We start from the raw sequence: 144,179 nt of genomic DNA on the forward strand, positions 1-144,179 counted from the left end.
GTCAAATAAAAAAAAGAAAATTAAATGGTTAATGGACTGTACGTATACAGCACTTAAAGCACTTTTACACCACATGCCAGATTCTCCTATTCACTCACACAGCACGTCTTCATCTACACAGTGCTTTTTTTTCTCACATTTTTACCGATTGTCTATGGACACATCTGTAGGCAATGTGGGGATCAGGAGTTGAACCGCCACCCTTCCAACTGACAGATCACTGCTCTTCTTCCTGAGCTACATCCGTAAACTAAAACCACACAAATAATGGACTTTTGTCCATTTAGAAGTGAGATATTTCGTAAATATCCCTAAATTTAATCCCAACAGAGAATATATAAAACATGTAAGATCCAAAGCAAGGTTAAATGTAGTTCTCATTGACTCTGGTAATGCAGTGGTTTCCATCTGCCTGTAAATTAATCCATATATTAATCCATATATCCATACATCCATACACATACACATCATATATGCACAGAGGAAAACACTCATATACAGTGTTAGCGCACATTTACCAACATATATTCCAAACAAACCCCAGCTTGACAGAGATGAACATAATGTATAATTACAGTCAGCCATATGGCCATGGGGACAGTTGGCCATGCTAAGAGGGTTCAGCTCTGGGGAGAAAACACATATAGACACACACACACACACACACACACACAGACACTGCAGCATAAACATTCAATAGTGCTACCGAGGATTCAGTTTCTCATTCATTGATTCATAATCCTTAGCAGTGCCACAGGGCTTTCCAGTGAAATCCGGCAGACAGGTCAGTATGGCTAGATAATGTTGTCTTTGTTAATGATGATCAGAAAATTGTGCCTCTGTACAGCAGGGGGTAAACTGCATTGGTAAACTGGATTCTGATTAACATCTGCAGAGAGTTGCTCATTGATTTAATTTTCTCGTGTTTCTTTTTTTTCTTTTTCTTTTTTTATATTGATTAAAGTTGGAAACAATAAAAAAAAGAGAAAAGAAAGTCTACAAATCGCAAGATTTAGTGGAGATAAGGTTTTGATCAGAAGTTCATGTGCATTCATTTGAAAAGTTCTGTTTCTGCATACACAGTTGTGCATGCACAGTCAAAAACTGATACTTGATAACTACACGGGGAACAATGCAAGTTATGTTCAGGATGTAGCAACATTTTTTAAATAATGTAACTGCAGACCATCTTTTTACCCTCACAGATTTTCAAGGCAGTCTGGGAGTTTACTAATCCACTCTACATACAGTTTGTGGACTCGGCGAAGGATTTATGACTAGGTTCCCTGAGGGATTCTGTGGGACGTACTTCAGAAGTGCCGGGCTGCGTCTGTGAGCTGCGTTTGTACACTCTACATTAAGTCAAGCCTGTTCAGAGCAGGTGTTAGACTTTGCCAAGGCAGAACCTTGTCTTCATGTGACTTTTAAGGTGTAGCCGCTATAAGGATGGCTTTCTGGATGGAAACCAGGAGGTCACTTCAGTGCTTTTTCAAATGATGTTGTTAATATTGTCAATCAGTGGTGCAAAAGCTTCTTAACTTGACCTAGCTGGATGGTCTTTGCCAAGAATGAAATATGTTTGGCAACACTCACTGGACTGACGAACACACCGTAAGAACAGAAAGTTTGAAGACATCAGTGCAGATTTTGGAAGTGTCAAAATGTAAACAAATTAGGATTTTTTTCTCAAAGTAATTTCTGAATAGTTTAACGATCCCCAACCTGCTGAAGTTTCAGTTTACAGTTGAAAACAATGATAGCGAAAACTTTATAGAAACAATGGGCCTCATGCAAGAACATTTTCGTATTTTTATTCTAAATTTCTCTCACTTTTTTTGTACGAAGGTCTCATACGAACACGCCACGTCAGATTTAACAAACACTCTTATCTTCGGAAAAAGTGTGTAAACGACCTGCGTAAATGATGAATCCGATCGTGCGTATATAAGTGCACGTGCACGGGGATAGTAAATTTGAATACTCCACGCCCAAAATGATACCATATAAGGCTGTGCTTCCTCGCTCCTGTGCCAGGAAGTGTTGAGTGTTGAGTCATGAGAATAGGGGCTCTGAGATTGAAGTTCTGCTTTCAGCGATCCAAAAAGGAAAATCTGTCATTTTAGCAGTGTCAGCAGTGGAATTACGGGACCTGCTAAAGCGAAGAAATGGGAAGCAATTACGAGTGCTGTTTACTGTCACCTGTAGTTCATAATGTCACTGAAATAAAAAAGAAATGGTTTGATATGAAAATGGCTTTAAAAAAAAAACATCTCAGCATGGGCAGGCGCTCGATGACTTCAGCCATTCATTTGTCTCCACACGGTCTCTTTAAGAGCCTGACGCGCTAAGGCATCCGAAAGTAGAAAATCAGCCGCTGGTTACACTTCTCATTGACCTTGTTATATACAGAGTCAAATTAACCTTCAATTAGTGCATAATTTACGTTAAACAGAATAATGTCAGCATCATTATGGGGTATAATGTATATATTTATTTATGTTTGCTTCAAAGTAATTAAATATACAATCCATTAATCAAGCAAACTTGATTGGAATAACAGCGGACTATTTTACGAAACTCCTACGACAGGTCTGGATCACTCGTAAATTCTGTTCGTACCTGAAAGAAAACGTAAAATACGAAAAGATTGGTGAATGCGCAAATTCTCTTAAATCACTCGTACGGACGATTTAAGAACAAATCTGTGCGTACGAACAGTTCTTGCATGAGGCCCAATGACCAAATGTAACTATGCAGTAAAGCATAATGCTCTGCATCTGAATCTTCTCAGCATGACATTATCATGGGTGTTCTTAGGGGGAAAAGGACACATTCAAGCTGGTTGTGGAATTGATATAGTAGGCTGACACTGAGTTTTAAGATTGGCTTTTCCAAAGTCTGGACCTCAGAAATATCCAATATGTGTGGACATAGCTAAAGATTCATTAAAAAAAGACTAGATTCTGAAATAGCCAACCAGAATTCCGCCAGAAGCTTAAAGCTGCCGTCGGCAACTTTTTTTTAGTCATATTAGCTTGAACTGTCATGGGATTCTGGAAGTAGAATATTAAATAGGGTGTTTTGGAAAAATCCCGAATTCTGTAGCTCCCTCTGAAGCCTGTAATCGTGCTTGAAAAAAATCGAGCGCTCCCGGCTGTTTTTAACCAATCACGTTAGGTTTATTATTTATCTATTATCTGAGCAGAACAGTCACCAACCACGTCTTCCATGCTGAGCGTGAGTCTGCCCCCAGCTTGTGTGCGCGCACACTGGTGTGAACTCATGTGCACAACCTCGTCCACAGAGGGGGAGGGACCTGAAAGTTGTATCAGTTCGAATTTTCCGACTTTAGACTCGGAATTTTGAAAACCTGCCGACGGCAGCTTTAACGAAGGCAGCCATAAGTGTTTGGTAAAGGTGTAACTTACTGAAGAACATTAAATCAAACATTAAGTGTGTCATCACTGAACCCTTATGTTTACATTCGTTTCATAAAACCCAAATAAATAAAAACTTGTATGTCAAATATTGCACCAAATAGTTTTATTTAGCTATTAAAGGTGTGTGTAGTTTATTGGGTCAAACACATCTTTACATTTCAAATAAATCATTGACAGCAAGAGCATATTAACATGCAGACATTGACAGATTAGATAAAAAAAACTTTATGACTGAAGTATTGGATGAAATATTCAAGTTAAGTTCTGCTATTTCCAATTGTTTTTTCTTTGAAACCAAATGGCTTCATAGTAATCTATGTGGAAACTGTCTGTGACAAAGTACTTATTTTTGTCACTGTAAAAGCTCAGATTGGAAAGATAAGTGTTTGGCAACATTTTGAATGGGATTCCTACAGAGATAGATGTGTGCCTAACACAACAGAAGTCTTGCACTGAAAGCTCATGGGAGATGAGTTGTTGTGGGCACACTTTGCACTGCTCTCACGTAGTACCTTCGAGGGACTGGGACATGCTGAAGTTGTGGTTTGTGGATAATAATTGTGTTTTTGGTTTGACTACTGCCAGACAGATAGGAAAAAAGCTCCTACACTAAAGAACCTTCTCCTTAAGAAAAATTGTATTATCTGAAATGACCATGTCAGCTGGGCATCAAAGTGTGGTAGAATAGCATCTAAAACACGTACTTTAGCTTTGAGAAGGGTAATTGCTCCTTGGATGACATTTCAGTATTTAATTGTATACGGTTTTTAACCTTGAAAATGGGAAAAAGGGCCCAGGTTGACTAAACTAAACTAAATTTTGCCTGAAGGTAATAGACAGGAGTGAATTACAATCTATCCAACAGTTGTCATCCGAGGGAGTGGCATTTGATAAAAGGTTATGTACGGTGGCCGACATGTGCAAACGTATGGTGGCCGACACGTGCAAACGGCGAAACAAATCCAACAGTAAAACGCTGCAAGAGAAAAATGCGGCAATCACAAAAACAACCGGAGCACACGCGCTGCAAACTCCAAAACACACGCAAGAGAAAAACGCGCTGCACACTTCAAAACACATGCAAGAGAAAAACGCGCTGCAAACTCCAAAACACACGCAAGAGAAAAACGCGCTGCACACTTCAAAACACATGCAAGAGAAAAACGCGCTGCAAACTCCGAAACACATGCAAGAGAGAAACGCGCTGCAAACTCCAAAACACATGGAAGAGAAAAACGCGCTGCAAACTCAAAACACATGCAAAAGAAAAACGCGCTGCAAACTCCAAAACACATGCAAGAGAGAGACGCGCTGCAAACTCCAAAACACACGCAAGAGAAAAACGCGCTGCACACTTCAAAACACATGCAAGAGAGAGACGCGCTGCAAACTCCAAAACACACGCAAGAGAAAAACGCGCTGCACACTTCAAAACACATGCAAGAGAAAAACGCGCTGCAAACTCCGAAACACATGCAAGAGAGAAACGCGCTGCAAACTCCAAAACACATGCAAGAGAGAAACGCGCTGCAAACTCCAAAACACATGGAAGAGAAAAACGCGCTGCAAACTCAAAACACATGCAAAAGAAAAACGCGCTGCAAACTCCAAAACATATGCAAGAGAAAAACGCGCTGCTAACTTCAAAACACATGCAAGAGAGAGACGCGCTGCAAACTCCAAAACACATGCAAGAGAAAAACGCGCTGCAAACTCCAAAACACATGCAAGAGAGAGACGCGCTGCAAACTCCAAAACACATGCAAGAGAGAGACGCGCTGCAAACTCTAAAACACATGCAAGAGAGAGACGCGCTGCAAACTCCAAAACACATGCAAGAGAGAAACGCACTGCAAACTCCAAAACACATGCATGAGAGAGACGCGCTGCAAACTCCAAAACACATGCAAGAGAGAGATGCGCTGCAAACTCCAAAACACATGCAAGAGAAAAACGCGCTGCAAACTCCAAAACACATGCAAGAGAGAGACGCGCTGCACACTTCAAAACATATGCAAGAGAAAAACGCGCTGCAAACTCCAAAACACATGCAAGAGAGAGACGCGCTGCAAACTCCAAAACACATGCAAGAGAGAGACGCGCTGCAAACTCCAAAACACATGCAAGAGAGAGACGCGCTGCAAACTCCAAAACACATGCAAGAGAGAAACGCACTGCAAACTCCAAAACACATGCAAGAGAAAAATGAGCTGCAAACTCCAAAACACATGCATGAGAGAGACGCGCTGCAAACTCCAAAACACATGCAAGAGAGAGATGCGCTGCAAACTCCAAAACACATGCAAGAGAAAAACGCGCTGCAAACTCCAAAACACATGCAAGAGAGAGACGCGCTGCACACTTCAAAACATATGCAAGAGAAAAACGCGCTGCAAACTCCAAAACACATGCAAGAGAGAGACGCGCTGCAAACTCCAAAACACATGCAAGAGAGAGACGCGCTGCAAACTCCAAAACACATGCAAGAGAGAAACGCGCTGCAAACTCCAAAACACATGCAAGAGAAAAATGCGCTGCAAACTCCAAAACACATGCATGAGAGAGACGCGCTGCAAACTCCAAAACACATGCAAGAGAGAGACGCGCTGCAAACTCCAAAACACATGCAAGAGAAAAACGCGCTGCAAACTCCAAAACACATGCAAGAGAGAAACGCGCTGCAAACTCCAAAACATATGCAAGAGAAAAACGCGCTGCTAACTCCAAAACACATGCAAGAGAGAGACGCGCTGCAAACTCCAAAAGCACTGCTCTCACGTAGTACCTTCGAGGGACTGGGACATGCTGAAGTTGTGGTTTGTGGATAATAATTGTGTTTTTGGTTTGACTACTGCCAGACAGATAGGAAAAAAGCTCCTACACTAAAGAACCTTCTCCTTAAGAAAAATTGTATTATCTGAAATGACCATGTCAGCTGGGCATCAAAGTGTGGTAGAATAGCATCTAAAACACGTACTTTAGCTTTGAGAAGGGTAATTGCTCCTTGGATGACATTTCAGTATTTAATTGTATACGGTTTTTAACCTTGAAAATGGGAAAAAGGGCCCAGGTTGACTAAACTAAACTAAATTTTGCCTGAAGGTAATAGACAGGAGTGAATTACAATCTATCCAACAGTTGTCATCCGAGGGAGTGGCATTTGATAAAAGGTTATGTACGGTGGCCGACATGTGCAAACGTACGGTGGCCGACACGTGCAAACGGCGAAACAAATCCAACAGTAAAACGCTGCAAGAGAAAAATGCGGCAATCACAAAAACAACCGGAGCACACGCGCTGCAAACTCCAAAACACACGCAAGAGAAAAACGCGCTGCACACTTCAAAACACATGCAAGAGAAAAACGCGCTGCAAACTCCAAAACACACGCAAGAGAAAAACGCGCTGCACACTTCAAAACACATGCAAGAGAAAAACGCGCTGCAAACTCCGAAACACATGCAAGAGAGAAACGCGCTGCAAACTCCAAAACACATGGAAGAGAAAAACGCGCTGCAAACTCAAAACACATGCAAAAGAAAAACGCGCTGCAAACTCCAAAACACATGCAAGAGAGAGACGCGCTGCAAACTCCAAAACACACGCAAGAGAAAAACGCGCTGCACACTTCAAAACACATGCAAGAGAGAGACGCGCTGCAAACTCCAAAACACACGCAAGAGAAAAACGCGCTGCACACTTCAAAACACATGCAAGAGAAAAACGCGCTGCAAACTCCGAAACACATGCAAGAGAGAAACGCGCTGCAAACTCCAAAACACATGCAAGAGAGAAACGCGCTGCAAACTCCAAAACACATGGAAGAGAAAAACGCGCTGCAAACTCAAAACACATGCAAAAGAAAAACGCGCTGCAAACTCCAAAACATATGCAAGAGAAAAACGCGCTGCTAACTTCAAAACACATGCAAGAGAGAGACGCGCTGCAAACTCCAAAACACATGCAAGAGAAAAACGCGCTGCAAACTCCAAAACACATGCAAGAGAGAGACGCGCTGCAAACTCCAAAACACATGCAAGAGAGAGACGCGCTGCAAACTCCAAAACACATGCAAGAGAGAGACGCGCTGCAAACTCCAAAACACATGCAAGAGAGAAACGCACTGCAAACTCCAAAACACATGCATGAGAGAGACGCGCTGCAAACTCCAAAACACATGCAAGAGAGAGATGCGCTGCAAACTCCAAAACACATGCAAGAGAAAAACGCGCTGCAAACTCCAAAACACATGCAAGAGAGAGACGCGCTGCACACTTCAAAACATATGCAAGAGAAAAACGCGCTGCAAACTCCAAAACACATGCAAGAGAGAGACGCGCTGCAAACTCCAAAACACATGCAAGAGAGAGACGCGCTGCAAACTCCAAAACACATGCAAGAGAGAGACGCGCTGCAAACTCCAAAACACATGCAAGAGAGAAACGCACTGCAAACTCCAAAACACATGCAAGAGAAAAATGCGCTGCAAACTCCAAAACACATGCATGAGAGAGACGCGCTGCAAACTCCAAAACACATGCAAGAGAGAGATGCGCTGCAAACTCCAAAACACATGCAAGAGAAAAACGCGCTGCAAACTCCAAAACACATGCAAGAGAGAGACGCGCTGCACACTTCAAAACATATGCAAGAGAAAAACGCGCTGCAAACTCCAAAACACATGCAAGAGAGAGACGCGCTGCAAACTCCAAAACACATGCAAGAGAGAGACGCGCTGCACACTTCAAAACATATGCAAGAGAAAAACGCGCTGCAAACTCCAAAACACATGCAAGAGAGAGACGCGCTGCAAACTCCAAAACACATGCAAGAGAGAGACGCGCTGCAAACTCCAAAACACATGCAAGAGAGAAACGCGCTGCAAACTCCAAAACACATGCAAGAGAAAAATGCGCTGCAAACTCCAAAACACATGCATGAGAGAGACGCGCTGCAAACTCCAAAACACATGCAAGAGAGAGACGCGCTGCAAACTCCAAAACACATGCAAGAGAAAAACGCGCTGCAAACTCCAAAACACATGCAAGAGAGAAACGCGCTGCAAACTCCAAAACATATGCAAGAGAAAAACGCGCTGCTAACTCCAAAACACATGCAAGAGAGAGACGCGCTGCAAACTCCAAAACACATGCAAGAGAAAAACGCGCTGCAAACTCCAAAACACATGCAAGAGAAAAACGCGCTGCAAACTCCAAAACACATGCAAGAGAGAGACGCGCTGCAAACTCCAAAACACATGCAAGAGAGAGACGCGCTGCAAACTCCAAAACACATGCAAGAGAGAAACGCGCTGCAAACTCCAAAACACATGCAAGAGAAAAATGCGCTGCAAACTCCAAAACACATGCATGAGAGAGACGCGCTGCAAACTCCAAAACACATGCAAGAGAGAGACGCGCTGCAAACTCCAAAACACATGCAAGAGAAAAACGCGCTGCAAACTCCAAAACACATGCAAGAGAGAAACGCGCTGCAAACTCCAAAACATATGCAAGAGAAAAACGCGCTGCTAACTCCAAAACACATGCAAGAGAGAGACGCGCTGCAAACTCCAAAACACATGCAAGAGAGAAACGCGCTGCAAACTCCAAAACACATGCAAGAGAAAAACGCGCTGCAAACTCCAAAACACATGCAAGAGAGAAACGTGCTGCAAACTCCAAAACACATGCAAGAGAAAAATGTACCAAACTCCAAAACACATGCAAGAGAGAAACGCTCCAAACTCCAAAACACATGCAAGAGAGAAACGCGCTGCAAACTCCAAAACACATGCAAGAGAAAAACGCTCCAAACTCCAAAACACATGCAAGAGAGAAACGCGCTCCAAACTCCAAAACACATGCAAGAGAGAAACGCGCTGCAAACTCCAAAACACATGCAAGAGAAAAACGCTCCAAACTCCAAAACACATGCAAGAGAGAAAAACGCTCCAAACTCCAAAACACATGCAAGAGAGAGACGCGCTGCAAACTCCAAAACACATGCAAGAGAGAAACGCGCTGCAAACTCCAAAACACATGCAAGAGAAAAACGCGCTGCAAACTCCAAAACACATGCAAGAGAGAAACGTGCTGCAAACTCCAAAACACATGCAAGAGAAAAATGTGCCAAACTCCAAAACACATGCAAGAGAGAAACGCTCCAAACTCCAAAACACATGCAAGAGAGAAACGCGCTGCAAACTCCAAAACACATGCAAGAGAAAAACGCTCCAAACTCCAAAACACATGCAAGAGAGAAACGCGCTCCAAACTCCAAAACACATGCAAGAGAGAAACGCGCTGCAAACTCCAAAACACATGCAAGAGAAAAACGCTCCAAACTCCAAAACACATGCAAGAGAGAAACGCGCTGCAAACTCCAAAACACATGCAAGAGAGAAACGTGCTGCAAACTCCAAAACACATGCAAGAGAAAAACGCGCTGCAAACTCCAAAACACATGCAAGAGAGAAACGCGCTGCAAACTCCAAAACACATGCAAGAGAGAAACGCGCTGCAAACTCCAAAACACATGAGAGAGAAACGCGCTGCAAACTCCAAAACACATGCAAGAGAGAAACGCGCTGCAAACTCCAAAACACAACGGAAGTTCGCCAGGCCACTAGGGGTTTTCGACCTGTGGGATAGGGTATCAAGTATGGGAGGTCGACCATATTAACAAAAGAGAAGAAATTCAAAAGATACGTTGTCCTTTATGTCTTTTTTAAACACTTGGCCGTAATCTTTTACCTTATTATAGAAGAGCAGAGGAGTTATGTCGCTAATGTTAGCGGGCTTTAATTTAATTTAATGTTAGCTTTCGCTCGGGGACATCGTCTCCTTCTATTGGACACTTACATGGTAAGAGAGATGACAAACTGAGTGCACGGAAATTATAGAGAGAGTACAGGGACATATCAAGGGAAGAGAAAAGAGAACAAATGTGAAGAAAAGTAACAGGCAATGCCAGGAAGCAGAGACGGGACATTAGTGCAAAATGTGGAGGTGATGAGGAGATGTGGAGAGCATTGAACAAGCTCAAGATTAAATAAAAAGCACAGAAAGGTGACAAAGTGCCCTCTCTCTTTATTTAGTAATGATCACTATGCAATTTTGAAATTAAATTGACTGAATGGATTCATCATAGCATAACATTGTCTATTTTTCCAGGCTGCCATCTTTTGGACTTTCTGCAGCCAAGATTTGGGGACAGTTCAAGTGTTCTGTCACTCATGTGGCACAAATGTCCAGTTCTGGATGGACCTGATGAATGATCTGAGAAAGAGACATCTCTTCAGTGGGAGTCATGAGCACATGTCTAGTGCGGTTTGTATTCATGGGTGTGCTACTAAGGCACCTTGACAAATGCAGGGAAAGATGGAACACACATACCATCAGACCCATTAAGCAGTCTTGTTGTCCGTCTGGTAAACCAATGTCATGTACTACCCGTCTCACAGGTTTGTTTTTTTGTGATATGTCTTTAAAAAATATATATTTGTCAAATTAACGTGTAGTTACTGCCTGCAATTAAATTCTGTTGCCTGTTGAGTAGCTTTCACAATATCTTTACCCAACAATGAATATTCAGTCATGTATTCATCTCATGCCATGATGCCACCCATTACTCTAATAATCTGTACTAAGCAGTGTGACAGAAAATTGTTTATTTCCACATTTCAAGTACAATTCAGTAATAAAACTGGCTATAACATTAAACAATAGAAGTTGCCAGTTGACTGAAAAAAAACTAAATATCTGAATGAACTGACGTGCAGTGCATATGTAACTTTTGGCGTGTTTTGGAGTTTGCAGCTCCGGTCGTTTTTTTGTGATTTTTCTCTGGCAGCGTTTTACTGTTGGATTTGTTTTGCCGTTTGCAGCGCGTTTGCACATGTCGGCCACCGTAGTAGTTATGGTATGTAGCATGTTTCCAGCTCTGTGTACCATCTTCAGAATATTTTGCATTGGTCCATTTCATACATTATGCATTTCATAGGAAAGAAAAATTACGAGGTGCTGGTAGCACTAGATACAGGTTTGGTGATCACCAGTGGTTTGAACTTTGGAAATCATGATCCATCCAACAATATCCTGATTGTTCAATCATGATTCATTGTACATGTTAAAGAGGTGGAATGAATGTACACTTTTTTATCATCAATGACCATTTATCAGTAATCCACAAAGCTCCTTTCCCTCTTACCATGTCACTTCTCCTGTTTACTCTTCTGCAGGTGTCTTCTACATATCTATATTTTGTGAAGTGGAAAGTCTGCTGTCACACCACAGACCTTTGGTGGTATGATGATCAATCAAGAGTTGTGTGTGCTTTGCAAAACTTGAATAAATAAATAAATAAATACCATGTAAACTCTTGAAAGTTCATTGGCCTCAAACAAACACATGCATTAACAAATACTGTATCTGCAAAAACAGAAAAGCCAGGATGTGATTATTGGAAAGAATGAGATTTTCCATCAATGTACCGTAATGAAAAGGAAATATTCATATTAGGGGAAAACAAACTATTGAAAAGTTGCTCATTAAACCTCATAAATAAATGCAAATCATCCTAATTAGTTTGAGGACCTAGGGTGCCTTTGAGCTTCTTCTGCTCCTCTCTCTTTTTTCTCGCTTGTTTTTTTTTTCCCCGTTGTTTGTTTTCTTGCCGTTGTTGTTGTTTTGAAGTCCATTCCCTTCTCTTTCTCCTCCTCCTCTCCATCTCTGCCATTCGTCTCTCTCCTCCCCTCTGGTTTGGTCGTTGGGCTTGTGTCTAACGGTTCTTTCATTGCTGCATAGTCGACCTGATCTTACCCTCTCTGGCTGCCTGATGAAAAGAAGGGTGAGTGAGAGGTTTGGGACAAGTGGACGGTTGGAAGTGGGAGATTTGGGATTCTGGTGCCACTTTTTGGCATCTCCATTTGGCGTGAATATGAGCTGGAGCAAAACTCTCTCAGCAAAATCAAGAGTGCTGATGAAAAAATACAAATCAATCATGGCTGCTTTTGAAAATGCGGTGAATTAAATGTGCTGCATTTGAATAATTCTTCCCCCACCAGGAGGAGACCATATCACAGTAATTCTTCAAAGATAACATTCTGAAACAAAACATTAAAAATGTGTAATTGATTTTTATCTCTATAAAATGTTCCTTTATTGCCATATTAGTCAGTCATCCTGTCTTCAGAGATGTGGTTGTCCAAGGGTTTAAGTGCAACAGCGCAGACTGGGCCTTAGGGTTTTGTTAGGTACAACATAACACATGCTGTTGACACGTGTAGATTGGATGCTCATGTTGTGACTTTGTCTACCTGTTATTAGTTTAGGGATGCCTAATTGGTCTCTGGTCTATCCGGAATATCTTTATGGACCTCTAATGGGGCCTTTTGCTTAGAGAGGACGATGAGAGGAGCAGATAATTGGTCCTGTAGTGCTACACAGGCACACAGTGTCAGCTATGTTCAATGTGCAATTTACCCAGACATGTCACACCTATACACTTTAACAAGGTGCTGTAAATCATGGTCATGTGTGCACAACTGAGAGAACACTGGTGATAAAAATGGCTGCACACTTGTTTTCATTCACTGTCAAATGATTGTGTGTCCTGTTAACAAATATAAACTGTGTGTGGTTTGTCTTGTTGGAACTCGAAATAAGGTCTTGTGCATTGACGTATGATTCCCAAGTAAGTTCACATAACCATTAACAAACCTTTTTATGTCTACTGTTCTGTTTAAATGTATCCTAAATTGGCTTTAAATTCTTAAGTTATACGCAGTTTCGTATGTGATAGCTCAGCAGCCTAGCCTGGGCGAAAGCCGACTGTTGACTCCGTCAAACAGTCTGGAAAAACCCAAGAGGAATCCGTTTCCATGGAGGGTGGGACCTTACTCAGCAACTTAAATTCATTGGAGTTCCCTTAACCAATCAGTAATGTTTAGAAAGGACTTAGGTTATGCGTCGAGGTTCATGCTTACTCTCGTGAGGCTCTAGCCCGCGAATCACGCTTCCCACATCCGCTTTCATTATACCGGTACCATTTGATAAATCAAACTTTTCCCAAAGCCAGTTGGAAGGAGAGCTACGACAATCTTGCCACTAACAAAATTGACGAGGCATTCCTCTTGCTCTTGTTTTAATTGTATAATGCTCTCCAGAGTTGAGACAACTTCATGGATAGCTTCTAGCATTCTTCCGTCGCCATGTTTATTTCCGCTGCGGTTGAACTACAATTATATGGACTACAATGGACTCCGCGCGTGAGTTCTGCGTCACCACTCGCAACTGTTTGCTGATTGGCAAAACACTGAGCGAACCGAGGTAGGGGGATTTGGCCAGACTATGTGCGGAGCCAAAATCTTTGGGCGGAAGTACATAGGATGGCGTCGCCAGGCTATCAGCAGCCACCTATTTGCAACAATTATTACTGCCTCTATTTGCGCTCTTTCATTGAGACTCATTTTAACAAAAGTATTGTATACTTTAACATTCAGGCTGATCTGACAACTGTACTCTCAGTCTACTGGCAGGAGAGTGCTGTAGCTTAATTATACTTTATTGTGGCGCAACAATGATTCGTTATCAACTTTTTAGTTTCCCTACCCCTATTCACCACTTAAACATCCTCTTGTCTGTTATTACCACAATCCTATACTTAATTAACATGATGTTTGGTCAAGACTTCATATTTATTGACTCAGACTGTCGCTAGGATCACAAACCTTCAAGCCTTAGAATCTTCTCTCTATAAGTTTAAACTTATTGACGCACAAAGGTAGAAATATCATTGCAATGTAGCCAAGCCACAATTGGATGAATACCAAATTAAGAAGAATAACAAAGGGCTAATACGAGAGGAGGCTGGGAAGGTGAGAGAGATCAGATGCAGATCTGAACTAGGTGAATCTGTCACACCTTTCCTCACTTTACTCTCTTTATGTATATGTGATATTATTGTGGTCATTAACTCGTGTTTCCCTGTTCCAACAGATATCCTTTGAATGGTGTTACAGTGCCGCCGCCGCTGCGGCCCTCCCCCCCTCCCCCCCCTTTCTGTCTTCTCAAACCCCAGCTGGTCGAGGCGGATGGCCACCCTTCCTGAGTCTGGTTCTGCCAGAGGTTTCTTCCTGTTAAAAGGGAGTCGTTTCTCTCCACAGTCGCCTCAGGCACGCTCAGGCCGGGAGATTGGACCGAAAAACAAAAAGTTTTCAGTGCAATCTGTTGGTTTTCTTAGCTAGGAAATTGTTTTTGAATTGGCTCTATATGAACGAATTGGATTATTTTATGAATTATGATTATTATTAATTAATTGAATTCCAATTGGCTTGAATTGGACTTACTATCTAAGTGCCTTGAGATGACATTTGTTGTATTTGGCGCTATATAAATAAAAATGAATTGAATTGAATTGAATTGAATGAAGCACCAAGTGTGAGCGGATGAGTAGACAGGGTGAATGATTGTGCCAACCTGGAGTCAGGTAGACACAATATGATCAAAGTCTTGATACAAAAAGATAGACATAGCTTAACATGTGAAAATGTCAAAGAGGAAATTACTTAAACCTGCTTTATATGCAACATCTGGCGGGATACGACTCGTGGTTCTAAAGCAGGGATGTCCAAAGTCGGTCCTCGAGGGTTGCTGTCCTGCAGGTTTTAGATGTTTCCCTGCTTCAACACACCTGATTCAGATGAAAGGGATCTCTTCAAAAGATTGTGAAGTTCTACACAAGCCTGCTAATGATGCATTGATCTGAATCAGGTGTGCTGAAGGGACACATCTAAAACCTGCAGGGCAGCAGCCCTCGAGGACCGGATGTGGACATCCCTGTTCTAAAGAGAAGTCCGGGTTTCTATTGGAAATTATGCCACTTACCAGTTAATTTGAAACATCGGTAAATATTTTTTTACAGAGTTTATTATTGTTATCCCTAGTTTGAAATTCTTTTTATTAGAGCATGATGCTCAAAGTGTGAATTGTGGTCCTGTTTAGAGTAATATAGGTGATATATCAAGTTATGCTTTACTTTGTAAATGAAAAGCCACAACTTTATGGATATGTGTAGTTTTGGCAGTTCTATGTCACTTCCAATTTGAAAAAAAAATTGCTGACAGACTAAATTTGAACTTGAGGCTCAAACAGGGAGTCAACAAACAAATGTGGGACATTGACGATATGTCCATCTTCATTATAAAATCTATAGTTCCCATAAAGTAGCCATACATCGTAGGTTGTCAGTCTGATAGTATGTTTGAAGAAGCAATACCTGATTGATGCTTTGGATAACACTGAGCTGGTCTACCAGCCTCCCTTGTTACTTTTGCTACTTGGTAACAAAGACAAAGAACATCTTCCCAAAGAAATACTCCTAATTCAATCTCAGCTGTCTTCTATACGGGAGCCCTGCAAGATACTGAAGCGCTCCAACTTAGGTTTCCCATTTTTTGAGGTTTTGAGGGAATCTCACAAGGCAAGGCAATTTTAATTATAGAGCACAATTCATACACAGGGCAATTCAAAGTGCTTCACAGCTACATAAAATCACAAGAAGGCAATAAAATTATTAAAAAGAAATAAAATAAAAATAATAAAAACCCATTAAAATAATCATTAAAGCTGCAGTCTGCAACTCTTTTTCAAGCATAATGCCTGGAACTGTCTGGGGATTCTGAAAGTAGTACATTAAATACCCCAATACAAAAAAAATGAGTTCTCTAGGTCCCCTATATGTCCCGCTAGGTCCCTCCAAAGCCAGCAGGTTTGTTTACAAAATTGCAGACCAGACCGGTAAAAGGTAACCAATCAGGTTACGAGCTGGGCTCTGCTGCCTGTCAATCACCGATTGTGCACGCGCGATACAAGGTAGGCTCGTCCCCACGCTTATTTATCTAGACTATTGAACTTCATTACGGGCTAGTCTACTTACTGTGTCTTCCATGATCGCAAATGACAGGTGAGTTGATGAATGAGGAGTCGTGTACGCGCATCTGGCGTGCAGGTAGACGTGCACGAGTTCTCATGTGTTTTGATGGGGCGGGACAGGAAGTTGAATAACTTTTTATTTTTCGGTTAAAAAATAAGCATTTCTTGCATTTTGCGAATACGGAGGTCACCGTTTTCAACTTCAAGCATTCTGACAGATCATGTAAACTCTTAAAATGCCAAAAATTAGGACTTTACGTATGACAACAACAAATCCTGCAGACTACAGCTTTAATTAATTAAAAAGTGAAGAGTGCAGATAAAATACTTTCAGGTGTCATATGCACAGCTAAATAGAACTGTTTTCAGCCTGGATTTAAACATTGTCAGAATTGAGGCCTGTCTCACATCTTCTGGAAGACTGTTCCAGATAGGAGCATAAAACTGAAACGCAGCCTCACCTTGTTTAGTCCTGACTCTGGGCACCAGCAGGAGACCCCTCCCTGAGGTTCTCTGAGCCCGAGTTGGTTCATATGGCTCTAACATGTCAGAGATGTACTTTGGCGCTTGACCATGAAGAGACTTGTACACAAGCAGAGCTGTTTTAAAGTCTATTCTCTGAGCGACAGGATGCCAGTGCAGAGACCTGAGCACTGGACTAATATGGTCGTATTTCCTGGTTCTAGTCAGGACTCGAGCAGCAGCGTTCTGGATGTACTGCAGCTGTCTTACAGCCTGTTTAGAGAGCCCAGTGAGCAGGCCGTTACAGTAGTCTAACCTGCTGGAGACAAACGCATGGATCAGTCTTTCTAAGTCTGGTTTAGACACTATTCCTTTGATTCTGGCAATGTTTTTTAGATGGTATAAAGCTGCTGATGTTACAGATTTAATGTGGCTGTTAAAGTTAAGGTCTGAGTCCAATATTACCCCGAGATTTCTAACTTGATAATTAGGTTTTAGAGAGAGAGTCTCAAGGTGACTGATAACACTTTCTCTTTGTTTCTGTGGGCCACAGACAATGATTTCAGTTTTGTCTGAGTTTAGCTGGAGGAAATTGTTTTGCATCCACACACTGATCTGTTCGATGCAGTGACACAAGAGGAAGATCTGGTAGGAAAGATGGACAGAAGAGTGCTATGGGATTGGCGGAAGTCAAGGTGTTATGCAACGGAAACATGGGGTGTAACCAGTGGTGTCACTTACAGAGACCTACATACTGCATACCTGAACTGACATGCATACACATGCTGACACAAATAGGATTGAAGCACACACACAACATAGATACAGGGTTTAAAAATGCATGCCTATAATGACCTGCAGCTTGTGACAATATATACCAACATGCCAGCAAATATCAGATGCTCTTTTTTGTAATGGCTTGTTGGTATTTCAGGATTTGCAGCAAATTCAGTCAAATATAAATCAGTGCTATTGCTGGTCACAAATCAGCTGTATCAGCTTATTTCAAACAGCTATGATTATTTCAATGTTACAAAACACCCAGTGGAGGTCTAATTAGATTAAATGACCGATAAGTCGCACTTATTAAGAGAGCTCCTCAATCATGCTCCTCATAGACAAACCTCTCTCCTACACTGGAGCCAAGTCCTTGTGATTTCTAATGTTGTTATTCCCGCTGCTATAAATTATTCAATATTTGTTTGAATAAATGCACATCAACAATAATCTCCAATGGCTACAGAAGGCAATAGTTAATTGGAATTAAAGAAAAAAGTTTGAGCTTTTTTGTGTTGTTGTTGTGCTTCTTTCTATCATACTCTTGCCTTTTATACTTTCTTGCATTGTACCAGTGGACTCTTTTCCTCTTTCATGTAAGTTCATTACATTTAATTTATTAATGTCCAATATTTAATGTGCCAAAAATGTCAGATTCAAACAGATGAAAATGGGGCATTTTCTCCTGGTACGAGGGATGCACAAGCTGTTTGCTGCTTCTTGTTGTGACTCAAGGGGCTGAACGAAGGATGGGAGGGGAAGAAACAGACAGAGAGATACAGAGGGAGGGGAAAAGAGCGAGAAAGAGTGAACTCTTCAGTCAGACCTGAAGTTTATCTTTAACCAAGCAATGAGCTCCCAAAACACAATGCTGCTTGGTGCCAAAAGGCACAACTTTACAGAAACTAACCTCAAAACAGGGCTGGAGTTGTTGGGAGGAAGACAACTTTACACAAACAAACAAACCTTGGAACCTCATTGTAACTATGAAAAACAGGAACTTTTTACTCACTAAACTCAGCGCTGCTTTAAAGCACAAACTTTTGCAATGCTGTAAAATCTATATTTGATAGATTAAGGAGTGTCTTATGCAGCTCCAGTTGACGTGTGAACTTTTTTTCTTTAGCAGTAGTAAAGTAAGACCGGCTTTCAATGCGGACATTCAAACAGAGAGCTATCGCCCAACTATTGACCAACACACAATTCGTCCTTGATGTCTGTCCCACTGTCATGGTGATCGATGTCTCATTGACTAACGAGGGGAGTGTCCGCTGACTGACATGCAATCACACACACAGACATGAACATGAAAGCGCACACACACACACCTCTAAAGAATTGTGAAGCTATTTGATGCATGCAACTTTGATCATTCGTGCCACAGAGATGAAACAGACACACCTGAAACAAAAAGATTATTTTCATATTCACAAACTTTATTGTAAAAAATAAATAAACTATTGAATTTGATGTTTGCCAGATACTGGATGTGTAAATATGTCCTTAACTGAAATGATTTGACCTTTGTGCATATCTAGAAATATCCCAGAGTGTAACCAAGTGAATGATGACATTGCATATAATCTGTGTAAAAAATGCAAGTGTGTGTGTGGCCTGAATGGCATGACTGATAATCATTTGTGACTTTTATTGTAGAAGTTGGACATAAAACACATACCCAAATGTGAACACAAATTTATAGTTGCTATAGCAACCAAAGGCTAGCACACAATGTTCAAGAGGCAGTTTCTTGAACCATTTGCCAATTTGGTTAATTATGTCTTTGTGCCTCGTGAATAGGCCTCGACTCCCCCGCTCTCGACCCCACTGCCCACAGACCCTGTCCCAGCTCAGGCCTGAGCGCAGTCAGCTGACAAACACACACACACACACCTATTGTTTTGGGGGCTGGGTCCAGAAAACTGGGAGCAGGCGGATCGAGGTAGGAACATAGAACAGCAGCTCTAATGAGCATTGGCTGTCAGGAACGGTTAGGCTGCTGCGCAGGGCTGAAGTGGTCGGGCACATGCATATGCACACACACACTGGATAAATACAAAGACAGAGTTGACCCAGAGACTGTCATGATGACCTCTCAGTTTATTCCCTCTGGTGGTTTTTAAAAAATGTGCAGTTTGCAATTCACATTTGCTTCTTCTTACTGCTTTAATTAGTTTTCAATCTCTTTCTGAAACAGTCCTCATCCATTCTTTTTTTTTTTTTTAAATGCACCTAATTTAGACCAGGCAAAAATCCTCAGATTACAGAAGAAACTCAGTTACTGATACTCAACAAAAAGAGTCACACTAACTCATCTCACATCACTGACATACACTGAGCATTTGTGTTACCGATGTACTGATGTGTTTGTGTTGTGAACGTGCCTCCTTTAGTTCCACTCAGCGAGTCCTGCTGTCCGCTGCATATGTTTGCTGTGTTTTTCTGCCTCTATTACATGAATGTGCAAACCAGCTCTCATACAATGACAGCCATCTGTCAATACACACACGCACACACACATGCACATTAGAAACATTGTGGACTCCACCTCCAAACCATACTAAAAGCTATCTGTGAAGTTTGCCAAGAAAAAAAAAATCAATGGAGTTCTGCAGAGACAAAAGACCTTAGAGAAGGAGCGGCTGAACTTTTCTGTTAGTTTCCACACTTTCTTCCCCAACAGATGTCACAGTAGAAGCCGATGAGCTTCTACTGTGACATCCCGCCTGTCGACATGAGAGAGCTGGAGAACTGGCTGAGGTTAAAGTGGTGTGAAGCCACACCTGAGACTTGAGGACTCAAACGTAGTTTTAGTTCAGTGGCGGCTTCGCATTGCACTGTGCAAGATCGTGCTTTGATTTGGGAATCCTGACAATTCAAAAGCTCAGGAAGAAGATTACTGGGTAGCAATTTCCACTCGTAAACACATTTCATTGATGTATTTTTGTACTGTACTGCTGTAATTGTGTTTGATTGGAAATAAGTAGACTGTGGAGAATGTTTGCCCACAGCAGGACAGACCTCTGAGCAGACTTGCCCTACACTGAAATAAAGGTACAGATGGTATCAATTATCAAGAGCCTTGGAGTAATTTACAGTACCTCTGTGCTCATCACCCCTTTCTTTTGATTGGTTACAATTCTGTCTTGTGTGCAGTCACTCTGTCCTATTAAAAGGAACATTTTGGAGTATCATGAGTGCTTGAGTTGGATGAAAGGATTGACTACTTAAATGTCTTCATGGTAATTGCGAAGGTGCAGTAGTGTTTGCTGCTGCTATGGAAACATAAAAGAAAAATCTTGCCTGACTTTGATTAAAGGTAGCAACATGCTCATAGGTAGCAACATGCTCATACCAACACCAGTGGTTGTTCATACCATGGTTTTGGGGTTATGACTATGGCCCAAAGCCGTAATTTAATGGGGAAATTACCAGAAAATACACATTTTATTTCCTTCTTGGGAGCTCCACTGTTCTTTGTTCGCAGATGGAGTATCATATCTGCATCTAAGGTTACAAGACAAGTCTACAGTTCCTCTACTGTTCATCTTTTCTTTTTTCTTTTTTGTTTCTTTTATTTTTGTATATTTGGCCGTCAACAATATTGGACATCCAATAAACCAAGTAAAATAAGAACCGGGTGGACAATACAAATACAAAGCAGTACAAACAAAAAAAAAAAATAACAAAAAAAACACACTCCCAAAAGGGAGTTATATGTCATATTTCAGAGTTATTTGTGGTTTCCAAAACAAGACTCTATTAACCAGACACAATAGCCCCCATTTATCTATACTACATAAGTCAAGAAAAGTGGGGTAGGGGACATGTGTGTATTCAAAAAGGAAAAATGAAGTAATATATATACAGAAGTGGAGTTTCCATAATGGCCATTAATGTACATTTTTTAACTAGAAATACATAAATACAATGAACTGAATTGAGGGGGGAGCTAACATTTAGGGTGCATTGCAACGGGCATTATTCTAAGTCATAAGAAAAATGTTAAAAACACAAGCTTAAACACAAGCTTAACATACTCTGACCTCAGCCACTGTCCTCCGTTAGAGGTGGCGGTGCTGGGCACCACCCGTTTTACGGGCATCTGCCTTCTTTCTGTTGGCTGAGTAGAAGTCTGTGTTAGTTTAAATAGGCATAATTATTTAACAGAACATGATATAGATGAGAAGACATAGTTCATGTGTGTGAAAACAGCATTATGTTGGGAATAAAATAACTGCACAGTCAAATAGCCACTTAATATTTATTTTACAGTGTAAAACATGATCAAAATGAGGTACCTCCATGCCGAGGTCTCACCTGTTTGAACAATGTTTTTATATTTCATCTTAAACTGGTACCAAGTGCGCTTCTCCCCCGCGGGATTGCACCTAAATGAAATAAATTAATGGGCTACCATTCAAGCAGTTTCCCTGTAATATTATTGTGATTGCAAAGTGTACATTTAAACTTACACTTTTGCTGCTGCAACGGTGTTGCACTTATTTCTAAAAACGTATTGAAACTCGCCGTATGAGCGCATTAAGATTTCCATTTCGAGGTTGGTGAAAAACGTAGCCCCTCCTCTTCCCCGTTGCCATGGTGACTCGTGAAATCGGGGCTCCATTGATGCTGGCTTTTTAAAGTTGTGGCGCACACGCAAAACTCAAGGTGAACCTACTCAGAGTTGATTAACCTCACTCAAATCAGCGTTTCTGGAACCGAAAACTCAGAGTTTTCTATCTCAGAGTAGATCAACTCAGAGATCAGGAATAGACTCAGAGTTGGTTGAACCTGCTTTGTGAAACGGACCCCAGGTGTCTTGCCAGTAAGGGAGCATCTTTGAACATTCCCAGAATACTTGGTAATGGTTGGCCTCATTTACCCCACACAATCTCCACCATCTAGAGGCTGTCCCTTGGTGTTGCTTTTGGGATGAGGTCATGAAAGACCTAGTAAGGTTTTTCCATCCAAATTCTCACCACATTGTTGAAGATGTTGAATCCCATTGTGACTTATATAGTAACCCCCATTGTTCCCTTGGAAGAGTACAATTACCTTCCTTCTCCCACTTCTCTTTAATATACAAAGTATTGTCTAATTTGGCCTGGAGCAAACTGTTATATAATATGGAGGTCCCTTATTACAAGTGGATGAAGTGGCTGCTGATATGAACACCTTTAAGGTACTTGACATGTCCACTTCCAGTGATCCACTCAAATACTGGTTATACTGTTCATCTTTTCATGCTACTGTCTCATTGGTGTGTTTAGGAAAACTGGAAGACACATCCAACACTTTGATTTTTGCTTTGTGCCTACTTATTACATTGTCGCTTGATTCCATAATAGTGGCCCAAGTGCCATTTCAGGCTTCATTTCTATAGGTGTTTAGTAGAGACAGTATATAGAAATAGCAACATTAACACTGTAAGATTGTGACTTTTGTACCATGTGCCTTTGTTTTTAATACAGTTACAGAGCTATCTCATTCTTTTTTATTGAGTTCTCACAGGTGGCACCAGTTGTAGCTGTTTATGGTAGCTTCATATTTGTCATGTATTTGAATGGATACAATTTTATAATCGAACTCTGGAAAAAAAAGGAACACAATCAATAATAAGAGTTATGTCTAAATGTTGAAAGTTTTTCTAAAGAATTATTTGCCTTTTCCTAACAGTCTCCAGCCGAATATTTGGTAAATTTTACATACATGTACAGGAATACAATAATATTCATACAAATTTTGCTATTACTACAGTTAAGTGATTATTAAGGGCTGTTTTGTTTTAGGTAGGTGGTACTAATTTTCAAGCCAGAAACACAGAAGAAGAGGGTGCAATGAGATGGTGTTACTAAAAGACCACGTGACATGTCAATTGCCAGCAAACAATCCATAAAAAAAAATTGTAAAACTGAAAGCCTGGTGACAAAAAGCATACTGGACAGCATTTGGGAGTCATTTGATTTCCATACAAGTATTCACTGAATCTGTTTCTTCTGCAATTTGTCACTGTTACTGTGTTGTTTTAGAACTTTTCATGTCCCCAAATGTTTTTGCATTATTACAGGATTTGTTTTCGTTTTTCCTTAATCTGTTTGTGTTGTTGGCAGTTCCATCAAGCTGTTTCATGAACAAACTTTCAATGTGAATTCAGTGTAATATTTCTGGGCATGTCTGCCAGCATTCTCCCCTGTTTTCCTTTTTTCTGCCTGTCTGTGCTTGTTCCAGTGACATGAGCGACACCATTTGATAATGAATGTGTCAAGGTTATTCCCTCTGTTTTTTTTTTTCTTTTTTCTTAAATAGCTGCTGAGGAGCCTGTTGGTTGTTCAAACCATTACTGCTAAGAATACAATATTCCTGTTCAGCGATTGGCACTGTTGACCCTGACCTTTGACCTCTCCTGTTTAAAACATTTCTCTGCTGAAATCTCTACAATGGTTGGGCTTGTTTGTTTGTGTGTTGGAAGAAGATGAACAGAAGGGGCATCAGAGGCAAAAATGCCATCGTAGAATGACATAACAGAAATGCAATGTTATGATAATGATGAAAAACACTGGACTGATAATGATACCATGTGTTAAAGAAACCTGTGGGAAAGTGAGAAATGCTCTCAGATCAGTAGGATTTTCAAATCCTCTCTGTCAGCAGGTTTGGTTTGTGAATGTGACGCACATCTAGACTGACACACTTAGTGGAGGGCAGAAAACAGAGAGGAAGAGTAGACTGAGTGACACAGGATTAGATGGATAGACGAGGATGTAGACAAAGACGGAGGGGCAGATGAGATGTTAGAGGGACTGAGGAAGTTGAGAGTAGAGAGTAGAGCTGTCACTGAGACTCTGTTAATGATGTACAGATGGCCTGTGAGTCTCCCCTCCCTACACCAGTAATCTAATGAGGAGACGTGGATTACCGTTAACTCAGATTAATTTTTAACATGGTGGAGGAGACAGTGATGACAGCCGTGATTATTATCATTACCATAATCATTCCCACTTTGTCTGCCACAGTGTGTGTGTGTGCACGTGTGGTTTGTTAGATATGTTTGTGTGTTGTCACAGCTTTAAAGATACTGTACACAAGCTTGCAAGAGTTTTTTATCCTTGTTCATTTGCATGGAGTCTAGACATGGCATCACGTCATCATCCTTTTGTTTTTCATAAACAATATGTACTGACCCTTAGTCAGGAAGGGGGAATATCTCTACATGTAAGACCACCGGAAAACACGGCATCAAATAAAGGACCTTTTGTCTTAGAATGAGGCTCACAAAAATGGTTTCCCATCACGCCTTGCAAAATAGTTTAACATGGAGTTTAATGAAGTTTAACATGCATGGATAATGGAAGGGCAGGAGGGAGGAAACAGGCAGGGAAGACTTCAATGTGCACGGAGAAATAATTGAAATATACAATCTAACTCTAAATAAAGATGTCTACTATACCAAAACATGCTTAAGTGATGAAAACCTATGGGGGCGTGCTTTAACATGATGTAAGAACAATACTGAAGCAGTATCTTATTTATATCAGAGTTGCATATATTCCATTTCTGATATCTGATGGCAGGCCACACAGCAGAAAAAGTATTTGCTCAAACTGTATTATTACAGTAAGTCATGTGTAAAGTAAGAAATTGTGCATGTGGGAGTTGGGGAAAGGTTGCGTGAGATCCATGAGGTTGTGTGCTTGAGTGTGTGTGTGTGCAGCTTAGGGCAGAGTCAGACAGTTTCTAATCAGCCTCATTCTTACAACGACATTAATGCACAATGCGACTAGATAAAACAATCTCAGTCATTGTTGTCTCAGACAATGAATTAAACTGTTGTTTGTTGTTTCATATCACCATAGATCATACAGAGCGTGCTCGGACAGCATTTTTAGATAATACTGAACTAAGGCATATTTGATATACAATATTTTATCATATTTATGAAAACTTGTTTACAATGTCAATTTTGATCATAGGCCCATGGTAGAATTACATATACTTGCTAAAATTTATTTTCAAATGCAAATTCAATTTTGTGAGAAACGTCCTGGAGCTCTCGGTTTACTATCACCACCTCACCTTTTCCCTCCTTTCTTCCCTCAGGCAAAGTCAACGTATCACTGACACATTTAAATATTGTTAAATGTTGTTAGCGTTCCAGAGATGTCATTGTACTATGCATACACCCAACCATGATCACGCAGTGCATCTCCCGCCTGCTGATTCGGGGTCTCTAATGCAGGGAAGTGGGTGAGGGCAATGGATGGTGAAGCAGAGCTGTCACTTTGCTTGTCTGTCTATCGTTGATGAGGCATGCCTGTGTGTCTTGATAAGCAGGTCCCTAAAAGCGTGCCGATTACCCCAATTAAACTGTGTTCCCATCACCATCTCTGGGTCCCCGGGCCCACGAGAGCACATTAGCCTGTCTGAAAGAGTTGACAGTTGGCCAGCATGACACCGCCAGTCAACTATGGGGCACTCATACAAAGATAAAATAATTGGGAAAATTTCCTATGAATTCTTCAGAATTTTGAGGTGATTATAAAAACAAACAATCTTATAGATCCACTAGGGAATTTTGTTTTCTTTGTTGGAAAGATGAACGAGAGAAAAGAGGACACCTGAGAATCTGTTCACTGCACACTGAACATCTGCAGTTTAGAATTGTTAGTACAACTGTTTCCATAACTCTGATGCATGTTGAAACACAAGTGAATTGTCAATTCATTGTCCTGACTTTTGGGCTTTTACCCACTTTTAACACAATAATATTACAGTTACATAAAATGAACCTCTGAATTCTTAGATTTTTTACATAGGATTTCCAGGACTGAAAGCCATGGTAACATCCAAACATTTTGACTGTCCAGCTCCACCTTGAAAAAACAACTTTCTAATTTTGGTGGCAAAATAACACTAACTAAATTTTGATGCAAACATACATGCAGTAGTGTCCATGTCCAATGACATAGGTGCTGTGATACAATGTTTACAGTTTTTAGAATAATGTCTGTATCAAATTTGATCCAAAGTGATCAATAACTGTAAAACCTAAAGAAATTGTTTAAAGAATGCGCTGTTATAGTCACAGCATGGCTACACATTTTGACTGTTAACATAAGTAAAGATAAAGAGAGGCAAAACTTTAGTGAATTTTTTTTTTCTAAATCAACCTAATAATAAAAGAGACACACCCACAAATATTGGGAGATCAGTTTTCACAGGAGATCCCAAATATATCTTCCACAACCACATTTTTACAATTTATTATTACTATTTTTTTTTTTTTTTACCAATTTAGGACAGATTTAGAAAAAAAGTCTCATGGAAATGTGCTTGACATATCATGACAACTTGTTCAACCATTTTGCATGCAAAGACTTATACGATGAACTAATGTCTAAATGTTGTTGGGGGTGGGATTATTCAACAGACACCCATTATAATACATTTTGATCAACATGACATAAGCAATTGATAATGTAGGAAACAGCAGAGAATTGTGCATAATCATTTGCATGGATGCACCAAAGCATTTGCAACTTGTTCAAAGAAATGAGAAACTGACTTTTTGATGTGCACAAGTGACACAATGAAGATCGAACAAGTAGTTTAGAGAATTTCAATTCTGATCTGAGAAATGTGAAAAACAAAGAAAAACTGTAACATTCACCACTTGAATGTTGAAAATGGATGGTTGAGAGTTGTTGTTTGAAATCATGTTCATTAATTGACACTTGACAAGTTTTTTTCAGATTCATCAGCTAGAAGTGGAATATTGCTCACCAAAAATCTGGTTGAAGTGTACTTGTCACCAGGTTTTATGGCAAATGAAAAATACCAAATTGGGTACCAAGGCAAGTGTGAAGAAAAACATTGAAGCCTACATAGGGCATATAATAACAGTTTTTTTTTTTTTACTGATGTATAGGGCATTTTGTATGGTATGCACATACATTTTCAAATTCAAAGAGATAAGATTTTTCAGTGAGATGACATATTGGTTGATTAACTGTGTAAATAAACTGAAGAAAACTTATGATTTATATTCAGATATTCATGTGGTGGATTTTTGATTGCTTCACTAATTTTATTACATATTTAATATCTTGTAGAGATAAGTTACTGAAAAACTAAAAAACACATTAATTAAAGTTAATTAAGTTAAGTTGTTCTATAAATCCTATAAATGTATATCCTGTGTAATGGAGGAATAAAACTCCATCAAACATAGTGTTTGTGGTCAGAACAAAAACTACAAAGATTCTGTGATACTTCTTTCGGTACCAGACATTTTGATTTCCAGTCTCAATGCCTAACGCTCTCCCTCTTCTTTACATAGATGCCTGCACTTTCAAACACATTTACTTCATCTGTCTGCCAGTGGTCCTCAGTGGATGTTCGCTCGTTACAATTTAGGAATTTAAAGAAATTTGAATTTTTTTCTTTTTAAATTCAAATTTAAAAAGAAAACGTCTTACCGTTGTGGCGGTAAGACGTGTTGCATCACTTCCTGTTACCTTGCTTGTGCACTGTGGAATTTCTTGCTCCGCTTGGAGTACTGTTAATCACTTTATTTCGATCTATAACTTACACAATTTTGCATAGTTAAACTCTATAGCTTACCGTTCTGTTCTAACACACTCCTACAGATCTTTATTCTCACTTTTTAACGGTGTGTCTGGTTCTCTAGCGTAGCATGGCTACCGGTTCTCTTCCTCCTTCTCCTGCTTTCACCTGCTCCTTGTGTCAGATGTTTAGTTACTCCTCTGCCTCCTTTAGCGATAATGGTACATGTAACAAATGTAGTCTTTTTGTAGTTTTGGAGGCGAGGTTATCTGAATTGGAAGCTCGGCTCTGCACTGTTGAAAATCAACCGATAGCGAGCCAGGTCCCTTTTGCCAGTGTGGAGCCACCTAGCGTAGCTAGCTCAATTAGCCTCCCCCTAGCAGAACCTGAGCAGCCAGGATTACAACGTGGCTGGGTGACTGTCAGGAAGAGGCATAGCTCTAAAGTCAAGCCCGTTGTTCACCATCGACCTGTCCACGCTTCAAACAGATTTTCCCCACTCAGCGACACACCCGCTCAGGAAAAAACCCTGGTAATTGGCAGCTCCATAGTCAGAAACGTGGCATTAGAGACACCAGCGGCCATAGTCAAATACATTCCAGGGGCCAGAGCGGGCGACATAGAACCCTATTTAAAACTGCTGGCTAAGGATAAACGTAAATATGGTAAAATAGTTATTCACGTCGGCGTTAATGACACCCGGTTACGCCAATCTGAGGTCACTAAAATTAATGTTGCATCGGTGTGTAATTTTGCCAAAACAATGTCGGACTCCGTAGTTTTCTCTGGACCCCTGCCAAATCTGACCAGTGATGACATGTTTAGCCGCATGTCGTCCTACAATCGCTGGTTGTCTAGATGGTGTCCAGCAAACAACGTGGGCTACATAGATAATTGGCAATCTTTCTGGAGAAAACCTGGTTTGATGAGGAGAGACGGCATCCATCCCACTTTGGAAGGAGCAGCTCTCATTTCTAGAAATATGGAAGAATTTATTTGCCACCCTAAAACATGACAACCCAGGGTTCAGACCAGGATGCAGAGTTGTAGTCTTACACACTTCTCTGCAGCTTCCCACCTGCTGCTACCCACCCAATCGATTAACACAAAAGGAGCAAATCCTCTTGTGCAAAAAGAAATTATTAAAACAAAAACTTTAACTGAACAAAAACATCAAACTATTAAATGTGGTTTGCTGAATATCAGATCTCTCCTTTCGAAGTCTCTGTTAGTGAATGAGTTGATTTGTGATCATCATATTGATATATTTTGTCTTACAGAAACCTGGCTGCAGCAGGAGGATCATGTTAGCATTAATGAAGCAACTCCCTCTGACTGTTTAAATGTTCACGTTCCTCGAACCACAGGCAGAGGAGGAGGAGTGGCAGCTATTTTCAGATCAGGGTTACTAATCAGTCCCAGACCCAAGATTAGTTTGAGCTCTTTTGAATCTCTGATTCTCAGTTTTTCCCATGCAAAGTGGAAATCCCAGAAACCTCTTGTGTTTGTTGTTGTGTATCGTCCACCTGGCCCTTATTCTGAGTTTCTGTCTGAATTCTCAGAGTTTTTATCCCAGTTAGTGCTGAGTACAGATAAAGTCATTGTAGTGGGTGACTTTAATATTCATGTAGATGTTGAAAATGACAGCCTGAATATGAACTATAATTCTATATTGGACTCTATTGGATTTTCTCAGAGTGTTCACGGACCGACTCACTGCCTTAATCACACCCTTGATCTTGTGCTGACTTATGGCATTGAGAGTGAACAGTTAACAGTGTTCCCTCATAACCCTGTCTTATCTGACCATTTTCTGATAACCTTTGAGTTTACATTACTTGACTATACAGTTTCTGAGAAGAAATTTACGTATAGAAGGTGTCTATCAGAGGATGCTGTAACCAGATTTAAAGAATTAATTCCATCATCCTTTTCTTCACTGCCATGTGCAGATATGACAGAGGACGACTACCTAAACTTTATTCCAGCAACACTTGACTCTCTTGTTGACAGCACTATAGTTTCAATGCGTACAGCACTGGACAATGTTGCCCCTCTGAAAAGGAAGGTAATCAGTCAGAAGAGGTTGGCTCCTTGGTATAATTCACAGCTGCGTGCTTTAAAGCAGACTGCAAGAAAGCTGGAGAGACAGTGGCGTTCCTCTAATTTAGAAGAGTCTCAGTTAGTCTGGAAAGATAGTTTAACAATGTATAAGAAAGCCCTTCGTAAAGCTAGAACTGCTTATTATTCATCATTGATAGAAGAGAATAAGAATAATCCCAGGTTTCTTTTCAGCACTGTAGCCAGTCTGACTAAGAGTCCGAGCTCTGCTGAGCCAGTTATTCCTTTAACTCTCAGCAGTGATGATTTCATGAGCTTCTTTATTAATAAAATTGTTTCTATCAGAGAGAAGATTGATGGAGTCCTTCCCACTGTTATCAGTGATGTTTCATCAAGTACAGCAGCTTTAGAAGTATCTTTAGAACCTGATTTATATTTAGACGGCTTCTGCCCAGTTGATCTCTCTGAACTAACAACAGCAATAGTCTCTTCTAAACCATCAACTTGTGTTTTAGACCCAATCCCAACCAGACTGTTCAAGGAGGTTTTCCCCTTAATCGACACTTCCATATTGGATTTGATCAATCTGTCTTTGTTGACAGGATATGTACCTCAGACTTTTAAGGTTGCTGTAATTAAACCTTTACTTAAAAAACCTACTCTTGATTCAGAAGTGTTGGCTCATTATAGACCTATATCCAATCTCCCTTTTATGTCTAAAGTTCTTGAAAAAATAGTTGCAGCTCAGCTTTGTGATCACTTACACAGAAATAATCTGTTTGAAGAGTTTCAGTCAGGATTCAGAGTGCATCATAGCACAGAAACTGCACTGCTGAAAGTTACCAATGATCTCCTCTTAGCCTCTGATAGCGGACTTGTGTCTGTGCTTGTCCTGTTGGATCTCAGTGCTGCATTTGATACGGTCGATCACAGTATCTTATTACAGAGACTTGAACATGTTATTCGGATTAAAGGAACTGCATTAGGCTGGTTTAAGTCATATTTATCTGATAGATTTCAGTTTGTTCTTGTAAATGAAGAATCTTCCTCACACACCAGAGTAAGTCATGGAGTTCCCCAGGGTTCTGTGCTTGGACCGATTCTTTTCACTTTATACATGCTTCCATTAGGTAACATTATTAGACAGCATGGCATAAATTTCCATTGCTATGCTGATGATACTCAGCTGTACTTATCTATAAAATCAGATGAACCCAATAGGTTGGTCAGACTACAAGCATGTCTTAAAGACATAAAGACCTGGATGACTCAGAACTGTCTGCTTCTAAATTCAGACAAAACTGAAGTCGTTATCTTTGGACCTGAGCGTTTCAGGGAGAAATTAGCTATATAGTTACTCTAGATGGTATTTCCTTGGCTTCTAGTTCTACAGTGAGTTATTTTTGACCAGAACTTATCATTTGACTCGCATATAAAACAGGTTTCTAGGACTGCCTTCTTTCATCTTCGTAATATTGTTAAAATCAGGAACATCTTGTCTCAGAGTGATGCAGAAAAACTATTCCATGCATTTGTTACTTCAAGATTGGACTACTGTAATTCTTTATTATTGGGCTGTCCCACATATTCTCTGAAAAGCCTTCAGTTGATCCAAAATGCTGCAGCCAGAGTTTTGATGAGAACTAACAGGAGAGATCATATTTCTCCAGTTTTAGCTTCTCTTCATTGGCTCCCTGTTAAATTCAGAATAGAATTTAAGATTCTTCCCCTTACATATAAAGCTCTTAATGACCGAGCTCCATCATATCTTAAAGATCTCATTGTAAGATATTTTCCTAACAGAGCACTTCGTTCCCAAACTGCAGGTTTACTTGAGGTTCCCAGAGTTTTTAAAAGTAGAATGGGAGGCAGAGCCTTCAGTTATCAGGCCCCTCTATTGTGGAATAAGCTGCCAGTAAATGTCCGGGAAGCAGACACCCTTTCCACTTTTAAGACCAGGCTTAAAACTTTCCTTTTTTATAAAGCTTATAGTTAGGTCTGTTGAATCTGATAGTGTGTCTGCTAGTGTGTCTTGTCCTGCCTCCACCTCTGGCACCCTCTATACTTTCATTACCCCCTACCCGAACCAGGGTTTGAATCCCATTCCCGCTTATCTTACCTCTTTTATTTCTCCCCCTACCCGAACCAGGGTTTGCATCCCCACCCCGCTGTGACTGGTGTGCAGTTGGTGAGAGGCTGAGGTAGCTTGTGGCTGTAAAAAGATGGTTGTTGCGGTGTGAGGAGCAGATCTATATAGGGAGTATAGGGAATTACTCACTGAGTCTGGTCCTTTATTTTATTATTTATTTTTTCGTTAGCACAAGTTTCTTGTGTTTACCTTGAATAGGGATGGCTCAGGTAATCCTGAAATATCCCATAGTTAAGCTGCTATAGGCCTAGACTGCTGGGGGGCCTCATCTGTCACACCTTTCCTCACTTTACTCTCTTTATGGATATGTGATATTATTGTGGTCATTAACTTGTGTTTCCCTGTTCCAACAGATATCCTTTGAATGGTGTTACAGTGCCGCCGCCGCCGCGGCCCCCTTCCCCCCCTTCCCCCCCTTTCTGTCTTCTCAAACCCCAGCTGTTCGAGGCGGATGGCCACCCTTCCTGAGTCTGGTTCTGCCAGAGGTTTCTTCCTGTTAAAAGGGAGTCGTTTCTCTCCACAGTCGCCTCAGGCACGGTCAGGCCGGGAGATTGGACCGAAAAAAAAAAAGTTTTCAGTGCAATCTGTTGGTTTTCTTAGCTAGGAAATTGTTTTTGAATTGGCTCTATATGAACGAATTGGATTATTTTATGAATTATGATTATTATTAATTAATTGAATTCCAATTGGCTTGAATTGGACTTACTATCTAAGTGCCTTGAGATGACATTTGTTGTATTTGGCGCTATATAAATAAAAATGAATTGAATTGAATTGAATTGTCTCTCTCTCTCTCACACACACACACGCACTCCCACATAGACAGAGGTTGTGTCATCTCTGAGCGTTGTGGTTCCCTGCTGTCGTCTGGCTGTCACAACCCTGTTGCTTGGCCTGCTGTGTGGGAGAAAACCCTGCATTGGGTAGATCCTATTTAGACAGATTAAAATGTCCTTGTCCAGCTGTCTACATCAGTCCTTGCACTGTCTCTCTGATGGTTTCACCAGATACACACCCTGCTTTACTGTTTCCCTGCCTCTCTTTCTCTCTATCCCACTTCCATCTCTTGATCTGGATGCATTGTCCTCTCTGTTTCTGTTTCTCTCATTTTTATTTGTGCTGCCATTTCCTTGTAAGAATATAATTTTGTGCTTTAAGCAAGGATCTGCTGTCACAGTGGTTTTAGCTGTTGAATTAGATTAGGCAGAGCACAACAAATGCTGGTGGGGATGAGTTGGCTTTTCTCAGCAGCGTGTCACTGTAAGCCGTTTTCCTTAAAGACTGGTAAAATGCACCAGTGGTGTGGCTTTCAAGGTACTGAGAGAGATGACAGGGTAAACTGTTCTCCTTTGTCTTAAGAATGACACATCAACACTTGCGTAAATGGTAATACAAGATTAGATGCTCTGTGAAGCAACAGGATAATAGGATGTGTAGGACCATGCTGTGTTGCTAAAGCATTTTGATACAACAGCATGCTATGTTCAGCACTCCTTTGCACCAAGAGATGGAAACATTGTGAGGTTTCAAATAGAAACAAAGATTTAGCAATTTGTTATTCAAAACTCTGCCTGAGAACCTCTTTGGATTAGACACGGCGGCTCAGCTGTGAGTGTATATTCGCATGTGTCTGCTTGTATAGCTCTGGCCACTGAAGCATGCATGAATCCATAACTGTACATGTAGTGTTGAATATGATAGTTGTGTGTGTGAGGTAGAGGGAGAGCAAGACAAGAGAGACCCCCATTAGTTGCTCTGGCCCCAGGCTGAATCCCTAACTATGTCATACAGTCTAATAATGGTCCTGTATCTCCCCACTCTGTTCTATGGTCTTTCCATTTTCCTCCCCTTCCTCAAGCCTTCCTAATCCTTTAATGTTTTATCCACATCAGTACATCCATCATATACACTATAGCTTCATTTTGAGAAATGGCAGGTTTGTTGGAAGTTGTGGTATTACAGTTTTTCCCAGTCGCTTTTGGACAATTCTCAGATCAGAGTTGCAATTCTCAAAACTACGTGTTCAATTGTCACATCATTGTGTCACTTGTGCACATCAAACAAGCAGTTTCTCATTTCGTTCAGCAAGTTGCCAATGCTTTGGCACATCCATGCACATGATTATGTACAATTCTCTGCTGTTTCCTACATTATTAATTGCTTTTGTCATGTTGATCAAAATGTATTGTACAGGTCTCTGTTGAATAGTCTCACCCCCCACAACATTAAGGCATTAGTTCATCGTATAGGTCTTTACATGCAAAATGGTTGAACAAGTTGTCATAATATGTCAAGCATATTTCTATACATTTCCATTAGACTTTTGTTCAAAATCTGTCCTGAATTGGTAAATTGCTCCCAGGTGAATGTTGACTTTCTCTAACGACCAATCAACTGACAAATATATATATAGCTGGAGCACAACACAATGTTTCAATGTCTGACAATGGAAGGAATTAGATGGGGCCAACAGCCACGAGGAAGAGGAAGAGGAAGAGGAAGAGGAAGAGGAAGAGGAAGAGGAAGAGGAGTGAGGAGTGAGGAGTGAGGTTGCGTGGTGGAGGAGTTGGGAGGCAGAACAGAGGAAGAGGCAGAAGAGGCCGAGGACATATGCGCGTTCCAGATGAGATCAGAGCCACCCTTGTGGACCATGTTCTCAATCATGGGCTTACAATGGCAGAGGCTGGTCGAAGGGTGCAGCCAAATGTTGGCAGAATAACTGTGTCCTCAATCGTTCAGACTTTTCGTCGAGAGAACAGGTATGTAATCCAACAATAGGCACTGTTCTGTAATGCTTCATACAATGTAACAGTATTCCACATTACAATATAAGTAAGTATACTTCATACAGTGACATTTTATCTTACTCAATTTTGTGTTTTGCATTGCTATGTTGTTTCCACATAGGACTGCAAGACAACTTCACAGGGGTGGCAGAGGGCCCCTTTTCACACCTGAACAGGAGGAGCCCATTTGCACCATGGTTTTAGAGAACAATGCCATAAGACTTAGGGAGATACAGAGTGCCATTATAGAGGATAACAACATCTTTGCAAACATCCAAACAGTCAGCATCTCAACAATTGACAGGGTACTGAAAAGACACCAAATGCATATGAAACAGCTGTACACTGTTCCCTTTGAAAGAAATGAAGAAAGAGTGAAGGAGCTGCGCTACCATTATGTACAGGTAAAACATGTATGAGCATACAGTAGCCGTACTTCACAGTAAACAGTACAACATTGCATAGTGATATACAGTACAGTAAGTGTGACCTTTACACATTTGCTATGGCTGTAGAAAAGAAGATGCAATATGTGCTGTATACATTTGATGTAACCTTATCAAAATGAAAATGCATGTAACTCATAAAACTAATTTTGTGTATTCTGGATATAGCATATAATGGAACTGGAAGCAAGCGAGCCACCGCACAGCTTCATCTACATGGATGAGGCTGGCTTCAACCTCACAAAACGCAGAAGGCGTGGGCGAAATATCATCGGGCACAGAGCGACAGTTGATGTGCCAGGCCAACGGGGCGGGAATATAACAATGGGTGCTGCCATCTCAGAAAATGGTGTGCTAACGCATATTCCCCTTATTGGTCCATATAACACAGAGCGTCTAGTCACCTTTTTAGACGCTCTTTACAGGGATCTCATCCCTGAACATGAGAGAGGTCAGATTGGAGATGACTTGCCAAAGCATGTGGTAATTTGTGACAATGTCAGCTTCCATCGCTCAAACATCGTCAGGCAATGGTTTGCAGCTCACAATAGGATGCTGATGGAGTTCCTCCCACCCTACTCCCCATTCCTTAACCCCATTGAAGAGTTTTTCTCTGCGTGGCGTTGGAAAGTGTATGATCGCCAGCCACATACACAAATTACCCTTCTGGCTGCCATGGATGCGGCGAGTGAGGACATCGCAGCAGATGCCTGCAGAGGCTGGATAAGACACTCAAGAAGATTCTTTCCACGCTGCATCGCAAGAGATAATAATCAATGTGACGTGGATGAGAATATGTGGCCCAACAGACAGGAATGTCAACAGGTCTAGGAAGACTGTCTGCACTGTAATTCCTACAGCACTGTATGTACAGTTTTCCCTTACTAGATTGTAGGTTCACATTTCTACTTTTTCTTTGTGCTATGCAGTGCTGTCTTTTCTTTTTTGTACAAATTACAAACAGTAAAAGGGTAATTGTGAATCTTGTCTCTTGTAATCAATCTCACACATACACTAAGGTGTAAATTACAATAATTGTCATCAAAACTTAGCCATAGTTTACATCAGAACATCCCTCCAGAGTACACTATTATATTGACAACATGACTAAGCAATTTGACTGTCTTATCCGTACACAATGACACAAGGACTTGACATTCTGATGGCACTGACATGTTCATTGACACATATAGTTTTGAGAGATGAACTAAGGATTTTGAGCAAGAGTGGCTTTTGCAGGTCATCCATGGTGTTTTGTAGCCTGGCAACGCCATCCTACGTACTTCCGCCCAAAGATTTTGGCTCCGCACATAGTCTGGCCAAATCCCCCTACCTCGGTTCGCTCAGTGTTTTGCCAATCAGCAAACAGTTGCGAGTGGTGACGCAGAACTCACGCGCGGAGTCCATTGTAGTCCATATAATTGTAGTTCAACCACAGCGGAAATAAACATGGCGACGGAAGAACGCTAGAAGCTATCCATGAAGTTGTCTCAACTCTGGAGAGCATTATACAATTAAAACAAGAGCAAGAGGAATGCCTCGTCAATTTTGTTAGTGGCAAGGATGTCGTAGCTCTCCTTCCAACTGGGTTTGGGAAAAGTTTGATTTATCAAATGGTACCGGTATAATGAAAGCGGATGTGGGAAGCGTGATTCGCGAGCTAGAGCCTCGCGAGAGTAAGCATGAACCTTGGCGCATAACCGACGTCCTTTCTAAACATTACTGATTGGTTAAGGGAATTCCAATGAATTTAAGTTGCTGAGTAAGGTCCCACCCTCCATGGAAACAGATTCCTCTTGGGTTTTCCCAGACTGTTTGACGGAGTCGACAGTCGGCTTTCGCCCAGGCTAGGTGTTTTGCTATTTGTCCAAATAGTTTTGAGAAATGGCGTACTGTTTTGCAAATGGCGAGGATGATTCGAGAATTGTACCAAAGCGACTGAGAAAAACTAACAAATATTCCCGAACAACCCAAGTGTGCACTGCTTTTTCTTAGGAAAAACTAAAGATCTCCTTAGAAGGCTCCACAAAAGCATAATCCCACACAGTCATTAAAACCTATTTTTATTTGTTGAGTCTATGCAGAGTTACCGGGAACTGGACAAGTGCTGTTACAGTTTCTCAGTCGCTTTGGTACAATTCTCGAATCATCCTCGCCATTTGCAAAACAGTACGCCATTTCTCAAAACTATTTGGACAAATAGCAAAACACCATGGATGACCTCCAAAAGCCACTCTCTTGCTCAAAATCCTTAGTTCATCTCTCAAAACTAAATATCTGTGTCAATGAACATGTCAGTGCCATCAGAATGTCAAGTCATTGTGTACGGATAAGACAGTCAAATTGCTTAGTCATGTTGTCAATATAACAGTGTACTCTGGAGGGATGTTCTGATGTAAACTATGGCTAAGTTTTGATGACAATTATTGTAATTTACACCTTAGTGTATGTGTGAGATTGATTACAAGAGACAAGATTCACAATTACCCTTTTACTGTTTGTAATTTGTACAAAAAAGAAGACAGCACTGCATAGCACAAAGAAAAAGTAGAAATGTGAACCTACAATCTAGTAAGGGAAAACTGTACATACAGTGCTGTAGGAATTACAGTGCAGACAGTCTTCCTAGACCTGTTGACGTTCCTGTCTGTTGGGCCACATATTCTCATCCACATCCCATTGATTATTATCTCTTGCGATGCAGCGTGGAAAGAATCTTCTTGAGTGTCTTATCCAGCCTCTGCAGGCATCTGCTGCGATGTCCTCACACGCCGCATCCATGGCAGCCAGAAGGGTAATTTGTGTATGTGGCTGGCGATCATACACTTTCCAACGCCACGCAGAGAAAAACTCTTCAATGGGGTTAAGGAATGGGGAGTAGGGTGGGAGGAACTCCATCAGCATCCTATTGTGAGCTGCAAACCATTGCCTGACGATGTTTGAGCGATGGAAGCTGACATTGTCACAAATTACCACATGCTTTGGCAAGTCATCTCCAATCTGACCTCTCTCATGTTCAGGGATGAGATCCCTGTAAAGAGCGTCTAAAAAGGTGACTAGACGCTCTGTGTTATATGGACCAATAAGGGGAATATGCGTTAGCACACCATTTTCTGAGATGGCAGCACCCATTGTTATGTTCCCGCCCCGTTGGCCTGGCACATCAACTGTCGCTCTGTGCCCGATGATATTTCGCCCACGCCTTCTGCGTTTTGTGAGGTTGAAGCCAGCCTCATCCATGTAGATGAAGCTGTGCGGTGGCTCGCTTGCTTCCAGTTCCATTATACGCTATATCCAGAATACACAAAATTAGTTTTATGAGTTACATGCATTTTCATTTTGATTAGGTTACATCAAATGTATACAGCACATATTGCATCTTCTTTTCTACAGCCATAGCAAATGTGTAAAGGTCACACTTACTGTACTGTATATCACTATGCAATGTTGTACTGTTTACTGTGAAGTACGGCTACGGTATGCTCATACATGTTTTACCTGTACATAATGGTAGCGCAGCTCCTTCACTCTTTCTTCATTTCTTTCAAAGGGAACAGTGTACAGCTGTTTCATATGCATTTGGTGTCTTTTCAGTACCCTGTCAATTGTTGAGATGCTGACTGTTTGGATGTTTGCAAAGATGTTGTTATCCTCTATAATGGCACTCTGTATCTCCCTAAGTCTTATGGCATTGTTCTCTAAAACCATGGTGCAAATGGGCTCCTCCTGTTCAGGTGTGAAAAGGGGCCCTCTGCCACCCCTGTGAAGTTGTCTTGCAGTCCTATGTGGAAACAATATAGCAATGCAAAACACAAAATTGAGTAAGATAAAATGTCACTGTATGAAGTATACTTACTTATTGTAATGTGGAATACTGTTACATTGTATGAAGCATTACAGAACAGTGCCTATTGTTGGATTACATACCTGTTCTCTCGACGAAAAGTCTAAACGATTGAGGACACAGTTGTTCTGCCAACATTTGGCTGCACCCTTCGACCAGCCTCTGCCATTGTAAGCCCATGATTGAGAACATGGTCCACAAGGGTGGCTCTGATCTCATCTGGAACGCGCATATGTCCTCGGCCTCTTCTGCCTCTTCCTCTATTCTGCCTCCCAACTCCTCCGCCACGCAACCTCACTCCTCTTCCTCTTCCTCTTCCTCTTCCTCTTCCTCATCCTCGTGGCTGTTGGCCCCGTCTAATTCCTTCCATTGTCAGACATTGAAACATTGTGCTGTGCTCCAGCTATATATATATATGTCAGTTGATTGGTCGTTAGAGAAAGTCAACATTCACCTGGGAACAATTTACCAATTCAGGACAGATTTTGAACAAAAGTCTAATGGAAATGTATAGAAATATGCTTGACATATTATGACAACTTGTTCAACCATTTTGCATGTAAAGACCTATACGATGAACTAATGCCTTAATGTTGTGGGGGGTGAGACTATTCAACAGAGACCTGTACAATACATTTTGATCAACATGACAAAAGCAATTGATAATGTAGGAAACAGCAGAGAATTGTACATAATCATGTGCATGGATGTGCCAAAGCATTGGCAACTTGCTGAACGAAATGAGAAACTGCTTGTTTGATGTGCACAAGTGACACAATGATGTGACAATTGAACACGTAGTTTTGAGAATTGCAACTCTGATCTGAGAATTGTCCAAAAGCGACTGAGAAAAACTGTAATTTTGTATGATTAAAGGCGAACTTACTGATTATATCAGAAAGGAAGTTAAAAATATTCTACATCAATGTTGTGCACCAGTAACAAAATCTGTTGCTCATCATAGCATGACATCAAGCATTTGTAAGTGATATCAGTGTGACAAATTTGACATTTCCCATTTGTTGAGCCCACAGTTATTCTGATATGGGATTAAGTGAAATCTGAGTACAGTGGATGCTCTCTCAGAGTTTGATTTCTGCCTATCTTTGTCAAAGAATCCTTTCCCTGAGAGATACTGAAGATAATAAGGGCCTGGAATCTGATATGATCGAGTCTGCCAACAACAACAACCCCTCAGTGAGCAGTTTAAAAGACCTGTTATGAACAGACAAAGACACAGAAAAAGATAGATAGATAGATAGATAGATAGATAGATAGATAGATAGATAGATAGATAGATAGATAGATAGATAGATAGATAGATAGATAGATAGATAGATACGGTCCTTTGGACACCACCATTCCAATGTGGTTCCCAACGGGTTGTCCACTTGTGGAAGCAGCGAGATGGAGGAATGTTGGAAAAGCGTCAGAAAATAGATGACAGCAAATGTAAGAGAAGTAGTGGGGTGTGCGCACAAGCATGAGGCTTCTCCTGTCTTGGCCCTAATGGTCCAAATGAGCCTCGGGAAGAGGCTGGGTCTGTGTGTGTGAAAGTGTGTGTTTCGACTAGGACTGAGGGACAGGCAGCAAAGCTCAGCTGAAGGGGTCGGAGTTTGTAGATAGAGGACGACCAGAGCTACATGACTCAGACTCAACACCATATGAGCTGGCAGCTTGTCACATCCCAGCCCATCACCGAATGACTGGATAGCAGAGCCTGTTTCACCACAGAGCAGCTCCAATCACTTCAAATGGACACGCACATTTTTTGGATGATTTCATTGTTTTGGTTGAAATTTCCATAACATTAAAACTGTTTTGAATTATAATAAAAGTTTTAAAAAAAACAACAATATTCCAGTGTAATAAATATGATCTGTGGACTGAATTGAGGTGAAGTAAGACTGATCAAGTCTCTAATGTCATAGCAGGAGAACAGGGTGCTGGAAAATCCAAAATGGAGGACCAAGAGTGGTTCATAAGCTTTGTGACACCATTCATTTTCATTTAACTCTTTATTACATTCATAAAAGGCAAATAGGGGGTATTCTTTAAACCATTATAAGGTGGATATTCTTGCTCTAAATAAACAGTGACATTGCTGTTAATTAACCCAATGAGCCCCCTTACTACTGTTAGCAAGCTGAATGAGCTTTCATTCAACTTCAATAAGTCTTCATTAAGAACATGATATCAAAGGATAAAGAAGGACACAGCTTTATTGCTTGTTAGTCAACTACAGTATCTTTGGGTAGTATTTTGTCATACAGCCCCTCTCGTCCAAGGCAAGGTTTTGGCTTGAAGCAGGCACCAAATCTAAACCAATTCTAAACCAAGTATTAACAGCCAAAAACACAAGTCATGGTAAAAAAGAGCACATTAATCTGGAGACAAAACCAGTTTACATCAGGGGTTGAGATTGGTATTACCAACACTGTCACAAAAAAATTTAGTTTTTAATTAGATTCCAGCATAACATTTCAAGCTGGACACCAGTTACTGTATGTGTAATGTGCGTTTTTAAAGGAAATTATTGCTTGATATCAGATTTCTAATACTCAACAGTTTGTGGTCTCCTTTGTGGTGTTTTCAGTTTCATGATGTTCAGTTGCTACAGAGCTATGCTTTTGAAGAACGTAGTTTAGCATTGTTTGGCAATGTTTTTACTGTATTGAAATGATTCTTTGACAAATTCTGGATTTAAATTAAATATTTTTATATGTATACTTTACATAGCTTCTCAACTTCTTTGGAGACAGGCTTGTTAGAGCCAAGCTGAGGGGTTTTCTTAGTAATTCTTTCTTAGAGTTTCCCTTTAGGCCCACCTTGACAAACTGAACCTTAAATGATGCTGCAATTGCATTTCCCCCCCCAGATTTGGCAGTACACTTTAAAAAATGAAGGTAAAACATGCAGAACATGGCCTCAACTGACCAGCATCAAACTCAGAATGGGATTACAACATTTATTTTCCATAGACTAACTAATTTTGAAACCAAAACCCCATATTGCAACCGAATTATCCAACACCTCAAAATGGCATACATTTCTCTTTTGTGTTTTATTTAGGCAAGATTATAGCTAGAAAGAGTTTTTATGTAATTTACTATCTTTTATTGTTTTTGACTCTTTGGTGTTTTTATTCATCTTTAAAGCACTTTGTAGTTTTTATCTTAAAAAAAAGGTGCCATCTGAATATACTTATTTTCTTACTTTATTATTTTAATATTATTTGAATGGGATTGATTTTACAAAAAATCATGCATGTTAGGTTGATTGGCATCTCTAAATTGTCCTTAGGAGTGAGTGTGAGCGTGCATGGTTGTTTGTCTGGTTTGTCTCTATGTGGCCCTGCGATGGACTGGCGGCCTGTCCAGGGTGTACCCCGCCTCTCGCCCATTGACTGCTGGGATAGGCTCCAGCCCACCCGCGACCCGATCGACGGATTCAGCGGTATAGATAATGGATGGATGGATGGGATTGATTTTAATGTCATATTAGTTATTCTTTTTATATTCAAATCCAACTGGGAAAAGTTATACACAGGGATCTGTGTGTGGTAATTAGAATTTGTGTGTAAACAAGCTTTGAACATGGCAGGGATTCCAGTGATGTTAGCAATAGACAGAATGAAAAGTCAGTGTCACTTAAAAATACATGCAGAAGTTTGTTTATGGCTGATTTTACATCGATATCTTAAAAAAGTATAATTGCATCAGTCAGTCATGATGGACAAAACTGGAAAGCAATAATGGTGATGATGATGGAATTTTGTTTACACCTTGTTTACACCATGGATATTATAAATATAGCATAATTGTAGTTTAGAAAAGTTACTGGAAACCCAAGAAAAGAAGTATTCTGTTTTGTTTTAGTACTACTACAACATGCACAGAGCAGCAGGCCAAAAGTACATTTCCCACTCCAAAATGTACTGTGTGATGACACAGACAAACTCAAAACTGTGCTGCATGCACATGTATTTTACCTGTTCTGTATGTAAACTTCTGTGGGTCGTATATTATGTGACTCTTTTTCTCAGAGAATCACATGCTGTATACACTTCAACACGCACCTCATTGTCTCTCATTGGAATATTCATGCCAATTAAAAGCCTGAACCCAAAAATAGACAACGATGATTGTGTTGGCAGGGAGCATAGATCCTGTATGAAAATTAAATGTGTATTATTAATGAAATGAGTACAGAACATACAATTTATTCTCACATTAAGTTATTCAGTATGGTTTGGGCTTGTTGCACAGAGGGAGTTTATGAGGTAAAATCTCAGCATTTCACAGAAAACTAATTGAAAATGCTACTCTTACTCTTCGTCAGAATGTGAAATGGCGCCTTCTAAATTAAGTGTAGGGGATTATGGGTGAGATTTTTTTATTTTAATTAGCTGTTTTCAAATACTGGTAATTCCCAAAAAGGGATTTTTTTCAACAACACAATTATATGACACCCTGATATAACAGAGGAGGATAAATGGTCATGTACTGGATATATTCCATGGTTTCAGTGTGTGTGTCAAGCAAATCTTGCCTCCAGGAAGATTTAAGGAACATTTCTGGCATAAAATCACATTCAATTCAACTTATCAGTGCAGCGTGTAAAATTTGGTGTTGCTTCAAAACAGGTCAATCCAAAACTGAAATCTAACTCGAACTCGCACACAGGTTCTGACCAGCTGCTACAACATAGAACAGAACAGCTTAGATTACAACAATCAGGATGAGTGGCACTTCATTCTCCAGTAAAGCCTGATTTATACTCGGAAACCAGGTCGTCTGCGTGTGTGTCACAGTTAACGCAGACATGCCCCCCCCCCTACGCAGACACTACGCAGACACTCTGGTGCACCTCCTCAAAATTGTAACTCGCCGCAGACAGTGCCGCAGACATCGCCGCAGGGAGGAGAGAAAGGAGGCCTCTGATTGGTCAACTCTACATCCGCTCTACACTATGCGTGTTTCCGGTTTGCTAACCGGCTGACGCTAACCGTGCTAACCGTGACGATTCTTTCCCTCTCTGCCAGCTCCAGTAGTAGCAATATTTCTTCTATTTCTAGATCGATCAGCTGCATCTCAATCAAAGTGCGCATTCGTCCAGTCGCCATTGTTGTTGAATGACCTCCGTAACCGTAACACCCACAATCCTAGCTTGTTCGTGATTGTCCCTCTTGCGTTGTGGCGTGGGATTAACATAGCGCAGACAGCGCTTCAAGGCATAAATCAAAAATAACTGCGTCGTGTCTGCGACAAGCTCACTGCGACGCACTGCTGCGAAGTATACACGAGCCTTAAGGGTGCCATTGTGGATTCAAGGTAAACACAAGAAACTTGTGCTAAAGAAAAAAAAGAAAAAAGGACCACACTCAGTGAATAATTCCCTATACTCCCTATAATATAGATCAGTGAGCAGTGCTGACCAACATGTCATTGGGGTCATCAGGTGGGAACCTCCTTTCATCAGTGTTTCATCTAGTTGGGCCCACGACACCTCCAGGAGGCTAGACAATGACCACTAGCGTCCCAGAGTCACCCCCCTAATGCCAGCCAACACTGCTCCTCACACCACAACAACCATCTTTTGCAGCCACAAGCTACGTCAGCCTCTCACCAACTGCACAACAGTCACAGTGGGGATGGGGATGCAAACCCTGTTTCGGGTAGGGGGAGAAATAAAAGAGGTTAAGATAAGTAGGAATGGGATTCAAACCCTGGTTCAGGTAGGGGGTAATGAAAATATAGAGGGTGCCAGAGGTGGAGGCAGGACAAGACACACTAGCAGATTCAGCAGACAAACTCACCTAAACAGTCCTATAATCACTAAAAATGCCAGCAAAATCAAAGCCATACAACTCACTCAAATCCAACTCACCCAAAATGGCCGCCTGGTTTCAAAAGGATCACATGGGCCAAACCCTCCACTTAAATATCTTGAACTTCTTCTTTGCTTTTTCAAAAGTCTGTTTACCCTAAGTGTTGCCCCTGCTGGGCCCCCAGCTGCTATTGCTTCTTCTAATCCAAATCCACTGACTGGATTTTACTGCTTCATCTGACACTTCCTACACTATTTTCCTCACACTCTGTCCACTTACACCCAGCTCCCTCAACAATGAGACAACAGACTTTGCAACAAATCCTCTACATCCTACTTCCACTGGAGATATTCTAACTTTCCATCCTCGCTGCTCTGCTTCTGCCCCCAACTCTACATATCTAAGCTTTTTCCTTTCATATGCTTCTGCTACTAATTCCTCCCAAGGAACAGTCAGCTCTATGAAATAGACTCTCATTCTACTCCTAGACCACAAAACTATATCAGGCCTTAGATTTGTAGAGGCTATCTCCTGGGGAACAACAAGCTTATTTCCTAAATCTACCTGCATCTCCCAATCACAAGCATCCTCCAAGCTGCCTTTCCTCCTTATCGTCTTATTAACTTTCTCCCCCTCTTGAACAAACTGAATTGCAACTCTCTTCACCTTAGACCCTCCTAAGTTTACCTGCCTTTGTTTATCTTCAATTCCTGCAGCTAAGCTTCCTAATACTTGGTCATGTCGCCATTTATACCGGCCTTGTGACAGACTAACCTTACAACCTGACAAAATATGCCTTAGAGTTGCAGTACCTGAACATAACAAACATAGTGGGTCTCCATTTACCCAGAGTTTTGGGTTCTGGGGAGTTGGCAATACATCATATGTTGCCCCTATCAAAAATCTAATACTCCTTTCGTCCATACTCCACAGCTCTTTCCAACTAAGCTTTTTCTTCTCTACACCTTCCCAATTCAACCACCATCCCTGCTTAGCCTGAGCCACTGCCTTTGTACCCCTTAACATTTCCTCCTGTCTACGAACCTGCTCAACAACTAGCTTTCTCTTCTCCTTTGGACCTGCTCTACTCCACACTGGTTTGCCTGGGCCAAGCCCCAAGCCTCCCCGGCCTATTTGCACATTACCCACAATCTCTGCATGTCTAAGAGTTGCTTCTGCCTCCTGAGCTGCCATTCTTGGTTTCCACTTCCTCCCCTTGGTTGGGTTTGGAACCACCTTACTAACTACCACATCTCTACTCCCAGCTAACAGGAGCTCTGTCCTAACTTTAGTACTAGATACTGAGAGCTGGAGTATGCCTTTCCCATACAGTGCCACAGTACTTAAGCATCTAGGAGCACCTAGCCACTTCCTAATATAAAAACTAACTAATCTTTCCATTTTTTCTACAACAGATACTGGAATCTCATACACAGACAGTGGCCACATCAACCTAGGAAACAATCCAAACTGCAGACACCACAGCTTCAACTTTCCTGGAAGCTCTGATTTATCTATTCTATCCAGTCCCTCAGCAACATCTTTCCGAAACTGCACTGCCCGCTCTCCATCATTCATGTCTGCCTGGTACCACCTGCCTAAACTCTTTACTACTTTTTCCCTAATTATTGGAATGCTTTCTTCATCTATTACAAACTTTCTATCACTTAATTTCCCTCTACTTATTGAGATACTTCTAGACTTAGTAGGTTTAATTTTCATCCCAGCCCACTTTAGATTTTTATTAAGTCTCTCCAGTATTCTCTTCATGGCACTGTTGTAGTCACTAACGTCATATCATCCATGTATGCTCTAATTGGTGTAAGGCGCATGCCATCCTGACGTCTCTCTCCACCTACAACCCACTTGGAAGCTCTAATAATTATCTCCATCGCCATTGTAAATGCTAATGGGGAAATCGTACATCCTGTCATAATGCCTATTTCTAGCCTCTGCCAACCTGTTGTGAAACCTGCTGTACTTAAGCACAGTCTGATATCCTGAAAATATGCTCTTACTAAGTTAACAACTATTACAGGCACTCTAAAATACTCAAATGCTTTCCAAATAAGGCTATGTGGCACTGAACCAAATGCATTTGCTAGATCCAGAAATATAACATGCAAGTCTTTTTTCTCAATCTTGGCTGTCTGAATCTGATGCCAAATCATGCTAGTGTGCTCTAAACACCCTGCGAAACCTGGTATTCCTGCCTTCTGCACAGTAGTATCTATTAAGCTATTCTTTTCTAAATAACTAGCTAATCTCTGTGCAACTAAACTAAAGAAAATCTTCCCCTCTACATTTAGGAGAGAGATCATCCGGAACTGACTCAGGTCCGAGAACTCTTTCTCCTTTGGAATAAGAACGCCTCCTGCCCTACGCCATGCTCTAGGAATAACCTGTTTCTCCCAAATTATTCTTAATTACCTCCACAAAAACTTTAGGATATCAGGTGCACTTTTATACACTTTTTTACAAAGCAAACAGTTTGCTGCTTTATTTAGTTTTTAAAATTTGTTTGTAGTACCATTAACTCCATCAAAGTCACCTGACTGCATCTCACAGCCTGTTTCCACTGTACTATTCAGATCATGTGATCCCCACACAAGTGTGTGTGAGCTGTCACCTGGAAAATATATCAGCCTGCCTGAATTGGAATTACAGCAGCTCTCGACTCTGCATGGGTTAGAGTTACAGCTCAGATGTTGTTTCTTAGCTAACAGCAAACCAAATCTTCACTGCAGTTCTGTCGATCCCACTTCCATGCTGGATCCTCCCTGGAATTTTGCAGCAGTAGTTGGGTGGATAAAAAGTCAGTTAGATGAATAAAAATTCCAATGTTTAACTTTGTTACATGTGCGAAGCCTTCAGAGCATTAGCATCCCCTGGCGCAAAAAGCTGAATAAGTTTTAAATTCAGTTTCAATGTTCTCTGCAAATTAAAGGCTGTGTTTAATGGTGTTTGTGTGTATTGGTGTGTGTGTGGCAAAATGCAGTCCTGCAGGCCCATGCAGAAACTTCAATAGAGGCACTTGTGAATACAAAAGTACCTGTTTGTCAGTGAACAGATTTTGTCAGTCAGCACATCTACATGTATAACTGAGTCGATTTGCAGCTTGACTTGGCCATTTAACTGGACCACTTTTCTTGTCTCAGTACACATGCACAGGAGGAGAATGGAGTTCTTAACTGAAGTTTGTCCGATACCCCAATGCTGTGAATGGTGTAAAACGTTCAAAGTACCTCTTGTAACTTTCTCTGTGGGAGATCATCGAATACATGTAAGTATAGCCGAATTCATTCCACAGACGTTGTCACTGAGTTATTTAAATGGAGATTTTGTCAGAATATGTTGTAGATCATATGTAGATCAGACTAAAATCACTGTGATCTGTGATTTTAGTAAGCTGTGTTGAGTGTGGTTGTGTGTTGTTCGCACTAGTGTTGTATTTTGTATTCTGATTTGTAATCAGTGATTTGTGTATTCTGTGTCTGTCTGTTGCACTGACTGTATAAGCTACTGGATCCTTAAATTTCCCTCGGGTTTAATAAAGTATCCATCTATCTATTTATCCATCTAGTTTTAAAATCAGGATTTTATTAGAGCAGAGTGACAGTCTGGAGATGCTTTAAGCAACCACATGGTGACACATGGTTTAATGGGCCTGAATTTCAGGGACAAATTTGGACCCACAAAAATATGCGAATGAGAGCAGCTACTGAGATTTAAACTGTATTGATATAAAATTAGACTTTGCTGTTTGTGCAAAAAGATTATTTAGGTGTATATTTAGGTGCATGCACAGAGAGTATTAGTGCATTTGAGTAGAACAGATTGATTCAGTACACAGGTGCTGAGTTGGTGCAAGAGCGAGTTCAGAACTAGTTAAACTTTAAACCTTCGTAGAACTGGTGAGTTTCCACAGCCAGAGAGCTATCACAGAGCCACGTCTTTATGTAACTTTGAACATCTCTTCCAATAAATCGTTTTAACTTCTCTTTAGTGCAGGGAGAAAGTTGATCAAACTGGAGGAATATTAGGGGAACAGTTAGCTAAAAAAAATAGATATATAAGAAATACCGAAGACCTTGTTATAAATGGTCTATCACAATACTTTAAATCAGTTCTATGCAGAGTTTTTGTGTTGTATCATTATTTGTATCTCACAAAACATATCTTACTAATAAATTCAGATGTAATGATAATGTCTCATCACTCGTGAAGTTTTTTTTTTTACTTTATTGCCAGAATACTTTTCCTTTTCCCCATAAAAATACAAAAAAAAACATATAATAAAGTGTTGCCTGAAAGTGAGGAACACAAACAGAACTAGTGAACTCAGAACTCAGGGACTAACTGTCTAAAATCAGAAGGGAAAAAAAACATTGCTGCAAGTTAAACCTATCATTGATTATATGATAAACACCAGCTGCTGTACGGACTGTTGTAGATCATCATTTTCTTTTCTTTTTTATTCATATTAGACAACAGCAAATGGACTTGGATGCCTTCGATATCCAAACACTAAACAACAAAAACAAAGTCTAAAGTCTCTGTCTTGTCCAACTAAAAATGTTTCAGAGCCAATAACATACAACAAACAAAACTTACGGGGCCTCCATAGGAGCATACAATGAAGTTAGTCGATAAAAAAAAGGACAACGAACAAAGCGATGGGAAGAACACGAAGAAATACTCATGGTACAGTAGAGAGAGGTGTCCATGTCTCACATTCTGCAAACAAACAAAAAGTAAACACAAGTGAAGGAAACTCTGTGACACTTGATGCCGCTGATGGCTCCTCCACCTGCCCACTCAGGTTTCCCTGGAGACCATTCTGTCAGCTACTGGACAAAAGCAGCGCAAAAAGCCAACACCTCTCTCCCCCCGAGGCGCTCAGAGACAAAAGAGGGAGAAAAAAAACGATACAACACCTTTGTTTGCTGAGATTAAAACATGTTGCATTCTCTGCCTCCCTCCCATCCTCTCTCCACAGATGTAACTCTACCTGGCGAGAGATGTACTGTCACTGTCCGTGAACTCTCCCCATTCTTGGATGCTCAAAAAAAATCAGCCTTATTATTTCTGTGTTTCCTATTGTCTGGCTGTCTTTGTGGTGTGTCTTATGATGCCGTGATTAACTGATCAGACTTGGCACAGGGTGAATGAGCCTGCCCATCCTTTTGCTGTGGTTCCCCTGTGATATGGGTATAAAGTTGGTGGTGTTACTAGACTTCTACCCCAGCCTGATTGTTAGTGAAACAGAATAGCTGCTTATAAAAAAAAGCAAATACAAAATAAAAATAAATAAAATCCAGTCTTACCCTTCCATGTGGGGAATCTGACACTGGTGATAATGGCTCAGGAATTCACACAAAGACAAATGCGTCGCCTTGTGCACTACTGCGTCAAAGAGAAGTTTGCATGAAATCTGTAAACATCAGATCTTTAAACTGCAATAATACAACACTCCTGCGTACATGTTAATACATTGAGCCAACATTACTTACCTATGTACCTATGCACTTCCCATGACCGAAATTCTTGTCGTTGGTTCAAATAGTCTGTTCGTAACTTTTGGAAAAATCTGTTTTACTGTCTCTAAAACAGTAGTATGTCACAAAACCTTAACCTTGATAATCATACAACCAATGTCACAAGAATAGGTTTCTATGACTTATAAATATATAGAATATAGAATATATATATATACTGTATTATATATATATTGACTAGGTTGGAATACTGTAACACTTTATTTGCAGGATTGTCTAAACAATCAGAAGGACAAATTCAACTTGTTCAGAACAAAGTAGCCAGAGTTCTTGCGAGCACTTGGAAGTTTGCACAATATGCTGTTGTATGCTGGGGCAGCAGACTGAGAGTAGTGGACGCCAACAGGCTCAGCAAACTGATCCACAATGTTGTAGGGGTAGAACTGTACTCTCTGGCGGTGGTGTAAGGGAGGAGGATGTTGTCCAAGTTACAATGTGCAATACAGGAGAACAGTTTAGACCCACCGCATGATGTGCTGGTCAGTCACGAAGGCTCATTCAGTGAGAAATTCATTTTACCATGGTGCAGCACTGCTGGCCACAGGAAATCATTTCTGCCTGTGGCTATCAAGCAATATATTATTCCACCCTCAGATAATCTTACTTTCTTACTGGCCAGAGAGAAGGAATGACATGCAGCAAAGGGCCGTCCGATGCAAGACTCGAACCGGGGCCAGCTGCAGCGAGGACTGTAGCCTCTGTACATGGGGTGCCTGCTTAACCCACTGCGCCACCGACCATCCCACTTATTACAGTTTCTATTCTTAATATTACTTTTGTTACTTCTTGTATGTCCAGTGGAATACTGTAGCAAAATATTTTCTCCTTGGGGATTAATAAAGTATATATATATTTTTTTAAATATTTTTATGCCTTTAGTGGATAGGGCAGTTGGAGAGAGACAGGAAGCAGGGAGCAAAGACTGCATGCAGCAAAGGGCCGTCCGGTGCGGGACTCAAACTGGGGCCAGCTGCAGCGAGGACTGTAGCCTCTATACATGGGGTGGCTGCTTAACCCACTACGCCACCGACTGCCCCAATGAAGTATATTTTAACCTGAATCTGAATATCATTCCAGTGCTAAAGTCTTTCCACTGGCTACCTGTTGAATTTCAAAACCATCCTATACAACCAACCTATTAGCAGTCCATTCTGCACTAAATGATTTTGGCCCCCCAGTGAATCTGTGACTTGCGCACCGTGTATAAACCGCTCAGGTCTTTGAGGTAATCAGAGGCAGGTCTTTTAGTTGTTCCCAAAATTAAATCCAAATCTACCTATGGTGCTTTCAGTTACTGTGGTCCAGATCTGTGGAACAAACGACCTGCTGATCTGAGGTCTGTTACAACTGTGTCTACATTCAAAACTAAATTCAAAACATTCCTGTTCTCACAAACCTACAATTAATAACTCTGTGTGTGTGTTTGTTTTGTGTGTGTACATGAATCTGTACTGCCATTTCCTCTGTAATTCTTTCATGTGTGTGGTTCTTTCGTACTTTGTCTATGTTCAGCACATTAGGTTGACATGTAATGAAATGTGCAAAATAAGTCAAACTGCTATTGTTTTTCCACAAAGAGTTGCCATGTGCAGGAACACACACACCAATCTCTCACTGCATTGGTTGCAGGAAGGATGGCCCCAAGACACTCTGTCTCTCCACAGGGGTTTCTGCCAATCTGGCAACCACGTGGGAGGTCTCACTATCATCAAATACTGTGGGATCCAGACCACTTACCTACCTCTCTCCTCGCATCAGCCTCAAAGTAGAGCTCTCAAATTATATACCTGCAGTTAACCCATTTTCTAATTTTGTTTTGCTCATCTCTGGAAAGTCTTTTCACTTAAGAAACACACTAAATAAAAAAGTCTACAGATGGGTTTGAGGGTGAATCAAAGGAATCAGATGGTCCTCAAAGAGAAGCAAAGGTTTTTTCTTTCTGTGTTTTACAGTAAGAGAGTAATATTCAGTTTCATTGCAACAGGACTCAAACCCAGCACCAATGGAAATAATGTAATAAACCATGGAAGACTGGGAACCAGAAAGGGGACATATATTCAAATAATCACTATTCTAACACATTAAAATTGGCACTTTGTTTAGTGCCCCCAAAGTATGAGAAATATCATTCAGTAAACCTTTTTATTCATTAATTTTTATCATATATATTTTTGTTGCTTAGCACAAACTAACAGCTTAGTAATGATTTTTTTAAGATCAGATTTATTGTCATGCATACACATGAAATTTGTCCTCCGCTTTTAACCCATCCAGGTTGGCACCTGTTGACACACACATGCACAGGGAGGGTCACACACTCATAGACATACACTGGAGTGGTGGGCAGCCAATCACAGCGCCCAGGGAGCATGGGGATACGGTGCCTTGCTCAAGGGCATCTCAGCCGTTACTGACACCCCTCCAGCTGTTAGTTTCACCAATCTTTTTGAGTGGCGAGAGTGGGAATTGAACTGCCAACCTTCCGGTTATTGGACAGTCTAACCACTGAGCCACAGCCACAGCTAATCACTATTTTAACACATTAAGCCACCCAAGTTAGGGATTCAAACTTCCAGGGAGTGAAAAATGTAAATCATTGCTATGCCGCTAGTTAAATTAATATTTTCTAGTGGTTTTCTAGTCACTTTCAGTCGTTCAGACAACCCACAACTGTGTGGATAAGTTGTATCATGACACTCCGGTCATTGCAACAACACTGGTCACTTATGTTAGCTCCCTCGATGTGTTTATGTTGCAAATGTAATTATTGACATATTTCAAATAAAATATAGATCTCCAAGTGCAATTATTTAATGATGGTAATCCCAACCGTTTCTATTCTTAATAAAGACATCAAATATGTTTAAACATAGTACAAAATGTCTAAACGCAGTGATGAATGATAAATATACCTTACTATGAATTATGTTGTGTATATCTACTTGGCCCATTACTGTTGATGAGAAAGCATTGCCTGATACTTATAAAGAGGCATGACCCTATGGAGAGGGAGGCGGAGCAAAAGGCGGAGTTAGAGGCTTTTCACATCCAAATTCCCCATCCCTAAAACAGCCTGGAATGTTGTTTCAGACAGGGTAAGAAGAGAGCTGTTGTGCTGAAATGAAGTGATACTTTAACAGATTGTCCCAATTTGAGAAAAAGGGGCATATCTTATGAGGTTCACATAGTCAGAGAACTTTTAATTGCATTGTTAAAAGCTGAATTCATATTTCAAATGCCAGCTTTTGAAGTGCCCTAGGTAAGCTAATTTAGAAGCAATTTTTTATTTATTTTTTTTTGGGGGGGGGGTTAAAATTGTAAAATGGCACATTAAAGAATTTACCACACTCTATTTCTAACTACTTAGTTTTGGTTTCTGAACCTAATCAGAATGTTTTAATCTGAAAACTGTGTTGCCTAAAGCTAACCTAAAAGCAACTTAAACAGCAACTAAAACCAAAATACATCACTGAAAGAAAGAAAATGCGTGAAAAGTAATACTCAGTCTCAAACAAAGGTCTTCCTATATCTAAGTCATGTGACTCTACACCTCCCCTCCTTCTTGTTTATTATCTTGCTCATAAGTAAAGACTTCATAATGAAGTTTGCAGCATTTAGTATTGTTAATGCCAGTGCTTTGATGCCAAAAGACAATTTATATGTATGAAGATGTCAGAGGCAAATTATTATTTTTGTCTGAGCAAAACACAACCTTTAAAATGTATGCAAGCATGTTAGTCTAACATGCTGTATGATGACGTCTTGTTGGTGACAAATCAACCCATTTCTTTCTGTGTGTGTGCCGTCTCTGGGTCATTCTTAAATCGATTGGTAGATTAGTTAACAGGGGGTGCTGGTCTTTCACTGGGTCTTTCAGTTGTTTTTTTTTTAATACTTGAGGATTGTGCGAGTGTTCTCTCTAAGGGAAGCAAAGTGGTGGTTATTTATTTCTTTTTTTTTCTTTTTGTGTGTTAAGACAGGTTAGGAACCCCTGCAGTGGGTCTGTTGTTAACATTTTACTGCCATTTTTTTTCTTTTCTACAGTCTACGCAGGGCCAGAACAATTTGGATAACTTTTTTAGCATTTTATTCTTTTATAGATCTCTATTTCTAAACCTGTAATTTGATTTAATTCTTTTTTTCACAAATTTGTAAGGGACAGATTTGGCTGTGAAGGTACTATTCAGCACTGTTTTGCTAGTAGCTTATAGCAATATACTGATACAGCCAAATTCTCAATAAAGCTGCTCTTGCTCACATACATTTCTGTTTCTTTTGTCCAATGGGGTTACATTGGGATCAGCCCATTAAGGCTATGTGTGATATTGTGGTCACTTAAAGCATTATCAGACTGTTGCTTTGTTCTAATACAACCCTGATTTTATAACCTCAGCATCATCTGACAAAATCACCATTCATGTAAGTTAAAGACAACAACAGTGCAATGAATTTGGCTTTACTTACAAATACAGCACAATGATCTCCCGGCAGAATATCTTGACTTTTTTCTCACACTGTCCAAAGCATCACAGAATTGGAGATGCTTTGGTCAATAACTCGGTTTCCCTCCCTTGCATTTATACTGGGAGAAGGATAGTGGTCTAATTAGATGTTGAGTTCAAGCCGAGATCTTAGCTCTGCTCAACTGTACATGTAACCATACTGTATGTTGACTGCCATAAATGTGAAAAGCCCTGTAGAGCAAGTAGCCCTTTCACATATCGGTCAGCACAAAAAAGATTTCCTTGTAAACCTAACTGACCCTAACCCCGAGACCCTAACCCCCAGACAGAGGTGGCGCAGCCCTGAATCAGTGTGTGTTTACTGACATGAAGCCGGCATTCTGAAATCAGCTGAGTGAAAACAGCCTTGTTGAGTAGAGCATTCGAGTTCTGTGATACCAGCTTGCACTTGCACATATTGCTCGGTTGACCTTCGTTTCCACCTCCCTACATTCGGAGGCATATTAGCGCTGGATCAACTTCAACCCCCCCCGTGCCACACCTGTATTTAAACATGTGACATCAATGCACAACGAAGATAGTCCCAGCTTGAAAGGACCTTGTTAGCCGTCTATGTCCTTTATAGAGCAATGTGATAACCGAGCAATGTTACATGGCAGACTTTCTTAAACAGGACCAGCTATATCTGTAAATATTAGTAGCTTGTTTTATGATTAAAAACCAATAAAAAACACGGGACACTTATTTTCATGGGATTTACACTAATGACAACATTGTTTCTGTTAATAGGTTCCCACAACTCCTTCATACTCCTTCAACTCCTTCAACCAAATCAGGAGATGCTGCTGTCCCCTTTGCCTCCCCCTCCCACTTTTCTGTTTCTAGAAGTCAGGTGAAGAGGCAGTTAAAGAGACTGAACCAGAACAAGGCTGCAGGTCCAGATGGTGTCAGCCCCCGAGTCCTGAAGGCCTGTGCAGAGCAGCTCTGTGGGATTCTGCAACACCTTTTCAACCTTAGCTTGACCCAAGAGAAGGTACCACTGTTGTGGAAGACATCCTGTCTGGTTCCGGTACCAAAGAAAACTCACCCTTCAGACATCAATGACTACAGACCTGTTGCCCTGACATCCCACATCATGAAGGTCCTGGAGAGACTCCTGTTGACCCACCCGTGTAAGCAAACCAGCACATATCAGGACCCCCTGCAGTTTGCTTATCGCCATGGAGTTGGAGTTGAAGACGCTATCATACACCTGCTTCAACAAACCCACTGTCATCTGGACAAAGCAGGCAGCACTGTGAGGATCATGTTCTTTGATTTCTCCAGTGCATTTAACACAATCCAGCCTGATCTGCTTCGTCTGAAACTCCAGAAGACTCAGGTGGAGGCCTCATCAATCACCTGGATTAATGACTACCTGACAAACAGACCACAGTTTGTCAGACTAAAGAATTGTGTGTCTAACCAGGTGATCAGCAGCACAGGAGCACCACAGGGGACTGTACTCTCACCATTCCTTTTCACTCTGTACACTTCAGACTTCCAGTACAAGTCAGACTCCTGTCATCTACAGAAATATTCAGATGACTCTGCAGTTGTCGGGTGTATCAGAGATGGACAAGAAGCTGAGTACAGAGAGCTGGTGGACCGCTTTGTGGCATGGTGTGGGAACAATCATCTCATCTTGAATGTTAACAAAACAAAGGAGATGATTGTAGATTTCAGGAGAAACAGGGTCAGATCAAACCCTGTTTTCATCATGGGAGAAGAAGTGGAGGTGGTTGAGGAATATAAATACCTTGGTGTTCATGTGGACAACAGACTGGACTGGAGACACAACAGTGAAGCCATCTGCAAGAAAGGACAGAGCAGACTGTACTTCTTGAGGAAGCTAAGGTCCTTCAAGGTTTGCAACAAGATGTTGCAGATATTCTACAAGTCTGTTGTTGAGAGCGTCATTTCCTCTTGCGTCATCTGTTGGGGCAGCAGCATCAGAACCAGGGACCTAAAAAGACTCAACAACCTGATAAGGAAGGCTGGTTCTGTTCTGGGGACGACTGTGGAACCTCTGGAGACAATAATGCAAAGAAGGATTTTGCATAAAATCAAGAGAATTATGGACAACCCTGAACATCCTCTCCATGAGACTGTTATCGGAAAACAGAGTCTCTTCAGTCAAAGGCTTCTTCAGTTTGGATGCAAAACGGACCGCTACAGGAAATCTTTCCTGCCCACAGCCATCAGCATCTATAATAACTCCTTGATTTAATTGAGTTACATCAACATTTAATTTCCCTAAATAAAGTATTTTTGAATTTGAATTTGAATTCGAATTGAATACTGGACCTTCTGTTTCCAAAAAAAAAAAGATTATCATTGTCAAACTATACATTGTTGCAGCACTTCACTTTTGTCTAAAAGGCTTCATTTTGGTACATGTTTCTTTGATTTTCATGTTTTTGAATATCACAGATTATTAAGAAATGCAACTGCCTACCTAAGAGTCTACATCTGTATCTGTGTCAGGCGACTTGCCACTTTAGGGGACCAGCAGTAGGTCTGGATTCCAATTCAATTCCAATGGTAGAAGTGACTGAAAACACAGATACTGTCATCCCACTGTCTCTGAGGGAAATATTGAACATACTGAAATTTACACAGACTTTCCAACAAAAAAATAGTATTTTCCAGACCAATGAATATGATGCAAATATAGTAAGCTAGCTAATTAGCTAATTAGATACAGATGCATCGTATTTCTAACTTTAAAGTTTCAAGTGTGTGATCATGTTAAGTATAGCTCCAGTATCACCAAGCCATTTATTTCTGGCCCGTCCCAAAAAATCTTGACCACAAAAGTTAACTCCATAGTTCAGAACAAGAGGTTTTCAATATTGTCATGCTTTCAGTCATTTTCTTTTAATGTATACAATGTTTTCTGAACCAAAAATCTCTTAAATTGTTTTACAGATTATATGACAGCTGACAAAACTCCCATCTGAAAAGGCTGACAAGTTTTAGATTTTTACACATATTCAAGTGGAATCTGAAACAGACACAAAAAGTCCTTTAATATACTCCTTCAAAAGAATGAATATAGGCAAGAACTTTAAGGCATTGTATTTATTTTCAAAATTCAAGGTGATATCTTGACGACTAAAGCCACATTTCTTAATGAAAGAGCTCTGAGCTTGAGCAGTCTCTGAGAGTATGTAACTTGTACTGTGTGTTTAGATAGGCTTGAGGTTTCATATGACTTTTCAATCAACACCAAACAGGATCATTGCTCTTGATGCACACTCCTGTCCCGCTACACAAACAAAATGCCGAGATAATGAGGCTGGGTGAGAAAATGTAAAGTGGAGGTGTATTGAGGGGCTGTGTAAGCTGGCCTAATCCTCCTTCACAGCATTTGTTGTGTCATTAGAGCTGTATGGGTTGCAGATCCTATGACATGGGCTCTATTCACTCCTGTAGCCCTCAGCCAGAACACTGGAGACAGTCAGTGTTGTGCTGAGGGGCCGTTATATGCCACAGTGCATTTTTAAAAGAGGGAGCACCTGCAAAGACTACACAGGACCTACCCGCTGGGAATAGAAAAATGTGGTCAAATCTACTGACAAATGTAAATACCACTAATAAAAACAGACTCTCCTAGATTTACGCAGCAGCTTTATTTTTGTGCACATCTCTAGCAACACAACAGCTGAGAGACAAGAGATGTGCTTTGCTACAAGTGCTCTTTAAGTCAGAACTTGACAGAGGAACTGGCTACATGAATAAACCAGTTATTATGTAGTATCGCCATGCCATTTTTTATTAAATGAGTGAAAGCAGTTGACCAGCTGTTTGCTAAACTTATTGAGATGACTTTATTTAAACCCATTCATCGGGCAAATATCCCAGAATTAATGCTGGCTCCTCCAGCACAATAATCCAATTTAAGACATAATTTCTTTCAGTACATTCATCTACATAAAGAGTATTACTTGTCTTGCAGAACACTAGGTTTCTAGTTTATTCATATTTCATGCCAGCAGAAAATGGATAATCTGTGGGATACAGCATTATGGAGTTACAGTATAGGTTAAAGTACATATCATTGTACATTTGACTGTTTTGAAAATAAAAAACAAAAGCTATAAAAAGTTATTTTGAACTGTCATTTCCCAGGATGCACTTTCAAGTCTTCTTGAGTTTCTTTGAGTCGGAGTCAATAACTGAGACAAGATGGCACCATGCAATGTATAAGGCTAAGGTTTATTACAAGTATATGATGTAATGGGTTCAATTATACATGGGAAGGGATTTTCCTCCGTAAAAATAACTGGTTACTGAAAAAGAAATAATACTTGAGAAGATGAATGCATTTTAATTCCTTATTTTCAAAAAGATAGCCTGACTGTTTTAACTTATAACGTATGCATCAACTGAGCGTTAATGTGTGCGTACTCTACTTTATGCAGCCACTGTTCACTCTATGTATCTTTATGGTAAAGTACAGTGCTGATCGAGGTAGCAGAGATTTATTCTTTTCGATGTAAAAAACAAATTCACATACAATACAGTATGATAGAACAAAGTTGCAATATTGCGTTTGGGTACAGCTCTTATTGCTGGCTCATTACATTAAAATGGCTCAGATGATAGAGGCAGCTTTGATTATATTTCCCTTTAAGTCTAAGTGAAGCTAAACTTTCAGTATATGAATATATGTCACTGCCAAACACACTGAACCTCATTAATTCCACATGTTGATTGGTTGTACCAATTCTTTGCCTAAAACACTCAATACACCTGTACCCAACATGTTAATGCTTACCTAAGAAGTATCTGTAAGGTTCATTAACCTAACTATACAGCTTTAAGACTTTTCCTGACATTTCAAAAGTATGTAAAATAAATAAATGTAAGGACATTTTTGCCGTGAAATGACAAAACAAAAAGCACTCTGTTACAGAGCGCTTGAACGCATGGCTGATTTCTCCTTAAAGAATGGCTGATACTTATTCAAGATAGTCTATACTGAAAAGATTTGCAGAAATTATGTTACATTTAATAGGATTTAAGAACATTCGTTGCATCTACATAGTTGTAGTCAAACTCTGACGTTTCCTGAATCAGGACTTTTAAAGCCCAATTTCATTTGGGCTGTTCTTTGAGCTGGAGCTCTCTGAGAGCTCCAGTGAAGGTAGCGGTCCACACGTGCAGGGCTGTTCCAGCAGAGAGGGTGAGGAAGAAAAGGAAGGCAACCTGGAAACCAAACCAATCCACCACACCTCCGGCTAGGGCGCTGAACATCAGCTTCCCCAGCACCTCTAGAGTCGCCAGGAAACTGTAGTGGGTGGCCTAAAAGAGTGACAAAAGAGTTAAGATGAGGAGGGGAAATGAGAGGAGGAATCATGAGAAAGGAGATTAAAAGAAGACAGAGGGGGAGAAAGTGAGAAGCAAAGGGGAAGGGAGGAAGTCTTGAAAAGAACAGAAACTATAAATAGGAGAAAGTAACATACTGGACAGCAGAGTGGGTGTCATAGCGAGACTACTAAGCCTTAAGCCTTCGTTAAAAAAACAAAACAAAAAAAAAGAATAAGTCACAATAGATAGAGAAACGAGTGAGGCTGTGATTATAAATCTTCAGAAAATGTCCAAAGTGCAAGGAAAATGGTAGAGTAGAAAATTACAAAGCTAAAAGCCTGAAAGAAAAAGCGTGAGATCATGGCATGAGACGATGGAAAGAGGCCAGACGAACAGGAGTATCTGATCTCAGGCTTGAGGCTTTCATGACGGACTTAGAGTGAGAAAGAGAAGGACAGATTACCTAATCTCTGCAAGCCTCCTCTCTCTGCCCATGAGCACCACATTCAGCAGGTAACACAGGAAAAAACAAACTGCATTCTAGTGACAGCTATACCACTGAATGAACAAAATAATCAATTCAAATCAGGATTCCTTTATTCTTAATTCAACTCAGCCTTAACAAGTGCTTTGAGTCCACCTGTTTGATACACAAACCACAGTTTTTATTTGTAAGAAGCCTTCATTGGCACTGAAGCAATTCTCAAATATTTCTAAATCATCAAATACATTTCCTGCATTTACAAAAAAAAAAAAAACATCAAAAATGTAAATTTTCCCTTGTGAAAAGGAAAAGGAAAATTGCCCTTTGTTGGTTTAAACAGTTTTGATAAAAATACATTAAGCGAACGAGGGTGAGCTTTGTACACTCCTGCATTAAGTTGTCTCTTTTTACAGGCTTAATATGAGTGTTTAGTTCTGTATAACTTCTATAAAAACTTTCAGAAGCAGAACTGCAAAAGTTAGACAAGTAATTGAAGAGCATATCGGGCAGACCGTGAATCGGTGTCTGCAAAAATCTCCACAGTACGCTGCTGTCTCCAATATGCTGTTTTTCTCTGTCTTTGGGGGCTTTTGGACAATTGGTCTGATGCAGCAAAACATCATAAGGTGTCACTATGGACATGAAAAAGGGTTTCTTCACTAATTTCTGACATTTGGTGGTTTAAGTAGATGATCTGTTAATCAAAATCAAAATAATTAGCAGATAAATCAATAAAAAGTAACACCTAATCCTTCCATCATATAAATATGGACTAAAAATGTCATGGAGTCAAAAATTTGTACAGAACATGTGTTATTGGAAAAAACAGACGTGAATTGATCTGATACTTATGAGGAACTATCAGTCACTTCAGACAACATGCGTCCTAGCTGTCGTCTGTAGGCCGGTGTAGAAAGCTCTGAGAGTCTGTGTGACCACAGCTAAGTGGACTGTCTTTATTCTGACCAACTTGTTTAACAGATTTGGTTTCTTCCTCCTGGGGATCGTTAACAAGCACTCACACTATCAGCTTTCTGTTACTGGATAGCACTACTTTCAATAACACACACATATACAGACAACGAGCACAGGCAAGTTAATGCTTTCCTGTCCCGTGCTCTCTCTCTCTCACACACACACACGCAGGTTCACACATTGAGACAGTAAAAAGCAAACACTGTGTCATGAGAACCTCTCAAATGAACCGTTGTTCTCATCATCACGTTGTGATTGTTCTTTCCACTTATTTAATTGATAAAAGAAGTCTGATACCTGTGCTGCAGTCTGTGGTTGTTATTTTCCATCCTGCTTCTGCACTTTTCGTCTCATGGCAGTCTGAATGATAATTTGTCACTTTCCGAGATTGATAGAGTGATGTCTGAAAGGCTGTGTGAACAACGATCACCTCCAGGCAACAATGGCCCAGTTACGAAAGGGACAAAAGGAGTTATGTCAAAGAGGGGAGAACGAGAGAGGAGAGGAAAAGGTTGGAGTAGCAATGAGATTATTTAGATGACAGAATGTACAGAATGACAAAGAAGCCCGGTGAGATGGTTGGAAGCACACAGCCAGCAAGAAAAAGAAAGAGGAAAGCAATGAAAAGAAACTGGGTGAGAAGAGACTGAGATTTTTCCAGGTGGAAACAGCTGATGAGAACTGACAGGTATAGGTGACAGTAGGTGTGGTACAGTACGCTGAGGATTTCCCTCCCCGGCCTCCCTTTGACAAGCAAAGGAAGTAACCTAACATTACAATCTAGCACAATTAACCCAAGACAGATGAGACGAAAGAAAAGAAGGCAAGGACACAGGGCTAAAAGAAAAGATTGTTGTTAAGCCACAGGAAATGACCTAACACTACTCAACAACACACTTAATACCAAAAAGGTGGTAAAGAGAGAGAGAGTTTATTATATAACAGCAGCCTGGTCTACAGAATGAAATTGCTGGTATGAAAGTGTGAGGTCTCTGTTACCTGAATGCTTTGCTCTGCTCTCTGAGTGCAGTGCATCATTGTAGTAAAGGTTAGCGTGGTGATAAGACCACCCAGGAAGTGTTGAACACTCATGCTCAGGACTGCCATTCCTGAGGACGATGCAAAATGAATCAAAACCAGTCACACAACATCAGTGTCCACTTACAGTAAAACACCACACAATTGCCCCCCCTCCGACCAATAAAGAAAGAAATATATTTTACACTGTTGTCTGCTCTCCGACACCTCTCACTATGTAAATGTCAAAGCAGAGAGACAAAGCACCAAGAAAAGGTAAGCTGCTGGAGTGCCCCCCACCCCACCCCCCACATCCCCAAAACACTTGTAGTGTTATCCTCTGAGGGGAAGTGGAAGAGCAGTGTTAGTGGGGAAACACAGAGGAACCACAGAGCCTATCTGTCTGTGCTCCCACGAACACTGAATTATTCAGTCAAGCCGCCAGAGTTTTTGCCGAATAAGAGTCTTCAGTCAGCAACACAAGGCTGTGCGTGGAGTCACACAGACACACTGCCTGATCAGACAGGAAGAGTGGGAAGCGGAGTGTTATCATGTAATATTGAAAATCTAAAACTGAATGTTTTTCTGTTTTGGATTTCTTTATTGAGTTTTTTCCAAAATCTTTGTTCTGGGTTTTCAAACAAAGGAGGGAGGGGGTTCAACTTTCAGTTTGAGAGGTTTCATAAGGGGAACAGACACCTCTGACAGGGATAAACTAAGTGGATGTGGCTGTGCAATGCGATTAGATGTGTCGTTTCGGCATTTACAAGTGAATGGCTCTCTGAAGAGAGACCTCTCCTGTCCAAAAATGCCCACTGCATCATACACCCATGTGCTATAAACCAGAAATGCTAAACATCTGACTTAAATGTCTGTGCTTGAAGTCACTGATTTCAACCAACAGCATGTCAAACAGCCGCAACTTGCAACATTCATGACTGGTTTTTCCTATAGAGTGCAGCTGGCACTCAGGGTTGCTTTAAGTACATCTGCCATCCATGTGGTTTGTTGTATAAAAATCTGTTTAGCACAAAAGACCACAATGCAGTAGTTCTGCATAAATCTGGTATATATCACTGCTTATATTCTACTGAAACTGACAAACGTCCAAATAGTTTCCAGGGAGGAAATCTCTGTGTCTTGGAGTCACAGTCGGTGAAAGTGCAAGTGTGATCATTGCTCCTCTTTGCAGTTTGGCTGTTTGGTTAACAATTCTATTCCAAAGCTTATGTACTATTCAAACAATCTTCATACAAACTTCAACTGAGCTGACTTCATAGGAAATTCAAGCTCATGAAGCTTATTTACATCAGACATCTATGATTCACCTATATGGGATAAAAATTAATAATCCAAGATTTCCTCTACATCTTAGAAGTTTTTGAACACTTTCATGGAAATGTTTTTTACTGCTTTGCTTATGTCACATATACATCAGAACTGGCACAGCTTGTTTCTCACCTTTCATGAGCGGTGATGGTTCCAATACAGTGAGCAGAGAACTCTGGAAGACCATGCTGATGGTCCGCAACACAAACACACGACGCATCAGATGCCCGATACTGGGAAAAGACAAAAAAAACAAACGTCAGACATGCTCAAAACATTTTAAGTATGAGTGTATCGATGGGTAGTGTGATGAGAGAGACTCGAGGCTGCTATCATTGCATTTCGAGGCACCCAGAGTTTCTTTTCATTTTGCACAGAATAACACACACACACACACACACACACATTTGTGTGTGTACATGTGCATAAGTAAACAAGTCCCCAGACACTAATTGATTCCCTGTTAGTGCAAGAAAATCATCCCCTGTGGGTTCGGTTCGTGACGTAATCAATAACCTAAGGAGATCCTCAGCATGAGGAAGATAATTAATCACTGTTAACATACACAGGAACACACAGACACACACATACACGCACTCACACTGTTGTGTGACAACAGGGATTAACAATGCCAATCACTCAGAGGATACCTGCCACTCAAAGGACTGTGTGTATGTGTTCAGGATTTTTGCATGTAATTATTTATTTGAGAAGATGAGGCCTGTCACACAAAGCAAGATACTCAAAGAGGATAAGTGCACTGACAAAAAAACAACAACTTGTATTTAAAAGCTTTTTAAGCAATATTAGTTTCACATCACAAACAACTTTCTCAAAAGCTCAAGGAAATGACCTCGATTCTGTTTGATTCATGAATTTGATTTCAGTACTAAACGTCCTCCCACCTGTCAGTCAGGATCTCCTTACCTCCTGACTGGAAAACCAACCCTACACCATTCACATGCTAAAGACATTCTTCTCAGTACCGCTCCTTTACCTCCTTTCTCAATGATGGCCTTTCATATCACACACTCTCAAGAGATGCCAAGGTGTGTGTGTGTCTGTGTGGGAGCATGAAAACCTGCCTTGCTTCCACCTCACACGGGCCAGGCTCAGATAAGAATAGCCATGGTCTCAGGTTGCCAGTGGTGCTTCTAAAGGGGGGTCACTCACTGACCACTCAGCCGTTCCTGATGGTGGAGAGGATAAACCTTCCAACTGAGCTTTTAGAGGTGGGAGAACAACCACTGAACAGCCACTCCTGTGTGTGTGAGCGAATGTGTGGGTGATTAAAAAAAGGCTTTATCTGGCATCTATATACAACAACAAAAAAAAAATTCTGTTTTAAAATCCCACATGTAGCTTTAAATTCTTATTAGCACATGAATTTGTTTCTTCAGTCAACTTTGTTTTTACACATTGCTGACAGGGTGAAGTAACTTTTATAGTACAAATACAAAACAAGTTTCAAGTTCCCCGTTTTTCTATCTATCCAAGTCAATCAGGCCGGATTTTCTTCAGTTTTAATCGAGTGTATAAAACTTATCTCACACAGCAAATTGTATTTTTTATCGTGACTCGAATAAGCATAGATAAATATGTTGGGTTATTAAAGCACGAGTTAATTTCCACGCTTTAATTTGTATCTTACAAAATACATCACCTACTTTAAGAGAAAAAAAAACAACTTTTTTTGTTACAGGTTCATATTCCAACTTTTTAAACATTCTTGGAAAAAATAAATTGGCTACTTTCCTTTATGATAAACCAAGTAAAAAGAAAGAGATAGAAACAGAACAATGGTAGATTTGTCTAATGAACTAGCAACGGTTAAAACATCTCATAAATAGAGAGATGAGTTGTGTATTTATGATCTGTAGAAACAGGTTAAACTATTTAGAACACTGTACATTGTTAACCAGAGAACATATTGTATTGGATTTAGCTACAAATTAGTTTATTTCTGAACTTGACTAGAAATAATGTGACCGGAGTACTTGGCGCAGCACCCCTAAAGTCAATTAAATGATCACCCGCAGCATTGGCTCTCTGTCGAACTATATGCCAAAATTAAATTTAGTTTAACACATTGCAGTTTGCTTGTTATGCTCGAGATAGAATTTTACGGCAAAACAGCATGTTGGTTTGAAAAACTGTAACTCTATAGGGACTCGCAGGGTTTTGAGTGCTGCTGCACTGCTTTTCATCTCACACACAGCAGTGATGGTGAAGATGGTGTCCTCAGGTGAAGTAAATACAGAGTTCCTTGGGATGATAACAACTACTCTATTTCAGTTGCACAATTAAACCCTCATGAGTGTAACACTGACAGCTCAATATGCTCAAACGTGTAAAAAAGAGATATTTTCAGCCACTTCCATCTGGACTCCATGAGGACCTGTCTGGTACATGTAACTTGAAGTTCTGGCTGAACTCACCAGCGCATCGTGGCTCTTTCTGCGGTTGCCGTGGGCATGTCTAAATGAAGTCGTGAGGAAGATTACTGTAAAGTGACCAAACTTCAAGTGACTGAAGGCCATTGCTTTAACAAATTGATGAAACTAGTGATGTCACATAACAGACGTGTGAGAAGGGCTCAACTCTATCACACATGTAAATGTGATCCATTGGCAGGATACTGAAGCAGAGCAGTGGCTCGGTGCTTTACTTAATCAAATTTTAAGGATAATAAATAGTAATAAATGAAAAATCTATAATTAACATCTTTTCTTTTTGTCTGAATTTACTTAAACCTGTGACTCCCACAAAGCATATAAAAACGTCTGCATGGTGCACCAAATGTTTTTCCGTTGGTGTATGAACATTTCACTCCCTTTACAAATTAGATGAAGACAGAGGGAAAGATCAAAAGCCAAAATCTTTCTAAAGCACTTTCCCCTCAACAAAACTTTGGCCTTCAGAGGCTTCTTCTGTGTTTATTAGTGTTACTTGACAAAAAGAAAAAAACCCAGGAGCCAAAATCACTGACAACAATGTCAGTTTACAGACATGCTGACTGATTCAGAAATGATGCACAAAAATTGAAAAAGTTTTGATTGTGCAGCACCAAAAAAAAAAGTTTTTATTTGTGCAAATATAGCATTAAAACACATTGTGTCCATCATCCTTTTTTGTTTGCAATCAGATCTTATTGAATTAGCTGATTACTCTGAGATGCAGGTTATTTATAACCTGACTCACGCCATCTGGCTGCGTTCACCAACTACACGCGGGGGCGTTCCCTTTCCTCACACAACCATCTGAGGAGCCTGGGAGTCATATGTGTTTCGTCCGATTAGAAAATAATCAGAGCCAATCATTAATCGCTGGATGGGACTTTGGATGAATGGGCGGCGTTATGGCCGCCCATTCATGCTCCAGAGGGCGGGAGTCAGGTAAGCTCTGAGCTACGTCACGGGTTGAGTCATTGGGAGTGGCTGAAGTGGCGTGTCAGTCAAGATGACGGACAGATTCTTCATCTAATCACATGCACGAGTTTTAGAAAAAATAGCCCCATTTGAAATCATGTCGGTTGTGGGCTCGTCCCAGATGGTATGCGAATACCAGAGGGCGGGAGTCAGGTCAGGTTATTTAGACTGTTTTAACACATTTTAGACTTCTTGGACAGGACACTCTCATAAAAGAGATTTTAGATCATAAGGGTTAAATAATCTTAAATAAAATAAGTCGTTTTCCTGAGGAATCTGTACTGCTGCACATGAACATCAAGCCTATGCACCGAACCAAACCAATTTCTTTTATTTGTATTCAGTTTTTAACTTTTGAAACTGGTGTGATTCTGAGGGGAAAATAGCAGTTATTAATAATGATAATAATCTGTTGTTATATGACATAAACTGAAGCTCTTTACTCTGCTTTCAAGTTTACGTGATGTTTCTTGCACACATTAGACCTAAATAGATCATGAAATTAGAACTCTTTTGTAATTAATTGAATCATTTTGAATTGAGAATCCTTTTGTATTGATTTAATTTTACCCCAAGAGCCTAACCATAATGAAATCACATGAGATCTGCCTTCTACTGAAAGCATGTCAGTCACCTGGACAACACTTTGAATTGCATTAACCTGAAGAAATCAATAATATGTCTAACAGCCATTTTAATATGATGATCACAGTCGAACATCTTCATAAGGGCCTGGAGATCTGACAGTTACATCCTAAGTTACCTACATCTAAGTCTACAGTATCTGTGCAAACTCTGAGAGGTATGTGTGATATTTATCATGAGTTTTTTGTGTGCACAGGAAAGTGCATGACGAATTTGCTGCTCATGCTGTTCTCGCACCACACACCACACAGGGGGTCCCTGAGCTCTCAAACAAGGTAACGTTTGAATAACTGTACAAACAGTCAGCCAGCAAGAGACAGGCAACCATGAACAAGGACAAGCCAATGAAGTGCACACAAACAGTTTGGATGAAGTCGATTAGGAATGACTTAAAGAAGACGATAATGACTGTAATCTTTTCATGGGGCGAGAAGCCAGGATGGGAGGCAGGGTTACTTGTTGTTGTTGTGGTGCAGTAGATTGGACATTATTTGTCTTATCTCTCACTACTTTCTCAGAATTGAAAACTCACAACTGACTTACATGATTCAATTGTTCACTTTCAAACTCACTGACTATACTTTGCTAGTAACACCACAGCAGCTCCACTTGGGCTACCACCCAAAGCTTCTGTGCTCAAAGCAGCGGCACTCTTACTCAATGCGACCTCGCGGCTCCCGTTGCTAGCGACGGCCGGGTACGTTATACGATTTTATTAGAGCACAACAACCATCTGCAGATGCTTTAGACAACAGCAAGTTGACATGCAGTCTTAACGGGCTGATCTGCAGTCACAATTTCTGATTTGTTTAGCAGTCTGACAAAAGAAACAAAAATATGTTAATAAGAGCACCTTCACTAGGAATTCAGTTGCATTAATAAACCCTTTATCATTTTCAAGAAGTTTCAAGAGTTTTGGAGCATGTACAGAGCACTTCAGCCATTTTGAGTCTAGTTACGCGTAAACATGCAGGAGTGATTTGATCCCCAACTGCATTATCTGAGAATGTTAGTCCAGCTTTCAGAAGCTTGATTTTGTAGAATCTGAGCTGGATTAACATGTTCACATGTATTTTAAAAGTGTCTCCCCAAAGTGTCTTCTGATCGCAATAGGGTTAAATTATTAAGTTTAATCACTAGTAGATATATGAAAACTCATTAGAGGGATGCATATTTAAGGAATATGTAATGAAAGTCTTTTACGTTCATAAGAATTTATTAATTTCCAGCTCAAAACCTGTCAAATTAGACCACAAGAAAGCCACCACTGTAGATTAAGCCTACCTGAACTGTGCGAGCAACAGGCCTCCTAAAGACGACCCACAGATGGAAAAGCCCATGGCGATTACACCGTTCCAGAAGCCAAGTTCCCTGGCGGTCATGTGATGATCCAACAGGAAAAGAGGAAACATGGTTACTGCACCCTGCTCACCTGTACACACAGAGACAGGAGGACAGGAAGTCAGGATAGGAGGATAGAAAAGTTGACAAGAATGATGAGAGACAGAAGGAGAAGAAGTGATAAGGGAAGAGTTGTATGGGGACATTTACTGGTGGCACAATTAAGTCTTGCAGGGTAAAGTACAATCTATACACCATATATTGTGTACTGTGGGTCTCTGACTAAGCAATAACATTTTTCACTTGCAGTAAATATGTGAGGCACTTCCTGAATACACATGCCTATTGCTATCACAGTCAAATGCAACAAGGATGTTGTATCACACTGTTTAGCCTGCAAGTCTGAACAACGTGGTTTTCCTGAGATGACGACTAGAGGATCAAATGAGGCACACTTATGTGCGGCGCACCAAGGTCTATTCCTGGAAAGTGTCAATAATAGATGCTTGACAAGAAAAAGAATACCCTCAATCATTTTATCAATCAGGGGCCTAGCACTTTTCCTAAAGCACAAAAAGGAAAACACAACAAAAACACAAAAACTTCCACAGATGAAACAAACCTCACAAAGACCTTTCAGTCAAAATAAAAAGTTTCTGTCAGACAGTAAGACTTTCTCTGTGTGGCGTTGAGTGTGGGGGTAATATTCTGCTGAACATTACAGTAAAATATTCAGTCGTGCCAACTACACGGCATTATTATATTAATGGAGACTGACTTCAGAAAGACAGTGGGACCAAGGAGCTGTGTGAGTGACAGCTTGGCTCCCAGACTGCTGTCAAAGACGACGCAACACAACTGACGACTCACTCTCTCAGTCAGCCAGGAGACAAACAAAAATAGAGGAAAGGAAAAAAGACAGATGAAACAGGCTGAAAAAAAAACAAGAAAGCTGAGAGGCTCCCAGTGATGGGGAATGTAGCAGCAGAATTAAAGTGTCACCGCTGTAACAGTGGTGTGACAACCCTGCAGAAACACGGGGAAGGAAATAAGGATTCTGTGCGTAGCAAATACTCGTCTCGCTCTTGTCACTCATGTGTTACCGCTGAAAAATCACAGACGCTAAAAACAGACAATCTGAAAGGATACTTGACAACCTATATCTGCACTTTTTGTCCTTTACTCAAAAAGATAAGCAAAATTAAGCAAGAATGACTATTTATTCAAAGTCAAAGAGACTGAATCGCAATCGCTTCCAAAATGTTCAACATACAGCCAAACTTGGGGATGTTGATTTACCTTTTTATTTTTGTAAAAAGAAATTTAAAAATTTAAATAAAAAACAGATATAACACAAAAAGAAAATGTAAGTTTCATTTTCTGGAAACTGTATCTCAAAAACTGTAATAAATTTTTTTTTTTTTTTTCCCCAAAGTGAAGTCGAAGAGAAAATTATTGCATCACTAAATTTTAAGGAAAAATTCCAATTTGCATTTACATTTTCAACACATGCTTGTAAAAATCTAAAGATCCAAATGAGTCCACAGTCAAAAGAGAGTGCTGGAAGAGCTTAACGAACCGTTACACCTGGCTGACTGACGGGTAACATGGCCCCAACCAGAGAGTTGGCAGTGAAATCAATGGGAAGGATTATAAAACGTCTTAAACAAGCTAATTCAACTTGGCAAAAGATGCTGGCTGTTCCAAAGTTAGCTGTGTCTAAAATTTGAAGCAGGTATACACAAAACAGGCCGGTTATAAAAAGAGGAAACATACAGATCAACCAAAGAAGGCATCAGGACAGAAAACTGAGCGTGTCAGTGTAGTGACATGGGAACTGGGGTGATGCGAGACCAATATGAGGTCTTTGTGAGCAGTCTTGCTGCAAAATTTTGTACCAACCGTAAGCCAGAGACAGTAGCGTTAGCAATACTATACAAAATAAATACCATTTCAAATTGCTGGTAGGATAGTGGGCTCACATTTTTGCAATGTTTCTCGAGTGAAAATAGCTGGACTACATAAATTGACCAAATATCTATCAAATTTCATCATGTAATGATGATAATGAGCTGGTTTGATTTGCCACTGATTAACTTTACCCCATCTCTGAGGAGAAAGAAAACCATCTGCTTATCCAGTGATGGTGTATAAGCACCAGGGCAAATATTGAGCTGTTGGTACTTATCTTCAATATGTGGCTAAAGGCTAAACAAATACACAACCAAACAAATTCTGTTGGCAAACATTACGTAGAACATAATCTTACAAAAAAAAAGCTCTTTTTTGGGGTGTTGATCAGACACAAGCAACTTACAGTAAGTTGTTTGAGATTTAAAAAAAAGAAAACATTGTTTATCATCACTCTCTTTAATGCTGAGCGAAGGCTGCGCTGACCTCTGTGCATTATTCACGTCTTAATCTCTGTCGTCGTCTGTCTGAACTGTTCTGAGTTGGATCAACTGTGCAGTAACCATATTAGTCATAATAAAGTAAACACAGGCAGCAGCAGTAAACATGATGCCAAGGGTTGTTTATCCATGGTTCTGTGCTCCTGTGTCTGTCTGTTGTTTAACTCAAAGCTTTCACAGTCCTGCCTTCAACTAATTAGTTCTTTAAAAAAGAGGGGGTTGTAGGGGGATAAGCAGACAAACACAACGAAGGCTGATTATTCTTGTCTATAAATATTCTCAAAGCAACAATTGTCCATTTCAGCAGGGATTTCATTAGACATCCACAAAGATTTAACAAAGTAGAGAAAAGGAGGAAAGGGTAAAACAACAGGAAAGCATTGAGGGTAAGACAAAAGAAGAGTGGATAAAAAGAGGGAATTCAAAGGACAAAGAAAGTGGTACCAAAAAAGCAAAGAAAACCAACAAAAGATAAGATAGAGACAAACATTGATGGCTCAAAAAGGCAAGAAAAACTGGGGGGCAAAAACAGACACAGAGCATAAAAATGAGAATTATACAGTGAAAAATAAAAAGTTGCAAGTCAAACATGACGCCATAGATAGGACAGCACCAGGGAGACAGCTACAGACAGAGGAAGAGGAGGAGGGGCAGATGAAAAGAGACATTGTTAGAAGGTTAGTGAAGAGGAAACGGAGGAGAGATGGCAGGTTTAAAGAAAGCTGTGTTTACGGTGAGCTCAGAAAGACAAAACTATTTAACATTAAGTGGAAGAGTAGCAGGCAGATGGAGGTAAGTTTCTTTAACTCCGATTGTTCAAAAGATGCTCGATGGCATCTGAAACTCTTTGACACTCAAAAATCTGTTTTACAACTTCAATGTTTCACAGCAATAAGAGAAAATGGGTGCATCTCAGCCCTTGGCATTCCTCAGCATATCTGATCCCTTCATGGGTGTAGCTGCTTTTTCCTTCTTCTTTAAAACAGATTCAGATTCTCGCAGGTAATTAACAACGAGCTGATCTGCATCATATAATCAACGAGACAAAAACAGGGGAGGCAGTCATCAGCAACAAATACAATAACAAAAATGTATGCAAATTTGCTTTCAAAAAATAAATAGGTAAAATTTAACACTTAGAACATCAGATACTGCAAGAAATCAAATTAAAAGTGAAGATAAAAAGAAAATTAAAAATAGTTGCATTATTACAGGCACAAAGCCTTTAAGCCTTTAAATGCAAGTAGATACTGACCAACCATACAGACTATGTCACTACATCTCTGCCCATAAATATGCATCTGATCATAAAAAACAAAATAACAGAACAGTGACATCTACTTTCAATTCAATGGGACCCTCTTTACAGAAGTTTCTTCTTTCCGTCTTTCCCCCTAACAATATCCAGAAACCGTAGACTAAACAATACAGCCAAAAAAAAGAGTGACCTGCATGATATTTATTACATTTTCAATTCAGTTTCGCTATAGAGTGCCAATTTAGGGCACTTCACATTGTACATATTAGGACAAGTGGTTTTAATTTTGTGACAGATTTGTGTGTGTGTGTGTGTGGGGGGGGGGGGGGGGGGGGGGGGGTGTATATGTGTGGGGTGTGTATGTGTGTGTGCAGAGGGGGGTTGGGTGGTAGTGGAGTGGGATCACAGCAGGATAAGCTTGATATGAGGTTGAGCGGTCAAAGAGGACGCCGGGGACAGTGGCAGAGCAGGAGGGATCACCGAGGACACACAGTCACCTTGCAAGGTAAATAGAGATGTTCGTATATACTATACCTTTTAAACATTGCACGAAGCACATCAATCACCTTTTGAATAAACAGGGGAAGGATAAGATGTGCCTGAGTTCCTTAAACCTCTGGGTGTTATTGTTTTTTTCTTGCTTGAAACATCAGTGCAACATCACATATGAGTCGGGGGCAGTGCCTCTTTTTTTAAAAGCAAAAGGAGGACCAGATGGTGTGCTCCAACTACAGCGGGATCACACAGCCAAATGAGCCTCCATTTAAGGGTTGCTAGCCTCCCCTATAGGAACAGGACCAAGATCTCAATCATCCAGGAAGTAGGGGCAGCTCCTTCAACGACATCAGTCATTTCAGGACACTTTATATGAAGGCAGGTGGCTTTAAAGTTATGGCACACAAAAAAAAAAAAAAAAAAAAAGTTATGGCACACATAATAAATGCATGTTTGTGTGTGTATTTGCAGAGAGAAGTTGGGTGGTGGTATGGAGTGGGATCACAGTAGGAGAAGCTTGAGATGAGGGTGAGAGGTCAACGAGGACAGAGGGGTGAAAGCCTGAAGTCTGAGCAGCAGCTCAAACAAAAGAGCTGGTAGAGCAGGAGAGATCATTGAGGACACACAGTCACCTTGTGGAGCGACATTATCATTCCCTGCCAAGAGCAGGGTAAGTAAGGAGTTCATACATACTATAAGTTTGAGCACAGCACACACGTGTACATATAAAGGCAGATGAGCATACACATACATAACCACACACTTTTCAGTTCTTTGTGTTCCCTGAGGACAAAAGAGAGCATTGTTTATATGCAACGTATATTAGTGTTCTGCCATGCACACAATAACACAAGGAGTGCTTGCAGATTGATGCAGATGTCAAAGAGTTCTTTAAGACCCTGAGGGCTCCTGAACACTTTATGACAACAGTAGGTAAAGGTAAGACCACCATAATCACTCTACATAACCCAAAGGTGCATGAGTACTGTTTCTTTTTTCATTGTCTAAAATGATGCTATTCCAATATCCACTCAGGTTGTATAGTTCCTGCGGTTCCCATTGTTTTCATTACAGTATTTTTTTCAATCAAATCAGGTCAATATTTTCAATTAATGTCCACTAACTGCTAAGTGCTCGTGCAATTCTGATTGTTTAATCATTAAGAAACATTTTTAAAAAAAAATATTTGCTTATGCATTTATCTCAGTATTTATGTTGGACATATTGAACAGGACTTATAGACATTTAGTATAACCCAGTGCATTAGCAAGGATAAATGTGTTTACTTCTGTTTCTCTCTCAAGGCACCATGTGGTGGGTGTTCATTAATTCATCCCCTCTTCAGCCTTCTTCCCTGCAGTTCTTCTTTTCTTTTCTTGGAAATAACTGTCATTCTCTTCCCAAATGGTGTATTCCAAACCTGCTGGATAAAACGCAGTTTTGCACAATACATTTCTCCAACTTATTCAATACTGTAACGGTCACTTTTTGTTCAAACTGATGATGCTGGTGATTCTGAGCTTTCACGCCTCACCGTACACATGGTGTTTCTGATTTTTTGATGACTGTATTAACATGGAAGTTATAAGAGATGTCTTTTCAGAGGGAGATGTTAACGTGTGTGGACTGTTGGAACAAAAGCTTAATTTTTTTTCTATCCATCCTTAACTCCATACATCTGGCTTAATTCCCCAAAAGGAAGTCAAAAATGTTTTCACTTCTTCTCACCACCAGTCACAGCACTTGTCAAACATGGGCCTCATGCAAGAACATTTTCATATTTTTATTCTAAATTTCTCTCACTTTTTTCGTACGAAGGTCTCGTACGAACACGCCACGTCAGATTCAACAAACGCACTTAACTTCGGAAAAAGTGTGTAAATGACCTGCGTAAATGATGAATCCCACTCGTGCGTATCTAAGTGCACAAGGATAGTAGATTTGCATACTCCACGCCCAAAATGATACCATATAAGGCTGTCATTTTTAGCGGTGTCAGCAGTGGAATTACGGGACCTGCTAAAGCGAAGAAATAGGTAGTAATTACGAGTGCTGTTAATTCCGTGTCACCTGTAGTTCGTAATGTCACCGAAATAAAAAAAGAAATGGTTTGATATGAAAATGGCTTTAAAAAAAAAACGTCTCGCCATGGCCAGGCGCTCGATGACGGCAACTAAAGCCGTGCAATCAGTTGTTGCCTCATCATGATGGCACTTTGATGGGGTGGTCCATGAGGGGGGTCTTCTGGCACCACACCTTCTGGTCTGCCTGGGCTGGTTCAGGTAGTAGGAGACCCTTGTTCATGGCAATATTGTGCAAATCTGGCATGCCTTCTCTGGGCTATAGAGCAGTTTGCCCCCCGCTGTATGGAGACACACCCACCTGGCCTTCAGCTCAGTGCGCTCCACAATCGTCAAGTGCTCCGATTATGATTGGCAGTCCAGCCAAGGCATGAAAGTCCCTCTTAATTTGTACTTGTTGGACAGTGGTGTATGGGAATTTGATGTACCATGGGTGATAAAATGATGAGAGTTTTGATGACCAAGGGGAGCGCACGACTCACAGAGGACTGGGACACCCCCGATCTGTCTCCAGTCTTGCTCTGAAAGGTTCCAGTGGCCAAAAATCCAAGGGTGGTGAGGACCTGGACGTGTGGTGGAATTGGGTTTGATCGGCGTGTTTCTCTCTGGAGTTGTGGCTCTAACAAGCTGCATATTTGTAGCAGCACAGTCCTTAGCAATCTAAATCGCGATGTCAGCCATTCGTCTGTCTCCACACGGTCTCTTCAAGAGCCTGACGCGCTAAGGCATCCAAAAGTAGCAAGTCAGCCGCTGGTTACGTTTCCCATTGACCTTGTTATATACAGATTCAAATGAACCTTCAATTAGTGCATAATTTAAAGGTGGGGTATGAGATCTTGGAAAAACGGTTCCTGCAAGCTATATTTTTTAAAATACACAACCTTGCCTCTCCTTCAGCCCACCCCTCCAAAACACGCCTTCAAAACACATGAACGAATCACGAGTCTGTGAACGCGCAGGGGGGAGGGGGGCTGACGGTTGATTGGCATGTCAGAATCCAATAGAAGTAACTCTCATCATTACTTCTATTGGTCAGACATTTCCTCTTGCTACACCCTCTACAATGGACTAAAATATTTTTTTTTCCAAACATTCTATTTTAGTGGGTGCAATGGGGTCGTGAGGAGGTTTTCAGACAATATAATAAAAAATGCTCCAGAAAACATCTCATACCCCACCTTTAAGTCAAACAGAATAATGTCAGCATCATTATGGGGTATAATGTATATTTATTTATGTTTTCTTCAAAGTAATTAAATATATAATCCATTAGTCAAGCAAACTTGATTTGAATAACAGCGGACTACTTTACGAAACTCCTACGACAGGTCTGGATCACTCGTAAATTCTGTTCGTACCTGAAAGAAAACTTAAAATACGAAAAGATTGGTGAATGCGCAAATTCTCTTAAATTACTCGTACGTACGATTTAAGAACAAATCTGTGCGTACGAACGGTTCTTGCATGACGCCCAATGTTTTCTTTTTATCTCTCGAACTTTATATATGTATGAAAAAAAAAATAAAAACACTACAACATTTGCACTATTTATATGTAGTTTGAAAGTAATGGATTAGGCAAATTAACCATTTCCATTAGAGCCAACCTGTTAATACATAGCAAATGGCAAAAGCGTCGACAAAATAATGTTGTCCCCTAATCTGTCCTGTTATAATAGTTAAGATTTCAAGTTGCAACAACTAAAGGAGTAATGAAGACTTGTTTTTTCAGCTCTGACTGCCTTTTAGCTACTTTCCAAAAACTACATTCACATCTCAGCCACACTTAAAGATGAATATCAAGGGAAAAGACATTTGATTTTGATGAAAGACTTTTTCTACAGTAGGACTAAAATAGTTTCAAACAAAAAGGGCCAAATGTTCCATTTAATGTTTTCATTTAACCTGAGGGTGAGTAGGGACTGGAACCACAGGGCAACGGTCACTCGTGAATTGCATTGCCAACACAGAGAAAAACAGGACTAACAACCATGCAAGCTCACACTGCACCCTTACAGTCAATTCTGAATCACCAATTAACCTAACAGGCATGTTTTTGGACTGTGAGAGGAGTTCGTAGTGTCTGGCGAGAACCCAGGTAGATACGGGGAGAATAAGCAAATTCCACACAGAAAGGCACTGGCTCATAATTTGTACTGGAAACCTTCAGAAACCACTTTTCTCTGAGCACGCTTTTCTTTGACATTTTGCCTTTAACCAGCCAGTTCGAAAGGGAATTTAGTTAGACCAAACTTCACAAGGTAGAGTAACCACAGATGTAATTTATCTCTTCAAAGTTTAGCAGACCTTGTCCAAATATTTTCTGTTGCCATTTAAAGGCGTTTGTTCGTGCCTTTTCATGTGACAAGCTAGCTTATTTATATTTGTGGAAAATATTTTGTCAAAAGTTGTTCTTCATGTCTTTTTGCCATCAATCAAATATCAATTGATCCAATATTTTATTACAAATCTCACTGAGGTTTGTTGACAGTTTAACTAACCAAAAAAGTATAGTTACATGTTAAAATGTTTATATCCTACATCTGAGAGACCCCGTGCCTCTATTGTTTGCCTCTTTCCTGGCTATTTTCCCATTTTCTCTACCCGTGTCCCTCCTCCTCACGCACTCCATCCATCCCTCCGAGTCTACCCAGACAGTTCTCCCATCGTGCTTGTAGCCTCAGATGGCACAGGGGTCACAGTGATTGGTCACAGTGTTGGACGCACCACAAACTCAGAGTTCATTAGGGAAAGATGAGGGTGAGGGGTTGGTGCTTGTATATCCATGTGAGTGTGAGAAGTGGGGGGTTCAGACGGGCAGATTACCGGTCTCACACAAACATACCCACATACACTCTTGAACAAAAACAATACCGTCACACAAAGGCAATTATGCTGGCACATCCAGGCTTAATCTAAAATATTACACAACCTTTGTTTTATTGCTGCAAAGATGGGAAATGTTTCAATAGCTAGTGAGGGAAATCCTTCCAAGTGACAGCCCTGTCAATACAGATAAGAATCACAGCACTGACAATATTAGAAGCAATTATTGTTCTAATCATGAGCATCAGCCAATAATGTGTTGTGTGCACTCATTTGACAGAGAGAGAGTGTTGGGTTTGGGGGTGCTCCCTAGACAGATTAGGGGGTCCAGCCAGCTTTCATATTTTGTCTAGTAGTGTTGTCTGCGGGGGCTTATCCGATTACTGAGCCACCCTTAACACTCTCTCAAAAACACACCCTCATACACACACAGTTTAAAAACAAAGGCATATACACTCATGCATTTACACTAGCAAGGGCTATGCAAATGTGCGGAGACAATCATATTCCCACCACCCACGTACACACATTCACATAAACACACATCAGCAGGATGTGCCGTCTTCCATTTCAGTTTCTGAACGTCACAGACACAAAGACGCTCTAATCCTTACATAATCCCCTTCTGCTACCAAACAGCAAACTCTGGTCATATCAACTCTCACTCCCACACACACACAAGCTTGACTTTTTTAAAAACTACTTTAAAATGATAGAAGTTTTCAATGGAGCTAACGTGTTTACACACAAAACTGTGAGTACAAACTCAGTGCATTCAAATTAACATTATTTGCTCATTCAAGTAACTGAAGTTTCACTACTTTCAGTACTTGTGTTCTTATGACCTTTAAAATAAACTGCTTTAACTGTTCAGTACCTCTATTCCACAGTCAGCACAATGGACCTGCACGGAGAGAATAAATGGTCTCTGACAATTACGTCCTCAACTTCAGTCCTTCTTGAAACGGCAACAGAGACATCTAGTGGTGATCTCAAGGCCCCGCATGAAGACAGCAACAAAAAGGAAAAAAGCGGGACCAAAAGGGATCCTTTCTGAAACCAAAACTTCTCATAGCTCCTAAGAAGCCCCTAAGCAGATGAAATTAATCGTTTGTGTCCCACGTCCGTGAGGATGAACTGGCCTTGTATCTAGTTTAGTACTTGTGTGTTTTAGCTTTCTTCTTTGACTGGTATTCATGGTGATCATTTCAACTCAGTCTGCAAAAGCAATGATAGATTAATCATTTGAAGATCCTATGCAACTATTTTGATAACTTACTATTTTTATCCACATATGTCTATCCTCGGATTACATAGTTTTCAGCTAATTTATTCCAATATCTCTGGAGAAATCCAGTCTGACATATCGTTCAGTACCGCTGTTTGGCCCTGATTCACAATTAATGAGAGGAGTTTAAAGATCCACTCTTAAACTCCTGAATAGCTAGAAAACTCATCAAACCACGAATAAAAGCTGAAAAAGAAGTTTGGTATTTCCGGGTTAGGGTGGGAATGTCTACATTCCTAAAGCAGTGGAGCACAGCGTTTACCAAACAACAGTACTTCAAAGCACAGTTTCATCAAAATTAATTTAGGATAAAACAAAAGAATACACTATTAACAGGATACACAGATATCCGCAATGTTCAAGTCTGTTTTTAAAAAAAGATCCAGTTTATTAATCAGACTTACCCAGTTTGTATGTGAGCACATACAGGACTGTCCAAGGTGTGCCAGGTACTGCCAGAATCTTCCGCCACACCCTCCATGGCCTCACAGCATCAGTTGCCTGCTCTCCCCTCCTGCTGCCGTCTGCCTGTTGGCCCCTTAAAGTCTCATCATCCAGCACAGGGGCCCCCCACACAAACAGAGCCACGCCTGCGTACACAAACATCAGCAGTACAAACATCCAGCTCCATCCAGCTACGTCAATCACAGCCAGAAGCCCACCTCCGGCAAACACAGACCCAGCCTTATAGCCGACAACTTGGGCAGTATTGCCGAGCCCCAGTTCCCCTCGTCCTTTCAATAAGCCAACTGCAGCCCCGTCTACGGCAATATCCTGAACAGAGGCCAAGGAGTTCATTGCCAATAGCGTTCCGGCAACTCCCCACATATGTGCCTCCGGTGCCAGGGCAGCACTGGTTAGGCATGTCAGAGCAAGCCCTGTCACTGTCCCCACCAGCCAGCGACGCTTAGTACCAACTCGGTCCACAAACGGGGCCCAGAATATTTTGAGTACCCAGGGAAAGTACAAGATTTTGGTGAAACCAATACGGGTGAGAGAGTGACCAGCTCCACGCAGGTAGACAGGAAGCAGAGAAGACTGGAGACCGTAGGGAATGCCCTGGACAAAGTACAGCAGGCCCAAGAAGACGAGTTTGTCATTCATGATCTAACTCCACAAATAATCCTCTGGTTGAGCAGACACTGCAGTGGTCCATGGGTCAGGTTGATGGCATTTTTATTAAAGGGGGACTTTAAATAAACTGGTGTACCCAGATGACCTGAAACACAGGATACAAAATTGTGAAAGCAAGCGTTATTGAATGTGAACTTAGACTTCAGTTGTATAAGATTCTGGCTGGCTAAATACATCAGCAGCTCACGCAGGCAGCCTTAAAAGGATGGGACCCTCCTGTGGTGTCACTGCTTCTCTGAGCAGCTCAGTTACCAGTAATGTTAAACCGGGAGGCAAAGGCCCACTCAAACGTTAATAAACCCGTTCGGTATAAACGTTAACTCTGTGTTTTCACCATTTGATTTGTATCATTACAAAGCCATTACTTTGCACAATTGAAATTTTCACTTGTCATTCCCAAACTATCAGTTTGTTAGCGAGCTAGCTCTCCGTCATGCTAAAAGTAGTTAACGAATAGCTTTAAACGCATTTATAATTCGTGTCAGTATCATTTGCCGAGTTGTCGCATCCCAAAAGTAATAAAGAGTTGTTCAACATGTGCAGTGAGAGAGATATTTGACATACTGAGACAACGTTGGGTGACCCGGTGTTAGCTTATGGTTGTGAGTCCTCCGCTTGTTTACAGTTGTGGGCTGGCCGGGTGAGCTGTGAAGTTGCCAGGTTCTGTGATTGCAATCCCCCTTTTGCAGTTAGCCAAAGAGAGACCTTTCACGACCGGTTCCGTTTCTTCTTCTTTGATTTATTTAAGAGTAGTTGGCATCTCTGGAGTTGAAATACTGCCATCTTGTGGATTTAGCTATATCCAAAAATTCTCAATTTCTCCTTAAAGTTAAAAGGCACCTTCGTAAGTACGCGACTTTTCGGGCATTCTTGGTCCGGGTACTAAAGTATAATCCGTTTTTCTGTCAAAACGAAAAAAACGAAAAACGGAAGTAGCTGTCCTTTTTCCTTTTTTCGGATTTTGTTGATTTCATAAAAAAACGAAAAACGAAAAAACCAAAATCAAATAACGACCCAAATTTGGTTTTTGGAAATTACTTTTTTCATTTTTCGTTTCTTACGTTCGAACATGACGGCAGGCAGACCGGAAGCGGAAGTAACGCCAAAATAAAATTAGCGTGCTAATTTAATATCAAACATATTTTCCGCTTTTTATACACCCATTGTAGGTAGTAGGCTGTATTTATTTTAGTTAAGTGAAACTACAACAGCTGGTTGTTTGGGAGAACGTGATAGCCTATATAAAATTATAATACGCTTAAAAAAAGTGATCACAGGCAAATATGACGAAAGATGAGGCTAGCCTTTCATTTCTAGCTGAACATTGCATCTAAAAACCTTAAACAAAAACAACCGTCTTTTTTTTTTCTTAAAAGATGTTTTATATTGTTTTCATATAATTTTCTGATGGCAATTATAGAATGCGAGTGCGTGTGTTATATTGAAAGCGAGGCTGTCTATGAATATAGACAACAGTGAGTTGTTTTTTTTTAAATGTGTTTAATTTTTTCAATAAGCAGACATACAAAAGACAAGACTAGAAAAAATAATAAAACGACGACAACAACAACAAGCTGGGAACAACAACAGAAAAATCAAAAACCCAAATGGAAGGATCAGTTTCAGATAGATGTGACAGGTACATTATACAGTATAAAATGAGCTAGAGATACAGCGGGAGCTGAAAAAGAAGAGAGACACCCCCCCCCCCCACATGTCTTTATTAATATTTTGTTTACTTTGTTTACTCCACTTTGTCCGCACACCTGCAACATTTTGGCTTCAAAGGAGCAAAATGCAAGGTCACATTACAGGGTCTGACATGTTCACTCTTAACTGTAGGCTATGTCAGGGTGTATTTTACTGTAATCTCCAGCAATCCTGGCATGGGCCCAACAGTGAGGAGGACCACCACATTGTCCAGATTGAACAATCTAGACACCAAACTGCTGAAGACCTTGTATTGAGAGCCCGCTGGGACCTGCACTGAGGCAGACAGAAAGAGGCAGACTGTCTCCACTGTCTCCCCCTCGATAGAGACAGGCACCAGGGGCGGGGTGGTTCGCCTGAAGTCAACCACCATTTCCTTTGTTTTGGTGGTGTTCAGCTGCAGCTGGTTGGTCCTGCACCATCCGGCAAAGTTCTCCACCAGTCCCCTGTACTCCCCTTCCTGCCCATCCTTAATGCATACAACAATGGCGGTGTCGTCCGAGAACTTTTGCATGTGGCAGGTCTCTGAGTTGTAGTTGAAGTCAGTGGTGTACAGGGTGAACAACACCGGGGAGAGCACCGTTCCTTGTGGAGTTCCAGTGCTACTGACCACAGTCTCTGACAGAAATTGGTGATCTTACTCACTGTTTCTGATCCTGTGTTAAAATACAAATTTATTGGAGTAATATCTTATTTGAAATGCAAAAGATTGTGAAAAAGGACCTCGATCTCGACCCGGTCTCTCTCCTTCTGGGCCTTCCCAGTGGGCCCATGCCAGGATTGCTGGAGATTACAGTAAAATACACCCTGACATAGCCTACAGTTAAGAGTGAACATGTCAGACCCTGTAATGTGACCTTGCATTTTGCTCCTTTGAAGCCAAAATGTTGCAGGTGTGCGGACAAAGTGGAGTAAACAAAGTAAACAAAATATTAATAAAGACATGTGGGGGGGGGGGGGGGGTGTCTCTATTCTTTTTCAGCTCCCGCTGTATCTCTAGCTCATTTAATACTGTATAATGTACCTGTCACATCTATCTGAAACTGATCCTTCCATTTGAGTTTTTGATTTTTCTGTTGTTGTTCCCAGCTTGTTGTTGTTGTCGTCGTTTTATTATTCTGTCTAGTCTTGTCTTTTGTATGTCTGCTTATTGAAAAAATTAAACACATTAAAAAAAAAACCTCACTGTTGTCTATATTCATAGACAGCCTCGCTTTCAATATAACACACGCACTCGCATTCTATAATTGCCATCAGAAAATTATATGAAAACAATATAAAACATCTTTTAAGAAAAAAAAAAGACGGTTGTTTATTTTGTTTAAGGTTTGTAGATGCAATGTTCAGCTAGAAATGAAAGGCTAGCCTCATCTTTTGTCATATTTGGCTGTGGTCACTTTTTTTAAGCGTATTATAATTTTATATAGGCTATCACGTTCTCCCAAACAACCAGCTGTTGTAGTTTCACTTAACTAAAATAAATGCAGCCTACTACCTACAATGGGTGTATAAAAAGCGGAAAATATGTTTGATATTAAATTAGCACGCTAATTTTATTTTGGCGTTACTTCCGCTTCCGGTCTGCCTGCCGTCATGTTCGAACGTAAGAAACGAAAAATGAAAAAAGTAATTTCCAAAAACCAAATTTGGGTCGTAATTTGATTTTGGTTTTTTCGTTTTTCGTTTTTTTATGAAATCAACAAAATCCGTTTTTTTTGCCGTTTTTTCGTTTTTGGTTTAAAACGAAAAAAGGAAAAAGGACAGCTACTTCCGTTTTTCGTTTTTTCGTTTTGACAGAAAAACGGATTATACTTTAGTACCCGGACCATTCTTGATTACTTTTACTCTTTACAACTCCACCACCCTTTGGTGATACCAACTTGCTTTGCCAGTTATACCCTCTTTGTCCTCTCAGTACTTACGCAAACTGGATTCCAGCACTCCACTTTGCCAAACGGTTGTGCAATAAAAAATGTCTTACATATCAAGACGTGTCCATTGTTGAATTATACCTACTCACGATTCTGTAGTGCAGCAAAATTAGTTACCAAATTCAGAGACACTAATTTGCTCCACTCAAATCAATGCCATTATTATGGGAAAAAAATCTAAAATGGTCACAAATTTAGGATGTAGCCTACTGAATGCTGATAAATATCATTCACAAAAAAATCTACGTTTATTTTATTTTTTTCTCCTTTTGAATCATTTCAAATTCATGTGTCAAATTGGAAGCAACAACACATTTGGACTACTTGTCCGTCACATGCCTCTTTGCCATATTTTATTACCCAACGTGCCAGGTCCTTAAAATACGATGAAATAATTGTGTGACTTACTGTTCACGCCTCGATGTTTTCATGTTTTGCTGCATTAACATGGTTTGTAAACTAACTATGCTTCCTGAGGAATTTGAGGTTTGTTGTTGTTGGATGTTTCTCAAAAATGCAAAACAATCTTTATTTGTAGATCATGCTGCAAATTCAATCATTCAATAATATAAGATATGGATAAGTTCATTTGTGACTGATGTGTGGTGTATGCGCAGGTGCAAAAAAACCAAAAAACAGACGACACCTTAGACAGCATTTCATTAAAAAAAGCATGTATTTGCAGATGTGAAAGCTCCTCCATGGTTAACACTACCATTAAATGATTGGTACATAGTGATCTCTGTAAATCATCTGCACTGTAATAACTGACTTTGGCTTATTTAGCATCAGAAACAGAGCACAAAGTCTGTGTATAAGTCCAGTCGCAAGATGTTGTCAGATATTCGCTGAATTACTTCTGAATAAAACATAATTACCAGCAAAGAATATGTACGTTAAAGCAGTGCAAACTCCATGTTCAGCTTGCTAAATGTCAGGACTGTGATAAAGAAAGACATCTTGTTGGTTTTCCACGAGTGCATAAGGCACAATTCAGAACAAGATATAGTAGACGGTCTACCACATCATGGGCGATCATGGGCCTTTTGAACTTTGATCGCAGTGACAGGTTCTTAGTTCTCACTACCACAGAGAGCGAGCAGAATCCTCTCATAGTCTCCTTTCGTGTCATCCTAAAAAAAAAAAAAAAAAAAAATGTAAGTCTTTAATCAGCCTTGGTTCGCCTTTCTTTTAAAAAAAAATAATAATAATAATAATAAATTCTCAAAGCACAATTGAAGACCTGTTTACTGTCATTATCTTTAGATGTTTGCTTACCAGAATTTCCTGGTAGAGTGTTTTGCCGTAGTTTTTCTTGTACTCGTCCTTGATCCGTTTCATATCAATCTCAGAGCGGCTGACCATGATGCGAGTCAGGATATGTTTGCGGGTGCCTTTACCCTAATGAGAACAAAAGTGTCACAGAAGGCACAACATGTATGTATGTTTGCGTGTGCATGTGTGAAGTTGCCCAAACATTGTGTACCTTCATGGCCAAGTAGAGCTTCTCTGCGAAGAAGCCAACCCTGCTTCCAGCACATTTCACTGTGGTATTTTAAAACAATAGTTCAAGTTTAAATCTATCGTGAGCACAAGATGATGGTTTAATACTCAGGTAATATAGTTATAGTTCAGGTATCTGCCTTTACCTACTGCTGTGAGACAACTTTCAATATCTCCCTTCATCTCCAGGTCGATAGCTTTGGCCACATCCACTTTGCTGTACTTTGAGTACCTTTCAAATACTGAAAGAAAAAAGTACAAGAGTGAAGCATCTGACAGAGACAAAAAGTAAAAACAGACTTTACTTTACACAGTGGAAAGTTAGTGTACCTTTGCGAAGATGAAGAGCGCTCCTGGTGGTCAAGATATCAATGAAGACAGAGCAGTCTTTGCCCTTCCTACCCTCCCCTGCCTCGTATAGAGCTCTTGCATCACTGTCAACCAGCTGCTCGCTAACTCCCTCGGTCCTGCTGGCCTGTGACATGTAGAAACACACCAAGTTCAGTTACTGATGTTGTGATGAACAGATGTGCTGTAAGGCCAACATTTCTTTGCATTTTTAGGAGCCTATATAAGAAAAAAAATAAAAACATAAGGGGAAATTATTTAAGCCATTTTGAACTTTAAAAAAAATCCCAGCAAATGTTTGACATCATTTAAACTAAGCAGATGTTCATTATCTTGAGTTTGAAATGAGTTGATCATTTTAGATGCCCAAATGTGTTTATAAATGAATGTGTGTCAAGGGAGCGAGTTTATCTTTTGCAAACTAGTTTCAGCTTACAGCAGGGAGTGTCTTGTTGCCTCAGATATTAACAGTATCCTGGTGCTGTGACTGAATAGTTAATTGTAGTAAATGTGCCCCCAAAATGTGGCAACAAAATACCAAAGAAAGCACACAAGACAGAAAGGAAATGTAGACACGTGTACCTTGCAGAGTGTGAGGAGGGCAGCCCTGAAGTCCCCACTGGTGTCAGATCTGATGTCCTCTTCCAGGTCCTTCTTGTATTCTTGGAACATAAATGATGAAAGTTACATTATAGCACAAAACAAATGCTTAAAAAAAAAAAAAAAGGGAGGGGCAGTTTGGCCTTTTCTTATTTTAGAACTGCTACTTCAACTTTGTTGGCACACACCTTCCTTGTAGACCTTCTTTATGTCCAGGATTTGCTTGTTGTTTCTGGAAGCTAGAATCTCTGTCAGGGTATCCTCATCTGTTCCAAGACCCTGAGATAGGGATGCAGTGAGAGATAGATTAACATAGAGAAAGACCAGTAACTGTTCACAAACCCAACTCAAACAAGCAGCTCTCAACCTCCCATTAAGAAAACAATGGGAGAATATGTGGAAGTGGGCAGATGGTATTATACACCAAAAATAACAGACGGTGAGACAAAAGCAGTCACTACAGAGGTTTTCCACTACCATTGATTTGCAAAGGTTTAAGTAGTTCATGCATTTATATCACTATTTATTTAGAGTGGGTTGTGCGTTTTAGTGTTTGGGTACCTTCATTGCCAGTTTCAGCTGCTGGGCGTCATACTGGGCAGGTGTTTTCAGCAGAGCCAGCACCACATCCTCCAGATCTCCTTTCAGAGCATTTTTCAGTGCCGATTCCAGAGGCTATAGGGGAATAATGGAGTGCTCAGGGAGTGTGGGAAACTACTGCTGAGGAACAAAAGTTAAAGACTTTTTCATCTTCATGTCACCATGTGTGTGCAGTCTCCCTTACCTTGCCACTGGCCTGCTGGTAGGCCTCTTTGATTTGCTGTCTCTGCTCATTGCTCCTTTTGACCAGAATTTCAATAATGGTGTTCTCATCCACACCTGCAGTGTGATTGAGCAGAAAAACAATTTCTGTCATTCTGAATCAATATGGCAGTACAGACAGTGTATTTTATTGAAGGTGAGGACCCACAGAGAGATGTGCAGAAAAAATATTTGACCAGTTTCATGAATAACAGCACTATACACTGTAATGATGCATGCTGGCCAGCAGAGGATGTTCACAGTCTTAACAGAAAAAGATGTCCCTAGATGGAGAAATGCCATCTAAGGCCAAAACATGTTCACACATGCTAAAAAGGATCCCTTTGTGCCTTTTAAGTTTACCTTTTGCCTTGATGGCCTTGTCCAAGACTGCTGCATCTCCACTCGGGCTGAAATTGGGAGCTGCAGTCACTGTTCCCTCGTTCTTTAGGACCTGAGAGAAAATGCGGATTATTGTGTGTTTGGTAAATACTTGACTTCTGCTCTGAGGTGTGCATGAGGTGGGTCACACAAGTGCATTTTTCCAGTACTTTAGATGATAAGTGCTGGGACCAATTTATCAGTCACATTGCCTGTATCGATTCTTCAGCTTAAAACATACAAAATACACTAAAATAATAAACATATTTGCAACAGGTTTTATATCCCTTTTGGGAACTACTCTGCCCTCCATGTCCTCCATTTTCTCAAAGCTCATCACAGTGCGCTGTAAAATCCCTAGACACGCCCTGTTGGACTGAACCTAACAGCAACTGGAGAGTTAAAGAGCTCACGCCGAAATCATGCAGCACAAGCTCATGCAACTTTCCCCTCGTTCACTTTAAGCAACCAGGGAAAGGAGAAGCAGTATTTTGTTCTGCTTGCTGAGTTTATAAAGGGAGGGGCACAAATTCCTGCTCTTGAGTCACACACTGCCAAGACTCTGAATAGTCATCATTCCAATTTCATAGAACTTTACAGTTTAAACTCCCTTTCTCTTTAACGCAACTCCCATCTTATCTTTGTGCTCAGCTTCATCCCCTTTCCTTTCCCGTTTTCACCTTTAAACTAATTCATTCTTCTCCCTCACTATCTTCTAACTTCTCTCCACGCCTCTGTCTGCCTGATCATTTTTTCCACCCAAGCATACCACAGGAAGAGAAAAAAAAAAGGAAAAAACGGGCTGGTTGGCCTTAGCAACAGGAACAGAAACACAGAGCTACGTACTGACTCATCGGGCATGCCCAGATAGACTGTTTGCTGCATGAAGGCTTGGATGAAAGACATGGTGGGATTGCTGGTGTCTGTAAAAGAGAGGACAACATTAAGGAAGAAATCAGAAAGTCCGACACTAACATGATCAGCAGAAATTGGTGTTTAGAAATGTATCTGCTCTGAGAAAGAATGGAACACCTTCCTATAAACATACACTGAATACACATACACATACATCCAAAAAAAAAAAAGATGGTTGCTCTTTTACTGATCCTGCTTAAGGAAAGTTAATGTCCATCAAAGAAGTAAGAAAGAAAACCTCTTTTTCTTCTGTCATCCATGGCTGGTGAGCACAAACGTAACTGTGTATTTCTAGAGGTTTATGTGAGGAGGTTTTCAGTAATTGCATCAACGTGTAGATTGATGGGCCACACCCACGTCTACTTTTAGACGTTATTCAATTCTGATTCTGAACTACAGCATCAACCGATGGGAACAACTCCACCGCGTAATTAAATCACGTCAGTACTTTAATTAAGCCAAAACATCTCCGTTACTTTCCCAACCACACCCTCATAGGCTATGTCAATACCCTCAGGAAGACGAGACTTACAGCCATCCCATTAAGTTAGAAACTCAACAAAAATCGCAAAGTAAACGCGGGAGAGCAAATTCAAGCTTTTCATTACAGATGAATAACTTACCAAGTGGTTTCAGAGGGGAGAAAGTTAGTCTCACTGTGATTCGAGGAGAATTACAGTTTCAGAAAGAGGGTTTTTGTACTCGTGTTAAACCACACCTAGTGACTCACTAGGTGGCTCGGCCCATATACACCCCTCCACAGCTGCTATTGGATTGAACTGCTGCCGCACACAGCAGTGCGCAGCTGGGCTCCGTCCATTACGCACAGCAGTATCCAGTGCGTGAACACCAGGATTTAAAACAGCCACGCAGCTTAGTGAAACACATGTGCTGAGAAAGTGCCAGGTCCTAATACTTCATAAAAAATCGTGATCTCGTGGAAAATCACTGGGATAGCCTACATCCAGGACATCTGGGGTGGCTTGTTTGTGTTGACAAACCTTATGGGATACCTTCTTGTTGAGTTTTTATATCAACATGACTACTTCTACTGCATTTATTCACGCACTGAAAGTTTCATATGACAACAGTGTACTTTAACCTTTGATTAATAAAGTATGCTAGAAAGTGGTTAAAGTATTGATTAAACTGCTCTGACAGTCATTATATTTTATGCAACATTTTTTAAACATTTGCTCCTGTCTGTCACAAAGGCAAATAATGTACTTTTTTTCTACATATTTGTCTTAAAGTTTTAATTCTTACTGGTAATTTTTGAGAAGGAATTTTCTCATAAATGTTCTGTCCTTGCATTTGCAAATGGGATCAGTTAGAATTTCTGTAATATTCAAAAGATTTTCTTTTGAGTTTTGCTGAAAATTTATGATAAGTATGTAAAACAGATTATGCCCCTGGATAAATCATATTAAATAGATACACTATGGAAGAAGATGAAGAAGATAAAAGACAATTAGATAAGTCAGTAAATAAATAAATAAATAAATACAGCATTAGATAACCCTCTTGGATCAGCTGGAAAAAGCATTGTGAAAAAGTAAAAAAGTGACTGATTTTCAGAGACCTTAAAAACCTGAATTTAGAGACATGTTGGACAGTGATGCCAATGACATCTCATGATCTTACAGAATGATGATGCACACGGCTATGTTCAACAACTAAACAGAGATTCAAGTTGTTGATATTCGCTTAAACTTAACCATTAATGCCGCACCTGCTACCTTTATTTAGTTCTTCTTTTTTTAACTTTTTTACTTGGTAATAATAGTTTTACTTAGATAAAGATTTCGAGTACTTATGCTGCTTCTCAATTGTTTTACTCAAGTGTTCGCTGCAGCCTAGCACAAGGAATCCTCTTTAAAGCAGCACTTTATCTGAGCCCCTACAGGGACACACATACAGCTTTAATCCTTCACTTCCAGGTTCTTCCAGAATCCAGAGTTTCCTGAAATGATACATGTTTTTTTCTGTTGTTGTTGTTCATTTTTGTTTTTTTTATTGAGGGCGGAGTGGAGTATAACATTTCTATTCTTTTTCAATTCTTTTATCTCTTCTCTACAAATGAGTGCTTTAAACGTGACAGTCCATTTAATCCACTGCTACTACTGACGATCTATCTGGAACCTCAGCATTGCAATAACTATAGGTGAGAACAGCTGATCAAACCCTGGTGAAAAACGAAAATGCCTGATTGTATTTCAAATATATTCACATTTTCAATTATATATTGCCTAACTAAAATGTACTAACAAAAAAATATCTTATTAACTATCTTAAAGTATACCAGAACCATGGTAAATTCACTATTTTTCATAATAACACTAGTTATTTAGGTAGTTTAACCCATTAAGTGATCAAAGTATATTGGTATGTTACCATTATGTACTAATAGAAATGTGAGAAAAGTATCACTGAGCGTACTACCAATAAAGTAAGCATATTGCCTCAATACTAGTGGCACTTTTTTAATACATTTTTGGGATACTATTAAACAAAGTAATCAAACTTTATCTCACTAATCAAGCATGTAAATTAGAACATACACAGCTAAGGACTTAAGTTTACAAAGTATACTTTAAGTTGTTCCATTTTAGCACACAAAGGTACAATAAATCCTCTTCAAAGTCTTCTTTTCCACGACTTAATTACAGCTGAAATACATTTAGCACAAAAAAACTAGTAAACACTTAAAACTAAATAGCAAATTTCAGGTTAACTAATCATTACCTCATTTTAAGTATATTTTAATGATTAGTCTAACTACAAAAAACACTAAAATATGCCAAGACCACCTTAAAATTCTTTTAAAGAGTCTGGTTCAGGTGTGATGAGGTAAGGGTTTCTTTGAGGTGTGGCAAGTTGTTATGACAGCAAAGCCAGGGTATGACACAACTACATGTCTTAACAGAGGGTAAATGCCGTCACACAGCTGTGATTTATAGGCAAGATACGGATGTATTTACGTAACGTTAACACAGTCAGACTTTGTCATTACATCAAACAATCAAAGGCCCTCAGTGACAAAAGAGTTGCCATATTTGGCAAAGCAACACTTTTATTTTATCTTGTGGTGGAGTATGGATAGAACAGGGTTTGGATTGTGAAAAAGGGAAGAGTGGGCAAAGCTGTCTTTTCATTAAAGTGGCATCATGGGCGGATTTATCTTTAAGTAAGGTATGTTAAGCAGATGCTCAAGCTGGGGTCCAAATGTTCCAAATGAGTTTCTTGGGCTACAAAAGAAAGGAAATCCTTATGGAAGAGCTTGGCCAAGAACAGCAGGGCAGAAGAGTGCAGTGATAGTCAGAAGCAGCAGATGCAGCGGTAACAGTGGCATTGATTGTCTACAATAATTGCACCTTTTGGAGGACAGATATATCACTTTTGCAAATAATTTATTTCTAATTGTCATCTGTAAAACAAACCTCCCCACAGATTATGTCCTGACTCTCCACGGTGCCTGGATGTAGGTGACCTATTTCAGTTATATTCCTGTGTGAGGTTGTTGTGGAGAAAATGAGTCGAATCACGCGTTGGTCAGCCGTCCATTGGGGAGTTTATTGAACAAACTGTCACAGCAAATATGCATACAGAATGTACAAAATGTCCGCCGTCTTCCTTCTGTGATCTCTCTTTATGCTGGTCCTTATCAAAACAAGCGTACGTGGCACTCTCTGGAGGCGCCTAATGTTAAACAACTCTTCTAACTATCAACAATATTCATCTGAACCAGTCAGCAAGGCACACAATGTAACTAGGCCAGAAGTCATGAGAATGTCATGACATCCTTCTCCCACAAGGTTTCATGGAAAACAAATGAAAACTAGAGACACCAACTAAATGGAGTGAGTGAGTGTATAAACTACATATGTGTGTCTGAGAGTGTGACAAAGTATCAGGTAACAATCTCTATCATACACACAGGAAACCTGAGGACGGTTGTGGGGCATCTTTTTACCAGAGGGCTCTGTGTTATTAAAGCCAGAACCTGGTGAAACTCCATCTAGGCAGGTTAATATTTAAAGACTGTTGAGAGTTTAGTTCCCCTTAGAGATCAGGATCAACTCATCTGTGTTCCCCTGGTCAGCAAAGCAGCACCCAAGCTGCACTGAGATACACTGAGGAAAGCTGATCTGCTCCAACAACCAGGTAGTGCTTTCTTTACTAACTTTTTTAAAATCATTATTCTCCAGTGTTATCATCCTCTGTGCTCCTTTGAAAGGAGGAGTTCTGTGATTAAATCACATGGGCATTTTGTTGTGATTGCTTATTTTGTGCGTGTGTCAGTGAATACCTGTTCAGTAAGAGAACTGGAATCGCGCCCATTGAAGTAGAGTGATGTGGATGATATGTTGCAAAAGAGCCATTTTAAATGAAAGAAAGTAAAAAGATAGCACTCAAAGTCTGGGATTTTCAGTTTTTCCCATTGAGAGATTTGCAGCTCATAGTAGATTGAAGAGGCTAACAAACAGATTACACTTGATTGAATCTGCCGTGTGAGCTTTTTGACATCTGCAGATAGTTAAGGGGGTTGGCAAGGGAATGTTGAACATAAGATTGCATATCAAATAATATTTTTCATCTTCTTCAGCTTAGAAAATTATTTTTAACTTACTCTTCTCTACAGATTTTGGACTGATGCAGCTGAATAAAGACCAAACACAAGAGCAGTGATAAGACACAGGTATATACGTCATGTATTTGAACTCCTCTGCAACTGCAAGTGGATCTTATTCACTAACCTTCCTGGGAAAGAAAGTGGGTAGGCATCGCTCTGTGGCACCTGCAGGCAAGCAAAGTAAGTGCACGACACACTGGCAACAAACTTGCAAACATATATTACCACTGACTGGCATTTATATGAATGGTGATGATATTATCCTTGTGTTTTTGCTTTTGGCTGATCTCATATGTTAAAGAAGAGGCTAAGGGCATTGCAGGCAGACAGGTTAAGTTAGACGAGGTTTAAATATTTCAGCTGCTTGGCTGCCTCCACTGGGAAGCAGTCAGCACATCAGAGCAAATAACACAGTGTTCCTGGCACAGGCATCTTTGAGATCTGGATATGAAGTCCAGCCAGGTCCACAAGAACCAGAATCATCGAAGAACACATGCAAACGCACCAACAGACTGACAACAGAGTCTATGCACATTTGGCAGAAGAAGCCTCTCAATCTGTGGCAGAAAAAAATATACACACAATGATTCAAAATTAAAAGGCAAAAACAGGTTTGCACATTTATTAAAAATCAAAAATCGTATTTAAAAGGAGTAAGTATTCAGACCCTTCACTTTCTGGCATTGGGTTCTTATATCATTGGTTCTTCAGTGCTTCTAAAACTTGTTAGTTTAGTGGAACAAGGAACAAGGAACCAAATGGTATTAGCAGGGGCATCCGTCTCCACCTTCAAGAATCTCTTGAAAATTAATCTCCGTTGACCACACCTCCTCTAATAACACCTCCAACACCCTAAATCTTACTTATTTTTCACATCTGTTACAGATTTACTTGTAGTCTGTAATTCAAATAAATGAAGCACTTGTGTTTATGGAAGGCACTTTTTTGCTGTACTGTAATATGATTTGTTTAAAGATTTAGATTTAAATATGAATTTTTAAGTTCTTTAAAGTGTGGCAGCCTCCATCATTCTATAAACTATATCTCCTTCAGACTATAAGAAGTGAAATCCTCTGCTCTGATGTTATGATGAAATAAAATGTGAACTGTTTGGCCACAATTTTTGTGTGTATGAAACCAGGCACTGAGAATCACTTCTTTAATACAGAAGGGATTCTTCTTTAATACAGATAAACATGGCAATGGCACCATCATTTTAAGGGAATGTTTTTCTGTTACAGAGGGTTGTCAGAGGTATGAGAAATATAAAGCAGAAAAATACAGAGCAAAAATGCAGAGCAATATGATTTCCTCAGGATTGCAGGCTGAAGTAAAATTTCCACGAGACAACATCTCAAACCAAAGCACCAAGAAAACACAGGAGCAGCTTTAAGCAGCTTTTTTCCCATCATTGGTGGGACTTGAAAATATTCACCAAGAAAAATGTATCACATCCAAAGAGAAGGTGATCCAAACTCGTAGGATTATTGCAAAGAAGACTGCCGTCACTTCCAAGGAAGTTTTGAGAACAAGCGAAGGGTCTGAATACAGATGCATAATGGATATTCGTGTTTTTTATTTTCCAAGAATTTACAAGACACACCAAAAGCTGTTTTTGCATTTTTGTTGTCAATAAATTAATTTAGATTGCTAAAATGAATCTGTCCATTTAATTCAATTTCCTGTCTAAGCCATACCTGTTTGTTGCATATAAAATGAATATACAGTCTATGGTCTGTATCACACGCAGTTGTATTCGCACTGCCTTTTATGCAGTGGTCCTTTTGTTAATCTGAATGTCGTCTTCTCTCTTAGTTGCCTGGGACACAACTCTTGGGTCTGCTTGTTCTGAGAACCCGGTGGTGCCCTCGCAGACCGGCCATGTCCCTGTGTCAGTGCAGACACTGGAAGACTTACCCGGCAGTGTGCCAGAGCTGAAGGAGGAGAGGCCATGTGCAATAATTCAAAACACACAGTTTGCTCCATACGAAGACAACATAGCAGGTCAGACCACTGGGCTCACTCAGTTTTGCTTCATTTTGAGTCTTCTTCCTCTGGTTTCACTTTCTATTTGCTCTCAAGCATAGGCAGCAGTTGAACCTGCTTTTTTTTTTACATCCTACCAACTTTCTCTGTGAATCCTGACGAAATTTCTGTTTCTCCACTGAAAGGTGTTTCTGGGAGGAAAGTAACAGCATGACGGCACGCCCACATTCCTGTGAGAGGAAACAAAGAAGGGAGGGTGCAGAATGGGTTTGGATGGGAATGTAAGAGACAGGAATTGATTAAATATTCAAATGGGGCCATTTTAGAGAACGAGTCAGTGTTATAGATAAGCCTGGGAATGAAGATGCAACAAGTTGAGAAAAAAATAAACAGGAATTAACCTCTTTGTTAACAGGAAACTTAAAACTGTTACATTTTGAGTGTTATTCAAAAATGTAAATAGACATTAAACTGCAGACAAGTTATTCACCATACCCATGAAGATGTATAACATGCTTTAAATATTATAAATAAAATGCAGATTGCTTCATTGAGTTTTGTGTTTTCTTTTTCACAAGACTGAGCCAATGTAAGTGCAATAAAGTTATCATAAATGTATTATAAACAAATATAATATGCATATAATTCACTTTTCGCAAAGGCTATCAAGGGCCTGAATTATTTTATCTTGAATTTCTTTGTTTTTCTCCAGTTCTTCAGATGTTTTGTCATTGGTTTTATCTTTGAAATGCAAACTGAATCACGTTTCGAGCACCACTCCACAAAGCTAGAGAAGTGATTAATGAACTTCAGCACCAAATAAAGCCACGTGACAAGTTCTGCCTCCATCTGTAAAATATGCTGATGTGTTATACATGTCATATACTGACATACAAGTAGAATCTCTTTGCATCTCCTTTCTGTCTCCCATCTTTTTAAGCTGATTCCAACTGTCCATCATCATTTGCTTCACTGTTCAAGCTGTCATTCATCCCAAAACTCTGTGGACAAAGAGGTGGGCTGCGATCAGACGTTGGATTGGTGCTGACCGACGGAAACGCAATGAACAAGAGGTCAACCAAGGTGCTGTAAAAACATGAAGTAATGTTACATTTTCAAGGAGGAAGGGTGATAGTGTGGATATTTGTCAGTGCAGCCTGAGTGGAGTGAAGTGTCCAGATTCTGTAAGTGGTGCTAAATAACTAATTAAACAAAGCAAACTAGTTTATTTTTGCACTGAGTAAAATCAAAGTAGATCAGCACTACTTTGCATCAGGAAACACTTTTGTTCCAAAAGTGGTCAATGCTCTTCTGGGGTTCTTGAAAGAAATTCCATGTAATCTTAAAGGAGTGAAGATTGTGATTCTATGGACCTCACACAAAACTGGCTGATATTTTTTTGTTGGAACTACTAACACAAATATTCTCCAACAAGGCTCCAAGCTTAACATGTTTTTCCTTGAAGAGGTAAAAGGTGAAAAAATTGAGGAACACATGTTTAACTTTTTTTTATATCAACTTTTGAAATACTATGTGTTTTACAGGCTTAAGTTTTGTGAGCATTCATTTCAATGTAGTAGAGTAAAAAGTACTGTACATTATAAAGTACAATGTAAAGTATTAAGCAATATGAACTGTGAATTCCAGTAAAGTACCTCTAAATCATATCAGTTCACTTACACGATAGATAGTTGAGGCCTGGATTGTGGTTTAATGATGGGATGTGACAAAGTTACTGAGGTTAGAGTAAGTATTGTTTCCCAGTAACTATAAGTGTCAATAAGCCTCTTCTCTGAAGTAAATGATAAGTTGCAGCATGTTATTTCTGCAGATGCATCAGAATCTCAGTTGCCAGTTAGAAGTGGTGCACACCAGGCAGCAGAAGCTGAGAAGTCACAGGATATCAAGATCTACATCCCTTACGAATCAGCTGAACTCTGTATTGCTCAGGTAAAATAATGATTGTTAATACGGACATGCAGCTCAGAAGCAACATATTTACACCATTACTTATTTCACATATAACTCTACATCACCCCATATATCTGACAAAACAACTTTTTATTTTGTCTTATCAAACAGTGAATAATAAATGTTTTCCAGACATGTGAAATTCGGTTCAAACAAACAATGAAGTCACTGTGAGACGCTGCATTGTGCTCTCACTCACACTCACATGGTTGCCCTGATGCTGCTACCTCGAAGGCATTTGATCAGCATCGTGATACGAGGTTGCAGTTTTCTGCATCTACTCCTACATATGTGTTGTATGCACATGCAAACAGATATCTGAGGACATGGAGGCAATCAAGAAGAGACACTTGGAAATGGTCCAGGAGCTGGAGGAGAACTTTGAGATTACAGCGCGGGAGTCCCAGGTAAAGAAGTGCGAGAGTATCTAGGTGTGCATTACAACATAATCATGATGCAAACTTTGTGTGGGTTATCAGGAGTGGGTTGTGCAGAAGGTCAGATCTCATTATCAGAACAAGTTAAACACTCTGCGGAGAATCCTAGATATCTACCAAGAGAAGGTGGAGAAGAAGAGGGCTGGCTGGGAGGAGAAAGTGGCGGTCAGTCACTAATTAGTCACCTTATCTCTTTCTTTCATACATATTTTTGTCCAATTTTGTCTTTAAGCGTTCCTATGGTGCACTTATGCAATGAATTTGAATTCTCTTATCATGACATTCATTCACAGATTCTGCTCCATGTGGTCGATACATTTAGTGTAATTGTCTATATTTGATGCAGGGCTTGACAGCACAAATTGAGCAGCTGCTGGAGGAGCAGAATGCTGAGAAGAGAAGAAGTAAAGAGGAGGCCCTGCAGTGGCACAGAGAAAAGGTTGGAAATGAGAGAAGTGAGACAGGCTTTATCATCTCTGTACTGGAGCACACTCTTGTGGCCATATTTGAGTAGAACTTTTTTTCATTCTAATTTCTGTTACTTTTTTTTTTTTTTCGATCAGAGCAAAATGCTCGAGCTGTTCTCTAACAGGCTGGACGTCATGCACTCCCACCAGACCTCCAGTGAGTGTAGCAGCATTTGTTAATAGGTGAAAAGGCTTCTTATCTCTGAGGTTTGTGCGTGACACAAGTCCCATGTTACACTGAACAGCACTGCAGGAGCTGCAGATGGCCAGACAAGAAATTGGGAAAGTTCAAGAAATACTGATGATATCACCACGTGAGCAGCAGGAAGCTGCAGAGGAAAATGGAAACTCTGAGAACAAAGGACTCACAGCTCAACAGAAAACTGTGGTGGGTTGAAACTATTTGCAGTGACACCAAATAACCAACAAAACAAAAGAACCCAACCTTTTTCAGGTTGGTGTGTTGAAAATATTATATTAGAATTAAATGAAAGGGACAAACTAAAGTTCTCATAGCATTATATCAAAAGTTCCCTGAGATAAGAGTACAGCTGTCAGATGTGGGTATGTCTAATCACATAAAACCTACACCAACTTCATGACTAAACCGCCACCACTCAGGCTATTTTTTTTTTTCGTAACTTGGATGTGTGCTCAGGCCTGCAGTGATGCTGGTCACCCGCTAGAGGGGGCTAGTGCCCGTCTAGAGGAGCTGAAGGAGAGCCTGTACCAGAGGGAGAGGGAGATCACTGACCTACTGGAAGCAGAAAGAAGCCCTGTCCCTCCTGTCCCTCCTGTCCCTCCTGTCCCTCCTGTCCCTCCTGTCCCTCCTGTCCCTCCTGTCCCTCCTGTCCCTCGGCCACCCTGTAGCGTTCTGCTCCCCATGGTCATCCAAAAGGTGCAGATCAGACGTCAGTGAACATGTAAAATAACTGCATTTTAAATTATTTCAAATATGACATCCTCAGCTGTACACCCTCATTTAATGCAACTGTTCTCATAGCATTTTTTTTTTTTTTTAATTTTCTCCAGGCCCACGCAATCTGTGGTGCTGTGGCTGAGACCAGAGTTCTTCTGGATCAAATGATTGAAGACAATCGGATTGCTCTGATTAAAGCCAGAGACAAACTGAACCGCCTGCGGAATGGCAGAGAAGACGGGGACAAGACAACTGACCAGGAAGGGTTAGAGATCTTGAAATCAGTTAGAAAAGTAGATGTGGTTTCTAAGCAGTTGCAATAATTATATCAAAATTGCATGTTAAAGCGATACAATGTAACTTCTCAAAAAGCCCACTCTGGAGCTCCCCCTACAGGCTTGGAGATAATGTACGGTTACACTGTCGTAAATACAACACCCTTTCGCTTTCACGTTTCACGTTTGTTGACGAACCGGCGAGGAGTCAGAAGGTGCAAGTTATGTCGACCGAGAAGGTAAGAGTAATCAAATGTACCTGGGAGCGTGAGAGGGGTCTATTTGTTTTTGCGGTAGGTGTGCCAGAAAGCAAGTCGAAGTACTTCCGCTCAGCTCCCGGCCGCTCCTGGGCCGGTCCAGCAAAGTTACATAGCGCAGTTTTTCCAACTCAGACCCCCGAAGGGCATAGGAGCCACGTAATATTAAAACTCATTCTAGCCGCACAATTTTTTTCAAGCTGTTATTTTAAGGTAGAAATGTTACATAGTATTGCTTTAAACTGAGCTGCTAGCATATTTATTATTTTTTTACTGTGTGAAAGCTGATTTTTTTTTCTACTTTACAGATCAGATAAATATGACTCAAGTTTGTCAGTACTGCAGGAAACAGTGAGAGAGTATGAGGTCTGTCAAATTGCTTTAGACTACATCAAATCTGGGGACAGCCCCGCAATAAACGGTAAATACATATTTGAAGTCACCTGGTTATGTTGGCTGCAACCAATGGTGGCAAATACATGGCAGCATTCACATATATCTGGTGCCTTACGTAACTGTTAAATGTTAATCTTATGATCGTGATATAGTAACCATAGTAAGTCTACCAAACATAAACAATTTCCCCACTGTGGGATGAATAAAGGAATTCTTATTCTTATTCATCAATTTTACAAAAACAGCGTGTGCTTGTAACTTCACTTTATTAAGCTCCCTGGGTGATGATGAATAACTCATATCCAGGGTTAACATTTCATATCTGCTTAGACTGTGAAATCACAGAGCTGCAGGATATCCTAGGACAAGCGACTGTCCAAAGCACAGACGGAGTAAAGGGTGTCGGCCAGCAGCTTCTCTTGCTGCAGGATCAGGTTTGTGTTTTATCATATAGCTCAAAGTCTCTGGTATGATGTGACCTATCAAAACCATTTAGACTTAAAACCAAATATAGACACAAGAGAGGAAGAGCATAAAGCTCTAATGTCTGGACGATGAGCTTTAATACTTCCATACCTCTGTTTTTTTGTGCTCTGAGGGAAGTGCAGCAAGGCCATATATAAATGTTTTCACTGAGCTCAGTCTTCACTTTCACAGCTGTGTGTTATTGTGCTTTTATTTCAAGCTGAAACAAGAAAAAGAAGAGAAAAAGAAAATAATTGAGAGCTACACTTCAGAGAGGACAATGAGGAAGAAATATTACAATATGGTGGAAGACATGAAAGGTATGCGAATGTTTCTCTAATACATGTAGTTTCTTTGTGTGTTTTCAGATTAAGCTGGTCTTTATCAAGTTTTGAATATTTCACACCTGTGTGTTCTTTATCCTTAAAGGAAAAATTAGAGTGTTTTGCAGAATTCGTCCAGTGAACCGAAGTGAAGCTGTGCAGGGTGGGGCCATTGTTGTGGATAAATTGGATGATTATTCAGTCACGGTGGAAACTCCTCGTGGACTGAGAGAATTTCAGTTTGACAAGGTTTTCAGTGCTGAAGTCTCTCAGGAAGATCTGTTTCAAGACGCCAACAGGTGAGGCAGAGTATCCACTCACATAAAATAACAGACATAAAAGGCCCCAATCGTGTACCTTTTAATCCACTATAAAGTCAGCAATGTCAGCAGCTCAGAGAATATCTCTCTCACAGGCTGATCCAGTCAGTTATCGATGGATACAATGTCTGCATCTTTGCATATGGCCAGACGGGCTCAGGGAAAACCTTTACCATGGTGGGAGATAAGGATCAGAAAAAGCCTGGTATCATGCCCAGATCTTTTAATGCCATATTCGATATCATGCAGAAGAACAGCTCTAAGTTCGACTTCAAGGTAGCAGACAGTACATCACCACGATAAATTAACCTTATTTATGATGAGAACACAATAAGACTGCTTTCCTCTTTTCTCCATCCCATTTGTTCCTTCCTCATTCGTGTGCCATCTTTGACCTCAGGTTTCAGCCTATATGTTGGAGCTGTACAACGACAGGCTGCAGGACCTCTTTGTGAGCCAGGCTGGTGAGGCCCATGCACAGACTCAACCCAACAGCCAGACGAGGCGGGTGGTGATCAAAAGAAACAGAAAGGGGGTTGTGTTCGCCCAAGGAGCAGAGACAAAGGAAGCTTCTAGTGCTCAGGAGCTCTACGCTCTGTTTCAGCAGGCCTGCGCCAATCGACACATCTCTGCTACCAGTGAGCTCTCTATATCGTACAATATCACCGAGTTAAAACAGGATCTTGCTAAATGGTTTTGATTAATCCTGTTAGTTGCAATGAGTGTGAGGCAGCTATGTACATAAGAAAATAAGAAGATAAGAAGAGCAACACTGTTTCATAGAATTGGATGATTCCATACTAAGAATTCCATTGATCACATTTGTTTGTGTGTGAGGTCTATTTGAGACAAAGCTCAGTAAGTCATAGTGTACGCAGCTCCATAATTCAGTAACAAGTATTGTGATCATGTGTGTTTCTCAAGAGATGAATGTGGAGAGTTCCCGCTCCCATCTCATTGTTGGCATCATGGTAGAGATCAGGAATCTAACTAATGGGAGTGTAAGCACTGGAAAGCTGAGCCTTGTGGATCTGGCAGGCAGTGAGAGGGCAGCAAAGACCGGTGCCAAGGACCACCAGCTTAAGGTTTTCTCATATGTTATTCACTGACTGAACTATCTGGAGATTGTCAGATAACTGAAAGTATCAGATATCTATCATTGCCTCCTCTCCTTCCCTTTGTAGGAGGCTAATTCCATCAACAAATCTCTGAGTGCCTTAGGGGACGTGATTTCAGCCTTGTCTGCAGAGCTGCCCCATGTGCCGTACAGGAACAGCAAGCTCACACAGGTAGCAATTAAAAAGCAGTCACCACTGACAATACAATATTATTCACTTTTTAGACAGTAAGATGATAAAAAGTACAGCACTGAACCAGAATCAGCTTGTGATTTTCCTATGTGCGGTCCCAAAACGTAATGCTTGTAAACTGTGCTCCTCTCCTCATCTCTCTCAGGTGATGCAGGACTCCTTGGGTGGAAATGCCAAGACCCTCATGATCGTCAACATCTCACCTTCAGAATTCAATCTTGACGAGACTCTCACTTCTCTCATGTAAGAAACTAATACAGAAACATTCAACTTTTACATGTGTGGTGTTGGAAAGAAAGTATGAAAGGACACCTGAACCTGCTGAACCTTACAGTTATGCAACAAGAGTGAAGGCCATAACCAACAACGCTCAGAGAAACGTGGAAAGCAAAGAGATTACACAGCTGAAAGAGGTGCATGCCACTGCGATCTGTTACAGTCAGTCCTGCCAAAATATGAATATGTAATCTCTCAGAATAAAACGAAATGCATTTGATCTGCCATACAACACTGATGTTATCACAATAACTCCATTGTTGTTTTTCTTTTTTTCTGATAGGTGATCATGAAGCTGAAATCTGGACAGACAGTGGAAGAGGAGGACATTTGAACTGATCTGTTCTGCACGCTAAGCATGAGCCCTGTATGTTTAACTACCATAGCTCTCTTGATCGCATGGATGGAGGGGTGACATCACAATACGGCCACTGACGGTTGCTTTCAGAGCATTGCGTGCTGTTTCTTAATGGGTCCTGCTTGCATGGGTCTGCAGAATGAGGCTCCACCAACGCAGGGCCCCACGTGTAACTGAACTGCCAAATAGGAAGTCAGTCGGTTACTGAGTTTGCACTTCTTTTGTACACAGTGAAAGACAGCACTTCTGTGGTCCAATTCTGCTTGAGAAATTGTGTCGTTTTGTGTCCAAAACAGATGTAGTTTTTCTTAGTCGGTCAGATCTGACAGGTGGAAACAGAAGTTCTCTAAGATACAGGTTAGATGATTGTGTTTGGCATAGGCAGTAAACTTTGATGAAAAAATTAGATTTGCGAACATTAATCCATCAAATAAAATTTCAGAGAAAACTCAGTTTTATATAATCCTAACTGTTTATACGGCAGTGTTTCATTTACATTACTATGTATAAAAGATCATACTTTTTGTGAAGCCATGGAGAGATAGATTCTGGAATTTGTTGGCCTGTTATTGCCATGCTCAGTCTAAAGCTGTTGAAGCCTCAACAATAACAATTTGAACCAGGGTGACATATTAGCACTGATTAGGGATCTTTTGCCTGCAACTGGGCTCAGTCTTAATTGTCACACTTTCCTAATCTATACTGTGGGCCTAGCGTGTGGTCCTGTTTGTTACGCCACACTAGAGCCATGATTCCTAACTTTGCGTGCAATGTTTTATTGGCTGCTTTAAATCAGAGGCCACTCAGCACATGCTGTCTGGGATTTGTTATTCTTTGTGGCGGCTACAGTTTACATCATACTGTGAGTCGGTGGACTAGAACAAAGTGAGGGACAAAGCCAGAGAGAGCTACCGGGAGTACATAGAAGGGAAACGGGGTTGAAATCATTTTCTTTGTGAGTTTTGTTAATTAAAGCACTTTAAGATTGCCACTGGGAATGATTCTTTTAATATAACACTACTACTGCATATGACATCAAAACAGCATTTCTACATTAAGATTGATATGAAGAAAACTACTTTGAAACAGATATTATCAAACAACAGACTGAACTGTATTCTCTACCAATTTGATGAGTGTTTTCCACATGTTTTTAGTTTTGTGTTTTATCATGTTAGTTTATGTCACGTCTTGGTTTTTAAGTTCATGTTTAGTTCTTAAGTGTTGCCATGTTTTAGTTTTGCCATTGTTTTTTCCTCAGTCCCCATGTTCAGGTCATTAGTTTCATTCACGTCACCTGTCGATTCTCATCAGCTGCACTCATTCACCAATCACCCAGTTCAGTATTTAGTTTCCAGGTTTCCCCTTCAGTTTGTGAAATCCTTACGCTGTTTTCACCATGCACCTTCAAAATTCAATTCAAGTTATATTTTCCACAGTTTAGTCATCCGGCTCAGCCGCGCCTTGTTTTGACTTTTGATTTTGAAAATAAACCAAGTTTGCTTTTCACCTCGGAAGTCCACATCCGTGTTCTGCCAACCCCTTTTCTGAGGCAGTAAAGTTATTCTTTAATCCTTATTTGTTTTGCTCAGTTTGTATTTAGAAATATGTCACCTTGTAGTCTAATATTAAATGTCTTTACAATTTGCACATTTCTAATAAATAAATAAAAAAGGTAACTGTCATGGTAAAGCAATGCCAGGAACATGTAGTACTGCCTGCATCCTTCTATGATTGATATGGCAGGTGGATGTGCTTATAATAACATGTGGCATAACTAATTGTTTATGTACTGCATTACTTTTTTGTAAATCCATAGTGAACAGTTTCCATACCAGACAAACTCTTTACAGTCTCTTCAACCCCACCAATGCAAACTTAATCTTTAATATCACCATAAATTACCACAAACAGCAAGTCCAATCGAATTCAAATCCCTGCATGTTCTCCCCTGTATGTGGGTTCTCTCTGGGTACTCCTCCCAAAACCCAAAAACATGGGCTCTCTTAATTGACCCTGGTTGTTTGCCTCTATGCGGCCCTGTGATGGCCTGATGGCCTGGTGACCTGTCCAAGGTGTGCCCTGCCTCTCAGCCAATGACAGCTGGGATAGGCCCCACCCCCCACCCCACTACACTAAGTTAAATAAAGCAGGTATAGAAAATGGATGGACGGATGATATGGACATGTTCAAATGATTTCACTTTTCTTTACTGGCTCTACTTTTATTTTCAAAGTCATCACAAAAATATAAGTATCATCTATAGTGAGTATATGCTCAGTGATACTTTCTCCTTTAGTGTAAGGAAGTAGGAATATAAAAGATGTCTAACAGATTAAAGAACGTGAAAAGGAGAAAAGTTAAGGCAAGAAAGAGGAAAAAGAAAGATGACAAGTATGGATAAATTTTGAATCATCATAACTGAGGGTGTTTCAGATTCTCTCAGTGTGTAACTATAAGTAATAAATTGAGATAAAGGCTTTTAAAGAGGGACTATTTTCAAGCTATATTTATTTGTAATGTTGTGGGACTTGGAGACTGAAATCTTTGTATGCATGTACATGCACAGAAGCCCTCTGAATGATCCAGATCGTTTCAACAAATACTGTGTTCGATACAATGACCCATTCTCTTTTTCACCTTATGCATATATTACCCTGTTGTTGTTCATTTGGGTTTTTGTGCACATTTGCCAAAACATCAACTCTAGTTTGAACAGTAATGAGAGATGCAATAGCTCTGTGTGCTTGGTTGTCATATGGTCTAAAATCTTGATGAGACTGTAATCCTGTATGGACGTGGTTTCATAGTCAGCCCAAAATCTGTGCTCAGATCCAGCTCCTGTCCCGGAACATTTTCAAGCCGCAACCCATGAAGCAGAGTGGTGAGAAAGACAAACATCTCCAGACGTGCAAATCCATCACCAAGACAGCGCCTCTTTCCCATGCCGAAGATGAGTACCTTCTCTATCAGTTCCTTGTTAAGTTGTCCAGGCGGACCCAGGAAGCGGTTAGGGCGAAATTTGTCCGGATCACCCCAAAGATCACTGATTTAGAGTGAAAAATGCGAAGATCAATAAGACACGTTTTTATGAAAAGAAGAAAGGTGTAAAAATTTCTCACTTGATACAGCAGCAAGTCAAATAAAAAAATAGTACAGCGTCTTTTCTTGTCGTTACTCACATATCATGATTGACTTGATACTGGTTAATGAAGACACACATATCTTTGGGAATGAAATATCCATTCAGGGTTGTGTTTCTTGTGGTGCTGAAGAGGAGAAAATGAATAGAAAGCCTTGTCAATATTTTATACACTGTAAACATTGACATGAAGCAAACGAAACTCCTTATGGCTTACCAGTGAGGTATGGTGAAAGGGACATAAGAAGCATGACGGAACACTTCATTTATGAATGCTTCTGTGAAAGGCATCTTAGGCTTATCTGAAAATCTGGGCATTCTCGCTGAGCCAATGTGGTCATCTAAAACAAAAAGAAAAAAAGAGCACGCACTAAATCCAACAAGAAACTTACGAAAGGAGAAAAAAAAAAAAATCAAAAGCTAAAAGGTTGTGTTTCTTTCGACTTTCCAACAATTTACAACCTTGTTTCTAAAAGAGCCGGGGTACTGTCTAAACTGTAGATTAAGAAATTACTCCTCTAACAGCTTGTTAATAACATATTGCTGGCATCAAATTAAAAATGAGGAAACATTCTTAAAAAAATACATTTCTTAGATTCAACATTTGATCTATTATATTTATGTCATTCTGAATTGAATATAGCATTTAAATTATCTCTAAATGATTGCATTATGTTTTTAAAGAAATAAAAAGCCGTAAGATCATGCACAAAATATGTTAATTCTATATGTCCGGCCACACTAATAATGTGCCCAGTAAAGTGGTAGCTCATTGTAAAGCAGTTTGAGTCTGAACAAACAGACAGCCTCTCAGCTAATTTGTTTATCAAAAACCTTTTTTTTTTTTCAGTATGCGATGATGAGTAAGTGAAGAATGTGGAACTGGGCGTTCAGTGCCTTGCGTGTTACTGCCTTTGTGTCTCTGTAGAACTCTCTAACCCCTCTCCGTTCTGATTCATACTGTCACCTCTTACAATCCCCCTCCCTCTCCCCGTCACTGTGAAAATGCAACGTGCTTTAGAACAGACAGCAACAGTTCACCCAGCGAGCTTCAAAAGTACCTCTGATGTCAGCAAATTGGACTGATCTTTTGTGAGTTTCTCTGGTGGCTGTCAGATCCCGTCTGTCGAAGAAGGGCCCTCAGGTTACCTATTGTTGGGCTTTTATCATGTTTATTCTGCCTAAATTACTTAAAACCACAGACATCCCAGACACCTGGCTGCCTCTGCAAGTCCAGGGCATATTTGGTGGAGAATGACCTACTCGCTCAGTGTTTCAAACTCCTATTGCTGCATGTTATAATCAACAGCGACATTTGGTATTGACCAAAGAATGTCTTTCATATTTTTAACATTAGGATGAACTGTATGTAAAGCAAGCCTCTATCTATAATAATCCAGCAGACACAAACTCAGTCTCATTAGTGTTGTGCTACAAGGAATCACTGATGAGCAACTTGCTATTTGTGGATTAATCTTTCATGAGAGTGGCTAGTGGACAGGCTCTTGGTGTTTAGCATTGCCTGCCTCTGTTTTCTTTTCATAGGATGCAGTACTGCTCTGTAAGCTACGGAAGAGTATTAGGGCCAGGCATAAGAAAAAATAATAATATTTTGCCTGTCAAGATTAAAGTCGACATGTCGAGAATAAAGTCGAATTTTCGAGAAAAAAGTCAACTCCTCTGGTCCATCATCTAATTACTTTATTTTCGACATTTCGACTTTAATCTCGACATGTCGACTTTAATCTCGACATTTCGACTTTATTCTCGACAGGCAAAATCTAATTATTTTTTCTTATGCCTGGCCCCAATACTCTTCCGTAGTATTCAATTAGAGCTCCCTCCGGTTATATTTCTTCCGAAGATTTAATTTAGTATGGAAAAGGAGAATAGAGTATGTTGTACAATATACATTGTGTTCATATTGATGCCACAAAACAATACCTATCTCCTGATGTATTCTGTCCTGGGTGTCAGGAAACTTGATAAGGTACAGCAGGCTCCACTGTAAACCAGCAATAATGGTGTCAAACCCTTTAAAAGAGCAGAAACGACACAACTGCAGTGAAAAGCATGCATCCATCTCAGCAGTATGATCTATTGCCATCACTAAAGTCATTAACGGCACAGTTAATGATATGATTCATGTCTAACCTGCACCAAAGATGTCTATGACAGTGTGAATGATCTGAGAGCTCGAAAGGAGAGAGGTTTCATTATTTTCTTCTCTGTTTTCACAAAGTGCAATTAGGGCATCTGTAATGTCCCGGATGCAGTTCTGTAAAACACACATGCAACATAACAGGAAATGTAACATTCACAATGTTGCTGTCACGCCTTGTTGTTATCAATGTTCAAAATTCACGCTCAATCTTTATTAATCGTGGAGTGACTCTGATAATGTAGAAAATTAGTTTTGAAATTTAAAAGCTTTAATCAGGGAACTAACAGTATTCAGTCATAGTACGACACGTGTCTTCCACTAGGTTGCTAATTCCTAATTAGAGTGCGTGCATGCATTTTAGCCAATCTGCACAAGAACAAAGGTCTGTCCCAGGGTACATGTTAGTTGTTTTTTTCACAGCTACTACGGTTGGAGTGCAATGCCAGAATAAATAGTGGGAAACAAATTAGTGGGCAGAGCTAAATAAAACAACACTTACTGACACGCCATCCGCAAAAGTATATTTTCCTTTGTCCTGAAAATATTCTGTTTATATTTTGCAGTCACCTTATAGTAGATCAAATTACATAAATAAATGCAATATTAATCATGTCAAAGATTATTCAATTAAATTAATGAATTGTTGTTTTTCTTTTTTTAAAGGAAGGCGTATGAAATTGGATTGGTGAAATATGTTTCGATTTTCTTTGTGTCTTTAGCTACAAACCACAAGGACATGTGCACCCTCAACCCTCAACATATTATTTCACATCAAACAGGCAGCATCCAGAGCTAAACAAACTAATTTGATCTGAAATAGTCAATCCATCAGTAATTCAGCATTGGTTTAATTTCCTTTTCATTCAAATTCAACTTCTATCTCAACGTGTGTTTGCAGGCCTCTTTACTTTATCAAAGGTCTTGATGTGTTCCTCAATGCTCTGCTCCATAAATCCGTTCATTCTACGAATGTACTTGACCATCTCTCTCAGAGAGGGACTCGGAAAGTAGCGAAACACCGGGAAGAAATCAGCCAAGTTCCCTGCTGCAAAGATTTTCAGGACCTCATTGTTGATGTTGACAATAGTCAGAAACTCCTCGTCATCGTGGTCATACCTTTTCCCAAAACAGAGGGCGCACACAACATTTGCCACTGAGGTCACCAGAGGCACCACGGGATCTATACCCTTCATGTCAAGGTCCTTTTCTGCTTTAACAACTTGATCACGAATCATCTCCACCATCTCAGCGGCCTCGGCACACACATGCTCCTCCAGGAGGCAGGTGGCCCCGGATCCCCTTGGCTCAGCCTGGGCAAAAGACCTGAGGGCATTCTTGCACATCTTCTTATGGAGCACCCATGCAGGTCCATACTTTTCACTGAAGGTCATACTGTTCCCATCAGCTATGTTAGAAAAGGTAAAAAGCTCAGGTCTTCCAGCAAAAGCATCGCCCTGACGAACCAGCGCCTGTCTGATGGTGGTGTACCCACTGAGGATCACAACTGTTAAAGAGCCCAGACGCAACTGAAGAAATGAAAAAATGACAACATAAACAAACACATTAATGCTCTTTCTATATAAAGCCCTAACAAACCAAAACAACCAAAGTTTTTATACCTTAAAAACATCACCGTACTGGCGCCTCAAGTGGGTGAGAGAAAGATGCATTTGGTCCCCCATCTGGAACAGATTACCGACAAGGGGCCAGGGTGTAGGGCCTGGAAGAGGGGGGAATTTTGTGTGGTCCAACTCAGGGTCATGCTGGATGCTCTTTTGCAGCTTGATGGCCATCAGGACGAAGGTGAAAACACACAGAGCGACAGTGACAGTGGACAGAGAGGCACAAGGATTCTCTGTGATGGGCAGAGTCCCGGACAGGATCAGTCCCATGTTGCTAGAGCAAATACTGAGAAACAGAGCAAAGAGACTCCTAACAGAAGGAGGTGAAAGTGGAAACTTGTCTGAAAATAAGGCCAGCACTGCAATGGTCAGAATCCAAAAAAAATGGAATTGTACATGAACAAAGGAGGAAAGAGGAAAGAAAACAGGTTATAAAAAAAACTAGAAGCACTCTCAGGAGGCACCCTAAACCAAGACTAATACTCCGTTTGAAAAACTTTAATAAAGTGGTTCAAGTCCGCACAAGGATTCAATGCCCTTTTTTCCTTTTCTTTTATTCTTTTTCTATGTTTAATTGCGCCATACTCCACATTTTTAATTAGATTTTGAAAAATTCATCCTAGTAGTTTGGGTGTAATCTTGAAAAGTCGGACAAAATAACATCTAACTAACATATCCGCAAAAGGAGGAATAACGTTGAACTCATAAAATCAGATCAAATGAAAGATTAAAGGACACTCACCATACAGTGTCCTCTGTGACTTTGGTGTAAACCAGAGAGAGGAGAGACCAATATACTCAGCGGGTAGAAGTTTCAGTTCCTGATCTTGTAATTATGTCGGTTTTATGTCCACAAGGACGTCCCTCTCAGCAGCAGCTGGACCCCCTGCAAAGGAGGCTGCAGCTTCCCACCTACACAAACTCACACGGTGACAAACTTTTACTCACGGCAGAAGACTCCGCGAGACCAGCGACTGCACCGACCTATTTAACTGCAGACCAGGTGTGACCAAGTGTGACCAGGAGGCCCTCCTCCTCTATTCGAATGTAGACCTATTTGAAAGGGTAACCGTACGTGTACAGGCTGCCTTCCAAAAGATGTGGACCAAACGACTTATCTGCTGATTACAAAGGCAACAAAAATGCAATTCTTATTCAGAGAAAGCAATACCATTTTCGTTTGGGATTGAAAAATGAATTACTCTGTACACAATCTGTACACAATAATCGTTGAACTCCCAGAGCAGTTCAAAATGTGTAAACGCTTATGTGCAAGCTTAGTTTAGGTCTCGTTCTGAAACTGATTGTAGTTTCTGTACAGTGTCGGAAGGGGGTGCTGTCCATCTGTTTAGGCAGGGCGAGACGCTTTCAGGCGACTGGAGTTCATTTATTGCATGTATCCCACAAAATCGATACTTTTAGCAGCTGGTTATACTGAATATCAGTAGCAGTAATGATGAAGTTCAAACTTGTTATCATGGCTGTCGTATCTGTCAAGATGGATCAACATTTGTGCAGCATTTTGCAACTGCAATTCTCATAAGTAGGCCTTACCTACAAAGTCACCTGATAACAAGATACAAAATGAATAATTAATCAACAATTTATCAACAACAAAGTCACTTGATATCAACATACAAATCTGATTTTAAGCCTGGGCACATACAGCAGTTTGTATTTCTTCTATTTCGCCACTTTCCTTTCATCTCACTTCTTTTCCAACCCTGTCCCTTGTGCATTCATCCCTCAGTTTCCATTCATTTTTCCATGACCACTGTATATGCCTCTTAAATGTCCTTTAACCATCTCCCTTTCTTTCAACTTTCATCCCTTTCTTTCTCCTTTCTTTCTCACTTCCCATCAAACCGTTTTTTTCACTCAAGCCGTTGGAAACAAGGCGCTGTCAGGCCAAGCGACAGCTCCTTTGACCTGGTAGTTCATATTCTGTGCAGGCCGAGGCGGTCTGTCTCATCATTAGCTCTGGCAAACACACACTGACTCTGTGGAGCCAGTCTGGATGGTGAAATGTCTGGAAAACAATGTGTTATTTAACATATGTTAAAACCTCAAAGCCTGACCGGGTAAGCGTGCACAATAAGCATGTGCATATGTCCAGTATTTGGCTAAACTGGAGTGCAGTGACATTTAAGATAATGGTGTAGCATGAATATAGGTGTTGTACAAAAATATCTGCAACATATTTAATCTAATCAGGTCCAAAACCTTTTGGGAATTTTTTTTAATACATTTTTAGTAATCACAATATTCAGACTTTTTGTATTTTTTTAAAAAAAGAGCAGCATACATGACCACTCCACTGTTTTTTAGTTTTTTTCATAATTTTTGCAAGGGTAATAACAAAGGTTGTGTTGTCCCAGGGGGTGGTTCTCAAAAGGATGTGTGAATTTACAAATCTAAATGAGTTCACCAGACAAAGTTATGTGATTACATTGTTCCTTGGGGACAGTGAGGTTTAAGTTTATTCTCTTCGGTAAAGCAATATCCGAAAACTGTGCTAAACTTATCTGTGTAAAAAAAAAAGATGGTGCTAATTTGAACTACATTAAACTGTTTTGTTTCCATGCGTGCAATCACTCATGCAGAAGAATTGCCATGGATTTTAGCCAAACAATAAGAGATTTTATTTTTGTAGGGTAGCAGAAAATGACAAATTTACATAAGTGTAGGTACTTCGAATTCTACATAAAGTATTAGATCAATATTATTTAGAAATGCTACAGGCAACATTTTAGCACTACTGAAGAAAAATGAGCTGAAAATGAGACTATTTATTTAGTTTGTTTACTACACATTGAATACCCAAAAATGTTTGAAAAATAAATATTTTTGTTTGGCTAATACTTAAAGATTTAACTTACCACAGCTGCCTCCTTTAGTCATATTTTCCGTGAAGTGCATGCGCCTGTCTCCCTGACAGGGAACCCTGATTTGTTCCACTTGAATGGTGCAGGGGGATCCTTAGCGAAAAAGGAAAAAAGATGACTCCCGTTGAACCAGTCCCAAAGCTGCAGTGTTCTATTTTCTGGGTGACTGATAAATAAGGAGGCTCAGAGACTCTCTGGAGGCAAGAGGGGGCAGAGAATAGCTGCAGTTTGCCTGTGACAGGAGAGAGAATGAACCAAAACAAAGGCACCTCATCCAGCTCCTCACCCACAGGTAACAACACTCGGCCTACCAAATGAAAAGTTCAACCCACTTTGGGTTTTCTGGTGGCAACCAGTTTTTGGAGATAATATAAAACTCGCTGCATAACTATTTTGCCACAAAATTGCAGAAATTACATGAATAGATTATGACAATCCTCATGTTTATTTAATTTAAAGTTTCGTGTGGCAGTCCTTAGAAATGAAAGAAATATAATGGCTTCAAAAGTAGCAAGTTATTTACCAGTGTTGAAAAAATAAATTTAAAAGAAATATAATTTCTGTCTCAATTTTGGAATACCTAATTTAAAGATTATTCAAGAAAGCAAAATAAAACTTAATACATATTTAACAGTAATATGCTAACATTTTCTATCCCTTTAGTGTGATAAGTTAAGTGTAGTTGTATCTGTGTATATGAGGAAAGTTTTCTCATCTTCTCATGCAAACCTTCAAAGTTGTTTCTTAGAACGGAACCAATGAACGATCAACGTCCAAAGTTGTTTTTACACAATATAGTACCCCTGGTAATATTTTGTCTTGGCCTGCCTCCTCTCAGTCTTAATGAGGCCCAATTCACTGTTCAGAGCCAGTAAGACTTTGTGGTGCCAGTCCTTGACCTGTTAGTGTTACCCTGCTGACAATGCTGGCCCTTCATCTGGGCTGGTATCCAAAGGCTACACAAAAAAGACCTACTCGAACTCGGTAATCCACATATTCATTTTAAAAATCAGGTGTCTGTGGGTATGGTTAAACATAAACATACCCATACAAAGAAGCCGGTTTCAGTTTCTTTTATTTTCAGTGGGAAAACATGCTGACTTGAACTCCCAGCCAGGCAGCAGTTGTGAGCTGCAGCCTGGTAACAGATGTAGAGTCCAAACCAGGACCACAAATCTCCATATGTAGATGGATCAGTGGTGAAGGTCCTTCCTGCTCCAATCCCAGACCCACCAATTCTTTAGACTAAGGTAAGCTGCACCAAGTGATCGAGTCATGACTATCAAGTATGTAGCACAAGGAATGATCCACATCTGAGCCTGAGTTTGGTTCAGATTTGTTCGTTCAAAGAGGTCATTTAGCACATAACAAGAAGTGTACAGAATATCACAAACATACTGTATTTTTGGTTTGGCTTTCTCACAAAAATGTACATCCCAATTATCATTTGAATTGTCTCGTGACAAGGAGTCAAGCACACTTAAGAATAATGATAGTTAAAGTCTCTGAAAATAACTGAAACTTCTTGTTTTTTATCATGACCAGCTGCTTTATTTTTATACTTTATTGTTTATTTTCATTTAATTTCATTTTTTCATTCAAACATGTACCATGCTTTCCGACAGACAAAACATCCCTACTGGGCAGATAGTGAGTGTTATCATAATGATCTTTATATGAATCAGATTGGCCTGTTGATGATTAGTTCAGTTACTGTTTAATATTAAAACATATCATAGTAATATGGTAATTGAGTTCTCATGGTTGGTGTCCAAAATAAATTTGGAAACATGGTATGTCTATGTTTTTCATTATAGAGAATGGAAATGTGGTTTTGATTAGATGAAACAAAATAAATATGGGAAAATATTTCCTGGTCCTTTATCAGTTAGGATGCTATAGTTCCTTAGAGCGGAAGGCAGATTCATCTCATTAAAATGATAAGAGCGGTTATAATTACAGGGAGTCTGCTATTAATTTACCCTGCTGGGAACCTTTGATACACTGAGCACTGCGTTTAGTGCTGTCTTTGATCTGCTTTTAGACAACAAGCAGGGAAGATATCACAAGAAGGAAAGACCTAGTTGTGTTTATTCCTCTTTACAAATTCTCCTCTGGTGGAAAGAGGCCGCCTACTAAACCAACCCAGTCTCACAGAATGTTGACATATGTATGATTGACAAATGTGTATTGTGTACCACTTACCTGTTCCACACCACAAGGGGGTGCTATTGATTTTGATAGGAGATGTGATCTGATAGGTGACGTCACATCCCCTATATATAGATGAGTGTTCTCTTGTATTGGCCTGGCTGGAAGAGCATTTTTTGTTTGCTAAATAATATAAATATGCCCTAGAGGCTGAAGAGTTAGTAGTACTCCTGCTAACAGGTTATGGGCCCAGGAACGACGACAATAGTTGCAACAACGGAAAGTGTGGTAGCTAGTTTAGCGCGGTAAAACCGGGGAGCTAAGCTAAAGCTGAGGAGAATGGCGAACCAAAAGTTCGACGGTAGGGCCGAAGAATATGAGCTCTGGGAAGAACGGATGCTGCGTTGTATGCACCGTGTTGGATTAAAAGAGACTATTCAGAACGAGCCTGGTGGACCGCTGACGGCTGAGGAACGAGCCAAGGATGAGGAGCTGAATGTTGATGCTTACTGCGCGTTAGTGCCATTGCTGGACAATGTGAGTTTGGGACTGATATTCAGAGACACCAAAAACAAGGGACGTGAGAGTCTGCAAGTGCTGAGAGAGCACTACATTGGCAAAGGTAGGCCACGGATTGTTTCGATGTACATTACATTGACCTCGCTGAAGAAAGCGGATACAGAGACTGTAACTGAGGCAGAGCAGATCTTAATGGCGCTCAGAGGTGCAGGCGAGGCACCAAGTGAGGGTCTTATGATGGCGATGATTATGAGGGGACTTCCAGAAAAGTACAAACCGTTTACGCTGATGGTAACCCATAGTTCAGCGGAGATGAAACTGGCGGAGTTCAAGGCGAAGCTACGAAACTTTGAGGCGTCGGAGGATGCTGAGCCAGTAGCCGAGATGGCGGGAGAAAGGGTGCTAAAAGCCCGCACAGCACTGAAGAAAAAGAACAGCGGATCTTCGACAGAGATGACGTGTTGGCGGTGCGGAGAGAAGGGACATCGAAAAGATGGATGCACAAGGAAAGTTTGGTGCGGTTCCTGCAAAAGCACAAGCCACAGCGACAATGCCTACAGGAAGAAAGAGCGTGCGCAAAGTTCCAGGTGTGTTCGAGCTGAAAATCACGGCGATGGTAGCAGCAGCAGAGGCGGTAGCAGCAGAGGCGGTGGCAGCAACAGCAGAGGCGGTAGCGGCGGCGGTAGCGGCGGCGGTAGCGGCGGCGGTAGCGGCGGTGGTAGCAGTGGCGGTCGGGCAGTGAGTGGTGGACGACGGATGGAGGCGCGGGGACCCGCGAGAGACGACTACACATTCCGGGCAGAGACCGAGGACACCTGCAAGCCAGCGCAGCAGCGGCAGATCAAGGGAAAAGGGCTGATCGTCGACACAGGCGACATGCTTAACGACAGAAGCCGGTTCAAGTCCTTCGACAGCTCATTCAAGCCGGAGAGCCACAGCATGGAGCTGGCCGACGGGAGGCGGACATTCGGGTTGGCGGAAGGCAGAGGAGACGCACAGGTATGTCTCACAGACAGCGACGGACGAAGATGTACAGTGACTCTTAAGAACGCCCTGTACATTCCTTAATTCCCACAAGAACTGTTCTCCGTGAAGTGTGCCACTGCACACAGTGTCAAGGTACTCTTCGAGGAAGGTAACAATGTTCTTGTGGCGCCTGATGGTGCAAGGTTTAACATTCAAGTGTGTGACAGAATGTACTACTTGCAAACTGAGTGTGATGAGAATGATGTGTGCAATGTTAGCCATGACATCCAAACCTGGCACGAGATTATGGGGCATTGTAACTATGATGACATACTGAAACTGCAGGATGTAACTGTAGGCATGCACATTAAAGGTGCAAAGCGTAAGCCTGACAAGGAATTTCATGTGCGCATAGAGAGGAAGTTTACTCAGACGAGAAACAGAAATGCAACTGACAAGGTTGAGCTGGTGAATACTGATCTAGCTGGTCCAGTGACCAATGGTTCCATTGATGGTTACAGGTATATGCAATCTTTCACAGATGTGTGCACAGGAGTAGTTTTCACATACTTTCTCAAAGCAAAGAGTGATGCCATACAGGCTACTGAAAAATTCCTGGCTGACGTAGCGCCTTATGGCAGTGTGAAATGCGTCCGGTCAGATAATGGGACCGAGTTTACAAGCAGACACTCCTGCGAAAGAACAAAATCAGACACGAGACGTCCTGTCCTTACTTCCCACACCAGAACGGGATAGCTGAGAGGGAAGGGCGCACTCTCTTCGAGATGGCAAGGTGTAAGCTTATTGGCAGTAACTTACCTAAAGCTGGGCATACACTGTGCGATTTTTTCAATCGCGGTATTCAGCTGCTGCTCATACTGTACGAGTGAATCGCAAGGGTTAAAACGTCACAGCTCACGATTCCTGTTCTCACACTGTACGTATCGTATCAGACCATCGGGTTGGTCTGATACGATCTGGCTGCTCACACTACACGACACGTAGGACTCGGTCGCCGGTCGCTGCCATGCTGTTCTGTTGTCTTCTTCTTCTTCTGTTGACAATTTTCTCTTCCGTACCTATGTTCGCGCATGCGTAGTGTGACAGGATGAGGTAAATCGGCTCGTGCAACTGCTTCAACTGTGTGAGAGCCTCACGAGGGGCGACCAGGATTTCAAACAAGTTTGATTTTCATCCGATTGATCGGGAGGTGGTCGGGAGGGCTTAATCGTTTGTCGTTACCCCATGTATACTACACGATGCGAGACGCACAATTACGCCAAAACTCGGCCCGATCTCCAAAATAGTCGCACGAGTGAAAATCTTGTCGACATCGGGCCAAAAATCGCACAGTGTATGCCCAGCTTACAGAGCCTATGGCATTATGCCGTTCAGGAAGCAGCCTACACCAGGAACCGATGCTTTAACAAGCACCTCGGCACAACACCGTTCACAGCACTGACAGGGAAGAAGTGTGATCTAGCCAAGATGCACAAATTCGGGTCAGAGTGTTTTTCATACCAACAACAACACCAGGGTAAACTAGATCCGAGGTGTGAGAAGGGGCTTTTCGTAGGGCACGACAAGGGCAGCCCAGCCTATCTAGTTTACTACCCCACCAAGGGAAAAGTGCAGAACACAGACTGGTTAAATTTATCACAAAGACCACATGTGACAGCGAGACTCAGACTCAGGACTTAGGATTTGACCCCAATGTACATAGTGACAAGACAGACGCATCACAACCCAGTGTTCAGAGCACAGACGTACAGACTGACAGTCCACAATCCCCAGGAGATGATGGCAAGGAGCACCACAGGGTGACGCCACAGGCCCCAAGCAGTTGGAGATACCCCACTAGAGAGCGTAAGCCCCCAAGTTATCTTCGTGATTACGTTACTCAGGAAGATAGTGGTGATGATGATAGTACACTCACCAGTGTTGACTATTGCTACCGAGCAGTGTGTGGTGTGCCACTGACCTTTAAACAGGCTATGGCATCACCACAGGCAGGTAAATGGAAGAGGGCAATGGACGAGGAGATGCTGTCACTAGAGGAGAACCAGACCTTTACCCTGACCAAATTGCCAGAGGGCAGAAAGACAGTGGGAGGTAGGTGGGTATACTCTATCAAGGAGGGTAGTGATGGACACGAACAGTACAAGGCTAGATTTGTAGCGAAGGGGTATAGCCAGAGAGCGGGGATAGATTATGATGAAACATTCTCCCCTACAGCCAATATGACAAGTGTGCATGTAGTCATGCAAAAGTCAGCCCAGGAGAACTTGGTACTACACCAAATGGATGTTAAGACGGCGTATTTACATGCACCCATAGACCGAGACATTTACATGGACCAACCTGACGGTTACGAAAAAATGGGAGAAAACCTAGTGTGTAAACTAGAGAAGTCTATTTATGGTCTGAAGCAATCGGGCCGTAACTGGAACGAAATGCTACACAAATGTTTGATCAATGACAACTTCACACAGAACCCAGCGGACCATTGTGTATACACAAAAGAGTCTAAGCAGGCAGGGAAGGTGATTATAGTCATTTGGGTGGATGATCTTATCATCGCAGCGAACAACATGAGGAGTCTAGAGCAAGTGAAGGCAATGCTCTCCAACAGGTTTAAGATGAAGGACCTAGGCAGGTTGAAACACTTTCTAGGTATAGACTTCAGTCAATCTGATGATTGTGTAACCATGTCACAACAGAGGTATGTTGAGAAGATTCTCAACCGATTCGACATGCAGGAGTGCAGAAGACGTGACACACCGTGTGAACAAAAGGTTGATTACACTGATGATGCACCGAAGATGACAGATGTAAGGAAATACAGGGAAGCTGTAGGTAGTCTCATCTACTTAGCTACTTGTACGAGACCTGATTTATGTTTTGTGGTGGGCAAGCTATCACAACATTTTGCAGAAATTTTAAGAAAGCATCTGCATTTGTATGCATTTAGATGGCATTTCTAGCGAAAACTATGCATAATATTTTCAGAATCTTCGTTCAGAGAATGTAGACGATCCTTCGTTGAGTAGCTTCGCCGAAGATTTTGGTAGCCTGGGTGCCAGCCGAACTTAGCCCCGCCCATAAAAGTTTTGGTCGGGAAGTTGGGTCTGGCTCTGCTCAGTTGGGAAATCTCTATGCTCGACATCAAAACAGTCGACCCAATCAGATTGCCAAGGCGGGCTTTATACGATGATGGACAGATGATCAACAGGGACATTATCGACTACGTCACTAAAGAGCGCTTGGTTTGAATTCGTTTGAAACAAACATGGCGGCCGCTGGAGAGTTAGGGTGTGTAGATTCTGCCATTGAGTCTGTTCTACAGGATCTCCACATTGCATTTATTTTGAAAGACGAACAGAGGAACTCGATAAAGGCTTTTATCGATAGAAAATATGTTTTTGCCGTCCTTCCTACAACAAGTGTGTGTCGCTTAAAGCTGCGGTCGGCAACTTTTTTTTAGTCATATTAGCTTGAACTGTCATGGGATTCTGGAAGTAGAATATTAAATAGGCTGTTTAGAAAAAATAACGAAATCTGTAGCTCCCTCTGAAGCCTGTAATCATGCTTGCAAAAACCGAGCGCTCCCGGCTGTTTTTAACCAATCAAGTTAGGGTGGAGGAATCCTACCTGTCAATCACAGCTTGTGCACACGCTGCTGAGCGTGAGTCTGCCCCAGCTTGTGTGCGCTCACACTGGTGTGAACTCACGTGCACAACCTCGTCCACAGAGGGGGAGGGGTTTGGGGGGCGATTCGGAGCTTGTTAGAGGTTGGGGGAGGGACCTGAAAGTTGTATCAGTTCGAATTTTCCGACTTTAGACTCGCAATTTTGAAAACCTGCCGACTGCAGCTTTAATCTACGTGACATACTACGTTGCTCTGATTGGTTGTAGGTCTATCCAATTGAGCGAAGAGGCATTTTTTCTCCTGGTTCGGTTGAAACACGCCCCATACTCAAATCCGTACCGAGCGGTATCAGACTCACATTCTGACTAGAATCGTGAGTATGACGTAGTCAGGCTAAGATTTTGGTATCTCCTTGAAAAAAACGTAAGATAATCACGTTTTCTACCGTTGTTAAGGTGGTTGCTATGGACGCTGCTATCTCAACGTCACCGACCTGCGCCGACATTCCCCGTAATTTCTGTTAAAAAAAAATAATAAAAAATGTGTATATATATATATAAAGATATAGCCACATAACAATAGTGAATAGTGACCTTATCATAGAAATGGTTGATAAAACATTATCAACCATTTCTATCAGTGGGCCATTATTTCAGTGAGCCAGTAGAGAGAGAAGGCCTGTTATCAGGCATGGGCTTTTGTTTTGTTTTTCAACTTTATTGACCAAACGTGTATCTCTCATAATATATTCATCATAAATATATTATACGCACATATAATCTGTCTTTATGCGACTATAAATAACCCTTGCTAACCGCAAGTACTACGAGTACCGTATTGATTTTGTGTGATATTACATGGTGCGGCTCTTAAAGTATCTGAAGTAAATTTATTTAATTTTTCTTTGTATTGATCATCGAGATCAAGTGTAATTACTAATTCGGCTGTACTTGATATTTGATATATTTAGTAGATGTATGTTTTTCCAACCCTACTTTGCAAAACGGAAAGAAGCTGCTAACCCAAAACCACATTTTGACAATGACAGTTAGAATATCTAACATATACCAACATCTTGACTTTTTTCAAACCTCAATCATATAGATGAAGTATAATTACTAATTCGGCTGCACTAGATATTTGACATATTCAATATATATATGTTTTTAAAACCGTACTTTGCAAACTGGGAAGAACTATAAATATGGCGCTAATTTGGATCAGAAACAAAGCACAACACAAAAAATTGTAGTTTATTTTAAAAATGGGCGTATTTCTTATAATTTGGAGTGGTAAATACTAAATTGAGAGTACAGGGAGAGATTTAAAGGTGTGGAAAACACATTTATGTCATCAGATTTTAAATATGCATTGAAATGCAATTATGAAATTGGTGAAAATGATTTTTTACCATATTTGATAGCGCCCCCACTTGGTGGTCATATCCATATGGGTATAGTCACATAGCTGAAGTCAAGAGCTCTCTATAACAGTTGATTCCATATCTGTAGCCTCTTCTGTTAATGATTAACAAGCCTTCTAAATTGCACTGAGGTCAATGTTCAGAGGTCAATATTTCAAGGCAGGACTGATTTATAATCTTCACACTGACATATGTTACTCACCAGGTCAAGGTCTTTTCAAAAATATCTTTCATTTTGTCCTACAACAAAGTGTCATTTTCACCTGTGTTTGGTGTTAGCCCCTTTCAGGTGTGGGTTCTAAGACCATTTGATTGTCCAGCCTGGATGAAATCGAGTCTGGATTTTTTTTTTTCATTATTGGTCGGAAAGAACCTTCAAGGTATTGATGATTTTCCTAATCATGTTCATAATTTTGGATTTGGGCTACTGTAGACTTTATTTTACTCATAGGTGGGTGACAATGGGCCCCTGGACATGGGTTTGTCAACATCCCATACCCCCACGGCAGGGCACTCACTTCACAAAAATGATAAATAATAACAATGACGATCATTCTTCAACAGGTAGCCCTCTCAGCACCTCAATTATCCTACCCTGCCCCGCCATACATCTTCTCTAAAGACAGACATATGTGTGTGTGTATGTTATTTAACCGCTATATTCACTAGTATAATACTACTACTCTTTCATCCCTATATTAATCAGGCCAACTTCTTCCATCAAATCAGATACACATATAACCAAATAGACATATGTATGTTTATGTCGGCATACATACATACATAAATAGGAGTCATGTTTTTTTGGTAAGTAGCTCTTTAAGCAGCTCGGAGTGGTTGCCAGGTTCGCTAGTACCTGCATTTTTTACGCATTACGTGACCAGTCCGCCTCTATTGGGTCAACAACCACACTGCTACAATAGCTACCAGGCAAGCTAAACATAAAAGACGAGATCTGGCAACCTGATTTAAAAAAAAAACGCAGCAGGACTGATGTGTGCTGATAACGTCTATTGAATAGACTGATAACAGTCAAATAGGGTGCATAGATATACTTATATTATTATCTATGATCAAAAAATTATCTTTTGCTTTTTGTGAATACATATTCCAAAAAAATTAAAATGAACAGAGTAAAGCATATTAGAATGCATACACAACAGAAGTTCTGTTGTGTCATATGTAACTACACACAATAGAATCGTTGTTCCTTCACGTCAGCCTAAATTCCTTTGTATTGTCCTGGTCGGGTTGCCGTGCCTCAGCCACTGGCGCATGCACCACGCAGATATATTATTGAGAATGAGGAGTCACGTGACTCTGGTCGGCCGGTCGGCCATGTTGGCAGAAGAATCTATTGGTTGCCAGGGGCAACGCCATTTTTTTTTTTTTTTTTTTTTTTAGGGGCAACGCCATTAACTTAACGGATATCTTCCCGCATTTGTCATTTCGGCAGGGCAGAGACGAATACAAAAGAAAGAAAGAAAGCAAAGCAATGGAGAGAGATAAGGCGAAAGAAAAGGGATCTTGCAGGGACAAGCTTATTACAAGCGCAAAGCAGCGGTATTTGGAGAAACTGTCCAGCATCCAAAATATTGATCCTTACGAGCTCCCTTCAGCAGAATGGCACAGAGACCTGGACCAGTTACCTCCGTGCACATATATGGACATAGTCAATTATCTTGTCTTTGGTGTAAGTTACTACACTATGCAGGAGTTTAAAAGTCACAAATCTTTGGAATCGTACGAGACTTTCTGCTGTGGCTGGGTGCAGGACTTGGCCATCTACAAGCCTCCAGGTGGCTCTGGTGATGATAACAGCGTTGTACTGGCAAAGGTAAGGTTCTTGTCATGCATTTTAGTGTGTTGTAATTACATTGCATTGAGACACTTCTTGACCAAAATGACAACGTAATTAACTGCGACTTGTTTTGGAAACACTAGATTAACGAGATGTTCAGTGTACACAAACGTTTCCAATGTTTTGATGTATGCTAAGGCTTATGTTTAGGTATTTAGTTGTCATTTGATTTTAGCCCAACGACACATACTGTAGCAGGTTATTGTGTTGGGTGTTGGGGGCTGCAAAGTGAACAAACCAGTTCTGGGTTGGCTAGGGTACTTATGTGTGATTGCAAGGCGTACATTCCTGGTTAGATTTAAGCCATTAACATTTTGAATGCAAGGTGTACATGTCCTGGTTAGATTACAGCCATTATCAATGTGTCTAAAGTGTAGACTGTAACTTGAAATAAATGCTTTTTACTGTTTAGTTTATTTCACTTTATTTATTTTACAGGTCCTGCATTCACGGAGACTCTGAGCCTCCACTTACCCAGTCCAGTGGTATCACTTCAGTTGTGTGGGGCTTGTGGACAGACCCTCCGCTGACACGCCATGGTTTTGCTCTTCTTGTGCTGAATAGTGTTTCTTTCTTCTTTTGCACTAGTAACAGTATTATTTTATTATTGCTTGTTGTCAATGTTTACATGCTGGAAATTTTTATACTTTTTTTTCCTGAATGCACACATGTTCTTTTGCACTGTTAACTTTTCCTAGAGGTATATTGCATTCTGCACCTTGTGCCCTTATTCTTTTTTCCTGTTCTGTTAATAAACATTGTTAAGCCATATCAAGTTGTTTCAAGCATTTATTTCAAACAAATTAAAAGGTAATGAACAAGGCACTCAAACATTTATTTCAAACAAATTAAAAGGTAATGAACAATGAGGAATGAACTCAAACAACACTTTTGCACATGTTCGTTAAGGCACAGCAAACAGTGACAATCTTTTCTAAAGGCATTAGGTTTTCACCTTCACATTTGAGCAGCATGTGCACAGGTACAGTTGAATGTAAAAATCTGAATTTGTCCAGTCAGCGTGGTTCTCCAACATCTCATGATGGCTTACCTACAACAGAATAAATAGTTTATGAAAAAAATCTATGCAATCAATGGCAAACCCATCACAGAACACATGCAAAATAAAGATAAAGCCTGAGAGGGTAACGCTGCTCATGGTATGACAAAAGGGCTGAAGGGGTACACATTAACACATTAGCCATATTAGGGGGTAGTTAACATTAATTTTCGAAGAGGCAACAGTTTGCAAATTGAGCATTTTCGAAGAGGCAACAGTTCGCTAGTTAGCTAGCTAGGCAGGCAGCAACGTCAGGTGCACTTCAGGGTTTGCAACAACATAAAGTAACTTCGTAGCTTTAAGAGACAACAACATAAAGAGATTTTTAGATAACGTACCCGAGTGAAAATGTAGAGAACACACTCTCATCGACGGAGGGGTGCAATCGAAAGTAAGGTCCAGCCAGCCAGGCAATCCGGCGTCTCCTCGTCAGGTCAGACGCCTGCTCTCCCTGATGCTGCATCCATTTAGGAAACCGAAAAAAAATGTATTTCGTTGTTCCAATGTTTCTCAAACGTATTATGTGAGCTACTGGAACAGTTCTTCACACAGCAGTGATTTCCAGGCATGTTCTTGCAATTCCGCACTGTTTAAACTTACTGATTTAAAAACATACGCGTACAATGTAAACGAACGGAGAGAATGGCATTTTCTCGCTAGCATTCTGCCAACATGGCGGATAGGGGCGGGGCTCTGTACTATGACGAAAAAAAAACAAAAAAAAAACAATATATATATATATATATATATATATATATATATTTCTTTCTTCTTTTTTTTAACAGAAATTACGGGGAATGTCGGCGCTGGTCGGTGACGTTGAGATAGCAGCGTCCATAGCAACCACCTTGACAACGGTAGAAAACGTGACATGCTTACGTTTTTTCAAGGAGATACCAAAATCTTCGGCGAAATTATTAAATGAAAGATCGTCTACATTCTCTGAACGAAGATTCTGAAAATATTATGCATGGTTCTCACTAGAAATGCCATCAAAATGCATACAAATGCAGATGCTTTCTTAAAATGTTATGTTTTTCACAGAAAAAAGGTTGACAGTCGGCCATTTTCCTTTTTTAGCTGAGGGAAATTTGATAGTCACGTGACCTGGTTGTGAAGCAATGTAAATGAATAGACCAAATAAAATGTGGTATTGTCACAATTTTTGGGGCCAAATTGGGACAATACCACGTTTTCCCTTTTGGACCAACATAGCTATTACACGTTTTTCTGTGAGACTGGGTTGACTAAACAGACTTGCTGACCAGCTCCTTCTCACGGTGAGAAAAACACCATCATACACACGCAATAAAAACTGAGCAGGAACATTAGATTGCAAAACAACACAAATGGCAACTGGACATTTTGTACTTATTACTGTCTTTTATAACTTCTATACAGTAGAGACTCTGGACTGTGGCAAAGTGTTTCTCATGGCATATTTTGTAGATCTGATGGCTACGATGGCTACTATTATGGCTATTATTTGAATTTCCCCCATTGGGGTATGAATAAAGTATTTTTCTATTCTATTCTATTCTGTCACCTTCACACGTACAGCCCCCTGGTATACCAGTGAGCTACGCTTGTTAAAAAGAACGGGGCGTGTCCTTGAACGGCGTTTCCAGGACTCCGGACTTGCTGCTCACAAGCTGGCCTACCGGGAACACCAGAAGGCCTACAGCAAGTCTCTCAGTGACACTCGGTCCCGGTTCTACTCCCATATAATCAACAATAGCCCTGGTAATTCCAAGCAACTTTTCTCAACTTTAAATCACCTCCTCAAATTTCAAACCCCCCTACACTCAGATAGTACGCAGAAGCGGTGCAACAGCTTCATCTCCTTTTTTAAGTCTAAAGTAGAGAACATCCGCTCCGTTCTCTCTAGCACCCCCGCCTCCCCACCCTCCCCTCCTTCCAGCCCCCCCCGCTCTCTCTGCTCCCTCAGACCCTCAGTCCGAGACTACTAAACTTCTCTGCTGTTTCACTGACACCACACAGCATGACATCGAAGTCATTCTGAGGAAGATGAAGCCCTCCACCTGTGCCCTGGACCCATTTCCCTCAGTACTTATTAAAAGTCACTCCTCTGCAATAAGTCCCATGATCACCAAAACCATCAATTAGTCCCTCCGGTCCGGCCATGTTCCCACGTCCCTGAAAACTGCTGTCATCAAGACACTACTCAAAAAGCCCAGCCTGGACCCAGAAACACTTGTCAACTACCGCCCCATCTCCAACCTACCTTTCCTATCAAAGGTGTTGGAAAAGGTAGTTTCTGCTCAACTTCACAACCACCAACAGCTTGTATGAGAAGTTCCAGTCTGGTTACTGACCGCTGACGCTGGCTCTCCATCACTTCTCATCCTTCTCGACCTCACCGCAGCTTTCGACTCCACTCCTCCATTGGACTTTCTGACACTACCCTGGCTTGGTTTACATCATATCTCACTGACAGAACAGAATATGTATCCCTGGGAGGTGCAAATTCAGACATGCACTCCGTTACCTGTGGTGTCCCTCAAGGCTCTGTCCTTGGCCCCACCCTCTTCACACTGTACATGCTCCCCCTTGGTTGTGTCATCAGCCGGCATGGAATATCTTTCCACTGCTACGCTGATGACACCCAACTCTACATTAAATCAAACCCAACCCCCTCTGCAGCCCTATCCACAGTTTCCACCTGCCTGGAGGAGATCATGGCGTGGATGACGGCAAACTTCCTGCAACTAAACAGCTCAAAAACAGAAGCCATTCTTGTTGGCACTCCGCACCAGATCCGGTCATCCACTATCACCAGCATCACCTTCTCCGGCCACGACATCCACCTTTCACCCTCAGTCACTAATCTCGGTGTTAGGATGGACCCTCACCTGACCTTTGAGGCTCACATCAAACAACTTTGCAAAACCTCCTTCTTCCACCTCAGAAACATTGCCAAACTCCGCCCCATACTCACTCTCCCTGATTCCGAAAAACTTGTCCACGCCTTTGTCTCCTCCAGGCTGGACTACTGCAACGCACTCCTCATCAGGATCCCCAGCAAGAACCTCCAGCAGCTGCAGTATATTCAGAACTGTGCTCCCAGGATCCTGATGGAGGGGGCGGAAGTACCACCACATCACACCCATCCTCAAATCCCTCCATTGGCTTCCTGTCCAGTACAGGATCGAATTCAAGATTTCCCTTCTGTCCCACCAGTGCCTCCATGGCTCTGCCCCCCTACATCAAAGAACTCATCGCCCCCCATTCCTCCTCACGTCATCTCAGCTCTTGAAAGGCCAATCTCCTCCAGCTCCAAAGGACAAGGCTCAGGTCTATGGGCGACCTGGCCTTCAGCTCAGCTGCACCCAGTCTGTGGAATGCTCTCCCCGACCATCTAAGGGCACCACAGACTGTGGATTCTTTTAAAAAAAGGCCTGAAAACTCACCTTTTTAGAAAAGCCTTTAGTTTGCCTGAATTATCCTAATATTATTTTACCCTTTTTATTTTTGCTAGTTTTAAAATGTAGCACTCTGAGGTCATTAAATTGATGTAAAGTTCTTTATAAATAAAATATATTATTATTATTATTATTATATTAGGTAGGTGAAGATAACAATAGCACTGTAAAAATAATGTTGTCATGATTGTTTTCTTTGAAAAATGGCTTATTAAAAAAAGGTGTTTCTTTACTATTTTCAGTCAAATATGAAGTTATCAGAAGTTATAGGAGCACTTTTTCCCCACCATAATCAATGGTGCTTTTATCCATTTCAGAGGGGTATAGGCTCTTCAAGAGTACAGAGGTCAAGGTAGTAACCATTAAAATCCCCTAAAATAACTCATAATAGATGTCTATTTTCTTCTTTCTTGAAACCTCTACCAGCCACAGGCATCAGGGCATTTTGGAGCACCTTGATGTGTTACTTTATCAACATTTAGTCCTGTAATTTTTGCTCAAGAATTCCCTCTTTCATGTTATACTGTCAAGACTGAATTATCATATTATTGTGACAATGCAAACTTTCATAAAAATTTTCTTTATGTAGTGTCAAAGTTAGCAGAAAGTATGTTCTCTATACGAGTGTCTCTAACGTGTTTGTTTGGAGGAACTACATTACATAGCAAATTTGGCAGAAAACACATATTTAATTGGTTTCATACAAAAAAAATAGGATGCATTACAAAAGTTTTAATTTTGATTTCAAAATAAATCAACAAGAGTTGATATATCAATGACCTGTAATCTGTACACAATTCAATGCTGTAAACATGATCAAGTCACATCAGCAGGCTGTTATAAATAATCTTGATAAAGTTTTCTTTGAAATTGTTTGTACTCTCTTGTTATTTTACAAGAAACACAGATAAACAGTTGATCCCACTGCAATAATTGCAGACTTTTTAAAAAAAATTCTTGTGATTCATGAATAAATTGGCATTGGTAAAATAATTATTTTAATTCATTTCAGTTGGGTGATAAAATATGTAAAGATTTGTTCATTCATCCAGTTCTTATACCTACACTTTTAGATATGTCAACAATTTTCTTTTTTGTATATATTACCATTTACCCATCAAAAAAAATCCTTAATTATTCCAGGTACTCATGCACTGACTGACATATATGACAGTGACTGCAAGAGTTATGCTAACAAACTCCTATTGTTCACGGTTTGATGTTAAAATTGCCCTGATTTTCTTATCTTCGTGGAGGTGCACCCCGGCCTCTACCTCTGCCAGGCCTCGACTGAGGCCCCCTTGGGTTTCCAGGAGGTCCCCCTCTTGGCCCAGGGCCACGGGTCACCGGCCTTCTAGGATTTGGGGCAGCCAATGACACCTCTTTTTGCAAATGAACATCTTTTCCTGCTGTACCTGCCTTCATTTTGGTAGACTTGCTGCTCTTCTCAATTGCAATATCTGAGAAGACGGAAGGAAAGTAAATAAATGGAGAAGACAATTGAGTGGGAAAAAAACGATACAAAGGAATATCACACATGTATTGTTTGCAGAACTTAAGTGTGTTAGTGTACCAGAGGGTGGCTCCTCCTCAGCCGGAGGCGGTATGAGGGATTTGTCTGGCAGCAGGTCCTCCAAGTCTTTCATTACTTGATTAGTGCTGTCCTTGTTGTTCCTACGGTTTTTCTCCTCATCGCGAGCCTGACGTATCAACCAATTAACCAGACAAAAATTTGATTGAGGGAAGAAATTTACATTTTGTGAAAAAGAAAAAAAAAAGAAGACAATACTATGACTGACCATTTGCATTTTCCTTTTAAGGTCAATGTTTCCTTGTTGGTATCCTTTTGACACTGTGTTCAGGTAGTAGATGGCCAACCTGTGGTACAGTATAAGTCTTTAACTGTAAAGTAAAAATCATTGTACAGAAACAACAGCATTGACCAGAGTCATACTGGGGTCACAACGCAATACACAATCATCTTTAAGTCCCATTCCAGCTGCTGTTAATGCCTTAAAACTCATTTGTGTTCCTCAGCATTGTACATTTTGAATACTGCTAATCTTCCATTTCCCACATCTCTACCTGCCAGCAGACAACACCACCTGCTCTGTCTCCTCTGCTCTATTCACAAAAGCAAAAATCAGAATGGTAATGCGTTCACTTTCTTTCACTATGGCAGAACTGCACCACTCACTGAGTGAGAGCCCCGACTCCAGAGCTCCCGAGGAGGAGCTGACCCAGATAGCCATTGGCTGATTAAACTGGGGATATTGAAAGTTAATTTGTCCGAGAGCCAGTGGCTCCCAAACTCTCTGGTCACTCAACCAGTGTTCCCCACCTAACTTGTTTTAGGAGGAAGAAACCAACGCACACCAGAAGATTCGAGGTGCAGGTAGCGGGTACTAGTTCACTTCAAAGGGGAAGATACCGCACACTCTTGTCCATCATGCTGAATTTATTGTACAAACAACGTTTCGGCCAGTGTGGCCTTTCTCAAGTTTTTACAAAAAGTTTGTAAAAACTTGAGAAAGGCCACACTGGCCGAAACGTTGTTTGTACAATAAATTCAACCCCACCTAACTTGTGTCAACTTCTCCTTTCGGCTAACCCTAGCTTCAACCTTCACCAGTTTGTCACAGTGCTTACACTTAAGTGTAAAGCCCCACCCTGATTCCTCCAATTTTATAGGAATATGTAGAACACAAAGGCTCTCTGACATAGCGTCTTCTCCCTTCACTTTAATTTTTCAGGTTATCTAATGTTAGGGCCATGAGATTTTTTTTTTCACTGTGCAAGTGTTGGACAATTAATCATTATACCTTGATAAACAATGCCAATATCACATTTAAATTTTAACAGTGCGCTTCCGTCACAGAATTTAAAACAACTCAATAATCAGAGAACTATATTCATTTATCAGATCGAATGCAGTATTTTAATAGATATTTAAATGACACTTACACCATAAGGAGAACAGCAGGCATGATGAGTCCAGGGTTGGTAGCATATGTAAAAATGTTCCCTATGAAAGCTGGTAGATCTTGTTCTATAGTCTCCATAACCACATCATACATCTTCTCCTGCCCACTGTGAGGAGACACGTTGTAACTAATGTTAAGATAAAACCCTTCGACCAAATCACAGTGAAACTGATTCAAATTATTATTATCATTATTACACTCATAGAGCCTTATGCCCTTTACTAAATGCCCACTTCCGTCAGGCAGTTTCTGCTGATGAGCACAGCATCTAGCTTCTGTTGGCCCACATAGCAAATAAGTAACATAAAGTTCTTGACTGGAGACTAAAATCTCTTAAATACATCTGTGCATATGACATAAATCTGGACTATGGAAGTGGACAGCAGGAACATCTCCATCCACAAAGGTTAAAGCACGACATTTACGCTCATCCTGTACGAGATGTTGATAAGTCTTCATCTTCAATTACAAGGTGTACATACAATTTGTCCTACAAACATCATTTCTAGAAAAGCTGATACGTTTTTGTCAGAGTCTGGAGCTCCTGGTTGGTGTAGGTGCTTCCACTTTGCACCTACTGATAGGTGACAGGTGTTCCCAATCCACACTCATCAGGGGAGGCTAAAGGGAGTTGGCTGCCAGCACCTCACTGTCAGAGTGTTAACCTGTATGGTATGTGTGTTACCACCCTGGCTCAAGCGCTTGTGTGTTTTGGACACTTTTTCAAGTCTTCTTGCCTTGTTTCAGGTATTTCCGAGATACTCCTTGCCAGAGAGATCAAGCCACAGATTCTGCCAGGATCTGTCTTAAGCTGCCTCGCTTCTTGAGAATCCCACGCTGGTACCAACCCGGACTGCTTCTCTTGACCGAACCCTGCTCACCCTCCCAGCCACCAGGACTCCATCCGGACCTTGCTCACCTCTGCCTGGTGGATCATTTCCCATTAACCTGTAAGCTACTTCATGCTGCACCAATTTGTCTTCAACCCTTCAGTAACACTCCTCTCCTACACAGAGACCATCTTGTTCCCGAGCTACCGTTTCCTGACTTCCTGAAAGCTTGGTTAAATAAACATTATTCCTCATTCACTTTTTGTCTCCTGAGTGTGTTCTGCATGTTGGCTACACCTATAGCCAAGACCATGACAGTTTTGTAAAATGTAGTAAAAAAATAACTTTGTTCATTTGCTTAAAATTTTATGCAACACACAATAAATTATGTCTTCAACATCATGATATTTAGCAAATGCAATCAAGTTATTGAATGCTGATACCTCAAACAGCGAGTTGGGGAAAAAGTTGGGAGACAGGAACGTTAACCATGAAATTGCCTTTTTTTTTTTTTTTTTTTTTTTTTTAAATTAGTTTCTATTTGTTTGGCTTCCAAATTCCAATTTTGGTCTGTATATTTAACAAAAAACAAAGGAAAGTAAAATAAGTTCCCAGTAACCTGTAAAACTTGACATGACAATCTAAACTTTGCAATACTTTTACTATTTCATGCTTATCCGGGACAATCGCAGTTGTACTCACCTAAATGGCCCACAGTCGAAGGATGGAGGCAGTGTCATCATGGTATAGACAACAGGAAGCAGGCTGAGGAATAGCACAAGTAGCAGCAGTCCCATGTAGAAGTTGTTGGAGCGTGAGGCCTTGAAAACGCGCTCATGAGGAACATTACACGACATCACTGCCCAGCACTGGTAGTACATGGAGGTCAGGAGACGTAATACGTTCAAACCCACTAAACCTGGAGCATAAAATGCTCCCATCCTATAGGGGAAAGCGGGTGAAGCAACATTATTTCAAAAGGACTCATCAAAGAAAATAGATTATAAATCTACAAAATGTTCAAGCTAACTATTTATTTCACTTTGTTGAAGATTTTTAACAGTTTGACTACAGTAACAGCAGCCGTGCCAATCTGGTTTGAAGAAGCAGGAACTCCACACTCACTAATGAATTCATTATAGGTCAACTGGAGATAGACATGAAACAGGAGCTGTACTTCAACTAATCGGTCAATCAATCGTCTTATCTGAATGTAAAAACACAACAAAAACAACTATATATCTTTATAGTTATTCACCATATCATTCCTTGATTGAAGACAAGCCCAAGCACATTTCCACTGATGTCAAACTCTCCATATGAAGGCTGGGAAGAATACAAAAATATGATTAGAATGTCCACCTGATTTGATAAACACCAGGTAAATAAGCTTTACATTTGCTGTTCTCTTTGTGTGTCTCTCTCTGTAATTAAGTTCTCATTGCTGTCTCCTGTTTCCCTCAATGTTTGGGATCATCTGTCTCGTCAGATGTTACTGTATGGTATCAGGTTGACTTGGATCCTTTAGGAACTGTGTTGTATGTACACAGAGTTCAATAATGCAGGGACCACACAATGATATAGACACTCATCACACTGATAAACCCACTTGAAGATCACATTGAGCAACATGTATGAAGGCACAAGTGGCTCAAACATTAGGCTTGATTTCATACAACAAGAGTACAGGACAGTTGTGTTTTGTTCATTATGTAAAATGAAATAATAACTTGACAAAAAAAATAATAACAAAAATTAACACACGGACAAGAGCAAGTACTCACAAACCCAGCCTCCAGGTCCCAGCACCAGCAGTAATTAAGGAAGCGGACAATGACAGCTCGTGCAAAATCACCGATCAGAATAGTCAAATAGGTCACCTGCACATCTGACACAGTTAGCTTCACAAATTCCTGCAGAAGAATAGGAAACAAAAGCAAGCAGGGGCAAATTGAACTGAAATATCTGATCAAATATATGACTATTGTTTGGTTTCATCAAGAAGTGTAAGGTGTAATTCTTTGTACATGCAGATCACCGTTGAACTATTGTGTATAATGCCACTACTGACTATTCCAACTTCAGTCTCCCAGCAGGGTCCTCTGATTACATCAGCTGGGTCCAGATTTAGAGGAGGCACATCTGTCGTGTTGAAGAATGAGCTGTAGTTGGCATAATATTGTTTGTAAGTCCATTCTGTGGCATTCTTGATCAACTTCTCGCTCTCCAACTAGATAGTAGAAAGAATACTCAATAAAAAGCAACATAAACTTAATTTACAATATGTAGAACATTTCACATTCTATAAATACATGTTGCAGCTGGGATGTAAAGTACTTGCTATAATGGAAAGTACTTAAGAAGACGGGAAGCACTATTTAGAGTTATAAGTTCAATTAAAAGAGCAGTAGTGCCATACAGTCAGCCATAACTCTGAGAGCTCAAATTTGGGACACATCAGAACAAGCTAAATCTGCATGGCAGCAAGATAATGTCGGCCACATAAAAGTGTCATTTTTACTTTTCAGGTGTGTTTTAAGACAAACAAGATGAAACATGCTGATATAAAGGGGCTGGAAAGTGTTAGCTATGTCTTCTGTTGTTGTCTTTCTTTGTGTATCGTACATCACATTATTTTGTTTGATTTTTCTGAACAAACACATCAAATTGCTTCTGCTGATACAGCAGTTTAACTACATTTTGCCATGTGTCTACATAGACAAGAAAAAATAGACCAAAATGTGTACAGTGCCTGCTGCTTCACTGTTTCACACACACAATTTTATATCATGTTCTACAGACAATAAGACCCTTTGCTACAATGCTTGAAATTGAACTCAAGTTTCTACGATTTCTAGAAGACGTCTTTAAGACATTTCAAAACCTTGACTGGTCAACTTATGGCAAATCTTATTGATTGGTTAAAATTAATTAGAAAGATAAAATATTGTATCAATTTAGATGTAGCATATTTGGCATACCTTGGCATTGACCTCGTCAAACAGGGCAAAGAGGAAGGTGTAAAGATTTCCCAGGAAGAGGGCAAAGATTCGTCCCAGTTGCCACTTTAGAGCAATACGAGGATGATAATCTTCCAACTCAGCGATGGCTTCAAACAGAGGAGGACACACAAGTCCCAGCAGAGACATCACAAACTCAACCTGAAGCAATGGGACAGAGAAGTTATTTACTCATCTCTCTTCCACACCTTTTTGATTGTCCCTTCTGGTCATTTTAAGATAATTGCCTGAAAACTCATTTGATAAAGAAATGCTCAAAGAAACCATCCAAATGTTCAATGTAAACCTGCCTCGTTCTTTTCAAACCACGAGAGATCTTTTGAAGCCATCTGAGCAAAGTCCTGAGACCGTTTTACCACAAAGTAGATGAGATACCCGCTACCACCAAGGCAGCACAGGATCATGACGTTTGCAAGAACCCTGAGGAAACGTCGGAGGTGGATATTCTCGTCTTTCTGGCTTTCCTGCTCGTCAACGATAGATTCCTAGAGTATAGATTAAAATGGTCAAATGAAATTTCAAACAATATTTTAACCAGTATGTTTCAGTTTGTCCATCCCACTGCAAAACCTGTAATGAATGTGGGATTAATGGAAGCCACCATTCAAAATGTCAGTCACTTAAAATGGACTTTCTTGTTGCAGAATGAGTCTTTATTTCTTGCTATACCAGCAAGTGACAAATAATTCATGATTTCCTACAATTACTTTTGTGACCTGTGTAATTCTAACAGATTACTATTTTTAGACTGTGGGAACATTATATCCAAGCTTTTATTTAAAAAAAAAAAAAAGGGATATCCCCATTGTAATGACTAAACAATAGTTATCATGCAAATTTTTATATTTTGACACGCCTCAAAAGTCAGTCACTAAAACACACACACCTGCTAACCTTGAAGCTGGTAGTAATGGAGGCGTACTTATTGTCTGCTGTCTCAGGGTTCCCTATCAGATAGTCCCAACTTGTGAACATCTTCCAACTAAAGGTGAACTCCCCCTCTTCCCCCCCGTCTCCTCCTTCGTTTGAGTTGCGAGCCATCCTGAAAAGACAAACAGCCATCAAACTTCTCCATCTGCACCACGTACATCTGACTGCCTGTATTTGGGTGTCTCACATACGTTCTGATGACAACCATCAGGCTGTATCCAAATATTCCAACACCTGTGAGCAAGTATGACAGAGGGAGTTTGAACTGCAGCACCCCGATTGCTCGATCGCTGTTGTAGAATCCATAGAACAGAATGGAATACTTGCAGTAACCCTATAATAATAGAAAAAGAAAGTAAAAAAAAGTTTCTGTCATGTTCATCTTAGTTTTTCATGTTACTATATTAACATGGAAAGCATCAAGTTTCTCCTCTTCTGACTTGGTTATCAGGGTGGATGTCATATCACAGAAAAGGCTGGAGGTTTTACATGTATTTTGTGTACTATTGAAGCTAAGGTCCTCACACCAAAGTCTAATAGCACCGAGTAGTCCATGGCTGTGTCCTGTTCATCTCTTGGGACAGTTTTCCTGGGAATAGAGCTGTAAGGAAGACCCATAAGAACCTAAATGCAGGGAGGGAGGTGGGAAAAAAGAGTGCTGAAACTGTTCACAACCCTGTTGCATCATGTACCACCTGCTAGCATGGATTCTGAGAAAAGACATACCTCAGGCAGCACCACCAGGCCAAACATGAATCCAAACAGGACCATATTCAGACCATACATCCATCTCAGAAAAATAAAGTAGGATGCCACAGAGGATCCAAAATGGCCTAGGATTAAACAAAGAAAGAACTTAAGAAGACGGCATCTTCTGAAACATTAAAGTTGTAGTTCAGTGATAACTTTTACAGATAATATCATTGTGATACCAACTTTCTACTTCTTTTATCTTCCTCTCCCACGGTATACAGGCTGTTTTGAAGTTCTCAAAGTCACGCTTAAACTTGATAAGTTTCTGGAAGGGAAAAGTTTAATAAATTCTTGTTTCATACTCATAATTTATACCACTAAAAAAAGCCTGCATGAAATAAGTTTATTAGATAAACAAATTACCTTAGTCATCATGACTTTGAATGCATACAGCTTCCTGCCTTTTCCTTTTCCGAGGGCCCCTTCAAACTTTTCAACAAACTCCTGGGCTTCCCTGTTTGGCCATTCACAAAAATAAATGAATAAGTAAACAAAACAAACACATCCACCAGAGAAGCACAATCCAGTCAATCATCCAGCTGAAAACCATGTCCAACCTAACTACAGGATCAATTGGCTAAAGTACGGTGTTACAAACAACAGCTCGGTGATTGATGATGCTTTGCATATGTTAGGAGCATCATCTGGAACTTGGCAAGAAGGGAGCCAGTCAGCCACAACAACATGCATTAAACAATGTCAAGCTCATGAAAAAGTTAAAGCAGCTCACTTATCATGTTTCCATCTCACAAACTTGTTTACACTGATCTGTACATGGAGAAACATGCACACTTTCCTCTCTCTTTCTCTCTGGCAAATAAACACACTCACAGTCACACTAACCAGTAACTAACACAAACTCACGGCTTTGTAACTACAAATGCTGCCGAGCTGTTTGCAGTGGTTTCATGTTAAAAGGAGAATATTGAACAAGCCTAACTTTAGTCAGCCTTGTATGCAACTTGCTTTCCTCCAATTTATGTAGAGGTGTCACTATTTACATCGATGTAAATATCACAATGGAACTGTCGTAACTGAATAACGCGTTCATTTTAGAGAAACAAATAAACGCTTGGATCCACCATTTGTACACATCTCAGTTTAGAGATTTTAAAGAATTTGAGAGAACGTCTACCTTAATCTTCATGGTAAAGCATAAAACATGCAAGAACACATCTGTAAACCATCAGATCGATTGATCTACTTTGTGTTTGTCCAAAGTAGTTTTCATTTTCATCACACAGATAAAGAGAAGTAAGAGACAGTTACAGTGGCAATGAACAAGTTTTAATGATGAATTAGCAACATCACATGTACATGACATGAGTGATGGTATGCATTAAGGGAAAATAAGCGGCAAAATATTTAAAAAAAAAAAAGAGATGCATGAAGAATAAAATTCAGTAGCAACCAGAAATGACAGAAACAATAAGCAAACAAGCAGAGGGTGTAACATTTGGCCACTGGTCGTTTTTTGTTTTTACTTGAGCATTAAGAGTCTCCTCTTCATGCGCCAGGGTTTGTTCCTTAATGTAGCCATTAGTTTCTTCTTTTCCTCTACCTGTTCCTTCAGGGCTGCAATCTCTCCCTCTGACAACGAATCTTCATCAGACTCAGAGGAAGAAGAGGAAGAGCTGCTGAAAGGAAATAGATGTCACTTGCCATGGTTTGGAAAAGGCTCGACAGAAGGAGCCAAATCAAACACATCAGGCCGCAGCACATCAGAAAACTAAACGCTTTAATAAATGTTCTTTTTAGGATTAAATGAAAGCAGAAGTTCTAAAAACAATACGATAAAACTATTGAAACCCTGTGTAAAATATAAATAAAGTACATTTAAGTAATGTAAACCCTGCATTTAATTGAAAAGGTATGAATTATATGTTATTTGTACACATGCTTTATAAAAGCCAGGACAAGGTCAACAAAAGACTGGACAAGTCCTAAAATGCAATTCAAACAAGCAAACAAAAATTAACCTGGTTGTTTAATTTTTTTTTTAATTATTTTTTTTTTAAATGTAGCCTCTAATGAATTAGTAGGTGGACGTGGTGTCATAGGATGATTTGTCCTGTTGTCCCTGTAGGCAGCAATGAATAAAAGGGGTAACAATGAGGTCATGACATGCATTACTACCTGCGTCACTTGGACTTGCTCATAATGTTTTTTGTGAAACATTAACTTCAAGGATTGTCATTCTCACAAAACAAAACACTTGGTCCATTACACTGTTAATTCTACACTTCATGAAAGACCTAATTCTCAGATGTTTTGCAGAATCCAGTGTAGACCTTTCACTGGTATGCAGTAACAGCAATCCTGCACTGTAAATTCATGCCATATATTCAAATGATCTGATATGATTTGATCAGTGTTATTTCTGTTATCACCCTGGAAGTCTGCATGGAAAAGCCCTTTTGGGTGCATGGAGTGTGCAGGTAGGTGAGAAACAGGTCTCAGAGAATACTGCACCTGCTCAGCTTTCCATTTTTCTTTTTCTTCTTGTCCTTACCGTCCTTTTCTTTCCCTTTAACATTTCCCTTCCTGTCCTTATTCTGTTCCTCTTTCTCCTTTTTAGACACTGCTCTACCTCTTTTATTTATTTTGTCTCTGTCTTCCTCACTCTCATCATCACTCTCATTCTTTGCATTTTTCTTCCGGAAGGCTTTGGACCCTTTGCGTGTCACGCTTCGTTTTTCCCCCTCATCCTCTTCATCGCTGTCTCTGGGCTTGGTCTTCTTTTTTCGTCCTCTTTTCCTTGGTGCCTCATCCTCATCCTCCTCATCCTCACTGGTCTGTCTGGCTTTGCGTTGTAGTTTAGCTCTTCTGTTTTTGCTTCTTCTTCTAGCCTCATCTGAGACACACAGTTTTTGAAAGATAAAAAAGATGAAATCTGCAGGCATCAGATGGTGCAATTTGTATTCCTTGTTCACAATGACTGAAAACTGTTTAAAAGTTGCAAAAATATCCAGTATCATCGAGAAAAAAACAGCCATGACAAAAAAATTACATTTGTTTAGAGAAAATATTAATTAAGAGGTATGGGAAAATAAGCAGTTCTTTTACAATATTGTCAATCATAGATTTAACAAAGTATAGCTGATTGGCCTAATATAGACATTCCCTGTTCACTTAGATAAACTATTTTAGAAAACTCACCTTCACTGCCACTGTCAAACTCAGCATCCACATCCATCCCAACTAAAACATATGAATAAAGACAGCCCCATTCATTTCAATGTAAATCTTCAACAGACATTAAATTAAATAGAAAGTAACTTTTGTTAGTTATTATCAATTTATATCAGAGTATTAACCAGTTTTTAGCATAACAGCATAAAGAATTGTTCTCACCATCTTCAATCTCAATTACAGCATCGTTTTTCTTCTTTGGAGGCATTTTTTCCTGAGCCTCTTTTTGTTATTTGTACCTTATTTTCCTCCGGCTACACCTCATATGCCCACTTCACTCATACCTGTCCATAAATTCCTCAGGCCAGGCAGTTGATTCACTGTGAAGGTACAGTGTCAAAATGCCAGTATAGGTAACCACTCAGGCACACACACAAGAGCAGGTGTGCTTTTGTTTAAGCTATTCAAAGACTGGGCTCCTTGACAACGGTCAAAGACACCTAGCCCATTAGAGGATCATTGGGAGCTCAAGGAGAAAACAGAATCTATCAGACAATGGACTTGTCAATCAAAATGTTAATTGATACCATTGCAGAGAGTCAAGAGAGAACATACATTCAGATATCAATCAATTCTCAGGTTAATTCGAATAAGCTTAAAACGTATTCAGCTTTGACACCAAAAGCAGATGGTTGTCAAAGGTGTCTCCTTTCTTGTAACCCAGAAAGGAGACACCAGAGCAAATGTAGAAATAAAGGTCAGCATATATTAAAGTTGGATGAATGTCCAAGTAATTCTGAACAAGAAGTGGAACATGTCAGTGTAGTTACACGATGCACACCATGTCCTGTGGCAGGTACAAACTGAGCAAAAGGGTGGAGTGTTACTCGAGTCAATCCATGACTTCACTTTGCGTGTTATCTTTAAAGTACAAATCAATCAGTCTCATAAGCCATTCAATAAAGGAAGGGTTTTTCACTTTTTTCAAATCCACTTTACAATCATTGTCATGAGCCCATTTGTACATTTACTATACTATTCACTTACTGAGTTACTATACTTAAAACCCACTATGAGTGGTATGACCTTGTTTTTCCATCTTTTCAATTAGTTTAAGGCAGTAACGGCATCAATGGGTAACAAAAGTTTGGTTATTGATTTTTGATATATCACTCAATTGTGGCTTTGAAGAGAGACAATCCTGATTTGTGGAAATATTGCTACAGGGATTTAATGTTTCATCTAAAAATGGTTTAAATATGGAATTAGCTGTGCGCTGACAAGAGACTTCCAGGGTACTTGTGGCAATACTAAATTCATATCACAGTAAAATAAGAAAGTACAGTTACCACTCTATGTCCAGTACAGAATCAACAATACAAGCTGGACATTACTGCTTTGAAAATCTGTTAAATCTGGATACCTGATTCTGCTGAAATTTGGTCTAAATATGTATATAGAACGTTGAAATTGAATCAAACAAAAAAAACTAAAAAACTGTTTGTAATAGCCTAAAAGAGGTAACGTGATGTGTGTTGTGATAAGAATATATTAATGAATCAAATTTATTCTTAAGTTATTACACCACGGCCATCCTTGAGTTAAGTCAAATGAGATGGGTATGGTCGCAAGCCCTTTAAAAAAAGCGAAACTTAAGTCTGCTGGAGCCTTTGCTACACATGGAATACATTTTGACCACAGCTTTAAAAGAAACATTTTAGGTTGTGACAATTCATGCACAAAAAAAGAGGTCAACGTAAGGAATGGGATGGACAATATAGACTAAAGAGTTAACATTATGTGTTTCAACCTTCAAGATACAGCTACTACCTGTATACTTATTCACTGCATGTCAGATCTGACCTTATGAAAAATGCAAGAGGAATTGGAGACGCAGGGCTGCTGTACAGCTAATAAAGAGCAGCAGCAGCTTGAAGGGTTGTAACTAAAAGACAAGTTAAGCATTCAGGGCTGAGTCTTTTTATCCTCATCCTTCATATCCTCCGCATCTAATCTTCCATCCTTCACACTCTTCTTCCACATCCTGCATTCAATAAGTACTTCTTTCCATCAGTCTTCATCTATCCTTCTTATCATACTCAGCCTTAAAGGATGAATTACACTGAGTCTTGAGATCCATTCAGTACAAAAGTCTACCTTGAGACTAGTTTTCACAAAAAATCAGAGCCAATATTTGCTATCAAAAGGAAAACTGGCCACTATTTTAGCAGTCAAATCAGTGCTTGTAGCATCACATGGTCTCACTCCTGTTTTTGGTAGAGAATAAAAGATGACCATCAGAGTACAACAGACATTTTGATATCCAATAATGAGCAATCCATCATGGCTCAGTTCCCCACCACTTGGGAAAGAAACTGGGACAGAGCCAAAACATAACTCCAGTAGACTGAGGACATCAAGGGATTGGGGTTACATAGAGGGTGAGCCTTTTATTCTTTTTCTACTAATATATTAGGACAAAGTCTCCGGCCCACGATTGTAATACGACAGTCTGCAGCTTGTGGCTTATGAAAGAAGGACCCACATTCTCTGCATCTCATATAACTGCAGAATTAATTCTTAATGCCTTCTAGCCATGAATTGATCATGAGCATCAGTAGAGGATGTGGATTTGATTGACACTATAATCTAATGTCAGCAGCATTATGAGCTTGTTGACTTGTTGTCTTACAAGATTTAGACACAACTCATGTTGCTCCATGGTGTAGCGTTACCGGGGCAATTATATATATCAAATATAAGGATTTAGGATAGTTTAGGTTGGCTGACTATTTGACGCTAAATACTGACATTTCGGATTAATTTATCATTCTGTGAAAGCCTCGAGACATCCATCAAACCCACTTTAAGGTGAAAACGGGTCGGTCTTACTGTGCTGAAGTTTTGCTTAGTTGGAACACGGCAGCGGCCACGCGGGGTCCGAGGGGACTTCTCTTCCGTTCTCTGGGCCTTCCTGGCTGTGGTGGCTGACTTTTTAGCTTCTCAGTTGCTTCTTTCCACCGGGAAACGGGAACGATGGTGTCGAGGGCTTTGCTGTTAGATGATCGAATCTTCTGAGTGTCAGTGGGTCCGTTGCTTCTCTGATGAAGTGAACTTAAGTTCACAGAAGATTAAAAAAAAGGTTGCTTGGAGTTGGCTTCTTGGTAGAAAAAGGTGATGATGGCGTGAAACAGCGGAGGTTAGGACGTGCGACGTAGAAGGACATGGATGGCGAGGGACAAACAAAAACACGTAAACGTGCATTTTCAGAGTATTTCAATCTGTTTCTTTGTTCGGGTCTTCCTCGTTTTCCTTGGGTCCTTCTTTGGTCATGGAGGGCTTCATCCTCTCGTCTTTCCTTGGGTCCTGCTTCTGCACGGCTCATACTCTCATCTTTCCGTGCTCTTCAAATCTCTCTGAGCAACTCATCTGATCAATTCTCCATTGTTCTCCCTCTGAAAACAAGAGCGTGCTTCTGGAAAACAACGAGAGCGCAAGAAACAAGAGACAAGACGCCTGAAGCGAGCCAGCAAACGAGAGAGCTAGAGAGAGTGTTTTTCGCGGGTTCCGGGTTTTGACTCTCGGAGGCGGGGCTTACACTACTTTTTCAGCCAATGATATGTGTGCATGTCTGTGTAAGGCGATCAGCCTTTATGTGGGGATTTCTGGATGAGACAAAG

General features: G+C 40.5%; 5 protein-coding genes across 5 annotated transcripts; 1 reads left to right on the forward strand and 4 right to left on the reverse strand.

Annotated features, from left to right (window-relative positions):
* Positions 1-59,558: 59,558 nt before the first annotated feature.
* On the reverse strand, positions 59,559-82,112 carry mfsd3 (major facilitator superfamily domain containing 3). The gene is made up of 6 exons (XM_075468589.1): positions 81,948-82,112; positions 80,654-81,468; positions 69,835-69,982; positions 64,610-64,710; positions 63,131-63,240; positions 59,559-60,666 (listed from the first exon to the last, which is right to left on the reverse strand). The coding sequence occupies exons 2-6, from the start codon at positions 81,351-81,353 to the stop codon at positions 60,460-60,462; spliced, it is 1,266 nt and encodes a 421-aa protein (XP_075324704.1). The 5' UTR covers positions 81,354-81,468; positions 81,948-82,112; the 3' UTR covers positions 59,559-60,459.
* Positions 82,113-85,681: 3,569 nt separating this feature from the next.
* anxa1a (annexin A1a) lies at positions 85,682-90,305 on the reverse strand. Its single transcript, XM_075468591.1, has 12 exons — positions 90,196-90,305; positions 89,504-89,580; positions 88,640-88,730; positions 88,260-88,354; positions 88,037-88,150; positions 87,664-87,754; positions 87,458-87,537; positions 86,858-87,002; positions 86,674-86,769; positions 86,511-86,569; positions 86,303-86,425; positions 85,682-86,157 (listed from the first exon to the last, which is right to left on the reverse strand). The coding sequence occupies exons 2-12, from the start codon at positions 89,561-89,563 to the stop codon at positions 86,098-86,100; spliced, it is 1,014 nt and encodes a 337-aa protein (XP_075324706.1). The 5' UTR covers positions 89,564-89,580; positions 90,196-90,305; the 3' UTR covers positions 85,682-86,097.
* A 3,199-nt stretch (positions 90,306-93,504) lies between these two features.
* On the forward strand, positions 93,505-104,897 carry kifl (kinesin family-like). The gene is made up of 22 exons (XM_075469163.1): positions 93,505-93,736; positions 94,215-94,385; positions 96,021-96,209; positions 98,023-98,141; positions 98,477-98,569; positions 98,642-98,764; positions 98,946-99,038; positions 99,163-99,223; positions 99,312-99,454; positions 99,725-99,964; positions 100,099-100,250; positions 100,826-100,938; positions 101,244-101,347; positions 101,599-101,698; positions 101,808-102,000; positions 102,117-102,297; positions 102,422-102,659; positions 102,946-103,106; positions 103,206-103,310; positions 103,477-103,574; positions 103,666-103,744; positions 103,891-104,897. The coding sequence occupies exons 2-22, from the start codon at positions 94,283-94,285 to the stop codon at positions 103,939-103,941; spliced, it is 2,739 nt and encodes a 912-aa protein (XP_075325278.1). The 5' UTR covers positions 93,505-93,736; positions 94,215-94,282; the 3' UTR covers positions 103,942-104,897.
* Positions 104,898-106,121: 1,224 nt separating this feature from the next.
* On the reverse strand, positions 106,122-112,083 carry cyp1d1 (cytochrome P450, family 1, subfamily D, polypeptide 1). The gene is made up of 8 exons (XM_075468590.1): positions 111,636-112,083; positions 110,891-111,203; positions 110,180-110,797; positions 109,262-109,385; positions 109,052-109,141; positions 107,325-107,448; positions 107,148-107,234; positions 106,122-107,011 (listed from the first exon to the last, which is right to left on the reverse strand). The coding sequence occupies exons 2-8, from the start codon at positions 111,161-111,163 to the stop codon at positions 106,729-106,731; spliced, it is 1,599 nt and encodes a 532-aa protein (XP_075324705.1). The 5' UTR covers positions 111,164-111,203; positions 111,636-112,083; the 3' UTR covers positions 106,122-106,728.
* Positions 112,084-130,092: 18,009 nt separating this feature from the next.
* tmc2b (transmembrane channel-like 2b) lies at positions 130,093-140,836 on the reverse strand. Its single transcript, XM_075469115.1, has 20 exons — positions 140,722-140,836; positions 140,527-140,568; positions 139,849-140,221; positions 138,852-139,001; positions 137,731-137,821; positions 137,551-137,632; positions 137,341-137,447; positions 137,140-137,238; positions 136,806-136,948; positions 136,579-136,726; positions 135,975-136,169; positions 135,646-135,825; positions 134,736-134,894; positions 134,449-134,577; positions 133,923-133,990; positions 133,367-133,606; positions 131,815-131,940; positions 130,650-130,728; positions 130,386-130,550; positions 130,093-130,293 (listed from the first exon to the last, which is right to left on the reverse strand). The coding sequence occupies exons 1-20, from the start codon at positions 140,765-140,767 to the stop codon at positions 130,093-130,095; spliced, it is 2,823 nt and encodes a 940-aa protein (XP_075325230.1). The 5' UTR covers positions 140,768-140,836.
* Positions 140,837-144,179: the final 3,343 nt, after the last annotated feature.

This window comes from Odontesthes bonariensis, chromosome 6 (genome assembly GCF_027942865.1).
Source record: "Odontesthes bonariensis isolate fOdoBon6 chromosome 6, fOdoBon6.hap1, whole genome shotgun sequence".
Classification (NCBI taxonomy): Eukaryota; Metazoa; Chordata; class Actinopteri; order Atheriniformes; family Atherinopsidae; genus Odontesthes; species Odontesthes bonariensis.

Excerpts from the sequence above, each read along its gene's own strand:
- cyp1d1 (XM_075468590.1), bottom strand. The coding sequence starts at position 111,163 with ATGGGACTGATCCTGTCCGGGACTCTGCCCATCACAGAGAATCCTTGT. Across the intron at positions 109,142-109,261 it reads CATAGACATCTTTGGTGCAG|GGTTTGACACCATTATTGCT; the intron begins GTTAGACATGAA and ends GCTCTTTTAAAG. Across the intron at positions 107,012-107,147 it reads TATCAAGTCAATCATGATAT|TGATCTTTGGGGTGATCCGG; the intron begins GTGAGTAACGAC and ends ACTCTAAATCAG.
- mfsd3 (XM_075468589.1), bottom strand. The coding sequence starts at position 81,353 with ATGAATGACAAACTCGTCTTCTTGGGCCTGCTGTACTTTGTCCAGGGC. Across the intron at positions 69,983-80,653 it reads TGTGCTCACATACAAACTGG|GTGAGCAGGGTGCAGTAACC; the intron begins GTAAGTCTGATT and ends CTGTGTGTACAG. Across the intron at positions 64,711-69,834 it reads CTGTTGCTCGCACAGTTCAG|TATCGGGCATCTGATGCGTC; the intron begins GTAGGCTTAATC and ends GTCTTTTCCCAG.
- kifl (XM_075469163.1), top strand. The coding sequence starts at position 94,283 with ATGTATTTGAACTCCTCTGCAACTGCAAGTGGATCTTATTCACTAACC. Across the intron at positions 98,142-98,476 it reads CTGAACTCTGTATTGCTCAG|ATATCTGAGGACATGGAGGC; the intron begins GTAAAATAATGA and ends ACATGCAAACAG. Across the intron at positions 103,575-103,665 it reads GAGACTCTCACTTCTCTCAT|TTATGCAACAAGAGTGAAGG; the intron begins GTAAGAAACTAA and ends TGAACCTTACAG.
- anxa1a (XM_075468591.1), bottom strand. The coding sequence starts at position 89,563 with ATGTCTTTCATCCAAGCCTTCATGCAGCAAACAGTCTATCTGGGCATG. Across the intron at positions 88,355-88,639 it reads CAAGGCCATCAAGGCAAAAG|GTGTGGATGAGAACACCATT; the intron begins GTAAACTTAAAA and ends ATCACACTGCAG. Across the intron at positions 87,538-87,663 it reads AAAGAAGGTCTACAAGGAAG|AATACAAGAAGGACCTGGAA; the intron begins GTGTGTGCCAAC and ends TTATGTTCCAAG.
- tmc2b (XM_075469115.1), bottom strand. The coding sequence starts at position 140,767 with ATGCCTCCAAAGAAGAAAAACGATGCTGTAATTGAGATTGAAGATG. Across the intron at positions 137,633-137,730 it reads TCAAAGTCATGATGACTAAG|AAACTTATCAAGTTTAAGCG; the intron begins GTAATTTGTTTA and ends TTTCCCTTCCAG. Across the intron at positions 137,448-137,550 it reads GAAGATAAAAGAAGTAGAAA|GCCATTTTGGATCCTCTGTG; the intron begins GTTGGTATCACA and ends GTTTAATCCTAG.